The 144,179-nt window shown below is 44.0% G+C and overlaps 3 protein-coding genes across 15 annotated transcripts; all 3 read right to left on the bottom strand.

Moving 5' to 3' along the window:
- Positions 1 to 27,450: 27,450 nt before the first annotated feature.
- Positions 27,451 to 46,095, bottom strand: LOC140847880 (aldo-keto reductase family 1 member C15-like). Of its 6 annotated transcripts, none has more exons than XM_073229450.1 (10): positions 45,886 to 46,095; positions 42,050 to 42,217; positions 41,129 to 41,245; positions 40,190 to 40,267; positions 39,323 to 39,445; positions 31,038 to 31,147; positions 30,068 to 30,233; positions 28,370 to 28,452; positions 28,194 to 28,294; positions 27,451 to 27,646 (listed from the first exon to the last, which is right to left on the bottom strand). In XM_073229450.1, exons 1-9 carry the CDS (start codon positions 46,093 to 46,095, stop codon positions 28,195 to 28,197), a joined length of 1,155 nt encoding a protein of 384 aa, XP_073085551.1. In that variant the 3' UTR covers positions 27,451 to 27,646; position 28,194. The 6 variants fall into 6 exon arrangements, with proteins under 6 accessions (XP_073085551.1, XP_073085554.1, XP_073085555.1 ...); XM_073229453.1 differs by lacking the exon at positions 45,886 to 46,095 and adding an exon at positions 43,687 to 43,851; XM_073229454.1 differs by lacking the exon at positions 45,886 to 46,095 and adding an exon at positions 43,384 to 43,535.
- On the bottom strand, positions 42,079 to 77,177 carry LOC140847881 (aldo-keto reductase family 1 member C15-like). Of its 3 annotated transcripts, none has more exons than XM_073229458.1 (10): positions 77,015 to 77,177; positions 75,376 to 75,543; positions 74,455 to 74,571; positions 73,516 to 73,593; positions 72,654 to 72,776; positions 70,712 to 70,821; positions 69,442 to 69,607; positions 67,737 to 67,819; positions 66,990 to 67,034; positions 42,079 to 42,217 (listed from the first exon to the last, which is right to left on the bottom strand). In XM_073229458.1, the coding sequence occupies exons 1-9, from the start codon at positions 77,099 to 77,101 to the stop codon at positions 66,992 to 66,994; spliced, it is 975 nt and encodes a 324-aa protein (XP_073085559.1). In that variant the 5' UTR covers positions 77,102 to 77,177; the 3' UTR covers positions 42,079 to 42,217; positions 66,990 to 66,991. The 3 variants fall into 3 exon arrangements, with proteins under 3 accessions (XP_073085559.1, XP_073085558.1, XP_073085560.1); XM_073229457.1 differs by lacking the exon at positions 42,079 to 42,217 and adding an exon at positions 46,056 to 46,238; XM_073229459.1 differs by lacking the exon at positions 42,079 to 42,217 and adding an exon at positions 46,056 to 46,238 and having other exon boundaries at positions 76,712 to 77,146.
- Positions 77,178 to 82,061: 4,884 nt separating this feature from the next.
- On the bottom strand, positions 82,062 to 126,187 carry LOC108407238 (aldo-keto reductase family 1 member C15-like). 6 transcript variants are annotated; one of them, XR_012128141.1, is made up of 12 exons: positions 126,033 to 126,187; positions 124,375 to 124,542; positions 123,446 to 123,562; positions 122,516 to 122,593; positions 121,644 to 121,766; positions 119,830 to 119,939; positions 118,861 to 119,026; positions 117,173 to 117,255; positions 116,418 to 116,462; positions 89,419 to 89,771; positions 87,834 to 87,940; positions 84,447 to 86,448 (listed from the first exon to the last, which is right to left on the bottom strand). XR_012128141.1 is itself a non-coding variant. In XM_037013372.2 (9 exons), exons 1-9 carry the CDS (start codon positions 126,120 to 126,122, stop codon positions 116,420 to 116,422), a joined length of 978 nt encoding a protein of 325 aa, XP_036869267.2. In that variant the 5' UTR covers positions 126,123 to 126,187; the 3' UTR covers positions 116,264 to 116,419. The 6 variants fall into 6 exon arrangements, 5 of the variants coding, with proteins under 5 accessions (XP_073085550.1, XP_073085549.1, XP_036869267.2 ...); XM_037013372.2 differs by lacking the exons at positions 84,447 to 86,448; positions 87,834 to 87,940; positions 89,419 to 89,771 and having other exon boundaries at positions 116,264 to 116,462; XM_037013373.2 differs by lacking the exons at positions 84,447 to 86,448; positions 87,834 to 87,940; positions 89,419 to 89,771; positions 122,516 to 122,593 and having other exon boundaries at positions 116,264 to 116,462.
- Between the last annotated feature and the right edge of the window lie 17,992 nt (positions 126,188 to 144,179).

Here is a 144,179-nt window from a genome sequence, read left to right as displayed (position 1 = left end):
GGGTATCTCCCCCATCTCTAGGGGCAGCCTGCCCAAGCATCGCACCCATGAAGACAGATTACGGGTACAGAGGTATGGCCAACTACCATCAGATGTAATTCTGCAGGGGAAAATATGTTCCCAGCCCAGGGCAAATAAATCTTTGAAGCCAAAATCAGTCAAAGGGGAAAAATAAAGTAGGAGAAACCCATCTATAGCTTACAAGAATTCATCTACTCCCTCTCACCCATGTCTCTTACGACCCAGCAGTGAAAACCCCACCAAAACTGTCTGGTCCAGGTGCATGCTCACTTTCAATCCCCCTAGTAACAATCTATTGATATGGAAATGGGCTACTTCTCTCCATCCCTTGAAAACACCTATTGATATGGAGACGCACTAAAGCCAGGCAAGAGATTCTCAAAATATTGCAATTTTACCCACAATTTCCAATCAGCTGGTATCAAAAGAGAGAATCTATGTGACTCAGAAGTAAGGTAACCAGCTTATGTCTTTTGAATTTCTAACATGCTATCAAAGGCCTCAGTATACTGTGAGTCAGAAGTAATTTTGATAGAAGTGTGCAGTGGCAATCTTGACAGCCAAGAGACAGAAAGTCTGGGATGCCCAAAACACAAGCATACTCTTCTTATATGTCCTACAAAATGTAATGCCAGGTACTAATCAAATATGCAATGCGCCTGTCACACCTCAGGGAATCAGTTGCTTCTGGATTGGCTGACATCAGCCATTAGGGTAGTTTGGCCTAATCAGGATGATTTACCATCCTTACCCACTATCCAGAAAACATATGTGGAACTCCAGCAGGTGTTACAGGAGTTGGTCATAAAAAATACCATCTATAATATGGAACCCCCAGGGCCAGACTCTTTTTACAGTTGAGGTCTCTCAAATGTCCACGGGGTTCTGGGGACCAAGTCTGACCTTGCTCCCCCAGTGAGAGGACAGTTGGAATGATAGAAAAAGGAGTTCCACATACCCCCAGCATGGGGCATTTTTGGACGGTCCCCAGGAGGACATTGGACAGGGAAGGTAGCTGTGTGTCACTGAAGGTGGAAACTGTGTGCACTTGATGACATAGAGTGGCAATCTTCTTTTATCTTCCTTGGGAAATTGATTGTCAAGCTTCCCCTCACCTACTGAGATAGGGAAGCAACAGAATCACGCCTGACCAGTTAGAGTGCAGCGTGGGCCCTGGCAAAGGACAAACTCTTACTGAGGCTTCAAGAATTTAGAGGAATAACAGGGTGCTTGAGGTTGAAACAATACAACAATGTACCCCCCCAACGGGACCCAGTGATATGGAACAGTTTGCTGACCATACTCACATAGACATATTAGTTTACAATAGGGTAACTGGATTAACCGGGTTACCTTTACTGAGATAGGTTAAAACATAATGAGCACTCTGGCTGAACCTATAGGAAACTAACAGCTCCCACTGCAACAGGCATAAAACCCTAGACACCGAGACCTCAAGCAGCAGCCTTGCTCCTCCCTGTACCTGTGGGGAGGTCCATACTTTCTCTAATTCTAAATAAAACTTTTTCTAGTAAATCTCCTACCTTGCTCATTCACAAAATTCATTCTTCTGCGCCACGAACAAGAACCCCAGCATCACTATGTTCAGAGAAATATTAAAAATAAAATTGGCTGAGACCCAGAAAACTCCTCTCCACACATGTAGAAATGAAAGGACATGGTTTTATTATTCAATATGCAATAAACCAGACTGCAATGAACATCTTAAGTAATCTTCCTGAGATTACAAAGTTGTAAAGAAATCTCATCCTTTTATACAGGTAAACAGATTTATCCTTAAGGTAAATGACTAGTCCTCAGGTAAGAGGGCTTAACAACACCATTTATATTTCATTTTTTATAGTTCAATTCTAAATTTAGCTGGGCAGCTATCTGTGCTATTGGTTGCCTTTATCCAAAGGAAAATTGAAACTCCATGGTGAAAGGAAAGGAGCGACACACAACAGCAATTCACCGGAGAGTTCCGCTTTATTAGGGAAAGGTGCTGGGTTATATAGGAAGGGGCATAGGGTGATTGTGGTGTTACTTCTATGGGGCTGGTGGCTGTTGGCTAGGTGCTGGGATTGGGAGGGGGGCGAGAGGTGATTGGGCTTCAGGTGGCACCGGCGGGAACCGAGGACCTCGAAAAGAAGCCGGAAGTTTGCCATCTTACTGGTGGGGACCCTTCATTCCCCCCTTTCTCCTCTATGGGTTTGTGGACGTTGCTTTCTCTCTGACTGCTTCCTGCTGAACAGGGGCGGAGAAGGGAGTGAGGGTTTGAGGATTGGGAGGAAAGGGTTGATAGGACTCCCCACAGTAAGGATGAGTAGATGTGGACTTCTTCAGGTTGGAAATCAATGAAGGTTCCCTGTAACTATAGGTTGAGGACCTGTTGATTCCAATGGTGCCAAGAGGATATGGGTGTCAGGAGCCAGGCGTCTGTGGCCATTGTTTCCAGGAAGTTTCCAGCAGAGAGAGGGGTCCATCTCAGCATGTGGAGAGGAGGTCACATGAGGGTGAGAGGTTTTCTGTGGCCAGAAGCTGGTAGTTCCTGAGTAAAAGCTGGTTGAAAGCTTGATTAGAGATTTTTCCGACTTGGGATTTGATGAACTTTATTATACAGGGTAAGAAGAGACAGACGAGAAGAATGACTATTATGGGGCCTGCAATGGGCCAGAGCCAGGTGAGGAGAGGGTTTGTTAGTATTGAAGAGAATGGGTTGGAATTGGAAGCAGAGTGGAGGCTAGAGGCAAGGTCGGTGAGTTTGGTGATGTCAGTTTCTACAATGCCGGATTCGTTGATGTAATAGCAGCACTCTTCCTGGAGGAAGATGCAGGTGCCGCCCTTCTCGGCTGTAAGCAGATCTAGGGCCCGCCGGTTTTGAAGGGTGACTTTAGCTAGTGAAGTGACCTGTCTTTGGAGAGAGGCTAGGGAATCGGCAGTGGATGTCAGGGCTTCCTCAAGTTTGGCGTCGAGATCTCTAACTGCCCATAGAGAGTGACCCAAGGCTCTTCCTGAAAACCCCACCCCAATGGCTGAGGTGATTAAAGAGATACCTACCATGATGGGAAGGAAAGCAGCCCTTTTTGTGCACGAGTGCAAGGGAGGTTGGAGCTCAAGGAATTCTGCCATGCTGTAAAGTGTAAGCTGTGGGATTAGGGTGACGAGAATGCAGGGTGTATCGGAGTTGAGAGGTAGTGAGTTGAAAAGGCTGCCATTACACCAAAAGAAGTGTCCCGGTTGTGTAAAAGTCTTAGAGCCGGAGGTAGGGGTGTAGATAGAGAGGCAGTGAAGTGCACTGGAGGGGGGTGGAGTTGGGCCTACACAGTGGTGGATGGTGAGATTATCTGGGTATTCTGGTTCCAATAGGGGTATGTCTGCCAGGGGACGGAGGGGTTGTCCTTCTGCATGGAAGGAGTAGTTGGAAATATTGAGGGGCACGGCGGCCAGCAGTGGGCGCTGTAGTGATGCACACAAGAAACAATTGGCGGTGTTGAGGGTGTGGTTGAGAAAGATGGTGGTGTCTTGAATGAGCTGTAACCAAGAGTAGGAGGAATAAGAAGATGAAGAGGTGCCATCAAGAGTTTCGATAATGACTTTCTCGGAATGTCTGATATCTGATGTAACTTGAGAGATCTGGGAGCGAGAGGGAACATACTCTCGAGAGATATGAAGGGTACCGTGGGGGGTCGAGGACCCCTTGTAGTAAACTGAGGCTGTTACTCCAGCAGCCCATCGAGAGTCCCAGGGATCTGGGATTGATAAGGAGAATGAGCCGTTGGGATATTTCATGAAACGGTTGGAGGAGTAATACTGTGGGTACCGGGAGTTACCCATGTAGTGAATGGCACAAGACCAGTAGGGACATCCCCCGTAGGTGTCTGGCTATCGCCTGCAATAGGCTTGTTTTTGGTCATAGAGGAAGCAGAGGTAGGGAGAATAAAGGTAGCTGTAAATGAATACTTCGGTGGAGGGAGGAAAGTGGAGGTACAAAGGCTCAGAGCAGCCTTTCAGAGGGCAGTCTGATGTGGCAATGAGGGCAGTAACTTTTGTTTGATGCTGTGTGTAAGTCTGCTTGACTTTGAATCACCATACAAAGGAGGGTGGGGCGGCAGGGAAGACAATAGGAATGAGGGAAAAAAGCGAGAGAGCAGTAAAGGAGGAAAAAGTCATGATTCGGGTATGGATGGCAAAGGGGGTGCACGGGAGATGCGGAGCTTCAAGGGATCAGAGGGATGAGGTGTGGTAGAGTAGACAGCGTCTTGGGCTGTATCCGAAGGACTCTGGATGGTGACTGATGGGTCTTGGGTGTCCAGAGAAGGTGGATCTTGGGTATTTGGTTTCAACCTGGAGATATGAATCCAAGGGGTGACAGAGTTATCAGGCAGTAAGAGCTTGGCGGCCGAGGGGGTGCAGAGAATAACTGGGTGTGGACTTTCCCATTTTGGGGTGAGAGAGGGCTGATCCTCTGGTGGCTTATAAAACACTAGTTGGCCGAGCTGTAAGACAGGAGGATTTTGGGAGGCGGATGGATCAGGAAGGAGCCAATCCTGATATTTCTACAATTCAGTGCGGAGGAGAGAGAGTAGTGGAAGGGCTATATTGGGAGGAATTGGTCCTTTGTGGGAAGGGAGCCCCGGGGGTAGAATCAGGCGGCCGTACATGATCTCAAAGGGCGACAAGAAGGAAGGTTTCTTTGGGAGGGCTCGAATGCGGAGTAGAGCTAAGGGAAGTAAGCGAACCCAGTCAAGGTGTAGTTCTAGAGATAGTTTGGTCAGGATGTCTTTTAGAGTCCTATTGGCTCTTTCTACTTTTCCTGAAGCTTGTGGTCGATAAGGACAATGTAAATGCCAGGGGAGCGAGAGCGACCTGGAGAGGTTCTGGATAATTTGGGCAGTGAACTCAGGGCTGTTATCTGATTGGAGGGAAGTGGGCATCCCGAACCTAGGAAAGATCTGAGTGAGGAGGATAGAGGCAACTATGGATGCTCGTTTGTTAGTGGTGGGGAAAGCTTCGACCCATCTTGAAAATGTATCTACTAGCACGAGTAGGTATCTGGTACATCGTACAGGGGGCATGTTAGTGAAGTCTATTTGCCAATCTGCAGCGGGGACATTACCCCTTGCTTGATGAGCCGGGAAGGGTCGGGCTTTGAGGGGGGTATTAGGGTTAGTGCGTTGGCAGATGGTGCACTTGCAGGTGATTTGGTTAAGTGGGGTTTTGTCTTCAGGAGAGAGAGGAAAAAAAGATTGTAAAAAATGGATCAAGGATTGGGGGCTGGGATGGAACAGGTCATGTAAGAGGCAGAAGAGAGACTCTTTGTCCTGAGAACAGAGGGCGTCTTCTGATAAGGCTAAAACCACAAGGGCAGACGGATTGTTGTCTGGTGCGTTTTCTGATAGGGCAACTGACCGGGCTACTCTGTCGGCTTTGTTGTTACCTTTGTCCCCCAGCAATGGGGGAGTCATCTTTTTGATGTGATTTGCAGTGGACTATGCTTAGTCGGTGTGGGAGTTGTGAAGCCCCTAGAAGTTTAGTAATTAAGGCTGAATTAGTTATGGAATTCCCTTTTGTGGTGAGGAGGCCTCGTTCTTTCCATACTGCCGTGTGGGACAAGAGAATGTGGAATACGTACTTGGAGTCAGTGTACAATGTCAGAGACATGTCCCGGGCCAGAGTGCAAGCTCTGGTGGCTGCAATGAGTTCAGCCTGCTGATTGGTTGTACCAGGGGGTAGGGCTCGTGCTTCAATGACATCTTCAAGGGAGACTACTGCATATCCTGAGTAGTGGATGCCCTCATGTTTAAAGGAGGACCCATCAGTAAACCAGATGAAGTCGGAGTGTGAGAGGGCTCCTTCGGAGATCGTGGAGTGGCACGGAAGGAAGTTGTGAAGGGCTTCCAGGCAATCATGCGAGGGAGTATGAGGAGAGTAGGGCAGAGGAAGAGGAGTGGCCAGATTCAGGGGCGGGCAGGGGAGGAAAGAAATGTTTGGATTTTGGAGGAAAGAGGACAGTAAGGTCAGGAGTCTGGAGGGAGGGAGAGTCTGTAAACTTTTGTAGGTTAAGAGATCTTTTAGGTGATGTGGGGACAGAATGGTAAGGGGCGCTCCGAATGTTAGTTTATGAGCTTCTTTCTGCAAGAGCTGTCCAGCGGCTAATGCCCATAGGCAGGGGGCCCATCCCCGAACTGTGGGGTCTAATTGCTTGGAGAGATAAGCTACTGGGGCAAAGGATGGGCCATAATATTGGCTTAGGACTCCTAGAGCTTGACTGGACCTCTCATGAATGTATAATGAGAAGGGTTTTGACAAATCAGGGAGATGGAGAGCTGGAGCTTCTACAAGGGCTTGGCGGAGCTTAATGAAGGAGTGTCGGGGTGAGGATGATAATGGTTCTTCAGGGGGGCCCTTGCTGAGGTCGTATAGGGGTCTTGCCAACAGGGAGAAGTTAGGGATCCACGCTCTAAAATACCCAGCCAGGCCTAGAAAGGAAAGGATTTCTGTCTTGGTTTTGGGAACGGGCAGGTCAGAGAGGAGTCGTTTTCTGTCTAAGGTAGTGGACTTTCTTTGTTGAGACAGAAGGAATCCAAGGTAAGTGACAGAAGGGGAAGAGATTTGAGCTTTGATGGGGGATACTCGGTAACCTCTGGAAGCTAGAAGGTTAAGTAGAGACGCAGTGTCAAGTTGAGACTGTTCCCACGAGGGACTGCAGAGCAGAAGATCATCTACATATTGTAATAAAGTGGACTCGGGGTGATCATGGTGAAACTGTTTAAGGTCTTGAGCTAGGACTTGTCCAAAAATATGGGGACTATCTCGGAAGCCTTGTGGTAAAACTGTCCAAGTAAGTTGTACAGAATGTCTGGTGTATGGGTCCGTCCAGGTGAAGGTAAAAAAATCTTGGGAGGAGGGGTCTAGAGGGATAGAAAAAAATGCGTCCTTGAGATCTAGGACTGAGAAGTGGGATGTGGAAGCAGGGATCTGCGATAAAAGGGTGTATGGATTTGGAACTAAGGGATGGATAGGGACAACGGCTATGTTGATGAGGCGAAGGTCTTGGACAAGGCGGAAAGATCTGTTGTTTTTTTTAACAGCTAATATGGGGGTATTAAATGGGGAGTGAGTGGGTCTGAGGTAGTTTTTGTTTAAGAGATCTTGAATGATGGGTTGGAGGCCTATGAGGGCTGAAGTGGTTAGAGGGTATTGGGCCTGACAGATATACTGAGAGGGGTCACGTAATTTGATAGAGGCAGGGGGACATAGGGCCATGGAGGGGCTTGTAATGTCCCAAACTTTGGGATTTATAGGGTGTATAAGGGCAGAACTGGAGCTTTCATTGGGTAGAGGGGGGTTGTTGGCTATGAGGGCCATCAGAAAGGGAGTACTGGGGGCTGTGGGATTGGATATAGTTATGGAAACGTGGAGGAGGGAAAGGATATCCCGTCCTAGTAAAGGGATGGGACACTGGGGCATAACTAGGAAGGAGTGGGAGAAAGGTATGGGACTGTCTATGATTGTGCATAAAAGGGGGGGGGTTTTAATGGGAAAATCTGTTTACCTCCTACCCCAACTATAGGAGTAATGGCTGGCGTGGTAGGGCCCCGGTATTCTCGCAAGACTGAGAAGGTGGCTCCTGTATCTAGGAGGAAGGAGATGGGGCGACCGTCTACTGTTAAAGTAACCCTGGGCTCCTGTTTGGTGATGGAAATGGTCGGGCGAGAAGCCCCCGGGCCCCATCAATCTTCTTCTGCCAGCCCCACTACGGCGGGCTTAGGATGGGGGTTGTTCGTCCAGCCTCCCCTTCGGGTGGTTGGGCAATCAGACCCCCAGTGGCCCTTTTTGTGGCATCTGGGGCATGGGGTGGTAGGAGATCTGGGGGAGGGGCACACCCTTGACCAATGTCCCTCTTTTCCGCACTTGAAACAAGCTCCTGGGGGGGGGGGCTTGTCTGTAGAGGGGCGCCCAGGTTGTGGTTTTATCAGCTGGGCCAACATCTGGAAATTGGCCTGATCAGCTTTTTGTTTATGGTGTTCTTTCTCCTCCTCCCAGTTATGGAAGACTTTAAAGGCCACTGTTAGGACCTCAGTCTGTGGGGTAGCGGGGCCCTGTTCTAACTTTTTGAGTTTAGCTTTAATGTTGGGGTAGCTTTGAGCTAGGAAGTATGTCATAAGGACCTCTCTTCCTTCAGGTGTTTCTGGGTCCAGGCTGGTATACTGTAATAGGGCTTGAGTGAGTCTATCTAAGAACTCGGAGGGGATTTCGTCTCCCTTTTGAATTATGTCTTGGAGCTTTTGAAAATTGACTACTTTACGAGCTGCCTTTTTTAGACCTGCTATTAAGCAGGAGGCAAAAATATCTCGAGAGTGGAGACCCATGGCGGTGTTATAATCCCAGTGTGGGTCTTGTTCGGGGACAGCAGTGGGACCAGGGGGACAGGTGGGGTCAGTCCTGTGGGTTTCGGTAGCATGCGTTTGGGCGAAGTCCCAAGCTCATCTATGCTCCTCAGGGAGGAGAGTATTGGCCAGGAGCATGAAAATGTCATGATGCGTGAGGCTGTAAGACTGGAGGGTCCATTGAAACTCCCTGATGTATGTCGTGGGATCAGTGGAAAAGGAACCTAGGCGTTTCTCTAGTTGGGCTAAATCTCTTAAGGAGAAAGGGACGTGAATGCGCACGATGCCTTCGGATCCTGCTACTTCCCGGAGCAGAGCGATAATTTTGGGAGGCCCTCGGGACCGAGTCTGAGGGGAACTGAAGGGTTCTGGCTCAGTCTGTGCGGGGGAAACAGGTGATGGGGGCAAAGCCACGATAATTTTGGGAGGCCCTCGGGACCGAATCTGAGGGGGCAAAGACGGACGAGGCTCTTGGAACTTAGTTAGAGGGGGGCTGAAAGTCTCAGGCTCTATTTGCGGGAGGGGGGAAGGTGAGGGGGACGGAGGAAGAGGTGGTGAGGTGCAGGAGGAGATGGTGGAGGAGGGGGAAGGGAGGGGATGGGGGGCTTGCGGGGGGGTGGAGGCGGCGGCGGCGATAGAGGAAGGGGGAGGGGCTGTTGTAGGAGAAGAAGGGGAAGGGAGAGGATGGGAACATTCTGCCGCGGGGAAAGAGGCAGCGGTGGTGGCGGTAGAGGAAGGGGGAGGGGCTGTTGTAGGAGAAGAATGGGAAGGGAGAGGACGGGAGGCTCTGCCGTGGGGAAAGAGGTGGCAGCAGCGGCGGAGGGTGGAGGGGTTGTAGGAGGGGGAGGGGCCAAAGGGGGAAGTCTGTATGGTGGAGGCTCGTCGGCCGGGTCAAAGGTAATTGAAGAGGGACTGGGAGTGTGTGGAGGGGAGGGAGACGGCTTGCAGGCTAGGAGAACTTGGGGCGGGGAGCAGGTGTTGCAGAGGCTGGGATTTTGAGCTAGGAGGCGAAAAGCTTCGATATAGGGAATCTCCTTCCATTTTTTCAGGCGCTGGCAGTAGTTAAAGAGATTGCGAGTGATGTTAGGATCAAGAGTTCCCCCTGCAGGCCATTGGTCGTTATTGTCTAGGGGGTATGTCGGCCAATCTTGGGAGCAATATTTACGGAGAAGTTTTGGTTTTATATCAGGCGTCAGGGAGAGGGTAGCCAGATGCTTAAGCAGGCATTCAAGAGGTGAACTTTCAGGGAGGGATGAGGAGGCTCCCATGGCTAAAGGACAGAGAAGGAGACAAACAGGGGAAGACAAACGGAGATCCTCGGACTGGAGGCAGACCACAAGGAGACAAAGGGCGTCCCCGATGATCTTTAGTGGTCTGCGGAAACTCGTATACGAGTCGGAATTTCTTGGGAAGTGTGGATCGTCACCCAGACTTCCCTAAGAAGGCAGAGTGCCGGAGTTACGAGGTACCTAGCGCTAGGCATTTTCGGCAGACCGAACAGGTTTCGGCGGACGGAACAGAAGGAGGAGGGGGCGGGAAAGGGAGCGTTCTCATCCACAAAGGAGTCACCTCGTTTATGGCTGTTGGAGCAGGGGGTGGGGGGGGGGGTGCCTGAGAGTCTGCTGCAGCTGTAAAGGCCTGAGGCTGGGGTTTATGGATTTTGGAGGAGGGGCCTGAGGGTCCGCCGCAGCCGTGAAGGCCTGAGGCAGGGAGCGTTCCCTCCTCGTCCCCGAGCATCATGGCCTTGCCGGATGATCACGGTCAATGGCACTGCGATAGCTCAGAGAAGAGTGGCCCACCCCAGGGAGATTTTGCTTAAAAAGTTTCAGCTGAGGCGGGGGTTTATGGCTTTTGGAGGAGGGGCCTGAGGGTCCGCTGCAGCCGTGAACGCCTGAGGCGGGGAGCGTTCCCTCCTCGTCCCTGAGCATCAGGGCCTTGCCGGACGATCATGGTCAATGGCACTGCGATAGCTCAGGGAAGAGTGGCCCACCCCGGGGGGGAAAACTTACCTAAAGGCCAGAGAGGAGTGGTGAGTGTGATGAGCCAGCGCCGGAAAAAGAGGACGAGGGCAAGCTGCTGCTGGTGTTGGGGGAAGACGGGGCCCAGTTGGGGTGTCCCGTCTCCCGGGTTTCGGCACCAATGAAAGGAAAGGAGCGACACACAACAGAATTCACCGGAGAGTTCTGCTTTATTAGTGAAAGATGCTGGGTTATATAGGAAGGGGCATAGGGTGATTGTGGTGTTACTTCTATGGGGCTGGTGGCTGTTGGCTAGGTGCTGGGATTGGGAGGGGGGCGAGAGGTGATTGGGCTTCAGGTGGCACCGGCGGGAACCGAGGACCCCGAAAAGAAGCCGGAAGTTTGCCATCTTACTGGTGGGGACCCTTCACATGGGAACAGGCAATTGTAGCTTAGAGCTATAGGCCCAGGGACAGTATCCTTTCTTCCCTGATGTTACATTTCAAAGAGACGGTGTCCAGTCCTTTAAGACAAATGTTAACAAAACTGACAAATCTCTAACTAAATTATAAAAGAGAAGGTCCAAACAAATAAAATTATTACAAGGAGACATTTCCCCTGATATGACAAAAATGCAAAGGATCTTAAGAGACTGCTATGAATAACTCTATGCCAACACATTTCATAACCTAGAAGAAACTGATAAATCCCTAGCTACTTACAGCTTCAAGACTGAATCATAAAGAAATAGAAAATCTGAAAAGACCAATAATAAGTAAGGAGATGAATCTGTAGGAAAAAAATAATAATAAATACTTCACAGCTAAAAAAAAAAAGCTCAAGGCCAGATGTCTTCCTGGGTGAATTCTATCAAGCATGTAAAGAAGAATGAACACGAATTCTTCTCAAACTCTTCCAAAATATTGAAAAGGAGGAAATACTCACAAACTCATTTTATGTGGCTAACATTACACTGATGCCAGAGATAGGTTATTTGCCAGACATCTGTGTCCATGCATGATAAAAACTAAACAAACTAAATATAGAAGGAATGTACCTTAGCATAATAAAGGCCAAATATCAGAAGCCCAGAGCAAACATCATAGGCAATGGTAAAAAGCTGAAAGATTTCCCTCTAAGAATAGAAAAAAGACAAGGACACCCAGTCTCACCACTCCTATTCAAAAAATACTGGAACTCCTAACCAGAGCACTCAAGCAAGAAAAGAAATAAAAGGCATGCAAATCAAGAATGAAGAAGTAAAATCTTTGTGTACAGATGTTATGTTCTCATATGTAGAAAATCATGAAGATTCTGCCAAATAGCTCAGGACTAATTAACAAACTTAGTTAAGTTGAACATGCAAAAATCAATATGTAAAGATCAGTTGCATTTCTCTAAGCTAACAATGAATTGTCCAAAAAAGTAATAAAGACAACAATCTCATTTACAACAGCTCCACCAAGGGAGACCCAGGTTGGTTTTTCTCCATCAGCCCCCAGCATAGAGGATGCTGGGATGAGGAATTTCTTCTTCCCCACACCAAGTCAGTTACACCAAAGGAGGAGTGAACATCCCAGGCCTACAGTATCATGTCCATCTGAGACCAGGCAGGATTGTTTTAAAACATTTTGCTAGGAGGGCAGCATGATGATTATTTGCACAAGAACTAAGCGGAGTTGGATGGAGCCCAAGTTACTCTGAAAGGAGATTTGACCAAAGAAAGGACAGTGTTCAGTTAGGTCTCTGTGATCCTGAAGGAAAGGGTGACCCAGGGTTAAGAGAAAAGTATTTACTTTGCATCGAATAAAATGTCAATAATGAATATCATCCTCCTTAAACAGGTGGAAATCCATTGAGAAGCAACAAAGAGAACTTTGCCTTGTGATCTGGGAGAACCCATCCACCACGCACACAAATGGAGAATATGAAAGACAGCTTTAGATGCTCCCAGAGAGGTTCACAGTGTCCTCCTCAACAACCTGTCCTTGTTCAGGGGCTGCTCAAATCCCCCCTTCCTAGGCCAGCAACAGCCCAGACAGGGACTGCCTGTTGGTCCTCTGGATCACATCTCGAGTTCACCCATTCAAGAAGAGGCTTCAACTCCAAATTCAGTCTACACGAAATGCCCGTGACCTTGCCAGGCTCTTGGCTAGGAGGGCATCTGAGTCACAGTGAGACCTGTGCTGCAACCAGAGGTTCCCCCAGAGCCTCACGGACTCCCTCCTGCTCAGGAATCAGCATCAGCTCCAGGGCCACATCCTCAGAGAGCATCCTCTGCAGTATCACTCCACGATTCCCCCAGCCTACTGAGCCCAAGCAGCCCCTGAGAGGGGAGATGCTCTGTTGTCAATCCCACTGGTGTTTCTTTAGTGTTTAATGATATTTTCCCACCAGAGACTAGCAGGATAAGCAGGGACCACACAGGAGTAGTAGATTCAATCGGCCCCCTGGTACTCCAAGCTGGCCTTCAATATCCTTTGTGAAGTATCATCAAATGATGCTTGAATTTCTTCAGTGCAGGAAGGCACTACCTCGTGGGGCAATGTATTCCACTTTTGGGTAGCTTAACTACTAGATGGTTGTTCCTAATGTTAGCCCATATGTGTTTGCTGACAGCTGCTATTCTTTGTCTTCATGTAAATTAATGAAACTAAAAATAATAAATACAATGAAGAGTTGTTCAATGTAAACTGTTTCAGTATCTCAGGGTGTCCCTATAGAAATGCAGCTTTGTGGACTCTGTTCCAAACTCACAACCTCAGCATATGTGTGGTGAGACCTAGGAATCCAAGTACTGAATAATGACCTACAGATAACTGCAATAGACACCAAGTTTGACAGAACTACTGTCTAACTAAACTTTAATAAGAAATGCATTAATATATTTGAATATCTACCTCCCTACTCTGAGTAGTTTTCTTCTGCAAAATCAACAATATTACTTTAGATATTCTTATACTGAATTTTGAATCCTCTCATTATCCTGGTTGCAATCTTTCAATATCTTTCCTCTACCTTCAAACATTGTTCCATCTGCAAATTTGATGAAAATAACGTCTAAATCTTTACAGACTTGAAGACAAAGACATGGCACTTTAAAGAGAATACTTCTGTAGGCCAGCATTGGCCAATTAATTTCTTTATGTATAAACACTCAATATATCACCCAACTACTTATCTTAATTCAAGCCCATATTTCTGCATCTTCCTAAAGCTGAGATGAAATTCAAATGGTCTGCGAGTTCTGGGGCATCCCATTCACCATTATGACTATGTCAAAGGAAGATAAGAAGTTATTTTGACAAGATTATTGCTACGTAAAAGTGTAAGCTGGGTCCTAGAAATTACAATTCCTCGTCTATGAACTCTAAAACCATTCACTTAGCAATGAATTCTAAAACCTTGCCAGATATTGTTCTGCATATTGAACTATCATAAATATTATCTACGTTATTCTCTATTTGAAATCACAATGTTTTTCTTTCCTCTCCTATCTCGCATTCTAAAACTCTGTCTGATATCATCAATAGTAGTTAAGTAATGTCATGGCAAGGCCTCAGAACCTGGGCCAGTGATTTTCTCCTGGCCTGATTTTTTAACTAATTTAAATTACTGAGAGTTTTTATTTGATCTCTAGCTCCTCCAACCCCCGCCAGCATGGAGTCCCACACAGCAGTACTGAGCCTCTTCTCAAATACTCAAGTCTTTGTGCCTCTCACCTCCTTGTATGCAGACTTTATACATCAGCATGATCACATTACTCATTGATACTCGAACGCATCTTGCTTTTATTTGCTTGCACACCTTTGTATATGTGCTCTCTTTGAAGTGTGTCCATGATGACCTAGCAAGGACACTTTCTGAAATGCTGGCCAGCAATAGTATTAATTGTGAAGATTGTCATGGCCTTCCACTTGACAGCAGACAGGGATACCATAGAGAATGACTTCTATCTTTGTCCAATTTCCATTGTTTCACATGTGCTCGCATTGATTGTCATATCCTACATCCAGATCACAGAGTGTACAAGGATGATCTCATCTGGGTGGTGTCTAATGTCTTATTTATGGCAGCATTGAATAAATGTTTGCTAGACTGAAGGGCACCTTATTGCAGGTGAATGGCCATTTCTGCACCATTATCCAACTTATTTATGACCACAGGACATTTCACATTGTTTTTTGAACCCAACAATGTTGGGCATCCCCAGTCTCTTCCTTCCGTGTTCCCATAGCCTCCACTTACACCTTCCATGGGTCTCAGTTGTCAAAAATACATGCAAATTCTCATCCTTTATTCAAGTCATACCGATGGCATTGTGACAAATAACTGACACCAAGGAACACTGACAACCAGCGAAAACTGCAACAGCACAAATGGCTATAACTTAAATATAAATTTAGAATGTTTACATTTTAAAGTGAATACATAGCCAGGAGTACAGTCATTTGAGGAAAATCTCTAGCATGAAAGACAGAGTAAAGAGAAGCCCCAAAACAAAGACGAAAAAGGAATTTACAAAGAAAATCACCAACATAGAAACTATTAGGCAGTGGAATTTTTTAATGTAAGTACTAAAGAACCCTCACAAGAATAAGATAAGAATGAATCCTTAAGCCAAAAATAGAATTTCCTTCCTTAAAACAGACAATCAGAAAAAGGAAGGGGCTAATAGAAGTTAAAAATAAGATAGGCAAAAGTTCACTGTGCAGCAGTATAATAAGAAGGAGAACGTTACTGCTTTTAATAATCAAGAAAGAGATAAAGAAAAAGAAAATAAAAACCAGATAAATTATAAAAACCACACTTTAATATACTGGAAAATTCTGAGGACTCAGATATTACACAAACTCAAGTTCCCGGAAGGAAAGAGCCATCCTACATGCCCTAACTCTCACTAGCTGTTTTCTTTCATGGATAAATGTCCCAACTGTGATGAGCTGCTTGCTGTCAGCCTTAACCCAGATAGGAACCCTCTACTCAGAGAATTCTAAACTAGCAGAGAGACTTTTCAGCATGGTGCAGGGCTAGCATTGTAGATTAGCAACTACAAAAATAAAAGCCCCAAAAGTACTGTGGTGCTTTCCCCAAGCACATTTACTGAGCCCTGGGGGCTGGGAGGGGGTGTGGAGGCTTGGGGCCAGGGCAGAAGCCTCCAAGAAGCAGAGCAAATATCCTGAAGTCTTGTGGTGCTCGGGCATGAGAGCCGTAGTTGACAGGACACACTGTCCAGACCGCCCTGCAGTGAAGGGAAACACCGCAGAGCACATCAGGCTTGTTGAGGTTAGCACAGGAGGGCTGAGGAAGCTGCATATTGCATGACAGGTACAGAGAACAGGAGACTGTACAGCAATAGAGGCCCCACACTCTGTCCAGGAGTTCCCTTCACTGGAATACTGGAAAGTGGAACTCCAAACACATGTAGATGAGGGAGTTCTTAGTTAATCAATTACCACAGTCTTCACAGAGCTGAGACTGTTTTCAGTTCTAACAAGCAGAGAAAAGGATTTCTGTTGAACATTCATGGAATTCACTACAGACCTTGGAGAATCACTAGACAGGTTTAAAGAGGTAAGCTAATCAGACAAAGGGAATGTTGATACAAAAGAAAGGAGAAAAAGAGAAAAAAGAAACAAGGAACAGATGAGACAAATAGGAAACGAATAAAATGGTAGAGATAAACCCAGCATACTGTCAATTACAGTAGATATACATGGTTTAAACACTCCATTCAAAAGGCAGAGATACTCAGACTGGATAAAAGCAAACTTTTTTTATATGCTATCTACATCTGTTCACAGACGATGTTATCAACAGCAAAAATTCCAAAACCAATTTGTGAGACCAAGAGAACTAATATGTGAACTTAGTAAGCACACAGAATACAAAGCCAGTATTTAAAAGATTAATAGCATATTTACACACATGCCACAAAAGGGTTAGAACTTGAAATTTTGGAAACAGTAACATCCGTTATTGTATTAAGAACAACAAAATATTTGGGGGCAAATTAAAAATATGTGCAAGATTTTTATGCTAAGGCATGCAAAATACTGATGCAGAAGTTAAAAACATCTAAATACATCAAGAGATCCAATCCAAAGTTTAGAAGACTCAGAAATGACTCCTTGTTATTTCTTCCCAAAATAATTCTCTAGATTCAATGCAATCCTGCTAAAAATTCCAGCACAATTCTTTCAGAAATTGACAAACTCATGGACAAAAAAAGGAGTTAGAGTAGCAAAAATATGTGTGATAAACAAACTGGAAGATTCAAATAGGCTCAATTCAAGACTTACTATAAAGGTACACTAATCAAGACAGTGCCATTTGTCAAAGAGATGGACATAGAGATGAAGTGAGCAGAGCACAGTCCAGAGAGAGACAGACAGGTTGATGGCCAACTGCTTCTCTACAGAGGTTCCGAGGTAAGGCAAGAACAGGGGGTAGTCTTTCCACAGCTGCTGTGGAAACACTTGCTCATCTTTCATCCAAGGGCAGAAGCTCCCCAAGTTGGCTCCTGAACCCCAGCACTTGCCCTCACCAGTCAGTGCCCACAGGCCAGCAGGGCTACTCATCCCAATCAGGGTGGCCCCCTGGGGCTTTCAGTGTCTGCCCCCCAGAGGGAGGTCATGCTCCGCTCCATAGTATGTGGCCTCTTTGTGATCCTTCTTTGTGAGCCTCATGTCTTGGCCTTGCTGGACGTGTGCTCTGTGTTTTAACAGTATTTAACCACTCAAACTTCCCCATATATGTTATGTGTCCCCCAACCCTACACCAGAAAACACTCTGGCTGGTCCCAAATCTTCAATTATCCTGAAGTATGAGGCTCCTTTGGGACCCCTGCCTCATCTGCTATCATTTTTTATTTTAATATCACCTGTAATGCTACTCAAACCCTTAGACTCCACTGGGGTTCTTGCTCTCAGAGGATTAATCAGCAATATTCACAGATTGTGAATCTCCTGGCCAGGTGGAAAGTGCATGGGAATTGTGAATTGAAAACTGTTGACTTTGCTGACAGCTTAGGTTAGAATACAACCAGGTCAAGGAAATCAATCACACGTTGAGTTAAACCCCACAGAAATGTGTTACCTCCAAACAAGTCCAGAGGAAGGTGAGCACTGGTGCCACCCTATGAGGTCAGCTTTGCACTGACCCTTCAGCTCTTCCTCGGGATACTGGCATGGTCCTTGGGCTAGATGAAGACAGCTCGGCCATTCCAGACACCACATCCCAAGACACGTACTTTCAGAGGAGAGGTGCCACCTGCCTTCAGAAGGGAAAGAAATTCTCCAAGATGTGCCCCATCCTTGCATTTCCGCTCACATGTCATTGGCCAGGATGGGGTCACAGTTCCCTTCGAAAGCAATAATATGTCAAGGGAACTGAAACCAACATGAATAACCTACACAAATTATTTGGAGTAAAATGGGTTTGGAGTACGCAAACAACTTGCTCACTGAAATCACAATGAGAACATCATGGTCATTAGTTTAGACCTTTTCTGCTCCACTTAGAGCTGCGTGGTGAGCTATTTTTTTAAATTTTTTATTAAGGTATGATTGATATACACTCTTATGAATGCTTCACATGAAAAAACAATGTGGTTACTACATTTACTCATATTATCAAGTCCCCACCCATACCTCAATGCAGTCACTGTCAATCAGTGCAGCAAGATGCCACAGATCCACTATGTGCCTTCTCTGTGCTATACTGTTCTCCCCGTGATCCCCCACACCATATGTACTAAACATAATACCCTTCAATCCCCTTCTCCCTCCCTCCCCACCCGCCCTCCCACACCCCTCCCCTTTGGTGACCACTAGTTCATTCTTGGAGTCTCTGAGTCTGCTGCTATTTTGTTCCTTCCATTTTGCTTCATTGTTATACTCCACAAATGAGGGAAATCATTTGACATTTGTCTTTCACCATCTGGCCTATTTCACTGAGCATAATGTCCTCCAGCTCCATCCATGTTGTTGCAAATGGTAGGATTTGTTTATTTCTTATGGCTGAATAGTATTCCATTGTGTATATGTACCACCTCTTCTTTATCCATTTATCTACTGATGGACACTTAGGTTGCTTCCATATCTTGACTATTGTAAAAAGTGCTGTGATAAACATAGGGGTGCAGATGTCTTTTTGAATCTAAGAAGTTGTGTTCTTTGGATAAATTTCAAGGAGTGGGATTTCTGCATCAAATGGTATTTCTATATTTAGTTTTTTGAGGAACCTCCATATTACTTTCCACAATGGTTGAACTAGCTTACATTTCCATCAGCAGTGTAGGAGGGTTCTCCTTTCTCAGCAACCTCGCCAACATTTGTTGTTTGTCTTTTGGATGGTGGCTATCCTTACTGGTGTGAGGTGATATCTCATTGTGGTTTTAATTTACATTTCTCTGATGACAAGCGATGTGGAGCATATTTTCATGTGTCTGTTGGCCATCTGAATTTCTTCTTTGGAGAACTGTCTCTTCATATCCTCTTCCCATTTGTTAATTGGGTTATTTGCTTTTTGGGTGTTGAGGCATGTAAGTTCTTTATATATTTTGTATGTTAACCCCTTGTCATATATGTCATTTACAAATATATTCTCCCATACTGTAAAATGCCTTTTTGTTTTGTTGATGGTGTCCTTTGCCATACAGAAACTTTTTAGTTTGATGTAGTCCCATTTGTTCATTTTTGCTTTTGTTTCCCTTGCTCGAGGAGGTGCATTCAGGAGAAGCTGCTCATGCTTATATTCAGGAGATCTTTGCCTATGTTGTCTTCTAAGAGTTTTATGGTTTCATGACTTACATTCAAGTCTTTAATCCATTTCGAGTTTACTTTTGTATATGGAGTTAAACAATAATCCAGTGCCATTCTCTTGCATGTAGCTGTCCAATTTTGCCAACACCAGCTGTTGACGAGGCTGTCATTTCCCAATTGTATGTCCATGGCTCTTTTATCATATATTAATTGACCATATATGGTTGGGTTTATATCAGGGCTCTCTAGTCTGTTCCATTGGTCTATGGATCTGTTCTTGTGCCAGCACTGAATTGTCTTGATTACTGTGGCTTTGTAGTAGAGCTTGAAGTTGGGGAGCATAATCCCCCCAGCTTTATTCTTCCTTCTCAGAATTGCTTTGGCTATTTGAGGTCTTTTGTGGTTCCATATGAATTTTAGAATGATTTGCTCTAGTTCATTGAAAAATGCTGTTGGTTTTTTGTTAGGAATTGCATTGAATCTGTAGATTGCTTTAGGCAGGGTGGCCATTTTGACAATATTAATTCTTCCTATCCATGAGCATGGAATGTCATTCCATTTATTGGTAACTTCTTTAATTTCTCTGAGTGTCTTGTAGTTTTCAGAGTATAGGTCTTTCACTTCCTTCGTTAGGTTTTTTTCCTAGGTATTTTATTCTTTTTGATGCAATTGTAAGTGGAATTGTTTTCCTGAATTCTCTCTCTGCTAGTTTATTGTTAGTGTATAGGAATGCCACAGATTTCTGTGTATTAATTTTGTATTCTGCAACTTTGCTGAATTCAGACATTTGATCTAGTAGTTTTGGAGTGGATTCTTTATGGTGTTTTATGTGCAATATCATGTCATCTGCAAACAGGGACAGTTTAACTTCTTCCTTTCCAATTTGGATACCTTTTATTTCTTTGTGTTGTCTGATTGCTGTGGCTAGCCTCCATTACTATGTGGAATAGAAGTGGAGAAAGTGAGCATCCTTGTCTTTCTCCCAATCTTAAAGGGAAAGCTTTTACCTTCTCGCTATTAAGTCTGATGTAGGCTGTGGGTTTGTCACATATGGCCTTTATTTTGTTGAGGTACTTACCCTCTATACTCCTTTTGTTGAGAGTTTTTATCATGAATCAATATTGAATTTTGTTGAATGACTTTTTGGCATCTATTGATATGATCATGTGGTTTTTGTCCTTCTTTTTGTTGATGTGGTGGATAACATTAATGGATTTTCTAATATTGTACCATTCTTGCATCCCTGAAATAAATCCTGCTTGATCATGATGGATGATCTTTTTATGTATTTCTGAATTCAATTTGCAAATATTTTGTTCAGTATTTTTACATCTACATTCATCAGGGATATTAGTCTGTAATTTTCTTTCTGTGTGGTGTCTTTGCCTGGTTTTAGTATTACAGTGATGCTGACCTCATAGAATGAGTTTGGAAGTATTCCCTCTTTTTGTACTCTTTGGAAAACCTTAAGGAGGATGGATATTAGGTCTTCACTAAATGTTTGATAAAATTCAGCGGTGAAAACATCTTGTCCAGGGATTTTGTTCTTAGGTAGCTTTTTATTTCAAATTCAATTTCGTTGCTGGTAATTGGTCTGCTCAGATTTTGTGTCTCTTCCTGGGTCAGCCTTGGAAGGTTGTATTTTTCTAGATAGTTGCCCATTTGTTCTAGGTTATCCTGTTTATTAGCATATAACTTTTGTAGTATTCTCTCATAATTCTTTGTATTTCTGTGGTGTCCGTAGTGATTTTTCCTTTCTCATTTCTGATTCTCCTTATGTGTGTAGACTCTTTTTTTCTTCATAAGATTGGCTGGAAAGTTATCTATTTTGTTTATTTTCTCAAGGAACCAGAGCTTGCTTTCATTGATTCTTTCTATTGTTTTATTCTTCTTGATTTTATTTATTTCTGCTCTAATCTTTATTATGTCCCTCCTTTTACTGACTTTGGGCCTCATTTGTTCTTCTTTTTCTAGTTTAATTAATTGTGAGTTTAGACTGTTTATATGGGATTGTTCTTCTTTCCTGAGGTAGGCCTATATTTTTTTATTTTGGTATCATTAATCTACAATTACATGAAGAACATTGTGTTTACTAGGCTCCCCCCTTCACCAAGTCCCCCCACATACCCCTTCACAGTCACTGTCCATCTGCGTAGTAAGATGCTGTAAAATTACTACTTGTCTTCTCTGTGTTGCACAGTGAGGTAGGCCTGTATTGCAATATACTTTCCTCTTATCACAGCCTTAGCTGCATCCCATAGATGTTGCAGTGTTGAATTATTGTTGTCATTTGTCTCCATATATTGCTTGATCTGTTTTTATTTGGCCATTGATCCTTTGGTTATTTAGGAGCATGTTGTGAAGCCTCTATGTGTTCATGGGATCTTTCATTTTTCTTTGCCTAATTTATTTCTAGTTTCATACCTTTGTGGTCTGAGAAACTGCTGGGTACAATTTCAATCTTTTTGAATTTACTGTGGCTCTTTTTGTGGCCTAGTTTGTGATCAATTCTTGAAAATGTTCCATGTGCACTTGAGAAGAATCTGTTTTCTGCTGCTTTTGGGTGTAGAGTTCTATAGGTGTCTTTTAGGTCCATCTGTTCTAATGTGTTGTTCAATGCCTCTGTCTCCTAACTTATTTTCTGTCTAGTTGATCTGTCCTTCAGAGTGAGTAGAGTGTTGAAGTCTCCTAGAATGAATGCATTGCATTTTATTTCCCCTTTTAATTTTGTTGTATTTGTTTCACATATGTAGGTGCTCCTGTGTTAGGAACATAGATATTTATAAAGGTTATATCTTCTTGTTGGATTGAGCCCTTTATCATTATGTAATGTCCTTCTTTGTCTCTTGTGACTTTCTTTGTTTTGAAATCTATTTTGTCAGATACAAGTAGTGCAACTCCTGCTTTTTTCTCTCTATTAGTTGCATGAAATATCTTTTTCCATCCCTTCACTTTTAGTCTGTATATGTCTTTGGGTTTAAAGTGAGTCTCTTGTAGGCAGCATATAGATGGGTCTTGTTTTTTTATCCATTCTGTGACTCTGTGTCTTTTGATTGGTGCATTAAGTCCATTTACATTTAGGGTGATTATTGATAGGTATGCACTTATTGTCATTGCAGGCTTTAGATTAGTGATTACCAAAGGTTCAAGGTTAATTTCCTTACTATCTAAGAGTTTAAATTAACTCACTTAGTATGCTATTACAAACACAATCTAAAAGTTCTTTTCTTTTTCTCCTCCTTTTTCTTCTTCCTCCATTATTTACATATTAGGTATCATATTCTGTACTCTTTGTCTACCCCTTGATTGACTTTGGTGATAGTTAATCTAGTTTTGCATTTGCTTAGTAATTAGCTGTTCTACTACTTTACTGTGGTTTTGTAACCTCTGTGACAGCTATTAAACCTTAGGAACACTTCCATCTATAGCAGTACCTCCAAAATAGACTGTAGAGATGGTTTGTGGGAGGTAAATTCTCTCAGCTTTTACTTATCAGGAAATTGTTTAATCCCTCCTTCAAATTTAAATGATAATCTGCTAGATAAAGTAATCTTGGTTCCAGGCCCTTCTTCTTCATTGAATTAAATACATCATGCCACTCCCTTCTGGCCTATAAGGTTTCTGTTGAGAAGACTGATGTTAGCCTGATGGGCTTTCCTTTGTATGTGATCTTATTTCTCTCTCTGGCTGCTTTCAATAGTCTGTCCTTATCCTTGATTTTTGCCATTTTAATTACTATAATGTCTTGGTTTGTCTTCCTTGGGTCCCTTGTGTTGGGAGATCTGTGCACCTCCATGTCCTGAGAGACTATCTCTTTCCCCAGATAGGGGAATTTTTCAGCAATTACTTCCTCAAAGACAGTTTCTATCCCTTTTTCTCTCTCTTCTTCCTCTGGTACCCCTATAATATGAATATTGTTCCGTTTGGATTGGTCACAGAATTTTCTCAATATTCTTTCATTCTTAAAGATCCTTTTTTCTCTCAATGCCTCAGCTTCTTTGTATTCCTCTTCTCTAGTTTCTATTTAATTTTTCATCTCCTCCACCATATCTAATCTGCTTTTAATACCCTCCATTGTGCTCTTCAAAGACTGGATCTCTGACAGGAATTCATTCCTGAGTTCTTGAATATCTTCCCATACCTCCATGAACATGTTAATGATTTTTATTCTGAACTCCCTTTCAGAAAGAGTCATGAGGTCCATGTCATCGTTCTCAGAAGTTATATTAATTTTACTCTGAACCAGGTTCCTTTGGCATTTCATATTTGTATATGGCGCCCTCTAGTGTCCAGAAGCTCTACTCTCTGGAGCTGCTCAGTCCCTGAAGAAATGTCAGGGGTCGCAGGGGAATGGTATTGGTGCCTGGGGGTAAGAAAGAGCTGTTTCTTGCTTCCCGGTCACTATACCTGTCTCCACTGCCTGAATCAGTGGGCCAAGCACACAGGTAAAGCCTCTATGCTTTGCATTTGTAGTTGCTATAGATAGATCTTCCCACTGGCTGGCCTAACACCAGGGTAGGTTTTGCCAGTTTGCGAGCCAGGTGGGGCTGGCCATGAGAAAGGCGCAGTAGGCTGTGTATCACGGAGGGTGTCCTTAGAGCTGTGTAGCCAGCCAGGGAGCTGGAGCTCATGGAAACTGTGAAAGCTCCCAACCTACTGGGAAGAGTGCACCCAGACAATTTTGTCTACCTGTCATTTCTCCTGAGCAGTAAGCTCTGTGAAATCCTTTGCCCCTTTACAGCCCTCTTGCTAAGGGCTGCCTTCGTAGGACGTCTCTCAGACTGCCCACCCTTCTTTTGTCCCAGAGCAGCTATATATGGATTCCTGTTTTCCACAAGCAGCTGGAATCTCAGTCTCTCCAGGAATCCTGCCTGTCTTAGCTTTCCAATCCCCTAATCACGAGAGTATCATGCAAGCACCATGAAATGTAGGTTTGCGTTCCCAGAGCAGATCTCCAAAGTTAGGTATTCAGCAGTGTCAGGCCTCTAGTCCCTCCCTGCTCCGTTTCTCTTCCTCCCACTGGTGAGCTGGGGTGCAGGAAGGGCCTGGGTCCTGCTGGGCCACAGCTTTGGTATGTTACCCTGTTCCGTGAGGTCTGCTCTTCCTCTAGGTGTATGCAGTCTGGTGCAGTCCTCTTTCCTGTTGCTTTTTCAGGATTAGTTGTATTAATTATGTTTTCCTATTATATGCAGTTTTAGGAGGAAGCCTCTGTCTCACCTCTCATACCGCCACCTTTAATCCCCCCTAGACTAAACTTCTTTTCCATGGAGAGCTTTTAAAGCATAACAACATCTAGGCCTTACTACACAACAAATGTATAAGTATGTCCAGTGGATGGGTGGTCTCAGATTTAGACAAAAGTGTCCCCATAAATAAGAGCAGAGCAATTGCCTTGGCTGTGAAGGTATGTGTCCTGAATGGTTGGTCCAAGGACAGGCTAAGAGGGGAATTAGCCAGAGGCCCTCACCCAGTGCCAAATCTGCCTAGAGGACAAACATACAGGGAATGAGAGGCAGCTCTTCAATTTAATTTATTATTGAACCTAGTTTTAGATGAAAACAGCTATGGAAGGAAAGGTTGAGAAGGGAGGGACTCACTGACCACAATTCCTAATGCGGAAGACAGGACGGATCAAGTGTGAAGGAAGTCTCAGGGTGAGTTGGGCTTTCAAGGTGAAGCAGTCGTGAGGAGGAAACATGGAAGTATTCACCTGGTGGGCAACAGGCACATGTAGAAACTCAGGAATTATGAACAACAAAACTGAGAAGCTTGAGTTCCTGTGTAACAAGGTGATGTCTACATGTCCTGGGAAGGACTGATGGTCTAAGAAATGAACAAGGGTGCAAGGAAGTGGGTAAGGTCACAGGTCAAGAAGATACCAGCCTTAAAAGATCCATTTTTTATTAACGTTCCTTTCTACTTGATATCTGACTTGAACTTGAATAGAGTTTCAGTGCTTAGCATTTGCAAGATTGGGGAAGTAAACCTTACTTGTCCCCAAGTAACCACAAAGGGAGTATAGTGGACTGAATAATGGCCACAGAGGGTGCACTGCCCTAACTCCTGAAACCTGGTGCTATGCCACCTTGCTTGGCAAAAGGGACTTGGCATATGGGATCAAGGATCATGGGGTGGCAGGATCTTCCTGAATTATCTGGCTAGTACCCATGTCATCACAAAGTTTGCAGAGGTGAGACCTTGGAGGGTTACAGCCACAGAGAAGAGGGGAAGGACACACAGAGTCACAGAGACTACAGCTGCTTTGGAGAAGGAAGAGGAGTCCCACAGATGAGGACAGGTGGTGGGCTCTGAAAGTGGAATGGTAAGGAAATGATTTTCCCATGTCCTCGAGAAGGAATGCAGGCCTGCTGATCTGTGATTTCATACAAGTAACCCAGATTTTTAACTTTTGACTTTTAGAGGTATTGTTCAAAGACAGTTTCAGGTAATTTGTTATAGCTTCAATAGAAAACTCAGACAGACACCATTCCAGCCATTCTCCCAGCCCTCTCCTGTACCATTACTTTCCTCTCTGCACCAGTGTGCCCCTGAGAGCAGAGGCATAATGTTATTCCTCCCATCCTAGAAAACCCTCACATGATTCCATTTTCTTCATGATCAACAGCTCAATCTTGTGGTTTTCTTTGGAGTGAATTCTTTGAAAACTGTCTATGGCCTGACTCTAGCTCCTCTCTCCCCACTTGCTTGAGCTCAGTCTATTCAGGCTCTGGCCTCCACTCCTCTATCAAATTGCTCTAACCTTGAGAAGGACAATTGTCAAGTGTAATCATTAATTTTCATTCCTTGTCTTACTTGTTCTGTCATTAGCTTTAGACTCCTGAACCCTGAATCAGTCGCTTTATTTGCAGCTAGAACAAAACAATCTCCCCCCGGCTCCTGCAGCACCCAGCCTCCTCTCAGCCTCCTTTGCCAACCTCTTAATGACAGGCCCCCTCTTCTCTGTCCACACTCACTCTACCTAATCCCTAACCATCTGTTTCCATGGCGCTAAGTGGCAACTATATTCTGGTGAATCCCAATCAGATCCCTTTGTTCTAAACCTCTTCTCTAACTCACAACTTGCAAACACAGCATCTTCCCTTGGAGACCTAATGGGCATCCCACACATGTTCTAAAATTGGACTCAGCATGTTCCACAAAAATCAGTACTCCCCACCTCATCTCCACCTGAGAAAACGGCAACTCCTTCCTTCCAGTTCTTTAACCAAAATGCCTGGTGTCAACTTTGAAACCTTTTGTTCCCTTCCAAGAATTTCACAAGGTTAGAGAGCCATGTTGACTCTACTCTTCAAATAAATGCAAACTTTAACAACTTCTGAGCACCGTGCCTCCTCATACTATATCTAAGCCAGCATCATGTCTCACATGAATTTTATATAGAGCCCTAAAACAGGGTTCTTTTTCCCCTTTTATTTCTCAACATAACACCCAAAGTGATCCTTTTAAAAGAAGTCAGCTCGTGCAGTTCTGCTCAGAATCTGCAATACCATTCTCCTTTTCTCCCTGTCCTTTTAAAAGCCTACAGAACACACGCTCCCCACCACGAACTACCAGGACCTTCTCTCTTACCTCCCTTGCACATTAAATAACCATGCCTTACATTTCACTGGACGAAGCCACTGTCTCTAAATTCTGTGATGTTTGCTGAACAAACTTTTTGAAAAGAATGTTGAGGAATAAAGGGCACACTGCTTTTATCACATGTGCACAAATGTGAGGACTTGTGCAGAATTATCTTCCAATGACACTTACCCCTTTCTGACATCTAAATACTCCTTATATCAGCCACTCTTCTTCTGCCAGAGTATACACTCACTGTATTTCTTATTTTAATTTGATCTTTCTATTTTATTTATTGAGTAAATAATACCTGGCACATAAAGGATGTTCATTAGAGTTTTCCTGAATGAATAAATGAAAAAAGGGCAAGATACCCAGGAACTAATCAAAATACCAAAACATAAGCAGATGACTAAGAACTTAATAAACTAATAGGATGCACTGATTTAGCACAAGCTAAATATAATACTGGAATTTTTAAGTAGTACTTGATAGCTTCAGAAAATACTTTTGCTAACATTTAAAAAAGTACAAAGTCTCTATGTTGAAGATTATTTCAATATTGTACATAAATACAAACACCCACTTTTGGTTAGGAAAATCATGAGGGAACTGCTCCAACCACTAAACATTTTTATATGGGCTAATTACAGTTTATCTTATACTCTACCATTTCCTTTAACATCCAAACTTTCTGTAATGTGTATGTATCTTAATTATAGGAAAAACAGATTTATTTTGAAGTCTTTTTATTTCTTTTAGAGATAAAAGGGCAAGTGCCTGAATCCAGAGACCCTGCTTTCCATTAGCTCCAGCAGATACAGAAATCGTGCGCAAACTCTGGAAGGAAAAAACTCTGGTAGAGCCCATAGTGATTGACCTCAGTCAATATTCTTCCGAAAATGGATACCAAGGGTGATGAGCAGCACTGAAAGAGAAAGCAGGACATTAGCTCAGCAGCTCTGTCTCACTACCCTACAAAGGGTTTCTCTGAGGGAGCTTCAGGCCCTGCTCCAATCTGAGTGACAACCACGCCCTCCTGCCCGGAGCCCCGCCCACTCCCACCCCTCCAGGGCAAACTGCACCTGCAGCCCAGCCCCCACGTTCAGAGCAGCAGGGCCGTAGCAGGGCCACAGCAGGGTGCTCACAGCCCCCAGGCACAACAGATGCCACCACCCCATAAAATAGGAATTTTACAATTGTGTTAGGATAAACCTGAATACCTTCTATGCAGGATTCATTATTACTCAGTCTCTATTAATATAATCATTTTTTTACATTATTAAAGAAATGAAAAATGAACCGTCTCCACAGGCCCCGGAAGTGCAGTGGGCCGCAGGCACTGTGCCTCTGGGTCTAATGGGAAAGCCGCCCAATGGCATGCCCTACAGCACAGGGGGAGGCCCACGACAGCAGTGAATTCAGGGATGCAGGTCTTGGTGGACTTCTTCTGGTCCCGCCTGGGCCCCGCTCACCTTACTGTCGGATCCCATATGGGGTCCTGGAGTTCACCTTTGTTCTGAGGTCTGCAGGGAGCTCCTGTGTCACTCCTACACCAGACAGCAGGCCTGCCTCACTGATTTCAAGAAGTTTTAGCCTCTGACAAACTCCATGTGACAGAAAACCAAATGAAAACATTCAACTCACTCACAATTGTGCTTTAAAATATCGGAAATTTCTATTGACACCATCAATTGCTTTCATGTCTTCTGGAGTCAGTTCAAAGTCAAAAACCTAAAAGGAAGGAGAGATCAGATAGATGGCCTCTGCCTGAGAACCAGGGGCCTTGCCAGCTCGGCAGAGACAAGGTGCTTCTGCCTGCACTTTCCTATCACTCTCCTCTGCTCCACTTCACAATTGAGAGGCTTATGTCTCATCCACACCACACCTTTCCAAGTGAGGTGCTTGCAAAAGAAAAGGAAAAAAAACTTTTTTCCTAAAAAAAAAAAGAACAGTTCGACAATCAGGACAAAACACCTGCTGACCTGACTAAACTTCTCTCAGGTTTCCGTCCGACCCCTAGAATTAGACGCAGCCATGAACTAAAGCCAGCGTGGAAGGAAGAGCTGTCCCTGTAGGTCCGCCCCATAACCTGGTGACCACACAGGCAGCTGATACCACTCACACCTTTCTCTTCCCAGATGAGCTTACTCTTCTCACAGCAGGAAACATTTCCAATTGACATGAGACACACTCACACATCTTGCATTCAGAGAGTTCTCCCTTTCAAATGCATCTTTCTTCCTTAAGTTCAGATTTGTTCTTATTTGACAATGAACAGCCCCTAATGAAGAGTCCAGTAACAGCAAAGCAGACAGTTTTTTAGAATGAAATACAAAAGCTAAAAGCTCATTATTTCATCCAGGGGACAATTTCATAGAAAATTCAGTGCCATTATCTTTTCTCTCTCTGTCGTTCATCTTAAAATATACCACAGTGCCATGGGGGATATGTATTAAAATGCTGAGTTGAACTGAAAAAATGGAACTTTTTTCCTGATAGGTTGTACCATGAGATTTAGATTTCCCTATCAGGTATTTCCATAAATTCAGTGAACTCAAATTTTCCTATGTAGGTTTTGGAGCAAATAAATCATAAATAATAGGATCCAAATGTCCTCTTTTGCACATGTTAAAGTCATGATGAAATTTTAGCTGTCATCTTAAAACAGGTAGAGCTGATGCAGTTTTCACGATTCTCTAGAGGCTCATGATGATGTTGGAGACCCTGGGTGAAACAAAGCACTGGGGATATACGGGGAGTGTTGTGGAGACCACCAATTCATTTGCTGATATGGCCAGTCTAGAAGCTTCTTTCTGGCCTGCTACCTGCTAGGAGCTATGCTTGGAAAAGGTGCTGAGAGCTGACATAGGGAGTCTCAAAGTCCAGAGAGCACGCTGTCAGAAACACATCATGTAGGCTAACCAGGTGAACACAGCCTCCCTAAGAGAGCGATGCCAAGTGCTATGGGTTCCTGGACGGTTCAATATAGCAGCTAATCCCGTTTGGGTTTGATATTGAAATAAAAATAGGATATTGAAATACAAATAGAAGAGGGGAAGGAGAGGAATGAGGGTTTTGAAAAGTCTTTACTGCACAGATGGACTCCCTGATCCAATGAAAAAAACAGAGAGGAAAACTGTTCAGCACCACACAAGGACATAGCAAAGTCACAACCAGGATCCAGACAACCTAGGACCCTGAGGCTAGAGCTCCCTCGTCCCCCTGCCCCCATGGCACCCAGGGAGAGGTGAGTGATATGAAGGGACATAGTTGCATGTTGTAAGGGAAGACAGACAACTCCGGTTCTGGCACATGTTCCTCACTGGGAGGGACTGCCGGCCTGTACCTGGAAGTTCTCCTTGATTCTCTTCTCATTGAAGCTCTTGGCCAGGACCACCACCCCCCGCTGCAGCTGGTAGCGCAGGGCGACCTGGCCTGGGTTTCTACTGTGTTTCTTGGCAATTTCCTTCAAGACTGGATCCTCCAAGAGATGTGGGCTGTCCTCTTGCACCCTGAGAAAAGAAAATACATACAGACTGTGGTGTAGGACTGGAAATGTAGTGTTGCTGACACCTTTTTCCCAAATTCCCCAGATAATTGAGAGAAGTAGCTTTGTATGTTCAGAATGATTAAGAGTTTCAGAAATATTCACAGAAATTCATTCATAGTTGTGCCAAATGGGAAATAACCAATAATTCCATCAACACGTGAATGGAGAAAAAACTTGTGCTGTCTGTGTCCACACAAAAGAATATTATGCAGCAATAAACATAATGAACTAGACACTTAAAGCAGCACGGATCAACCCCACAGACAGATGTGAGCCAAAGAAGCCAGACACAAAAGCATACATGCTCCATGCCTGCTCTTATACATGAGGCAGGTGCTGGGACACAGCCAACTAATTAGAGTTAAACACAAAAATCAGTGACATGGTAAGGTAGAATTTCCATAAAAGACACTGAAGTACTCTTGGGGAATTAGAAGGGCTCTGTATCTCCACAGGGGTGTGAGTTATAGTGAATCCACTTCTCAAAAATTATAATGCTAAGATAGATATGAGAAGCTGTATAAATGTTGTCATAAAGTGACAGTTGATGGTAATATTTGGAGTGGGGTTTGCACATGTACATAAACAAAAACCAAGAATGTTGAGATGGTGGAAACTCAGTGAAGGCACGTGGGAATTCACTATGCTATAATGGCAATGTTTTTATGTATTAATTTTTCTGTACAAACATGTTAAAACTTAATGTAAGAAGTGTCTCATCCCCAACAGAGTTGCTGACACAGCTCAGACCTGATGCTCTCATTACCACTTTGGGTCTCTTTGGGTTCCCAGAGCACTGTAGGCAACTAGAACGATGTCCTTGGACTTGCAGAATTCCAGGAGTTTCCTCTGGTTGAGGTAAGGGTGACATTCCACCTGTAAATTGCCAAGACCAATAGGAATCAGACTACATGAGCCAGTTACATTAAATTAGAGAAGCCCTTTGACCAAGTATCTAACACAACAGTACTACATGTACCCTGTCTTCCAAACTGGTAATCTTTCCATGCACCTCCTAAAACAACCTCATGTGCTATCAGATTTGAAGGACATAAAACAATTTTCATTATATTTTAATTAGTGTCTGAAATTATTACAGACACTTCTTCCCAGGTGGCAGTCTCTACAATCTACAAATTGAGCCTAGAATATCTAACATTGGAGAAAGCAAAGCCAAAAGGGAGGCTCTGGGGCATGTCCGATGGAGCTCACTTGAAGAGGCTCCTACTGACCATAAAGAGGACAAAGTGATCTTCGATAGGAACAGTATGTATGCTGGGCAGGAAATGTCCTATTGGTTAAATTTCACAAATTCTCAATGACACACATATACTATCAAGCCTGTATATATAATCTCCAAATTACAGGAAGTAAAAAACACAGTCATATCAAACTGTATCACAGGGATCAATACGTAAAACAAATTGTGCCAAACAGGAGGAATTTAAAAATGGCAGCATGACAGGTGAGACAGCAGTCTCCACCCAAAATCACATATAATATGAAAATATAGCTAGTACAATTAATCCTGAAGCAACAGGAAACAAGGCTGCACCAGACTGCATATACCTGCATATACCTGGAGAAAAGAACAGAACTCACAGAACAGACTAATGTACCAAAACCATGATCCTACAGGACCAAAGATGTTCCCTCACACTAGCTCACTGGTGGGAAGAGAAATGGACCGGGGAGGGAATGGAGGCCTAGGCCTGCTGAACACCCAGCCTTGGATATCTGATCTAGGAGTACAAACCTACATTGCACAGTGCTCTGGAGATTTGTGGGGTTGGAAAGCTAAGACAGGCATAATACCTAAAAAGACTGAGATTCCAGTTGCTTGTGGAAAACAGGGATCCACATCTGGCCACTCTGGGACAAAAGAAAGGTGGGCAGTCTGAGAGACTTCCTAACAGCAAGAGGGCTGCTAATGGGATAAGGATTGCACAGAGCTGCCTGCTCAGTAGAAAGGACAAGTGGATAAAATTGTCCAGACACACTCTCCAAAGCAGGTTGGGAACTTTCAGGAGTTTCAGGCACTACATCCCCCTGGCTGGCTATGCAGCTCCAAGGACCCTCAGCATGATACACAACCTGCTGTGCCTTCCTCCAAGCCAGCCCACACTGGCTCACAAACTGGCAGCACTTGCCCTGGTGTCAGGCCAGCCAGAGGGGGCACCCTCCTATGGCAGTTACAAACACAAAGCACAGGGGCTTAAACTTGCATGCTCAGCCTACTGGTTTTGGCAGTGGCGACAGGCATAGCATCCAGGAAGCAGGAAACAGCTCTTTCCTACCCCCAGGCACCAGCACCACTCCCCTGTGACTACTGACATTGCTCCAGGGACTGAGCAGCTCCAGAGTAGAGCTTCTGGGCACTAGAGGGCACCACATACAAATATGAAATGTCACAGGAAGCTGGTTCAAAGCAAAATCCCTCAAACACCAGAAAAAGAGCAAGTGAAATTGAACTCATCAATCTTCCTGAAACAGATTTCAAAATAAAAATTATAAACGTGCTCATGGAGGTATAGAAAAATATTCAAGAACTCAAGGAAGAATACTGGATGGAGATTCAATTATTACAGAATAAAATATCTGAAATGAAACATACACTGGAGAGATCTAAAAGCAGATTCTATATAGTAGAGGAGACAGTAAATAGAATAGAAATTAGAGAAGAGGAATACAAAGAAGCTGAGGCAGAGAGAGAAAAAAGGATCTCTAGGAATGAAAGAACATTGAGAGAACTATGTGACCAATCCAAATGAAACAATATTCACATTATACAGGTACCAGAAGAAAAAGAGAGAGAAAAAGATATAGTAAGTGTTTTTGAGGGAGTAATTGCTGAGGAAGGAGATAGTCTCTCAGGCCATGGAGGTGCACAGATCTGCCAACACAAGGGACCCAAGGAGGACAAAAACAAGACATGTAATAATTAAAATGCCAAAGATTAAACATAAGGAAACACTATTAAAGGCAGCCAGAGAGAGAAAAAAGATCCCATACAAAGGAAAACCCATCAGGCTATCATCAGACTCCTCAACAGAAACTTTACAAGCCAGAAGGGAGTGGCATGATGTATTTAATGCAATGAAACAGAGGGACCACTCACCAAGAATACTCTACCCAGCAAGATTATCACTTAAATTTGCAGGAGGGATTAAACAATTTCCAGATAAGCAGAAGCTGAAAGAATTTACCTGCCATAATCCATCTCTACAGTGTAATTTGGAGGGACTGATATAGATGGAAGTGGTCCCAAGGCTAAATAGCTGTCACCAGAGGAAATAAAAACACAGTAAAGAAAGTAGAACAATTAATTACAAAGCAGATGCAAAACTAAATCAACTATCCCCAAAGTCAGTCAAGGGATCGACAAAGAGTACAGAATATGATACCTAATATACAAAGAATGAAGGAGGAGGAAAAGGAGAAAAAAAAAGAACCTTTATTGTATCATGAATCAGTATTGAATTTTGTTGAATGATTTTTCGGCATCTATTGATATGATCATGTGGTTTTTGTCCTTCTTTTTGTTGATGTGGTGGATAATGTTGATGGATTTTCTAATATTGTACCATCCTTGCATCCCTGAAAGAAGTCCTGCTTGATCATGATGGATGATCTTTTTCCATCCACAGTGTTTGTAATAGCATACTAAGTGAGTTAAATTAAAGTTAGAAAGTAAAGAAATTACCCTTGAACCTTTGATAACCATGAATCTAAAGCCTGCAATAGAAATAAGCACATACCTATCGATAATCACCATAAATGTAAATGGACTGAATGCACCAATCACAAGACATAGAGTCACAGAATGGATAAAAAACAAGACCCGTCTATATGTTGCTTACAAGAGACTCACTTCAAACCCAAAGACATACACTGACTAAAAGTGAAGGGATGGACAAAAGATAATTCATGCAAACAATTGGGAGAAAAAAGTAGGAGTTGCAGTACTTGTATCAGATTAAATAGACTTCAAAATAAAGAAATTAACAAGAGAAAAAGAAAGACATTATATAATGATAAAGGGGTCCATCCAACATGAGGATATAACCATTATAAATATCTATGTGCCCAACACAGGAGCACCTACATATGTGAAACAAATACTAACAAAATTAAAGGGGGAAATAGAATGCAATGCATTTATTTTAAGAGACTTTGACACTCCATTCACTCCAAAGGACAGACCAACCAGACAGAAAATAACTAAAGAGACAGAGACACTGAACAACACATTAGAACAGATGAACCTAACAGACATCCCCACCCAAAAGCAGCAGGATACATATTCTTCTCAAGTGCACATGGAACATTTTCAATAATAGTTGACATACTAGGCCACAATAAGTGCCTCAGTAAATTCAAAAAGACTGAAATTGTACCAATCACATTCTCAGACCACAAATGCATGAAACTAAAAATAAATTACATGAAGAAAAACAAAAAGCCCACAAACACATGAAGGCTTAATAAAATCCTCCTAAATAACCAAGTGATCAAAGACCAAATAAAAACAGAGATGATGCAATATATGGAGAAAAATGACAACAATAGTTCAACACCATAAAACCTGTGGGATGCAACAAAGACCATGCTAAGAAGGAAGTATATTGGAAGGCAGGCATATCTCTGGAAAGAAGAACAATCCCATACAAACTGTCTAAACTCACAACTAACAAAACTAGAAAAAGAAGAACAAATGAGACCCAAAGTCAGTAGAAGGAGGGACATAATAAAGATAATAGCAGAAATAAATAAAATCGAGAAGAATAAAACAACAGAAAGAATCATTGAAACCAAGATCTGGTTCTTTGAGAAAATAAACAAAATAGGTCAACCTCTAGCCAGACTTATCAAGAAAAACAGAGTCTACACATGTAAATAGAATCAGGAATGAGAAAAGAAAAATCACTACAGAAACCACAGAAATACAAAGAATTATTGGAGAATACTATGAAAAAGTATGTGCTAACAAACTGGATAACTTAGAAGAAATGGACAACTTTCTAGAAAAATAAAACCTTTCAAGGCTGACCCAGAAAGAAACACAAAATCTGTACAGACCAATTACAAGCAACAAAATTGAATTTGAAACAAAAAGCTACCTAAGAACAAACCTCTGAACCAGATGGCTTCACTGTTGATTTTTATCAAACATTTAGTGAAGACCTAATATCCATCCTCCTTAAAGTTTTTCAAAACTTTGAATTTGGAAGTATTCCTTCCTCTTCTTTCTGTGAGGCCAGCATCACTCAAATACCAAAACCAGGCAATGTCACCACAAAAAAGGAAAATTACAAACCAATATCCCTGATGAACATAGATGCAAAAATACTGAACAAAATATTAGCAAATTGAATTCAGAAATACATAAAAAGATCATCCATCATAATCAAGCAGGACTTCTTTCAGGGATGCAAGGATGGTACAATATTAGAAAATCCATCAACATTATCCACCACATCAACAAAAAGAAGGACAAAAATCACATGATCATATCAATAGTTGCCAAAAAATCATTCAACAAAATTCAATACTGATTCATGATATAAACTCTCAACAAAAAGAGTATAGATGGTAAGTACCTCAACAGAATAAAGGTCATATGTGACAAACCCACAGCCAACATCATACTTAATAACAAGAAGGTAAAAGCTTTCCTTTAAGATCAGGAACAAGACAAGGATGCCCATTCTCCCCACTTTTTTTCAACATAGTTCTGGAGGTCCTAGCCACAGCAATCAGATAACACAAAGAAATAAAAGGCATCCAGATTGGTAAGGAAGAAGTAAAACGGTCATTGTTTGCAGATGAAATGATATTGTACATAAAAAGACCCTAAAGAATCCACTCCAAAACTAGTAGATCTAATATTTGAATTCAGCAAAATTGCAGGATACAAAATTAATACACAGAAATCTGTTGCATTTATATTGATGAACTAGCAGAAAGAGAAATCAGGAAAACAATTCTATCCACAATTGCATCAAAAAGAATAAAATACCTAGGAATAAACCTAACAAAGGAAGTGAAAGACCTGTACCTTGAGAATGATAAGAAACTCATGAGACAAATTAAAGAAAATACCAATAAATGGAAATACACTCTGTACTCATGCATAGGAAGAATTAATATTGTCAAAATGGCCATCCTGCCTAAAGTCATCTACAGATTCAATGCAATCCCTATCAAAATACCAACAGCATTTTTCAATGAACTAGAGCAAATAGTTCTAAAATTCATATGGAACCACAAAAGACCCCGAAAATCCAAAGCAATCCTGAGAAGGAGGAATAAAGCAGGGAGGGATCTTGCTTCCCAACTTCAAGCTCTACTACAAAGCTACAGTAGTCAAGACAATTTGATACTGGCACAAGAACAAATGTAGACCAATGGAACAGACTAGAGAGCCCTGATGTAAACCAAGCATATATGGTCAATTAATATATGATAAAGGAGCCATGGACATACAATGGGGAAATGACAGCCTCTTCAACAGCTGGTGTTGGCAAAACTGGACAGTTACATGCAAGAGAATGAAACTGGGTTATTGTCTTACCCCATACACAAAAGTAGATTAGAAATGGATCAAAGACCTGAATATAAGTCATGAAACCATAAAACTCTTACAACAGTGCATAGGTAAAAATCTCCTGAATATAACCAAGAGCAACTTCTTCCTGAATGCATCTCTTTTAGCAAAGGAAACAAAAGCAAAAATGAACAAATGGGACTATATCAACCTAAAAAGCTTCTGTGCAGCAAAGGACACCATCAACAGAACAAAAGGACATCCTACAGTATGGGAGAATATATTTGTAAATGACATATACAACAAAGTGTTAACATCCAAAATATATAAAGAACTCACACACCTCAACAACCAAAAAGGAAATAACCTGATTAAAAAATGGGTGGAGGATATGAACAGACACTTCTCCAAAGAAGAAATTCAAATGGCCAACAAACACATGAAAAGATGCTCAACATCACTAATTATCAGGGAAATGCAAATATCACCTCACACCAGTTAGAATGGCCAGCATAAAAAAACTAAGAACAACAAATGCTGGAAAGGATGCTGCTCCTATACTGCTAGTGGGAATGTAAATTAGTTCAACCATTGTGGAAAGCAGTATGGAGGTTCCTCAAAAAAGTAAAAATAGAAATACCATTTGACTCAGGAATCCTACTCCTAGGAATTTACCCTAAGAAAATAGGATCACAGATTCAAAAAGACATATGAACCCTTATGTTTATCGCAGCACTATTTACAATAGCCAAGAAGCAACCTAAGTGTCCATCAGTAGATGATTGGATAAAGAAGAAGTGGTACATATACATAGTGGAATACTATTCAGCCATAAGAAAGATGCAAACCCTTCCATTTGCAACAACATGGATGGAACTAGAGGGTATTACGCTCAGTGAAATAAGCCAGGCGGAGAAAGACAAGTGCCAAATAATTTCCCTCATTTGTGAAGTAGAACAATGAAGCAAAACTGATGAAACAAAACAACAGCAGACTCACAGACTCCAAGAAGGGACTAGCAGTTACCAAAGGGGAGAGGTGGGGGAGGGCAGATGGGGAGGGAGGGAGAAGGGGACTGAGGGGTATTATGATTAGTACACATGGTGTGGGGAGTCACAGGGAAGACAGTGTAGCTCAGAGAAAACAAGTAATGACTGTGGCACCTTACTACACTGATTGACAGTGACTGCCATGGGGGTATGCGTGGGGGGGACTTGATAATGTGAGTGAATGTAATAACCACACATTGTTTTTCATGTGAAACCTTCATAAGAGTGTATATCAATAATATGTTTCTAAAAAAATTGTATAAAACAAAGAAACTGTGCAGAACAATTTTAAAAAGAAAAAGCTGATTTTTTTGAGTGAAAGAGATGGACAGAAAGATAGAAAATGACACAGACGTATATCAATGTATTTTAAATTATTCTTCACAAATAGCCTCTAATCATGAAATAAGCTGAAAATATAACTATTTGAATGGTTTCTTGCATGAATTTCAAATTATTTTACAAAAAGTCCATGAAACTGTACAGTATCATGGTGTTTGCTGCATGGCAGTAGATGTTGTGTGTCACAAATAAATTTTGAGAAAAGGAGAGAGAAGGAGGTGGTGGAGGGAAGGAGGGAATGAAGGAAGGGAACAGGGTCATAATTCAACATATTTTGAATTGTTCTCCACAAATAATTCCTAGTCATAAAATACTATATAAAAATAACTATGTGAATGGTTTCTTCAATGTTTCACAAACTGTTTAGTCAATAGGCCATGCAACTATTCAGTATCACAGCTGGCAACATCTACAACATCACACATCCGCAGCATACGGAGTTACATTAAAAAAGTATTTCTGGTATGATTTGCCCGTTTCCTCGCTCTCCACTCCTGTGCTTTCTCTGCACCTGTTCCAGCAGGACTCCCCATAAGGCCATGGAGGGGGGTCCACGTCCACTGCATCCCTGGGGGATGGGCTGCTCCTCAGCGGGCCCCACCCCTGGCTCCCTAAACCACCTCTGTCCTCTCCTCTGGCTGTCCCCTCACCACACTCTCCTCTTCTCTGCCCTCCTGCCTGGAAACTCGTATTCAGGCCCCTAACCAGTGCCTCCCTGCCTGATCCTTACATGTTGACATCCTGCCCTCCTCCTGTTCATTCTGTGACCTTGCTGGGGGAGCTAACCCGTTTCTGTGAGTTTCATTACCACCCATAGAGACACACCTACAAAATCTGCCCCTGTTGCCTGAAAGCCTTCCTGAGCTCCAGATCAGTCTGGAAATCCACCCATTTGGCTCATGCCCTTAAATGGCTCATAGGAAATGCAAGGCCACCTCCAAGTCAAGATACATAGTCTTCCCACTCCACTGAACCTTCGTTCTTCGGCACTTCCTGCTGCAGCGAAGAAACAGTCATCTATACCGTCCACATCATGAAGTAATGGGATTGTTACTTAAGGAAGAAGGTGTGCAGAGCACACAGTAAGGAGTCCACGGTGGGCTGGGCACTCACCTGGTTGCACACGGGCTTGTACTTGAGGCCTGGCTTGTTCAGGATCATGTCCAGCAGTTTGTGATTGAAATTGGACACCCCGATGGACTTGGTTAGACCTGCATCTTTGCACTTCTCCAGGGCCTGGGAGGAAGGAAACGGGTGGCAAACCCTTAATGCACTTTGGCCCTTTCACCTGACATGGAGCTTTTCAAAAGCTGGAAATCTGTTTTAACATAATATGACAGTTTGAACCCAAAAGTTTTATCATCTTACTATATTATTTCCTCATCTACTTTGTGGCTATGTACACACATTGTATTTCCTGGAGTCTATGACCTGCACAGCCAGGACAGTAAGTAGATATTAAGATGCTTAAATGTCCCCCTTGCCTCCCGCCCTCTTCCATGTGCTTATTTCACCATGAGGCAGGAACAGTTCTCTGACAAAGGGTTTTGTCCTCAAGGCCAAAGAGGAACTCTCACTAGGAGGACATCCTTGTGCCTCTTTCCTAGAACGGTGAAGGAGTCTCTGCAATGGTGAAAGCAAGGTCAGCCTTCCTTCTTGTGCTAACTCAGACAGCACTTCTGCCCAAGTGGAGGTGCTTATCTGTCACAGGTAGACCTCCAGCTGCTCCCAAGTTTGCCTTCTGAGCATCCCCCTGGGGCAAAGAGACTCCTACTGAGACCCACAAAAGATTAGATTAGATTAAAATAGACCTCATTCATCCTTGCTTCGCAGATGACAGCACTGAGGTACAGAGGAGCCCAGCGAGGAGGCTGAGGGCAGACTGAGGGGGCCACAGACCCCTTCCTCTGACCACCCTCCCCACCCCAGTGGCTTCTGCCTGCTCGCACGATACCTCCTGGTGTTGGGACCAGTACTTACTGTCCATGTTTCCCGCAGGTCCACTGTTTCGAAAATAATTTCCCCACTGGCATCCTTGGGGAAAAGCTCCTCCCCAGGCTGGAATAAAGACAGGAGAGGATGAAGAAGGATTTGTCTATGAATGGCTTTCCTGGGTCTGAAGGCACCTGGTCAGGCCACCTGCATGAGGCTGTGGTTACTAATCAGACAGAGAGAGACAGAGATGGGGTGTGTAAGAGAAGACGGGCAAAGGAGCCCAGAATCATCTAAGAATTGGCAGCAAAGTATATTCACACCTTCCCACCCATACACCCTTAAACCTCTCTGAGAATGGCTCTCCTGCAGTTGGAAGTGATCCTGCTTCACAAGGAAAGGCTGGTGCAGATGATAGGACAGAGCATTATTACTAAGCAATGTGCTTTTGATCCCATTTATGCAATAACCCAACTCAGAGAGAGTGAAGATTGGAGACATTTCAGCCAATCTGCTGGAATAGGAGGTTGGATCTGTGAAGCCCAGCGGGGCCCGGTCATACAATATGGACCATCCCAGGGAGGCTCATCTTGTCTGGGCTTAGAGGTCCAAGGGGAGGTGGGATTTCCCATAATACCTTGGCCGTCTGCACTTACTCCTAACCCTCAAGGACACTAATCTTAAGGGCCTACAGACAGCAACACCTCACTGAGAGCTGCCCACTAGTCTCCCCAAATTTTTGAGTTGAAGGCAGGGAGGTAAACTCGTTCACTCCATCTCAAGGCTCTGGGATGGGGACAAAAAAGTCTCAATGGGAGGTGACATAATGGTCATGAAATGTCCCTTCATGCAGCATTTCCATCTACCACACTGTCACACCTCTCTCAGGAAGGCCTCTGGGAAATCTAGCTGGAATGAGGTAATAGAGACACAAAACCAGTGATGAAATAGTCTTGGAAACCAGAGGAAGGCAAACCCAAACCTGACCTTCATGGCAACAGGCACGTGGATAAGGAAGAGGTCTACATAGTCCAGCTGAAGCTTCTTCAGCGATCTTTCCAGGGCTGGTCGGACCAACTCTGGTCGGAAGAAAGTAGCCCAAAGCTGCAGTGACCGAGAGAAATAAAAACTGCACGTGATCTCCCACATCTGGGACAAAAACTAAACATCATAGTTACAAGACAGAGCAAAACAATCTACTGTGGTCTAAAGATCAGAAGCAGTGGGCTGCATGGCTGTTGCTAGTGCTGGTCACACACTTAACTGGCACTGGCATTTATCTGAGTGACTCTAAGGAAACGGAATGAAACCGAGATGGGCAGAAAAAGCAGTTTAAGAGATTCCAAGTCATCTCTGAAAGGAGTCAAGGTAGGTCAGGCCAGGGCAAAGGGCTCTGCAGTCCTACTGTGCACGCCTGCAGACAGTCCTGCTGAGGGGCCACTGTCTAAACACAAGTAAGTCCTGATCATATGCACACAGATCACTCTGTAGAGACCTCTTTACACTGGAGCAGGGTTTCCATCAAAGAAACTTTACAAATGTCAGTGCACCCAATTCTGACTTGGAGAAGGGACTCCTGGTCTGGCGATTTTGAAAATAATATGTCCACCACACTTGGATCTGTCCTGAAGGGTCCGCTGAGGAATCAAAGGAGAGTCCAGCTCTGTGGCCACTTGCTCAGTCTGTCCAACACATATGGACCGTAAGGGGCACAATACAGTTTGTAAAACGAGTGCTGACTCCTGCTCAGATGCCTCAAATCAAGCAAGACTTTATGGTTTTCTGTTTTTCCATAGGAACCTCACAGCATTAGGAGGCAAAGACCTATTCACACCAAAACCAAAATTTTTATTTTTCACAAATAACATATCCAGCCTAACAGACCCCTGCCAGCCCATCCCGTGGCACCTTGGTGGTGTAGAATAAGTCCTCTCTCTTCACCGTGCCGTCAGCAATCTTCTCTCGAAGGGCCTGGCCCACCTCCTCCTCATTTTCATAGACGTAGGCTGCATCGACATGGCGGTAACCTACATCAATAGCCACTTTGGTGGCTTCCCTAGCCTTGCTCTTAGGAACCTGTAAGATACAGAGTAGGTGGGTTGGTAAGCAGCCCCATTCAAACAGAAGCGATTTATTTCTTTAACAGCATTTCCCCAGCTCTTACTATGGGTCTCCTAGTGCCCTGGTTGGTGGTTGTGGCATGGGAACCAAATCTGTTCTCTGGGAGCACAGGCTACACTCCACATGGGAATGAGTTGGTGACCTGGGCCTCACCAGGGAACCTGCAAATTCAAGGTTCAATCAGTAAAGAATTCCTTGTAAGGAAGTAGCTAACAGAAAATAATTTGTCATGTGGAATAAGCTTCTACAGATAAAGATGGGTATTGAAATGGAGGTGACGGTGAAGGTGAAGGTAACGTAAATACATAGATATCACAGAATCACTTTATGGCTTGGAATTGGAAACAAGCCGAAATACTGATCCTCTATCCAGTGTCCATTGAACTGGGCTCTTTAACTCAGTTTAGAGACAGTCATGATTGTTTTCTAGTTTTCCTTCCCCAGATGCTCTCATGCAACATTTATGCAATAAGCATTCATTAAGTGCCTCCTGTGTGCCTGACGTTGTGCTGGGCCCTGAGACCCTGGGAATCTAACCATTAGCAGAGGCCCATATCTCTTGAATAGGTACCCCCTGTGCTGAGGTGTAATGGCAGGTATGAGGGGGATCACGTAATCGTAAGGAGACTGGCAGCCCCTCACTGTTCATAGCTCATGTCCCACCTCTACCAAAATGGCATGTGCTACTGTCTATCATTTATGTAGACAGTTGCACCTAATAACCCAGAACCCTGCCTCACCCTGTGACCTGAGCTGGGCACTCTACATGCACTGCACTCACCATGTGGACATGTGGGTAATACATTCAGTGAGAAGCCCGATTCCATCTCCATTACTACTCTGTGCCCCTATGTCTTCGTTTTCAAACACCTAATGCTTGCAGGAATAGCACCTTTTTCTCAGAGAAAGGTTTCTGTGATATAAAACCTCCTGCACCAACACTGAGAGCGAAGCTGCTACCATGTGGTCCTGGGGGCGTCCTTTCCTCCTGGCCCCCTGCCTACCCGGTGTTTCTAGCAGAGGGCACAGCAGCTCTGCTTCAGGTGGCTGCTCTGTGTGGAAAGAGCAGCCTGAACTCAGATTTTAAACACATAACAAAGAAGCAGAGGAACAGTACTTACCCGGGGTTGTTGTCCCACAAATAAAGGTAAGTCATCCCAAGTGCCCAAAATACAGGGAAGCATCCAGTAAACTTTCAGTAACCAAAATAATAACAATAATAAAGAGAATCCACCCTCAAAATGATCTCCTCTGAATCTACAGCGTCATTGGCTTGTCTCACTCAGTGCAAAGGGAACTGCTGAAATGAAGGCCCAGATCGGCCCTGCCAAGTCACTCAGGGTCTCCCAGGCTCTGGCACATGCAGCTGCCACCTTCCATGGGCTGTTTGCGTTCAACCCTTCAGCTGCCTGGCTTCTACTTACTTCGTCAGGAGCAGCAGTGCCAAGTCCAAGCACTGGCATGAAGTGCCCATCATTAAGCTTCACAGAACGACTGTGCTTGAGGTCCATCACTGTCCTCGAGCCTGGCCTGTCTGCCTACCTTCCCTCCCTTTCCTGACTGAGAGCCAAGGAGGAGTCAAGGCTCCAGCTTTCGTTATTTATGCCCAGTGCAATGAAAGGCAGGGCAGGGATCAAGGCCACATGGATTGGGAAATAAAACTATATGCAGCCTACTGACTTCTTTGTAACTCTTTCTCATCTCTGCAGGCATATCTCACAGGAATGACAATGGAAATTTCAGGCACAGCACAGGAGTTTTACTTTTCTCTTCAACATCACTCACCCTTGACTCCTAAGTTTAAAAATGAAAATTAACCATGGCAATTTGTCCCTGATAACACTATCAGATTTACCCTACAAGATGCAAAATAATCATTAGGCTGGTCATTTTGAAACACTAATTGTACCTTAGGACCTTAGTTAAGATCCTCACCCTTCATTTGGTCCAAAATGTCCACCAAAAAAGTGATATTCAGAGTTCCTTGAACAGAGCTCCATGCCTGTTCCTGAGCACACATGCAACAAACTTCCTTAGGGAATTTCATAATCCTTTTCCCTGGATCAGACCTCATTCCACCTTTGGATTCTCTGTCTTGTTTCTTTGAATGTTTCAGCAAAGCAAATGTCTCAGCAAAGCAGTTGGCTGAGCTTCAGGACACCTTTGTGTAGTTTTCGCCGTGTATCAGCTACTGCCTCCTCCTGGAACAGCCTCTTCCTTCCCCCCTTGTAAGTCCAGGGAAAGGAAATCCCGGGGAAAAATACTTCGAAAAACTGAAATCAGCCAAAGGAAGAAATAACGTTTAAAAACCGCTTATTGCTTCCAAACTGCAGTCTGGCCCATCTCTCTCTCCTGCTCCACCAGCAGCAAAAATGGCCCTCACCTCACCTCTCAGGTACAGATAAGCCCTCAGCTGCCCAGGTAATTACCCATTAATAGGGAGATGAACTTCTCTTCACCCCTGAGGAATTATGCAAATCCACTGAAGTAATTCTTCTCTCCTACCTTGAGCTCCTGTTGATATGCACTGAAACCAGTAGTATATGTACTAAAGCCTGGTGAGATATTCTGGATAAATTACAATTTTACCCACAGGCCATCCCCCCAGAATTCTCGCCTTACAATTTACTTGTTCCCCTCTTCCAACCAAACTAATGACATACAATAGCAACAGCAATAAAATCATGACAATCCTCAAGCCAGAGGATTCAGCCTATGCAGATTAAGTAAATGTACTTTACAGAACAATCTCTCACTAGGCACAAAAAATGTTTCTACACTTGTTCACTCATTCCTGAAAACCATGCTAGATTGCTCATAAAACTTTTAGTGAACATGAAACAAAGTCAAGCCTCTCTTTAAGCATTTTTTTTCTTGACAACAGCAATATAAGCATAGTAATTCTCAAGCCAGAGGATTCAGCTAGGTTCAAAGTCTGCTGCAGATTAAATCCAAAGCTCGTCCATTTCAGCCGTCATGTGGCAGCTGTAGCCATGGGGGTGTATCCAGGACACGAGGACTGTAGAAGCAAATAACCATGATTTTGGGGGGCCACTTTGCTGTTATTACAGGAATACGCAGGAGGCCAGCTTCCAGGTCTATTCCCCAAGGTGCCAGAAGAGCCAGCCATTGCTGATCCATGTGTTGAAATGTCCAAGGCCACGTCCATTTTATTCCTAACTGTTGCACCCATCTTTGCAATACATGTCCAATAAAGTGGATGCCTTGATCGCTCTCAATCATCAGCGACCAGCCATAAGCCGCAAAGAGATGCTCTAGGCCCCTCTTGGTGGTTTGCTGATCTGCACAATGTGCAGGGCACACCTTCTGGGATTGGCTGACTTCTTCAGAGGTCAATGGCACACCCCAGTGATGGGCTACAGCCCACATTGTCTTTTGGCCTACATTCAACAAACACTGATGTAGCCATTGGGCCACATCAGAGTCAGGCTTTCCTTGTAGCCAGGATACCTGGATCAATGCATCTGCTTCAATATTCCCTGGGAATACCAAAGGCAAATGGCCAGTCACATGATATATGGTAGGTGTCTGTGCCCCACCACTTTGTGGACTTTGGATCGAGTCTCTCACCCACCTCACAATGGGAGATAGGTGGTTATTACCTTGGTCGGAGCTTTTCCATCGATGGGCTCCATAGCCAACAAGGTGTGGTACATAGCAGCCAGTTGCTTTTCTATTAAGATGTACCGGACCTCTGCTTCTTTCCATAGTTGTGACCAGGCTCCAGCTGGCAGCAGTGGCAGAAGCAGTAGCCTTAGGCTCAGGCCACGGGCTGGGTTCAGCATGGCCAGCAGCAGTGGTGGTGCCTCCATGACCACACGAGTGTAGATACACGTCCCTCAGGTCGAGCACCACTTCTCCCCATCATTTCTAGGGGCGGCCCTCTAAAAGGACACACCCATTATGCCAGATTTCTGAGGTCAGAGAAATCCTACCAACCATGCCAGCTGTAAGTCTGCGGAAAGGAAATCCAGGGGCAAAATACTTTAAAAAAACGAAATCAGCCAAAGGAAGAAATAAAGTTTAAAACCCATTTATTGCTTAAAAACTGCAGTCTGGCCCATCTCACTCTCCGGCTCCACCAGCAGCAAAAATGGCCCTCCCTTCATGTCTCAGGTACAGATAAGCCCTCAGTTGCCCAGGCAATTACCCATTGATATGGAGATAAACTTATCTCCACCCCTGAGGAATTACGAAAATCCACTAAAGTAATTCTTCTCTCCACTCTTGAGCTCCTGTTGATATGCATATGTTCTAAAGCCTGGTGAGATATTCTGGATAAATTACAATTTTATCCACACCCCTCATTCCCATCAGCCTCATGAATGCCTGCCTACTGACCCTAATGGCAGGTGCCCTGCCCACATTCTACATGAGGTCCTCCACGACCTCGCCGGGTGGGCTGAATCACTCATTCCTCTGTGCTCACATTATTCTGGCTTCTATGAATGCAGTCCAACAAGCCGTGTTAGTGAAGGTACACTCTCAGTGGTAAGGAACTCTGCTAGATAAACTCCTCGGAATGGTGTTTTGTTTACTGTCATTATTATGCCATGCTTCCCTCCTCTCATATTTGTGCACTTGGTACTTGAGAGCCATCCCCAGCCTGAGGCATTGGATTTTATCCTATTATTTCCAACCCATCACTCTGGCTGCTCAAAGTCAGAATTCTGCCTGATTCTATTACTCCACGAATTTAATATTTATCCCAACATTGTGTCAGCTACAGAACTGATCAGCATCCCCTTTATAGTTTCATTGTTCAATTTAAGGCCAAGTTCTGGGTCAGGGTCACAAGGACAATCTTCCAATTGATTTAATCGCCTTCAAGACATCATTCAACAGGTTATAAATTTTTCTAACAACCCTTGCAATATTTATCTGTAGTTCACACTAAACAGTCTGTTGAAGTACAAAGACACATGTTCTTCCTTACTGCCTGACTCAGCAGCCTAGGTATGTTGTCAGTAAAAGAGACTTTTCTTCCTTGTAAGTTATATCAGAGTATCATGCTCCTGTTTCTCTTTTAAGATTTCTCATAAAACTGGCATTGAAACACTACGCTGAAATACTTCGGGACTGTTGTCATGTCTGACAGCATATGGTTTTCAAACTCTATCTTCCCTTTGTAATCGGTGGTGATTATCCCTTGCTTCACACCCCTCTCCTGTTATCTAAGGTTTCTCAAAGGCTGCCGATGGGATAGGATGCTCTCAGGGAGATCGGGGTCCATCAGAGGAGTAGGTGCACATGGCAAGAGGACCCCAGTGACGCCTGTCTCCTGGGAGCCATGCCTTTGTGTAATTCACCTTCCCTGAGTGTGGCTAGTGGTTGGGACGTGCTCCTTGAAAGGGTATCTCGCTGTGACCCTCCTTACCCCAGAACAACTCGGGAGACATGGGACCACACAAGAGATTTTATTATCTGAAAGAGAAAATGGCTGCCCCCAGAGAGAGGGAGCAGGAGCTCTTGGGTGAGGAAGTACGTTTTAAGGAGTAGGAGTAAGGTGTGTTCTGCGTTGGTGATTGTATCTTAAGGGGTGGTCGACCATCTGTTTGGTGGTGATTGTATCTTAAGGGGTGGGGGTCTTAGCATGCCAGAATTTGCCTTCACTCCTAACCAGTAGAATATTGTAAGAAACCACCTCTATTTTATCCAGACACAGTTGAGTATTGATAAGTGGAGACACTGTCCCTTGACAGTGAAGTGTAATGGGCCTGCAGTGGGAAGGACAGCATCATGCCAGTCTAAGCAGATGCCCGTGTGGCTTCTCCTTTCCTCTTGAACTCAGGGATCTGGATGATGGAAGGAGAAAGTGACAGAAAGGAGAGAGACCAGGAGCCCAAACTGTTTTCCTCCCTCCAGAGGGAAAGCTGGTGTGTGATGCGTGGGCCAAGGCACTGAATGCTTAGACGTCACTGCCAAGGCCCCTAGAGAACCCGAGTGACCCAGAGCTGTCAAAAGCCTCTGTTCATTGTGATTCAGCAGTATTTCTGAAAAGGGGTGTAGTCATGTTTCATAACAGTGAGGCAGAAACTACAGGATATTAACCCTCCAGGCAGGTCAAAGTTCTTCTTCTATTGTATACAGAATGCGCTGCCAGGTACTAATGAAATGTTTCCTGCAGCAAGTCAAGCTGACTGGCAAAGCCTCAGGGGAGACACATCAGAAAAGTAAAGAAGGGGATGGGTCTGTTGTTGAATTCGACACCTGGCAGAGAGAAAGATTCTGGATTACTGAGCAACTAGAGTACATTGTGCAGCTGGATAGCTCTGTGGAAGTCATGAGAAAGTGGTGGGTGTGACAAGGCTAAAAGATGTTCTGAAAGGAATCAAATTCCTTCAGTAAGCAAAAGGTTTGTTTCACCACAAACCTGATTTCCTGTTCACTCTGAGTGTGTCTCAGCTTCTCATGATCTAGTGCTTAGGATGGAGACAAGGTTCAATTCAATGTGAGGGTTGAGCCAGTCTGACTGATGACCAGGGCAGCCCAAGTGTGCCCAAGATTGAGTCTGTTTTCTAGAGAAGGTCCTTCATATTTGGTTTGAAGAGATAGCTAACCTAACCCCAAGGGGACAAATGAGATGCAGAGGAACTCTGACACAATAGCCCTCAGAGACCACAGTACATTGCAACCACAGGCCCTGAGAAGTCTGAGAGTTCAAAGGAGAAACAGCAAGGGCCATGCAAATAAATATATGTGCACAGGAAAGATTTTGCTCAACACAACTCACTTTCTCACACACATCACCCACAAACAATTTTGGATCCTGCTGTCCTCACCCAGCCCTTTCTTCGGCTGTTCAGCTTTGGCTCTGTCCTGCTGAATGCAGGTGGGCTGGGAGGGAACATGAAGGGTTTATCCTCAGCCATCAACATGCCAGTCTCTAGCTGGTGCGCCATTTCCTCATGCCATCTTCAGGGTAAATATGCTACTTCTAGGACTTATTTTCCTTCACCTTTTCTGGTTTCCATGTCAAATACACACATACTAGATGACAGGCCTTAGAAACATAAGGGTACCAAGAGATCCACTCCCTGCATCCTGGGAAGGGGGCACCAACCCCAGAACACTGGGAGAAAGATGCAAGAAATAAAATGATTTAAACAATGGCTTCACTTTATGAGATTATTTCCAACTAGCTGACACCAAAAGAGAAATTCTATGTGACTCAAGAAAGCAAGGCAAGCCAGCTTGTGGTTTTGGAACTGATAACATGTTATCGAAGGCCTCTGTGTTCACTGTGAGTCAGCAGAATTTTTAAAAGAGGGCTGCAGGGCGGAGCCAAGATGGCGGAATGAGTAGAGCAGTGGAAATCTCCTCCCAAAAACACATAGAGCTATAAAAATATAACAAAGAAAAATCTTCCTAAAATGGAGACCACAGGACACAGGACAACATCGAGACCACATCCACACCTGCAAGAACCCAGCGCCTTGCGAAGGGGGTAAGATACAAGCCCCGGCCCGGCAGGACCTGAGCACCCCTCCCCCCAGCTCCCGGCGGGTGGAAAGAAAACGGAGCGGTTTTTTTTTTTTTTTCTTGGCGAGTGCTTTTTGGAAGCCTTAAAGGGACAGGGACCCCATTGCTAGGGAGGCAGGGTGGCAGGACCGGTGAGCGGGTGCCTGGGACTGGCACTTGAGGACGGAGGAAATCGCGCATTTTTCCCCCTTTTTTCTCTCTTTTTGGCGAGTGCTTTGTGGAAGCCTTAAAGGGACAGGGACCCCGGTGCTAGGGAGACAGTGCGGTGGGACTGGTGAGCGGGTGCCTGGGACCGGCGCCTGAGGACAAAGAATATCCTGCATTTTTCCCTGCGGGACCAGTGGACAGGTGCCTGAGACCGGCACTTGAGGACGGAGGAAATCGTGCGTTTTTCCCCTTTTTTTTCCTATTTTTGGTGAGTGCTTCTTGGAAGCCTTAAAGGGACAGGGACCCCGGTGCTAGGGAGGCACGGCGGTGGGACTGGTGAGAGGGTGCCTGGGACCAGCACCTGAGGACAAAGAATATCCCGCGTTTTTCCCTGCGGGACTGGTGGGCGGGTGCCTGAGACCGGCACCTGAGGACGGAGGAAATCGCGCGTTTTTCCCCTTTTTTTTTCCTCTTTTTGGCAAGTGCTTTTTGGAAGCCTTAAAGGGACAGGGACCCTGGTGCTAGGGAGGCAGGGCGGCAGGACTGGTGAGCGGGTGCCTGGGACCGGCGCCTGAGGAAAAAGAATATCGTGGGTTTTTCCCTGTGGGACCAGTTGGCAGGTGCTTTTTGGAAGCCTTGAAGGGACAGGGACCCTGGTGCTAGGGAGGCAGGACACCAGGACCAGTGAGCGGGTGCCTGGGACTGTCGCCTGAGGACAAAAAAAAAAATCAAGTGTTTTTTACTTTTTTTTTTTCTCTATTCCCTCTCTCATTGTTGCTGTTGTTGTTTTGGATTGGAGAGTGCTTTTTGGAAGTCTTAAAGGGGCAGGACAGGTCACTTAGACCAGAGGCAGGGAATCTGGGGATCTCTGGGCACTCTAACCCCCTGGGCAGCATGGAGCACAGAGGCCCCATATGGAGATAAATAGCCTCCCAGCCGCTCCCCCTCCAACGAGGATCCACCATTTTGGAGGAACAGCCCCAGCCAGGCCACGCCCACGGCAACAGCAGAGATAAACCCCATAGCAACCGGGCAGGAAGCAGAAGCCCTGTCTGCACACAGCTGCCCAGCACAAGCCACAAGAGGTCGCTATTCTCCCAGGTGAGGAAGGCCACAAACCAACAGGAAGGGAAGCTATTCCAGCGGTCACTTGTACCAGCTCTGCACACTATCTCTATCACCATGAAAAGACAAAACTACAGGCAGACAAAGATCACAGAGACAACACCTGAGGAGACAGACCTAACCAGTCCTCCTGAAAAAGAATTCAAAATAAAAATCATGAACATGCTGACAGAGATGCAGAGAAAAATGCAAGAGCAATGGGATGAGATGCAGAGAAAAATGCAAAAGAAGTGGGATGAAGTCCGGAGGGAGATCACAGATGTCAGGAAGGAGATCACAGAAGTGAAACAATCCCTGGAAGGATTTATAAGCAGAATGGATAAGATGCAAGAGGCCATTGAAGGAATAGAAGCCAGAGAAAGGAATGGATAGAAGCTGACATAGAGAGAGATAAAAGGATCTCCAGGAATGAAACAACACTAAGAGAACTATGTGACCAAGCCAAAAGGAATAATATTCGTATTATAGGGATACCAGAAGAAGAAGAAAGAGGAAAAGGGATAGAAAGTCTCTTTGAAGAAATAATTGCTGAAAACTTCCCCAAACTGGGGGAGGAAATAATCGAACAGACCATGGAATTACACAGAACCTCCAACAGAAAGGATCCAAGGAGAACAACACCAAGACACATAGTAATTAAAATGGCAAGGATCAAGGACAAGGAAAGAGTTTTAAAGGCAGCTAGAGAGAAAAAGGTCACCTTTAAAGGAAAACCCATCAGGCTAACATCAGACTTCTCGACAGAAACCCTACAGGCCAGAAGAGAATGGCATGATATACTTAATGTAATGAAACAGAAGGCCCTTGAGCCAAGGATACTGTATCCAGCACGACTATCATTTAAATATTATGGTGGGATTAAACAATTCCCAGACAAGCAAAAGCTGAGGGAATTTGCTTCCCACAAACCACCTCCACAGGGCATCCTACAGGGACTGTTCTAGATGGGAGCACCCTTAAAAAGAGCACAGAACAAAACACACAACATATGAAGAATGGAGGAGGAGGAAGAAGAAGGGAGAGAAGAAAAGAATCTCCAGACAGTGTATACAACAGCTCAATAAGCGAGCTAAGTTAGGCAGTAAGATACTAAAGAAGCTAACCTTGAACCTTTGGTAACCACGAATCTAAAGCCTGCAATGGCAATAAGTACATATCTCCCAATAGTCACCCAAAATGTAAATAGACTTAATGCACCAATCAAAAGACACAGAGTAATAGAATGGATAAAAAAGCAAGACCCATCTATATGCTGCTTACAAGAAACTCACCTTAAACCAAAAGATAAGCATGGACTAAAACTCAAGGGATGGAAAAACATATTTCAGGCAAACAACAGTGAGAAGAAAGCAGGGGTTGCAGTACTAATATCAGACAAAATAGACTTCAAAACAAAGAAAGTAACAAGACATAAAGAAGGACACTACATAATGATAAAGGGCTCAGTCCAACAAGAGGATATAACCATTCTAAATGTATATGCACCCAATACAGGAGCACCACCATATGTGAAGCAAATACTAACAGAACTAAAGAGGGAAATAGACTGCAATGCATTCATTGCAGGAGACTTCAACATACCACTCACCCCAAAGGATAGATCCACGGGGCAGAAAATAAGTAAGGACACAGAGGCACTGAACAACACCCTAGAACAGATGGACCAAATAGACATCTATAAAACTCCACATCCAAAAGCAACAGGATATACATTCTTCTCAAGTGCACATGGAACATTCTCCAGAATAGACCACATACTAGCTCACAAAAAGAGCCTCAGTAAACTCCAAAATATTGAAATTCTACCAACCAATTTTTCAGACCACAAAGGTATAAAAGTAGAAATAAATTCTAAAAAGAAAACAAAAAGGCTCACAAACAAATGGAGGCTTAAAAACATGCTACTAAATAATCAAAGGATCAATGAACAAATCAAAATAGATATCAAGGAATATATAGAAACAAATGACAACAACAACACTAAGCCCCAACTTCTGTGGGACGCAGCGAAAGCAGTCTTAAGAGGAAAGTATATAGCAATCCAGGCACACTTGAAGAAGGAAGAACAATCCCAAATGAATAGTCTAACATCACAATTATCAAAATTGGAAAAAGTAGAACAAATGAGGCCTAAAGTCAGCAGAAGGAGGGACATAATAAAGATCAGAGAAGAAATAAACAAAATTGAGAAGAATAAAACAATAGCAAAAAACAACGAAACCAAGAGCTGGTTCTTTGAGAAAATAAACAAAATAGATAAGCCTCTAGCCCAACTTATTAAGAGAAAAAGAGAATCAACACAAATCAACAGAATCAGAAATGAGAATGGAAAAATCACGACAGACTCCACAGAAATACAAAGAATTATTAAAGACTACTATGAAAACCTATATGCCAACAAGCTGGAAAACCTAGAAGAAATGGACAACTTCCTAGAAAATTACAACCTCCCAAGACTGACCAAGGAAGAAACACAAAAGTTAAACAAACCAATTACGAGCAAAGAAATTGAAACGGTAATAAAAAAACTACCCAAGAACAAAACCCCGGGGCCGGACCGATTTACCTCGGAATTTTATCAGACACACAGAGAAGACATAATACACATTCTCCTTAAAGTGTTCCAAAAAAATAGAAGAAGAGGGAATACTCCCAAACTCATTCTATGAAGCCAACATCACCCTAATACCAAAACCAGGCAAATACCCCACCAAAAAAGAAAATTACAGACCAATATCCCTGATGAATGTAGATGTAAAAATACTCAATAAAATATTAGCAAACAGAATTCAACAGTATATCAAAAGGATCATACACATTGACCAAGTGGGATTCATCCCAGGGATGCAAGGATGGTACAACATTCGAAAATCCATCAACATCATCCACCACATAAACAAAAAGAAAGACAAAAACCACATTATCATCTCCATAGATGCTGAAAAAGCATTTGACAAAATTCAACATCCATTCATGATAAAAACTCTCAGCAAAATGGGAATAGAGGGCAAGTACCTCAACATAATAAAGGCCATATATGATAAACTCACAGCCAGCATTATACTGAACAGCGAGAAGCTCAAAGCATTTCCTCTGAGATCGGGAACCAGACAGGGATGCCCACTATCCCCACTGTTATTCAACATAGTACTGGAGGTCCTAGCCACAGCAATCAGACTAAACAAAGAAATACAAGGAATCCAGATTGGTAAAGAAGAAGTTAAACTCTCACTATTTGCAGATGATATGATACTGTACATAAAAAACCCTAAAGACTCCACTCCAAAACTACTAGAACTGATATCGGAATACAGCAAAGTTGCAGGATACAAAATTAACACACAGAAATCTGTAGCTTTCCTATACACTAACAATGAATCAATAGAAAGAGAAATCAGGAAAACAATTCCATTCACCATTGCATCAAAAAGAATAAAATACCTTGGAATAAACCTAACCAAAGAAGTGAAAGACTTATACTCTGAAAACTACAAGTCACTCTTAAGAGAAATTAAAGGGGACACTAATAAATGGAAACTCATCCCATGCTCATGGCTAGGAAGAATTAATATCGTCAAAATGGCCATCCTGCCCAAAGCAATATACAGATTTAATGCAATCCCTCTCAAATTACCAGCAACATTCTTCAATGAATTGGAACAAATAATTCAAAAATTCATATGGAAACACCAAAGACCCCAAATAGCCAAAGCAATCCTGAAAAAGAAGAATAAAGTAGGGGGGATCTCACTCCCCAACTTCAAGCTCTACTACAAAGCCATAGTAATCAAGACAATTTGGTACTGGCACAAGAACAGAGCCACAGACCAGTGGAACAGATTAGAGACTCCAGAAATTAACCCAAACATATATGGTCAATTAATATTTGATAAAGGAGCCATGGACATACAATGGCAAAATGACAGTCTCTTCAACAGATGGTGCTGGCAAAACTGGACAGCTACATGTAGGAGAATGAAACTGGACCATTGTCTAACCCCATATACAAAGGTAAACTCAAAATGGATCAAAGACCTGAATGTAAGTCACGAAACCATTAAACTCTTGGAAAAAAACATAGGCAAAAACCTCTTCGACATAAACATGAGTGACCTCTTCTTGAACATATCTCCCCGGGCAAGGAAAAGAACAGCAAAAATGAGCAAGTGGGACTACATTAAGCTGAAAAGCTTCTGTACAGCGAAAGACACCATCAATAGAACAAAAAGGAACCCTACAGTATGGGAGAATATATTTGAAAATGACACATCCGATAAAGGCTTGACGTCCAGAATATATAAAGAGCTCACACACCTCAACAAACAAAAAACAAATAACCCAATTAAAAAATGGGCAGAGGAACTGAACAGACAGTTCTCTAAAAAAGAAATACAGATGGCCAACAGACACATGAAAAGATGCTCCACATCGCTAATTATCAGAGAAATGCAAATTACAACTACAATGAGATATCACCTCACACCAGTAAGGATAGCTGCCATCCAAAAGACAAACAACAACAAATGTTGGCGAGGCTGTGGAGAAAGGGGAACCCTCCTACACTGCTGGTGGGAATGTAAATTAGTTCAACCATTGTGGAAAGCAGTATGGAGGTTCATCAAAATGCTCAAAACAGACCTGCCATTTGACCCAGGAATTACACTCCTAGGAATTTACCCTAAGAACGCAGCAATCAAGTTTGAGAAAGACAGATGCACCCCTATGTTTATCGCAACACTATTTACAATAGCCAAGAATTGGAAGCAACCTAAATGTCCATCAGTAGATTAATGGATAAAGAAGACGTGGTACATATACACATGGAATACTACTCAGCCATAAGAAGTGGAAAAATCCAACAATTTGCAGCAACATGGATGGAGCTGGAGAGTATTATGCTCAGTGAAATAAGCCAAGTGGAGAAGGAGAAATAGCAAATGATTTCACTCATCTGAGGAGTATAGGAACAAAGGAAAAACTGAAGGAACAAAACAGCAGCGGAATTACAGAACCCAAAAATGGACTAACAGGTACCAAAGGGAAAGGAACTGGGGAGGGTGGGTGGGCAGGGAGGGATAAGGGGGGGAAAGAAAAAGGGGCGTATTAAGATTAGCATGCTTGGGGGGAAGTGAGAAAGGGGAGGGTGGGCTGCACAACACAGAGAGGAAAAGTAGTGACTCTACAACATTTTGCTAAGTTGATGGACAGTAACCGTAATGTGGTTGTTAGGGGGGGACCTGTTATAGGGGAGAGCATAGTAAACATAGTATTCTTCATGTAAGTATACATTAAAAATTTAAAAAAAAAAAAAAGAAAGAAAGAAAGAAAGAAAAGGGGGATTACCCCTTTATCGGATAAAACTATTGGTAAATCAAAGATCAACGCATGCTTTAAATATCATTAATGTTGATCACTTAAAGGGTGTCAGATGATCAGCTCTGAAGGTACTCTTTTCTGATAATATTCCTTTCTCTTAATAAAAAAAAAAAAAAAAAAGAGCAGTTACTGTGTGCTGACCTCCAATGAGTTCTGCACAGTGGTATAGAGGGCATGTCAAAGTGTGGGCAAAGGGTCTGTTTGTTTCTATGCAGAAGATCAAGGCCTAGCTTGGATACCCAGAAAATGAACTAAGATATGATATGAGGAGGAGCTTCTGGCATCAGCACTCTCTGGAGGACTTGTGCCGTGGGATGATCATCAAAAAGCCTCCACAGGGATCCGGACGATGCTGCGGTTGTGGCTGCATCCAGCCCACTGTCTCCTGGACTTGCCATTGGAATGAGGAGGGAGATGTCTAGGCTGGCATGTGCATACAGTGAGACAACGAATTTGACCGGATCTGTACTGTTGGAATCCAGACGGGATCCGGACGATGCTGCGGTTGTGGCTGCATCCAGCCCACTGTCTCCTGGACTTGCCATTGGAATGAGGAGGGAGATGTCTAGGCTGGCATGTGCATACAGTGAGACAACGAATTTGACCGGATCTGTACTGTTGGAACTCAACCAGGAGTTGGGAGGGGTGCAAGGTGTAGCACTCCAAAATCTTATGACTATAGACTATCTGCGGTTAAAAGAACATATGGGATGTGAACAGATCCCAGAAATGGGCTGCTTTAATTTTGTCTGATTTCTCTAAGACTGTTCAAGTACAGTTGGACAATATCCATCATATCATAGACAAATTTTCACAGATGCCTCGGGTGCCTAAATGGTTTTCTTGGCTTCACTGGAGATGGATGGTAATTATAGATTTGCTTTGTTTATGTCACCGTATTCCTATTATGTTAATATGTGTGTGCAAATTAGTTAGTAGTTTAAAACCTATACATACTTAAGGTACTCTACAAGAAGATATGTCAAAGAAATAATCAATCCTCCCATGTTTTCTTCCATATGTTACCTCTATAGCTTTTCTTCTTCCTTCCTAATTACAACCCTTAAATAGAATTCGTGCCTCATATCGAATTTACCAAGTATCATAATTCCTCCAGGTGGTAAAGATACCTTGAGACAAGTGCTAGGCATAGAAGCCACAGGGCATAAATCTGCAAAGAAGTAAAAAGCTAACCTTTTCAAACAATATGGCTTCTCTCTCACTTACCAACTTTACATTTCCCTGTATGGTCCCGGAAGATGACTGGTTAGCCAGAGACGGGTAAGATTCCTCAAGGGAGGAACAACCTAAGACAGGCACTGTTGCAGGGGGGCCATCAGGTGAGAATTTGGGGATCAAAAGAGGTGAGGCTCAGAACCTCACCCCCCCTGCTTTGAGAGAAATCTTCTGCATCCGTGGATGTTTTGCTGCCCTTGTCTAGCCTGGATTAATACTTAGTCCATAGGCACACACCTGATCATCTGATCATCTACATTTGCCCTCTTACAGCACTAAACTATGTTTTCTACCTTTATCTTGCATCTACCTACCACTTCAGCATTTTATTAAAAATAATAATAATAATAATAATAATAAAGGGAGAAATGTGGGATCAACATATAAATCAAGTACAAAAATGAAACGAAACTTGTTCGTTATGCTTCAGAAGATTGGAGACTGACGAGAATTAGGCTTGAGATGGATTAATGATTGTACATTGAGCGTTGACCCCCCTATACTGAATTTTATTGTTGTTAACAACCATTTGATCAATCAATATGAGAGATGCCCTCTCAAAAAAAAAAAAATCAATCGAATATTCATATTTGACCTGATTGTTTATAGGTCATAATGTGTGATCAAAACCGAAAGTTTCTGTGATGAATGCCCTTGTACTGTTCACCATGTAAGAATTTATTCACTCTGTAAGAATTCGTTCACCATGTAAGAACTTGTTCGTTATGCTTCACAAGATTGGAGACTGACAAGAATTAGACTTGAGATGGATTAATGATTGTACATTGAGCATTGACCCGCCTATACTGAATTTTATTGTTGTTAACAACCATTTGATCAATAAATATGAGAGATGCCCTCTCAAAAAAAAAAAAAAAAAAAGAGGGCTGCAGTGATATCCTTGATAGCAATGAGAAAGTACATCTGGAGTGCCCAAAACACAGGCATACTCTTCCTGAATGCCCTACAAAATGCAACGCCAGGTACTAATCAAATATACCATGCACTGCTGTAGACCCTTAATAGGGAGATTGGGCCTCTCAACTATCACAGGCTCCTAGGAGCCAAGGCTCCTCAGTGAGAGGAAGGTGGGAAGGATACACAAAGGGGTTCCACATGCCCATGGCATGTGACATTAATGGAAAGACCAGCAGAGGACCCTAGACACAGAAGGTAGTTCTGTGTCACTGAAGGTGGAAACTGGGCACATGGTGACAACGGCAATCTTTTTTACGATACTTGGGGCACTGGTTGTCAAGTTTTTCCTCACTTAGATTAAGGGAAAATTAAAAATAAAATTGGCTGCAACCCAGAATACTCCTCTCTACACACGTAGAGATAATAGGAAATGGATTTATTACTGAATATTCATTAAACCAGACTGCAATATGACATCATAGGTAATCTGCCAATGAGATTACAAAGTCAGAAAGAAAGCTCATCCTTTTATATAGCTAAGCAGATTTATCCTCAAGATAAATGATAACTTGTCCTCAGGTAAGAGAGTTTAACAACACCATTTATAATGGACTATTTCATTGTTCAATTCTGATTGAACAGTCCCAGGGGGACAGTAACCTGGTTCCATGATGTTTATGTTTCAAAGAGATGGCTCCCACTATTTAAAGATAAATGTTAACAAAATTGACAAATCTTTCACTAAACTAACTTGTAAAAGAGAAGGTCCAAATAAAATTATGAAAAGGAGACATTCGCACTGATATGACAGAAATACAAAGGATCATGACAGACTAGTATGAACATTTCTATACCAACACATTGCGCAACCTAGAAGAAATGGACAAATTCATAGCGACTTAGAGCTTCAAGACTGAATCATGAAGAAATAGAAAATCTGAAAAGACCTATAACAAGTAAGCGGATGAATCTGTTAAATAAGTAAGTAAATAAATACCTCCCAGCTAAAAAAGCTCAAGACTGGATGGTTTCCTGAGTGAATTCTATCAAGCTTGTAAAGAAAAATTAACTCCAATTCTTCACAAACTCTTCCAAAATATTGAAAAGGAGGGAATACCCACAAACTGATTTTATGAGGCTAGCATTACCCTGATGCCAGAGCTAGATTAGGGCATTGGAAGAAAAGAAAACTATAGGTCAAAGTCCATGTTAAATATAGATATAAAATTCAGAAGTAACTCTGAGCAAAAATATCAAGCAGTACATTAAAAGGATCATACACCATTACCCAGAGGGATTCATCCCTAGGAGACAGTAGGGGTGAATATATACAAATAAATGTGATACATCACATTAACAGAATGAAAAACAAAACTCACATTATCATCTCAATAGATGCAGAAAAAGTATTGACAAATTTCAGTGCCCATCCATGATAATACCTAAACAACTAAGTATAGAAAGTATGTACCTCAACATAATAAAGTCCATATACGATGAGCCCAGAGGTAATAGGCAATGGTAAAAAGCTTATTTTCCTCTAAGATCAGAAAGAAGATAAGGATGCCACTCTTACCACTCCTATTCAGCAGAGTAATCAGGCAGGAAAAAGAAATAAAGGGCATACAAATCAAGAAGGAAGAATAAAATCCGCTCCATGTACAGATGATATAATCTTATATCTAGAAAATCCTAAAGGTTCTGCCAAATAGCTTAGAACAAATTAACAGGTTTAGTCAGGTTGACGACACAAAACTGAATATGCAAACATCAGTTGCATTTCTCTAAGCTAACAGTGAATTGTCCAAAAAAGCAATAAAGTAACAATCTCATTTACAACAGCTCCACCAAGGGAGACCCCATCAGCCCCCAGCCCCAGCATAGAGGATGCTGGGATGAGGAATTTCTTCTTCCCCACAGCTAGTCAGTTACCTCAGGCCTACAGTATCATCTGCCATCTGAGACCAGGCAGGATTGTTTTAAAACATTTTGCTAGGAGGGCAGCACGATGATTATTTACACAAGAACTAAGCAGAGTTGGATGGAGCCCAAGTTACTCTGAAAGGAGATTTGACCAAAGAAAGGACAGTGTTCAATTAGGTCTCTGTGATCCTGAAGAAAAGGGTGACCCAGGGTTAAGAGGAAAGTATTCGATTTTCATGGGAATAAAATGTCAAACATGAATATAATCTTCCCTGGACAGGTGGAAATCCATTGAGAAGTGACAAAGAGAACGTTGCCTAGTGGCTGGGACAAACCATCCAGCCCCAACACAAATGGAGGAGGTGAAAGACAGTGTTACATACCCCCTGAGAGGCTCACAGGGCTGCGTGGGCAGTGTCCTCCTCAGCGACCTGTCCTTGTGCCAGGGTTGCTCACCGCCCCTCCCTGAAGGGCCAGCACAGCCCCAACAGCACCTGGGTGGTGGTTCTCTGGTCCGATGTCTTTCAGGTCACCCATCACAAGCAGAGGGTTCAACTCCAAATTCAGTCCATGTTATATGACTGTGCCCTTCCCAAGCTCTAGGCTGGGAGCGCATCTGAGTCACAGTGAGACCTGTGCTGCAACCAGACGTTCCCCCAGAGCCTCACAGACTCCCTCCTGCTCAGGAATTGGCATCAGCTCCAGGGCCACATCCTCAGAGAGGAACCTCTGCAGTATCACTCCACAATTCCCCCAGCCTACTGATAAATGCCCAAGCAGCCCCTGAGAGGGGAGATGCTCTGTTGTCAATCCCACTGGCGTTTCCTTAGTGTTTAATGATATTTTCCCACCAGAGACTAGCAGGATAAACAGGGACCACACAGGAGTAGTAGATTCAACTGGCCCCCTGGTACTCCAAGCTGGCCTTCAATATCCTTTGTGAAGTATCATCAAATGATGCTTGAATCTCTTCAGTGCAGGAAGGCATTACCTCGTGGGGAAATGTATTCCACTTTTGGGGAGCTTAACTACTAGATGGTTGTTCCTAATGTTAGCCCATATGTGTTGGCTGACAGCTGCTATTCTTTGTCTTCACGTAAATTAATGGGACTAAAAATGATAAATAAAATGCAGAGTTGTTCAATGTAAACTGTTTCATATCTCAGGGTGTCCTTATACAAATGCAGCTTTGTGGACTCTGTTCCAAACTCACAACCTCAGCATACGTATGGTGAGACCTAGGAATCCAAGTATTGAATAATCACCTCCAGATAATTGGAATAGACCCCAAGTTTGGCAGAACTACTGTCTAACTAAACTTTAATAAGATATGCATTAAGATATTTGAATATCTACCTACCTACTCTGAGTAGTTTTCTTCTGGAAAATTAACAACATTACTTTAGATATTCTTATACTGAATTTCGAATCCTTTCGTTATCCTGGTTGCAATCTATCAATGTCTTTCCTCTACTTTGCAGCATTGTTCCATAACCTCCAAATCTTTACAGGCTTGAAGACAAAGACCTGACACTTTACAGAGAACTTTTCTGTAGGCCAACTTGGGCCAATAAATTTCTTTAAGCATAAACACTCAATACATCACCCAACTACTTATCTTAATTCAAGCCCACATTTCTGCATCTTCCTAAAGCTGAGATGAAATTCAAAAGCTCTACTGGGTCTGGGGCATCCCATGCACCCTTACGACTATGTCAAAGGAAGATAAGAAGTTATTTTGGCATGATTGTTGCCAACCAGAAGTATAAACTGGGTCCCAGTAATTACAATTCTTCTCCTAAGGTCTCCAAAACCATCCACTTAGTAATTAATTATAAAATCTTGCCAGACATTGTTCTGCATATTGAACTATCATGAATATTATCTACCTTATTCCCTATTTGAAATCACAAAGTTTTACTTTCCTCTCCTATATTGCATTCTAAAACTTGCTAATCAATAGTAGTTAAGTAATGTCATGGCAAGGCCTCAGAACCTGGGCCAGTGATTTTCTCCTGGCCTGATTTTTGAACTAATTTAAACTACTGAGAGTTTTATTTGATCTCTAGCTCCTCCGATCCCCACCAGCATGGAGTCCCACACAGCAGTACTGAGCCTCTTCTCAAATACTCAAACAGTCTTTGTGCCTCTCACCTCCTTGTATGCAAACTTTGTATATCAGCATGATCACATTACTCATTGGTACTCAAACGCATCTTGCTTTTATTTGCCTGTACACCTTTGTATATGTGCTCTCTTTGAAGTATGTCCATGATGACCTAGCAAGGACACTTTTTGAAATGCTGCCCAGCAATATTATTCATTGTGAAGATTGTCACGGCCTTCCACTTGACAGCAGACAGGGATACCAGACAGAATCACTCCTATCTTTGTCCAATTTCTGTTTCATATGTGCTCGCATTGATTGTCATATTCTACATCCAGATCACAGAGTGTACAAGGATGATCTCATCTGGGTGGTGTCTAATGTCTTATTTATGGCAGCATTGAATGAATGTTTGCTAGACTGAAGGGCACCTTATTGCAGGTGAGTGGCCATTTCTGCACTATTTTCCAACCTTATTTATGACCACAGGACATTTCACATTGCTGTTTTGAACCCAACAATGCTAGGCTTCCCCAGTCTGTCCCTTCCATGTTCCCATAGCCTCCACTTGTGCCTTTCATGGGTCTCAGTTGTCAAAAACACATGCAAATTCTCATCCTTTATTCAAGTCATACCGATGGTATTGTGAGAAATAACCAACACCAAGGAATACTTACACCCAGAGAAAACTGCAACAGCACAATTGGCTATAACTTCAACATTAATTTAGAATGTTTACATTTAAATGTGAATACATAGCCAGGAGTATAGTCATTTGAGGAAAATCTCTAGCATGAAAGACAGAGAAAAGAAAAGCCCCAAAAACAAAGAGGAAAAAGGAACTTACAAAGACAATCACAAACATAGAAACAATCAGGCAGTGGAATTTTTTAATGTAAGTACTAAGGAATCCTCACAAGAATAAGATAAGAATGAATCCTTAAGCCAAAAAAGAATTTCCTTCCTTAAAACAGACAATCAGAAAAAGGGAGGGGCAAATAGAAGTTAAAAATAAGATAGGCAAAAGTTCACTGTGCAGCAGTATAATAAGAAGGAGAACGTTACTGCTTTTAATAATCAAGAAAGAGATAAAGAAAAAGAAAATAAAAACCAGATAAATTATAAAAACCACACTTTAATATACTGGAAAATTCTGAGGACTCAGATATTACACAAACTCAAGTTCCCGGAAGGAAAGAGCCATCCTACATGCCCTAACTCTCACTAGCTGTTTTCTTTCATGGATAAATGTCCCAACTGTGATGAGCTGCTTGCTGTCAGCCTTAACCCAGATAGGAACCCTCTACTCAGAGAATTCTAAACTAGCAGAGAGACTTTTCAGCATGGTGCAGGGCTAGCATTGTAGATTAGCAACTACAAAAATAAAAGCCCCAAAAGTACTGTGGTGCTTTCCCCAAGCACATTTACTGAGCCCTGGGGGCTGGGAGGGGGTGTGGAGGCTTGGGGCCAGGGCAGAAGCCTCCAAGAAGCAGAGCAAATATCCTGAAGTCTTGTGGTGCTCGGGCATGAGAGCCCTAGTTGACAGGACACACTGTCCAGACCGCCCTGCAGTGAAGGGAAACACCGCAGAGCACATCAGGCTTGTTGAGGTTAGCACAGGAGGGCTGAGGAAGCTGCATATTGCATGACAGGTACAGAGAACAGGAGACTGTACAGCAATAGAGGCCCCACACTCTGTCCAGGAGTTCCCTTCACTGGAATACTGGAAAGTGGAACTCCAAACACATGTAGATGAGGGAGTTCTTAGTTAATCAATTACCACAGTCTTCACAGAGCTGAGACTGTTTTCAGTTCTAACAAGCAGAGAAAAGGATTTCTGTTGAACATTCATGGAATTCACTACAGACCTTGGAGAATCACTAGACAGGTTTAAAGAGGTAAGCTAATCAGACAAAGGGAATGTTGATACAAAAGAAAGGAGAAAAAGAGAAAAAAGAAACAAGGAACAGATGAGACAAATAGGAAACGAATAAAATGGTAGAGATAAACCCAGCATACTGTCAATTACAGTAGATATACATGGTTTAAACACTCCATTCAAAAGGCAGAGATACTCAGACTGGATAAAAGCAAACTTTTTTTATATGCTATCTACATCTGTTCACAGACGATGTTATCAACAGCAAAAATTCCAAAACCAATTTGTGAGACCAAGAGAACTAATATGTGAACTTAGTAAGCACACAGAATACAAAGCCAGTATTTAAAAGATTAATAGCATATTTACACACATGCCACAAAAGGGTTAGAACTTGAAATTTCAGAAACAGTAACATTCATAACTGTATTAAGAACAGCTCGGCCATTCCAGACACCACATCCCAAGACATGTACTTTCAAAGGAGAGGTGTTGTTCCAAGCTAAATAATTTGTTATGGCTTCAGTAGGAAACTCTGACAGATGCCATTCCAGCCATTCTCCCAGCCCTCTCCTGCACCATTACTTTCCTCTCTGCACCAGTGTGCCCCTGAGAGCAGAGGCATGATGTTATTTCTCCCATCTTAGAAAACCCTCACATGATTCCATTTCCTTCACGAGCAACAGCCCAATCTTGTGGTTTTCTTTGGAGTGAATTCTTTGAAAACTGTCTATGGCCTGACTCTAGCTCCTCTCTCCCCACTTGCTTGAGCTCAGTCTATTCAGGCTCTGGCCTCCACTCCTCTATCAAATTGCTCTAACCTTGAGAAGGACCATTGTCAAATGCAATCATTAATTTTCATTCCTTGTCTTACTTGTTCTGTCATTAGCTTTAGACTCCTGAACCCTGAATCAGTCGCTTCATTTGCTGCTAGGACAGAACACCCTCCCCCCTGCCTCCTGCAGCACCCGGCCTCCTCTCAGCCTCCTTTGCCAACCTCTTAATGACAGGCCCCCTCTTCTCTGTCCACACTCACTCTACCTAATCCCTGACCATCTGTTTCCATGGTGCTAAGTGGCAACTATGTTCCGGTGAATCCCAATCAGATCCCTTATTTCTAAACCTCTTCTCTAACTCACGACTTGCAAACACAGCATCTTCCCTTGGAGACCTAATGGGCATCCCACACATGTTCTAAAATTGGACTCAGCATGTTCCACAAAAATCTGTACCCCCTACCTCATCTCCACCTGAGAAAATAGCAACTCCTTCCTTTCAGTTCCTTAATCAAAATGCCTGGAGTCAACTTTGAAACCTTTTTGTTCCTTTTGCAAGAACTTCACAAGGTTAGAGAGCCATGTTGACTCTACTCTTCAAATAAGTGCAAACTTTAACAACTTCTGAGCACCGTGCCTCCTCATACTATATCCAAGCCAGCATCATGTCTCACATGAATTTTATATAGAGCCCTAAAACAGGGTTCTTCTTCCCCTTTTATTTCTCAACATAACACCCAAAGTGATCTTTTTAAAAGAAGTCAGCTCGTGCAGTTCTGCTCAGAATCTGCAATACCATTCTCCTTTTCTCCCTGTCCTTTTAAAAGCCTACAGAACACACGCTCCCCACCACGAACTACCAGGACCTTCTCTCTTACCTCCCTTGCACATTAAATAACCATGCCTTACATTTCACTGGACGAAGCCACTGTCTCTAAATTCTGTGATGTGTGCTGAACAAACTTTGTGAAAAGAATGGTGAGGAATAAAGGGCACAGTGCTTTTACCACATGTGCACAAATGTGAGGACTTGTGCAGAATTATCTTCCAATGACACTTACCCCTTTCTGACATTTAAATACTCCTTATATCAGCCACTCTTCTTCTTCTGCCGGAGTATACATTCAATACGTTTCTTATTTTAATTTGATCTTTTCTATTTTATTTATTGAGTAAACTATACCTGGCGCATAAGGATGTTCAGTAGGGTTTTGCTGAATGAATAAATGAAGAAAGGGCAAAATACCCAGGAAAGAATCAAAATGCCAAAACATAAGCAGATGACTAAGAACTTAATAAATTAATAGTATGCACTGATTTACCACAAGCTATATATAATACTGGAATTTTTATATAATACTTGATAGCTTGAGAACATACTTTTGCTAACGTTTAAAAAAGTATAAAATCTCTATGTTGTAGATTTTTTCAGTGTTGTATATAAACACAAACATACTTTTGTATAGAAAACTCATGAGGAAACTGCACCAACTGCTGAGTGTGTTTATATGGACTAATTACAGGTTGTCTTATACTCTAAACTTTCCCTTTATTGTCCAAATTTTCTGTAATTTGTATGTATTATTTTAACTATTAAAACATACCAATTTTGGAATCTTTTTTATTTCATTTAGAGATATAAAGGCGAGTGAGCGCCTGAAACCTCCAGCAGGTACAGAAATCTTGTCCACACTCTGGAAGCAAGAAATTCTGGTAAAGCCCATGGTGTTCACTCACCGTCAATATTCTTCAGAAAATGGATACCAAGGATGATGGACGGCACTGAAAGAGAAAGCAGGACATTAGCTCAGCAGCTCTGTCTCACTGCCCAAGAGAGGCTTTCTCTGAGTGAGCTTCAGGCCCTGCTCCAATCTCTGACAACCACGCCCTCCTGCCCGGAGCCCCGCCCACTCCCACGCCTCCAGGGCAAACTGCACCTGCAGCCCATCCCCCACGTTCAGAGCTGCAGGGCCACTTCAGGGCGCCCACAGCGCCCAAAGCTGATGCCACCAACCCATAAAATAGGAATTTTACACTTGTGTTAGGATAAACCTGAATACAATCTACACCGGTTTCATTATTACTCAGTCTCTATTAATATAATCACTCTTTTCCACTATTGAAGGAATGAAAGTTGAACCATTTCCACAGGCACCTGGAAGTGCAATGGGCCACAGGCACTGTGCCTCTGGGTCTAATGGGAAAGCCGCCCGAGGGCAAGTCCCTCAGCGCAGGGGGAGGCTCACAGCAGTAGTGAATTCAGGGACACAAGTGCTGGCGGACTTGCTTCTTGGTCTGGCCTGGGTCCAGCTCAGGTTACTGTTGGGGCCCTGGAGTTAACCTCTGTTCTGAGGTCTGCAGGGAGCTCTTGTGTCGCTCCTACACTGGAGAGCAGGCCTGCCTCCCTGATTCCAGGAAGTTTAGGGCCTCTGACATACTCTTTGAGACAGAAAACCACTTGTGAAAAACATTCAAGTTACTTACAACTCTATTTTAATATATCGGAAATTTCTGTTGAGGCCGTCAATCGCTTTTATGTCTTCTGGAGTCAATTCAAAGTCAAAAACCTAAAAGGAAGGAGAGATCAGATAGATGGCCTCTGCCTGGGAACCAGGGGCCTTGGCAGCTCGGCTGAGACAAGGTGCTTCTGCCTGCACATTCCCATCGCTCTCCTCTGCTCCACTTCACAATTGAGAGGCTTATGTCTCATCCACACCATACCTTTCAAGTGAGGTGCTTGCAAAAGAAAAGAGGAAAAAACCTTTTTTTCCTAAAAAAAAGGACAGTTTGACATTCAGGACAAAACATGTGCTGACCCGAACAGACTTCTCTCAGGTTTCCCTCCCACCCCTAGAATTTGACGCAGCCATAAACTAAAGCCAGTGTGGAAGAAAGAGCTGTCCCTGTAAGTTCACCCCATAACCTGGTGACACCACAGGAAGCATTCCTCATTAGTTGTCACCACCCCCACCATTCTCTTCCCAGATGAGCTTATTCTTCCCACAGCGGGAAAATATTACCAATGGACATGAGACACACTCACACATCTTACATTCAGAGAGTTCTCCCTTTCAAATGCATCTTTCTTATGGAAGTTCAGATTTGTTCTTATTTGACATGAGCAGCCCTAAAAAAGATTCCACTAATAGCGAGGCAGACAGATTTTTGGTAAAAAATACAAAAGCAGGAAGCTCAGTATTTCATCCAGGGCAGAATTTCATGGAAAATTCAGTGCCTTTATCTGTTATTTTTCTATCTCTCTGTCATTCATCTTAAAATATCCATGGTGCCATGGGGATATGTATTAACATATTAAGTTTTTTTCCTATTTGGTTGTACCATGAGATTTAGATTTCCCTATCAGGTATTTCCAAAAATTCAGTGAACTCAAATTTTCCTATGTAGGTTTTGGAGCAAATAAATCATAAATAATAGGATCCAAATGTCCTCTTTTGCAAATGTTAAAGTCATGATGAAATTTTAGGTGTCATCTTAAAACAGGTAGAGCTGGTGCAGCAGTTTTCACCATTCTCTAGAGGTTCATGATGAAGTTGGAGACCCTGAGTGATACAAAGCACTGGGGATATATGGGGAGAGTTGTGGAGACCACCAATTCATTTGCTGATTTCACCAGTCTAGAAGCTTCTATCTAGCCTGCTACGTGCCAGGAGCTCTGCTGGGGAAAGGTGCTGAGAGCTGGCCTGGGGAGGCGTACATGTAGTGTTTGAGTCCAGAGAGCACACTGACAGAAACACGCCATGTAGGCTAACCAGGCCAGGACAGCCTCCCTAACAGAGCCTTGCCAAGTGCTATGGGTTCCTGGATGTTTCAGCATAGCAGCTAATCGCATTTAGGTTTGATCCTGAAATACAAATAGGGGCTCATCAGGCAAAGGAGGGGAAGGAGAGGAACCAGGGCTTTCAAAGGTCTTTACCGCACAGATGGACTCCCTGAACCAATGAAAAAACAGAGAGGAAAATTGTTCAGTGTCACACAAGGACACGGCAAAGTTACAACCTGGATCCATACAACCTAGGACCCTGAGGCTAGTGCTCCCTCGTCCCCCTGCCCCCATGGCACCCAGGGAGAGGTGGGTGAGATGAAGGAACGTGGTTGCATACTGCAAGGAGAGACACACAGCCCCAGTTCTGGCACGTGTTCCTCACTGGGAGGGACTGCTGGCCTATACCTGAAAGTTCCCCTTGACTCTCTTCTCATTGAAGCTCTTGGCCAGGACCACCACCCCCCGCTGCAGCTGGTAGCGCAGGGCGACCTGGCCTGGGTTTCTACTGTGTTTCTTGGCAATTTCCTTCAAGACTGGATCCTCCAAGAGATGTGGGCTGTCCTCTTGCACCCTGAGAAAAGAAAATACACACAGACTCTGGTGTAGGACTGGAAATGTAGTGTTGCTGGCACCTTGTTCCCAAATTCCCCAGTAATTGAGAGAAGTAGCTTTGTATGGTCAGAATGATTAAGAGTTTCAGAAATATTCACAGAAATTCATTCAAAGATGTGCCAAATGGGAAATAACCAATAATTCCATCAACACGTGAATGGAGAAAAAACTTGTGCTGTCTGTGTCCACACAAAAGAATATTATGCAGCAATAAACATAATGAACTAGACACTTAAAGCAGCACGGATCAACCCCACAGACAGATGTGAGCCAAAGAAGCCAGACACAAAAGCATACATGCTCCATGCCTGCTCTTATACATGAGGCAGGTGCTGGGACACAGCCAACTAATTAAAGTTAAACACAAAAATCAGTGACATGGTAAGGTAGAATTTCCATAAAAGACACTGAAGTACTCTTGGGGAATTAGAAGGGCTCTGTATCTCCACAGGGGTGTGGGTTATAGTGCATCCACCTCTCAAAAACTGTAAAGCTAAGATAGATGTGAGAAGCTGTATAAATGTTGTCATAATGTCACAGTTGACAGTAACAGTTGGAGTGGGGTTTGCACATGTGCATAAACAAAAACCAAGAATGCTGAGATGGTGGAAACTAAGTGAAGGCATGTGGGAATTCACTATACTATAATGGCAATGCTTTTTTTTTGTTTTTTTTTTTTGAGAGGGTATCTCTCATATTTATTGATCAAATGGTTGTTAACAACAATAATATTCTGTATAGGGGGGTCAATGCTCAATGCACAATCATTAATCCATCTCAAGCCTAATTCTCATCAGTCTCCAATCTTCTGAAGCATAAAGAACAAGTGACATGGTGAACAAATTCTTACGCAGTGAATAAGTTCTTACATGGTGAACAGTACAAGGGCAGTCATCACAGAAACTTTCGGTTTTGATCACGCATTATGAATTATAAACAATCAGGTCAATGGCAATGTTTTTATGTATTAATTTTTCTGTACAAACATGTTAAAACTTAATGTAAGAAGTGTCTCATCCCCAACAGAGTTGCTGACACAGCTCAGACCTGATGCTCTCATTACCACTTCGGGTCTCTTTGGGTTCCCAGAGCACTGTAGGCAACTAGAACGATGTCCTTGGACTTGCAGAATTCCAGGAGTTTCCTCTGGTTGAGGTAAGGGTGACATTCCACCTGTAAATTGCCAAGACCAATAGGAATCAGACTACATGAGCCAGTTACATTAAATTAGAGAAGCCCTTTGACCAAGTATCTAACACAACAGTACTACATGTACCCTGTCTTCCAAACTGGTAATCTTTCCATGCACCTCCTAAAACAACCTCATGTGCTATCAGTTTTGAAGGACATAAAACAATTTTCATTATATTTTAATTAGTGTCTGAAATTATTACAGACACTTCTTCCCAGATGGCAGTCTCTACAATCTACAAATTGAGCCTAGAATATCTAACATTGGAGAAAGCAAAGCCGAAAGGGAGGCTCTGGGGCATATCAGGCGGAGCTCACTTGAAGAGGCTCCTACTGACCATAAAGAGGACAAAGTGATCTTCAATAGGAACAGTAGGTCTGCTGGGCAGGAAATGTCCTATTGGTGAAATTTTGCAAATTCTCAATGACACACATATACTATCAAGCCAGTATATATAACCTCCAAATTACAGGAAGTAAAAAACACAGTCATAGCAACACTGATGGACAGGGACTGCAATGGGGGTATGCGTGGGGGGGACTTGATAATGTGGGTGAATGTAATAACCACACATTGTTTTTCATGTGAAACCTTCATAATATGTTTATAAAAAAATTGTATAAAACAAAGAAACTGTGCAGAACAATTTTAAAAAGAAAAAGCTGATTTCTTTGAGTGAAAGAGATGCACAGAAAGATGGAAAATGACACGGACATATTTCAATGTATTTTAAATTATTTTCACAAATAGTCTCTAATCATAAAATAAGCTGAAAATATAAGTATTTGAATGGTTTCTTGCATGAATTTCAAATTATTTTACAAAAAGTCCATGAAACTGTACAGTATCATGGTGTTTGCTCCATGGCAGCAGATGTTGTCTGTCACAAATAAATTCTGAGAAAAGGAGAGAGACGGAGGTGGTGGAGGAAGGCAGGGAATGAAGGAAGGGGTCAGGGACATATTTCAATGTATTTTGAATTATTCCCCACAAATAATTCCTGGTCATAAAATACTGTATAAAATATAACTATGTGAATGGTTTCTTGTATGTTTTTCAAACTGCTTTTACAAAAGGACATACAACTATTCAGTATCACAGTTGGCAACATCTACAGCATCACAGATCTGCAGCATATGGAGGTACATTAACTATTTCTGGTATGATTTACTCATTCTTCACTCCCCACTCCCCTTGCTTTCTCTGCACCTGCTCCAGCGGGACTTCCCATAAGGCCGTGGAGGCAGGTCCACGTCCACTGCATCCCTGGGGGATGGGCTGCTCCTCAGCGGGCCCCACCCCTGGCTCCCTAAACCGCCTCTGCCCTCTCCTCTGGCTGTCCCCTCACCACACTCTCCTCTTTTCTGCCCTCCTGCCTGGAAACTTGTATTCAGTACCCTAACCAGTGCCTCCCTGCCTGATCCTTACATGTTGACATCCTGCCCTCCTCCTGTTCATTCTGTGACCTTGCTGGGGGAGCTAACCCGTTTCTGTGAGTTTCATTACCACCCATAGAGACACACCTCCAAAATCTGCCCCTGTTGCCTGACAGCCTTCCTGAGCTCCAGATCAGTCTGGCCATGTGCCCATTCAGCTCATGCTCTCAGGTGGCTCACATGAACCTCCAGCCCACATGCGAGTCATGGAAACATAGGTTTCCCACCCCAGCCAAACTTCCTCCTATGGAACTTTGTACAGCAATGAGGGAACAATCATCTGTACCGTCCACATCATGAACTAACAGGGGCTGTTAGTTAAGGAAGAGTGTGTGCAGAGCACACAGTAAGGAGTCCACGGTGGGCTGGGCACTCACCTGGTTGCACACGGGCTTGTACTTGAGGCCTGGCTTGTTCAGGATTATGTCCAGCTGTTTGTGATTGAAATTGGACACCCCGATGGACTTGGTTAAACCCGCATCTTTGCACTTCTCCAGGGCCTGGGAGGAAGGAAACGGGTGGCAAACCCTTAATGCACTTTGGCCCTTTCATCTGACATGGAGCTTTTCAAAAGCTGGAAAACTGTTTTAACATAATATGACAGTTTGAACCCAAAAGTTTTATCATCTTAATATATTATTTCCTCATTCACTTTGTGGCTATGTACACACATTGTATTTCCTGGAGTCTATGACCTGCACAGCCAGGACAGTAAGTAGATATTAAGATGCTTAAATGTCCCCCTTGCCTCCCGCCCTCTTCCATGTGCTTATTTCACCATGAGGCAGGAACAGTTCTCTGACAAAGGGTTTTGTCCTCAAGGCCAAAGAGGAACTCTCACTAGGAGGACGTCCTTGTGCCTCTTTCCTAGAACGGTGAAGGAGTCTCTGCAATGGTGAAAGCAAGGTCAGCCTTCCTTCTTGTGCTAACTCAGACAGCACTTCTTCTGCCCAAGTGGGGGTGCTTATCTGTCACAGGTAGCTGCTCCCAAGTTTGCCTTCTGAGCATCCCCCTGGGGCAAAGAGACCCCTACTGAGATCCACACAAGATTAGATTAGATTAAAATAGACCTCATTCATCCTTGCTTCGCAGATGACAGCACTGAGGTACAGAGGAGCCCAGCGAGGAGGCTGAGGGCAGACTGAGGGGGCCACAGACCCCTTCCTCTGACCACCCTCCCCACCCCAGTGGCTTCTGCCTGCTCGCACGATACCTCCTGGTGTTGGGACCAGTACTTACTGTCCATGTTTCCCGCAGGTCCACTGTTTCGAAAATAATTTCCCCACTGGCATCCTTGGGGAAAAGCTCCTCCCCAGGCTGGAATAAAGACAGGAGAGGATGAAGAAGGATTTGTCTATGAATGGCTTTCCTGGGTCTGAAGGCACCTGGTCAGGCCACCTGCATGAGGCTGTGGTTACTAATCAGACAGAGAGAGACAGAGATGGGGTGTGTAAGAGAAGACGGGCAAAGGAGCCCAGAATCATCTAAGAATTGGCAGCAAAGTATATCCACACCTTCCCACCCATACACCCTTAAACCTCTCTGAGAATGGCTCTCCTGCAGTTGGAAGTGATCCTGCTTCACAAGGAAAGGCTGGTGCAGATGATAGGACAGAGCATTATTACTAAGCAATGTGCTTTTGATCCCATTTATGCAATAACCCAACTCAGAGAGAGTGAAGATTGGAGACATTTCAGCCAATCTGCTGGAATAGGAGGTTGGATCTGTGAAGCCCAGCGGGGCCCGGTCATACAATATGGACCATCCCAGGGAGGCTCATCTTGTCTGGGCTTAGAGGTCCAAGGGGAGGTGGGATTTCCCATAATACCTTGGCCGTCTGCACTTACTCCTAACCCTCAAGGACACTAATCTTAAGGGCCTACAGACAGCAACACCTCACTGAGAGCTGCCCACTAGTCTCCCCAAATTTTTGAGTTGAAGGCAGGGAGGTAAACTCGTTCACTCCATCTCAAGGCTCTGGGATGCGGACAAAAAGGTCTCAATGGGAGGTGACATAATGGTCATGAAATGTCCCTTCATGCAGCATTTCCATCTACCACACTGTCACACCTCTCTCAGGAAGGCCCCTGGGAAATCTAGCTGGAATGAGGTAATAGAGACACAAAACCAGTGATGAAATAGTCTTGGAAACCAGAGGAAGGCAAACCCAAACCTGACCTTCATGGCAACCGGCACGTGGATAAGGAAGAGGTCTACATAGTCCAGCTGAAGCTTCTTCAGCGATCTTTCCAGGGCTGGTCGGACCAACTCTGGTCGGAAGAAAGTAGCCCAAAGCTGCAGTGACCGAGAGAAATAAAAACTGCACGTGATCTCCCACATCTGGGACAAAAACTAAACATCAGAGTTACAAGATGGAGCAAAACAATCTACTGTGGTCTGAAGATCAGAAGCAGTGGGCTGCATGGCTGTTGCTAGTGTTGGTCACACCCTTAACTGGCACTGGCATTTATCTGAGTGACTCTAAGGAAACGGAATGAAACCGAGATGGGCAGAAAAAGCAGTGTAAGAGATTCCAAGTCATCTCTGAAAGGAGTCAAGGTAGGTCAGGCCAGGGCAAAGGGCTCTGCAGTCCTACTGTGCACGCCTGCAGACAGTCCTGCTGAGGGGCCACTGTCTAAACACAAGTAAGTCCTGATCATATGCACACGGATCACTCTGTAGAGACCTCTTTACACTGGAGCAGGGTTTCCATCAAGGAAACTTTACAAATGTCAGTGCACCCAATGCTGACTTGGAGAAGGGACTCCTAGTCTGGCTATTTTGTAAATAATGTGTCCACCACACTTGGATCTGTCCTGAAGGGTCCGCTGAGGAATCAAAGGAGAGTCCAGCTCTGTGGCCACTTGCTCAGTCTGTCCAACACATATGGACCGTAAGGGGCACAATACAGTTTGTAAAACGAGTGCTGACTCCTGCTCAGATGCCTCAAATCAAGCAAGACTTTATGGTTTTCTGTTTTTCCATAGGAACCTCACAGCATTAGGAGGCAAAGACCTATTCACACCAAAATCAAAATTTTTATTTTTCACAAATAACATATCCAGCCTAACAGACCCCTGCCAGCCCATCCCGTGGCACCTTGGTGGTGTAGAATAAGTCCTCTCTCTTCACCGTGCCGTCAGCAATCTTCTCTCGAAGGGCCTGGCCCACCTCCTCCTCATTTTCATAGACGTAGGCTGCATCGACATGGCGGTAACCTACATCAATAGCCACTTTGGTGGCTTCCCTAGCCTTGCTTTTAGGAACCTGTAAGATACAGAGTAGGTGGGTTGGTAAGCAGCCCCATTCAAACAGAAGCGATTTATTTCCTTAATAGCATTTCCACAGCTCTTACTATGGATCTACAAGTTCCCTGGTTGGTGGTTGTGGCCTGGGAACCAAACCTGTACTCTGGGAGCACAGGCTACACTCCACACGGGAATGAGTTGGTGACCTGGGCCTCACCAGGGAACCTGCAAACTCAAGGTTCAATCAGTAAAGAATTCCTTGTAAGGAAGTAGCTAACAGGAAATAATTTGTCATGTGGAATAAGCTTCTACAGATATAGATGGGTATTGAAATGGAGGTGATGGTGAACGTGAAGGTAACGTAAATATATAGATATCAGAGAATCAGTTTTTGGCATGGAATTGGAAACAAGCTGAAATACTGATCCTCTATCCAGTGTCCATAGAACTGGGCTCTTTAACTCAGTTTAGAGACAGTCATGATTGTTTTCTAGTTTTCCTTCCCCAGATGCTGTCATGCAACATTTATGCAATAAGCATTCATTAAGTGCCTCCTGTGTGCCTGACGTTGTGCTGGGCCCTGAGACCCTGGGAATCTAACCATTAGCAGAGGCCCATATCTCTTGAATAGGTACCCCCTGTGCTGAGGTGTAATGGCAGGTATGAGGGGGATCACGTAATCGTAAGGAGACTGGCAGCCCCTCACTGTTCATAGCTCATGTCCCACCTCTACCAAAATGGCATGTGCTACTGTCTATCATTTATGTAGACAGTTGCACCTAATAACCCAGAACCCTGCCTCACCCTGTGACCTGAGCTGCGCACTCTACATGCACTACACTCACCATGTGGACATGTGGGTAATACATTCAGTGAGAAGCCCGATTCCATCTCCATCACTACTCTGTGCCCCTATGTCTTCGTTTGCAAACACCTAATGCTTGCAGGAATAGCACCTTTTTCTCAGAGAAAGGTTTCTGTGATATAAAACCTCCTGCACCAACACTGAGAGCAAAGCTGCTACCATGTGGTCCTGTGGGTCGTCCTTTCCTCCTGGGCCCACTGCCCACCAGGTGTTTCTAGCAGAGGGCACAGCAGCTCTGCTTCAGGTGGCTGCTCTGTGTGGAAAGAGCAGCCTGAACTCAGATTTTAAACACATAACAAAGAAGCAGAGGAACAGTACTTACCTGGGGTTGTTGTCCCACAAATAAAGGTAAGTCATCCCAAGTGCCCAAAATACAGGGAAGCATCCAGTAAACTTTCAGTAACCAAAATAATAACAATAATAAAGAGAATCCACCCTCATAATGATCTCTTCTGAATCCACAGCGTCATTAGCTTGTCTCACTCAGTGCAAAGGGAACTGCTGAAATGAAGGCCCAGATCGGCTCTGCCAAGTCACTCAGGGTCTCCCAGGCTCTGGCACATGCAGCTGCCACCTTTCATGGGCTGTTTGCGTTCAACCCTCCAGCTGCCTGGCTTCTACTTACTTCGTCAGGAGCAGCAGTGCCAAGTCCAAGCACTGGCATGAAGTGCCCATCATTAAGCTTCACAGAACGACTGTGCTTGAGGTTCATCACTGTCCTCGAGCCTGGCCTGTCTGCCTACCTTCCCTCCCTTTCCTGACTGAGAGCCAAGGAGGAGTCAAGGCTCCAGCTTTCGTTATTTATGCCCAGTGCAATGAAAGGCAGGGCAGGGATCAAGGCCACATGGATTGGGAAATAAAACCATATGCAGCCTACTGACTTCTTTGTAACTCTTTCTCATCTCTGCAGGCATATCTCACAGGAGTGACAATGGAAATTTCAGGCACAGCACAGGAGTTTGACTTTTCTCTTCAACATCACTCACCCTTGACTCCTAAGTTTAAAAATGAAAATTAACCATGGTAATTTGTCCCTGACAACACTATCAGATTTACCCTACAAGATGCAAAATAATCATTAGGCTGGTCATTTTGAAACACTAATTGTACCTTAGGACCTTAGTTAAGATCCTCACCCTTCATTTGGTCCAAAATGTCCACCAAAAAAGTGATATTCAGAGTTCCTTGAACAGAGCTCCATGCCTGTTCCTGAGCACACATGCAACAAACTTCCTTAGGGAATTTCATAATCCTTTTCCCTGGATCAGACCTCATTCCACCTTTGGATTCTCTGTCTTGTTTCTTTGAATGTTTCAGCAAAGCAAATGTCTCAGCAAAGCAGTTGGCTGAGCTTCAGGACACCTTTGTGTAGTTTTCGCCGTGTATCAGCTACTGCCTCCTCCTGGAACAGCCTCTTCCTTCCCCCCTTGTAAGTCCAGGGAAAGGAAATCCCGGGGAAAAATACTTCGAAAAACTGAAATCAGCCAAAGGAAGAAATAACGTTTAAAAACCGCTTATTGCTTCCAAACTGCAGTCTGGCCCATCTCTCTCTCCTGCTCCACCAGCAGCAAAAATGGCCCTCACCTCACCTCTCAGGTACAGATAAGCCCTCAGTTACCCAGGTAATTACCCATTGATAGGGAGATGAACTTCTCTTCACCCCTGAGGAATTATGCAAATCCACTGAAGTAATTCTTCTCTCCTACCTTGAGCTCCTGTTGATATGCACTGAAACCAGTAGTATATGTACTAAAGCCTGGTGAGATATTCTGGATAAATTACAATTTTACCCACAGGCCATCCCTCCAGAATTCTCGCCTTACAATTTACTTGTCCCCCTTTTCCAACCAAACTAATGACATACAATAGCAACAGCAATAAAATTATGACAATCCTCAAGCCAGAGGATTCAGCCTATGCAGATTAAGTAAATGTACTTTACAGAACAATCTCTCACTAGGCACAAAAATGTTTCTACACTTGTTCACTCATTCCTGAAAACCATGCTAGATTATTGCTCATAAAACTTTTAGTGAACATGAAACAAAGTCAAGCCTCTCTTTAAGCATTTTTTTTCTTGACAACAGCAATATAAGCATAGTAATTCTCAAGCCAGAGGATTCAGCTAGGTTCAAAGTCTGCTGCAGATTAAATCCAAAGCTCGTCCATTTCAGCCGTCATGTGGCAGCTGTAGCCATGGGGGTGTATCCAGGACACGAGGACTGTAGAAGCAAATAACCATGATTTTGGGGGGCCACTTTGCTGTTATTACAGGAATACGCAGGAGGCCAGCTTCCAGGTCTATTCCCCAAGGTGCCAGAAGAGCCAGCCATTGCTGATCCATGTGTTGAAATGTCCAAGGCCACGTCCATTTTATTCCTAATTGTTGCACCCATCTTTGCAATACATGTCCAATAAAGTGGATGCCTTGATCGCTCTCAATCATCAGCGACCGGCCATAAGCAGCTGCAAAGAGATGCTCTAGGCCCCTCTTGGTGGTTTGCTGATCTGCACAATGTGCAGGGCACACCTTCTGGGATTGGCTGACTTCTTCAGAGGTCAATGGCACACCCCACTGATGGGCTACTGTTAGGGTCCAGGCTTCCGAGGCTTCCCCAGAGAACAAACTACACAGGCATAGAGATGTAAATTCAAGCAAAGTCTTTATTCAGCTAGCTAGCTGAGGTCCAAGTCAGCCTGATGCAGCGGGTCTCAACAAGGACCCCGAGCACTCAGAGCCAAGGGTTTATATAGCAATTTCAAAGCACTTAACTCATAGCAATTTTCTATAACTATACATTATTCTTGCAAGACATATATCCTGGGGTTAAGCAAGGGCAGGGTAAGACTATTCCTCAATGGTTAGGGAGGTTCTGCACGATAAGCTTGGTATGTAAGATTTACTGACCAAGGTTAGCTGACCAAGGGTCACAGCTGCCCACCACCCGGTGCTCATGATTAACTTGTTTTTCAAGGCCTTACCCAGGCCCAGGGTTTGTTTGTTTTTGTTTTTATTTTTTTCCTCTGAGTCACACTCTCAGAAAATGGTTTCTAGGTTTCTAAGATGGCTATGCTTATGCTAATTTACTAATCTTACTAATGCTTAGATTCTACATTTCCCCACTTTCCTTTGACCATTCCAATCATGGAATGTTTGTTTCTTCCTGCTGTGTGAGTGAATGATACTGCGGTCTCAGCATTAGCACCTGAACAGCACTCACTCTTTCCCTAACAAAGGCTATTAGCCGGTTTAAGATACAGGGACCTAAAGTGAGAAGCAGTATAAAGATAAGCAAGGGCCCTGCCAGGGTGGATATCAGGGTTGTAAACCATGGGGATTTAGTAAACTAGGATTCAAATAGCCCTTGGCTGGCCTCTCGCTGGCCTCTTGCTCTCTCTTCCTTTGATCCGGTCTCTCTCTAAGTTTAGACATTGAATCTCTTACTATTCCGGAATGGTCTGCTGTTAAGGTTTAGCTAAGTTTTATTAGTTCTTTTTCCTGACTCTTAATGCTCTCTGCACTCCTTTACATTTCCCCCCTTTTCTTGATTAGACTGTGGAATCTTCCACAGCGGCATCTGGGTCCTGATACCTTTGACGAAGGACTAAGAGTTGGACAGTGTCAATTCTTTCCTGCACAAACTTAACAAGCCTGTTAATTATGCACGGGCCAATCGTAAACAGCAACAGCAGGATGACGAGCGGCCCCGCAACGGCCGAGAGAAGGGTAGCAAACCAAGGCTTGTATTTGAACCAAGACTCAAACCAGCCTTCACTACTTTCATATTCTTTACGCCTCTTCTCTAAGTCTTTTTTCAGTTTGGCCAAGGAATCTCTGACTGCACCTGTTTTGTCTACATAGAAACAGCACTCTTCTCTTAAGGCTGCGCATAACCCACCTTCCTTTAAGAACAAGAGGTCCAGGCCTCTTCTGTTCTGTAGGACCACCTCGGACAAGGAGGTGAGGGATTGCTCTAGGTCTGATATTGTCTGTCGGAGTTGTTCTAGGTCTCTGTCGATTGCCAGCCTCAGGGCTGTGAGCCCCTTTTCTCGAGTTACAAGGGCTGCAACCCCCGTGCTTGCCCCTGCCATCCCTAGGGTGAAGAGGGTTCCAATGGTCAGGGCGGTAACAACCTCCCTCTTGCTCCGGTGGGGGCTCAGCCTTTCTTCCCAATAAGAAAGGAGAGATTCATGAGAATGATACATTAGGCGAGGTAGAAGGGCCACCAGCACACAAAACTCACTGTTAGCATTGAACACAGAGGTGGATAGGGCCGGAGTGAGGCCTGTCTTTGAGCAGAGCCACCAGCCCGAGGAGGGTATAATCCACTTTCCCTGCTCCCACGTAGTGTTATTATAGGAGGAGCATAACTGGCTCTGGGTCATCGGGACTGTGCCTACACACGTACCAATGACTGAGACTTGAGCGAATTTAAGTCCCCACGGTCTCCCGTCCCAGTAAGTGGGATGGGAGTTGTTGATAGTGTAGGAGCCATTTATCCCGATTGCCTCATAGAAGGGGGGTGAACCTGGGTAGCATAGCCAACAGGGATTGGTGAGGGAGGAAGTGGTGTGGTTAAGAGTCTCTACAACTGCCTGCACCATTTCCCACATGGGATTATCTAACCCGGAGGGGGTGTGCTGGGCCCATAACCCAGAGGTCGATGGAGTCGGTCCTCTCGTGGGCTCTGGAGCAAGCGTTCTGGTCAGCATTTTTTCATCTTTTTTACTCAGGCCCTTGTCTTGGATTGAAGGTTTCTGAGGATTTATGACCGGGTTGGGACCTAAGGCTTTCTTGACTATTGGCTCAACTTTTAATTTGACTCGGATAAGGGTTCCAAAGGGAGGGGTCTGATAAAGATATAGGCCCCAGGTTAACCCTGTCTGCCATTGGGTGTTTTTTTTTCCTTGTTCTGTGAACTGGAGCTTGAGCAGATTACAGTCTGGGCTGTACCTAGTTCGGGTGCACGGTTTAACAAATGAGAGAGTGATGAGCTGGGGAGTTACTTGCCACTTCCACTCCCCGTCATTGGTGGTAACACAACTCCAGCGTGCACAGTATCGGGCCTCAGCCCCTCCACACTGCTGCTTCACTGGCCCTGTTCGAAACCCTGGGCACGCATAAAACCCATTTCGACTCACAGAGACTCTGTGCTGCTTTTCTCGCCAGTCTCCTCCTCCCATTCCAACAGGACAGAACTGAGGGGCGCAGGGAAGAGGGAGGCCTGAATGCTGACTCTTGCCTTTTCCGCCTCTCTTTTCTAAGTCCGCTACTCTATCTAGGTTAAAGTACAGGTTAGGGAACCACGTGCCTAAGGGAGTCGTGTGGGAAGTGCGGTTGTATATTTCATGAGTTTCCCAGTTCTCTATTTCCCAGGTGAGCTGATAGGGGACATGGGGGTTAGGGTTCTGGTGGGTTGGAGGTAGCAGGAGCATCAGAATCACCAATAGCATGGTTCTTTTTATACAAGCGAAGCTTGAGGGGGTTATTAGTCTGAGTTACCCACCAATCCGGGCCCGGCGGGGGTCCCCGTTCTGTGTCGTCTCACGTAAACAGGGTCTCTCACCTGGAACTGATGAGGTACCGAAAGGTCCTCTGGCCGATAGGCTTCCTGGATGGACAACTTCTAGGAGCCGGTCCCATTGCCTCGACGAGATGTGGCTCCTTTCATCTTCGGCTTAGGTGTAGTTTTAAGGGATTGGCAGGATGCTGCTGCACCTTCCACTTTTCCTTACAGGCCCCTGGGTCTTTATGAGGCAGGACCTTCCGAACGTGGGTGTGGTGTACCCAGGGAGCGATACCATCAACCTTGAGAGCAGTGGGGGTGGTAAACAATACAACATAAGGTCCTTTCCACCTGGGCTCGAGAGTCTTCACTTGATGTCTTTTGACCCATACTATATCCCCTGGGACTATGCCATGTTCCGGGCTCGGAATTTTCCTGCCCTCATAATATGCTCTGATCAGGGGCCAGATTTCTTGCTGCACTTTAGCAAGAACTTGCAACACATTCAGATAGTCAGGGGCCGGGTCCTCTGCATCGGGAAGCTGCACTCGTCGAGTTATAGGTGGAGGGGCCCCATACATTATCTCAAATGGAGTTAAACCATGTACATAGGGGGAGTTCCGAGCGCGGAAGATGGCTAAGGGAAGGAGAGTCACCCAGTCCCCACCAGTCTCCAATACCAATTTAGAAAGGGTCTCTTTCAAGGTCCGATTCATTCTCTCTACCTGCCCAGAGCTTTGTGGGTTATAAGCACAATGTAACTTCCAATCTACTCCCAAAGCTAGAGCTAGTCCTTGCAGGACTTTGCTAACGAAAGCCGGGCCGTTATCGGAACCTATTGCTTCAGGGACCCCATATCTGGGGATGATTTCTTCAATTAATCTTTTTGCAACTACCTGGCTAGTCTCATGCTTGGTTGGAAAGGCCTCCACCCACCCAGAGAAAGTATCTACCATAACTAGCAAATACCTGTATCCATACTTCCCTGGTTTTATTTCAGTGAAGTCTATTTCCCAATTCCTCCCTGGAGCCCTCCCCCTTTCCCGGGTACCTGCTGGGTGCAGCCCTCTTGGGGCTGGTCTTAGCATTGCACAGCTACTGCATTCTTTCATGATCTGGCGAGTCACCTCATTCTGGTGGGGAAACACCAACTGCGCAGACTGGAAAAGGCTGAGCAGTTTTTTTCCACCTAGATGGGTGGACTTATGCAGATTAGCAAGCAGGTACTGTCCTAATGCTTCTGGCAAGATCAATCTACCCTCCTGGTCCCTACCCCAATGTCCCTCTCCAAATACTTCCCCCGGGACTTGTTTCCTAATCCACTCAAGATCTTGAGGGGAATACTCAGGTTTGGGCGGCAGTGCGGGCAGTTCAGGTATGGGTATTTCGAGGGCCGCAAGCACAAGAGAGTCCGAGAGGGTTGCCCTTTTAGCTTCTGCATCTGCATGGCTGTTGCCGATGGCCTCGGGTGTCTTCTTTGGTTGGTGGCCCGGTACATGTATAACTGCTACCGCTTTAGGTTTTTCAACAGCAGCTAATAGTCTTTGGACTTCTTGCAGATTCCTCAGTCCCTTCCCTTCCACGGAACGGAATCCTCTTTCTCGGTAGATGACACCATGGACATGGACAGTGCCAAAGGCGTATCTGCTATCTGTGTAAATGTTGGCCCGCTTTCCTTCTGCTCTTTCCAGGGCCTCAGCGAGAGCAATAAGTTCCGCCTTCTGTGCTGAGGTGCCAGGGAGCAGAGCTGTGCTCCAGACAACTTCCCCATCGTGGGTTACTACTGCTGCCCCTGCTCTCCTGACCCCCTCCTGCACAAAGCTGCTCCCATCCGTATACCAATTTAGCTCACAGTTCAGTAACGGTGTGTCTTTCAGGTCTGCTCGCACCTGGATAATTTCGGAAAGGATATCTCTACAGTCATGGATGGAGGTCGTCAGATCTGGGTCTGGCAGAAGGGTGGCAGGATTTAGGGTTACCGGGTCAGAGAAGGCGATTTGGGGAGAATCTAGTAGGAGCCCTTGATAGTGGGTGAGTCTTGCATTCGTCATCCATTTTCCTGGAGGATGCTTGAGGATCCCCTCCACGGTATGTGGGGCTGTTATTCGCAGATTTTGGCCAAAAGTCAGCTTGTCTGCCTCTTTTACCAGTAGAGCGATGGCTGCTAGGATACGCAGACAAGGTGGCCACCCGGAGGCCACTGGGTCTAGCCGCTTGGACAAATAAGCCACAGGTCTCTTCCATGGGCCCAGCTGCTGAGCCAGAACTCCTTTAGCCACTCCCTTCTTTTCATCTACAAACAGGATAAAGGGTTTTTCTGGGTCTGGCAGAGATAGGGCGGGGGCCCGGAGGAGAGCTTCTTTTAGTCTGTCAAACGCCTCTTGTTGTTCCTGCATCGATTGCCAACCCGGCCCTTCTTTGGTTGCTTCATATAGTGGTCGGGCTATTTCTGCGTACCCTGGAATCCAGAGCCTGCAAAACCCGGCTGAGCCAAGAAATTCTCTCACTCCCCGGGGTGAGGAAGGGATGGGGATAGCCAGGACAGTTTGCTTCATGGCCTGTGTTAGCCACCTGGCCCCATTAGATATTGTGTACCCCAAGTAGACTACTGACCTCTGACAGATGTGGGCTTTCTTGGCACTGGCTCGATATCCCAGTTCACCTAGTTCAGCCAGCAAGTTTCCCGTGGCTTCTTCGCACTCTTCACGGGTTTCTGTGGCCAGCAACAGGTCATCTACATACTGCAACAACGTCACGTGGGGGTGGCTCCTGCGAAAGGGCTCCAAGTCCTGGCTTAGGGCTTCATTGAATAAGGTGGGAGAGTTCTTGAAGCCCTGAGGCAGTCTAGTCCAGGTAAGCTGCCCTTTTCTTCCTCCCCCTGGCTCTTGCCACTCAAAGGCAAACAAAGGCTGACTAACTTCAGAGAGTGGAATACTAAAGAAGGCATCTTTCAGGTCCAGAGTAGTATACCACACATGCGTGGGTGGCAGGTGGCTGAGTAAGGTGTAAGGGTTAGGCACTGTAGGATGGATGTCTTCTACCCTCTCATTGACTTTCCGCAAGTCTTGCACTGGCCTATAATCTTTACTGCCAGGCTTCCTCACTGGAAGCAGAGGCGTATTCCATGCAGATTGTCAGGTCTTAAGGATTCCTGTCTCTAACAGTCTATGGATATGGGGTGCTATCCCTTTCCTAGCCTCTTCTGGCATTGGATATTGCCGGACCCGGATGGGTAGAGCTGCGGCTTTGAGTTGAACAACAACCGGGGATAGGTGTTTAGCGAGACCAATTCCTCCGGTCTCGGCCCATGCGGAAGGGAACTTCTGTACCCAAGAGTCTATCTCTCCCTGGCCCCCCTTTTCTTGATCCGCCTGAAACAGACGATGTTCATCGGCCAGGGAAAGAGTTAACACATGCGCCGGTTGTAGGGGCTGCCCTTCTTTGTCCATGATTTTTATCCCTTCGGGTTCAAAATGAATGCGAGCCCCGACCTTGGTTAATAAGTCTCTGCCCAGCAACGGTGCAGGGCTTTCGGGTACGACCAGGAATGAGTGAGAGACCTGATGCCTTCCTAGGTCCACTTTTCTGTTAGTAGTCCAGGCACATTTCCTGGACCCTGTCGCTCCCTGGACTATACTTGTGCGTCCTGGGTTTAGGGGGCCGTGGGCCTGGTTGAGAACTGAATACTGTGCCCCAGTATCTACCATAAACCCAATGGGAGTCCCCTCCACGCACAGGGTTACCCAGGACTCGGGGAGGGGTGCCGAGCCCCGTCCCCGTCAATCCTCCTCTCCTAGGTGCAGGGTCTTAACAGGGTTCCCTCTCCCTTGTTCCCTCCTTTGGGGGCACTCCCTCTTCCAATGTCCATATTTCTTACACAGGGTGCACTGATCTTGTTCTAGTCGGGATTGACGGGGTCCTGTTCCTTGAGGTGGCCTAGGGCCCTCCTTCACCCCGGCCAGGAATATCCTGGCCATCTCTTCCCTCTGCTTCTTGTTCTCCCTTTTCTGAAATTCTCTGTCTTCCTTCCTATTTTTCTCCTGCATTACCCATTTCTCTTTCCTCAGCCTTTCTTCTCTATCTTCCGGAGTTTCTCTAGCATTGAAGACCTTCTCTGCCTGCTGCAGCAGCTCTCTAATAGAGATCTCCCCTAGGTCCTCCCACTTGTGGAGTTTTTTCCAGATATCGGGGGCTGCCTGGTTGATGAATGAGAGGACTACAGCTGACCTATGTTCCTCTGCTTCCGGGTTTATGGGGGTATACTGCCGGTAAGCATCAAACAGCCTTTCCAGATACGCGGCTGGGCTTTCCATTTCCCCCTGAACAATAGTTTTTACCTTAGCCAAGTTAGTGGGCCGTCTGGCGGCCACCCGGAGACCGGTCATCAGAGTCTGGCGGTAGACCCGGAGACGCTCCCTACCTTCTGCAGTTCCGAAGTCCCAATCTGGGCGCGTAAGTGGGAACGCCTCGTCGATGATGGGCTGGAGGGTAGTGGGTCTTCCATTTTCTCCGAGGACATTTTTCCTGGCTTCATTGAGGATACGCTCTCGTTCTTCCGTTGTGAAGAGAGTGCGGAGTAATTGCTGGCAGTCGTCCCATGTGGGACGATGGGTAAACATAATGGACTCCACTAAACCTATAAGACACTTGGGGTCCTCTGAGAAGGGAGGATTCTGAGTCCTCCAATTATAAAGGTCACTAGATGAAAAGGGCCAATATTGATATTGCTGAGCAATGCCGGTACCGATGGCACGCACAGGCAGAACTGGCACTGCTCCTTCTGAGGTGGAGGAGGGAGCCTCCCCTTCTTGTTTCCTGGCCCCTTGAGACCTTAGCTGCATTCCTCCAGTTCTACCTGGCGCCCAGCGTGGGGCCAGGGTGGGGGAGTGTGAGGAAGCTCTTTCCGGCCTCCCACCTCCCTCTGCTGAAGAATCTGGGGAAGCTGCAGCCGCCTGGTTCCTGCTGGGTTCCCTAGCCGCATTTTCTATCCCCCCGGAAGCTTCACCCCTCTCCTCTGCATACGGGGGTGGCTGCTCAATCGGCGGGAGGGGGTAAAGAGGAGAACTGTCGGGGAGGACAGGCGGCGCACTTGGGCGCACAGGATTTCTGGCCCTGCGATCAGAGGGCTTTGATTTTTCCTGGGCAACCAGGATGGAGGTCTTTTGTGGGTCAGTATGAGGTTTCTCCACCAAAAAGGGCTCCAACCAGGAAGGGGGATTCTCGGCCAATTTTTCCCAGACAAGAATATAGGAAAGTTGGTCAGGGTGGCCCTCAGGACCTGGCCGGGAGATAATGGCTTTGATCTTGCCAATAAGGTCCAAAGAAAGAGACCCCTGGGCCGGCCAGCCTACTCCGAAGGAAGGCCACTCGACTGAGCAAAAGGTGTCGAGCTTACCCTTCTTGATGCCAAGGCTCATACTTAAGGCCTGTTCCTTGACCTTGGGGAAATGGGAGAGGATCAGACTCTTAGGAGTAGCCTGAGTCTGACCCATGGTGAGAAAGAAGAAGGAAAAAGAATATGAGGGAGACAAAGGCGAAGGATGAAGATGCCACTTCAAACAAAATGACTGTTGTATGTGCTTATAAACGAGTGCCTGTCGTTGCACAGTTTTTCTTCCACGGGGGACGCGAATTTATCTGGGATTCGCGGCTGTGACCCCCTTATCCTGTCACGGGAGTCTTCTAGCGGCGGGCGCCCTAATGGCTCTTAATTGCCCGACCCGTGCCCGCAGGGAATGATGTAGTGACAGAAAGGAGGAACGGAGAGAGCAGGAGAACCTTAGAACAAGGAAACTTAAAATGAGAAGTGCAAAAAGAAATATAAACCAAAACCAAAACACAGTAAAACAATCAATGATAACACCAAACATACACACCACATCTGATTGCACTCGTTCGGACCGGTCCTTCTCTCCCTCTGGTGCGCACCACACTCACCACTTTCAGGGTCCTCAAAAACTCTCGTAATTCTCCCGAAGGGCGTCCACTCGGACTGCCGCAGGGTGACGAGCTCGATCTCTTCCTCCTCGGGTGCCAGTTTTCTGCTGATTGGATTTGCCTTCCTAAGGCCAAGTCACTCAGACCCTAGGGCCAGGATTGGTTACCTGGACTTTTACCCAGGGTCACTAACCTGGGGGCCGGGACTACCAGCCCAGACTTCCTCACTCGGGACCACTAACCCGAGACCATACACGGGATGGCGACTCCCGCTTTATAATGGATTTATGCAGACACGAGGGGGCGACCCTCGAATTACACTGCCCCGTCCGGACAATTAGACCTTGCCTCCAGCTGTCCCTCGTTCTCAGGGAAGCCGCTCGAATCCCGGACGAGCCCCCAAATGTTAGGGTCCAGGCTTCAGAGGCTTCCCCAGAGAACAAACTACACAGGCATAGAGATGTAAATTCAAGCAAAGTCTTTATTCAGCTAGCTACCTGAGGTCCAAGTCAGCCTGATGCAGCGGGTCTCAACAAGGACCCCGAGCACTCAGAGCCAAGGGTTTATATAGCAATTTCAAAGCACTTAACTCATAGCAATTTTCTATAACTATACATTATTCTTGCAAGACATATATCCTGGGGTTAAGCAAGGGCAGGGTAAGACTATTCCTCAATGGTTAGGGAGGTTCTGCACGATAAGCTTGGTATGTAAGATTTACTGACCAAGGTTAGCTGACCAAGGGTCACAGCTGCCCACCACCCGGTGCTCATGATTAACTTGTTTTTCAAGGCCTTACCCAGGCCCAGGGTTTGTTTGTTTTTGTTTTTATTTTTTTTTCCTCTGAGTCACACTCTCAGAAAATGGTTTCTAGGTTTCTAAGATGGCTATGCTTATGCTAATTTACTAATCTTACTAATGCTTAGATTCTACATTTCCCCACTTTCCTTTGACCATTCCAATCATGGAATGTTTGTTTCTTCCTGCTGTGTGAGTGAATGATACTGCGGTCTCAGCATTAGCACCTGAACAGCACTCACTCTTTCCCTAACAAAGGCTATTAGCCGGTTTAAGATACAGGGACCTAAAGAGAGAAGCAGTATAAAGATAAGCAAGGGCCCTGCCAGGGTGGATATCAGGGTTGTAAACCATGGGGATTTAGTAAACTAGGATTCAAATAGCCCTTGGCTGGCCTCTTGCTCTCTCTTCCTTTGATCTGGTCTCTCTCTAAGTTTAGACATTGAATCTCTTACTATTCCGGAATGGTCTGCTGTTAAGGTTTAGCTAAGTTTTATTAGTTCTTTTTCCTGACTCTTAATGCTCTCTGCACTCCTTTACACTACAGCCCACATTGTCTTTTGGCCTACATTCAACAAACACTGATATAGTCATTGGGCCACATCAGAGTCAGGCTTTCCTTCTAGCCAGGATACCTGGATCAATGCATCTGCTTCAATATTCCCTGGGAATACCAAAGGCAAATGGCCAGTCACATGATATATGGTAGGTGTCTGTGCCCCACCACTTTGTGGCTTTTGGGTTGAGTCTCTCACCCACCTCACAATGGGAGATAGGTGGTTATTACCTTGGTCGGAGTTTTTCCATCGATGGGCTCCATAGCCAACAAGGTGTGGTACATAGCAGCCAGTTGCTTTTCTATTAAGATGTATCAGACCTCTGCTTCTTTCCATAGTTGTGACCAGGCTCCAGCTGGCAGCAGTGGCAGAAGCAGTAGCCTTAGGCTCAGGCCACGGGCTGGGTTCAGCATGGCCAGCAGCAGTGGTGGCGCCTCCATGACCACACGAGTGTAGATACACGTCCCTCAGGTCGAGCACCACTTCTCCCCATCATTTCTAGGGGCGGCCCTCTAAAAGGACACACCCATTATGCCAGATTTCTGAGGTCAGAGGAATCCTACCAACTGTGCCAGCTGTAAGTCTGCGGAAAGGAAATCCAGGGGCAAAATACTTTAAAAAAACGAAATCAGCCAAAGGAAGAAATAAAGTTTAAAACCCATTTATTGCTTAAAAACTGCAGTCTGGCCCATCTCTCTCTCCAGCTCCACGAGCAGCAAAAATGGCCCTCCCCTCACGTCTCAGGTACAGATAAGCCCTCAGTTGCCCAGGCAATTACCCATTGATATGGAGATAAACTTCTCTCCACCCCTGAGGAATTATGCAAATCCACTAAAGTAATTCTTCTCTCCATCCTTGAGCTCCTGTTGATAAGCATATGTTCTAAAGCCTGGTGAGATATTCTGGATAAATTACAATTTTATCCACACCCCTCATTCCCATCAGCCTCATGAATGCCTGCCTACTGACCCTAATGGCAGGTGCCCTGCCCACATTCTACATGAGGTCCTCCACGACCTCGCCGGGTGGGCTGAATCACTCATTCCTCTGTGCTCACATTATTCTGGCTTCTATGAATGCAGTCCAACAAGCCGTGTTAGTGAAGGTACACTCTCAGTGGTAAGGAACTCTGCTAGATAAACTCCTCGGAATGGTGTTTTGTTTACTGTCATTATTATGCCATGCTTCCCTCTTCTCATATTTGTGCACTTGGTACTTGAGAGCCATCCCCAGCCTGAGGCATTGGATTTTATCCTATTATTTCCAACCCATCCCTCTGGCTGCTCAAAGTCAGAATTCTGCCTGATTCTATTACTCCATTAATTTATTATTTATCCCAACATTGTGTCAGCTACAGAACTGATCAGCATCCCCTTTATAATTTCATTGTGAAATTTAAGGCCAAGTTCTGGTGTTAGGGTCCGGGCTTCCGAGGCTTCTCCAGAGAACAAACTACACAAGCATAGAGATGTAAATTCAAGCAAAGTCTTTATTCAGCCAGCTAGCTGGGGTCCAAGTGTCAGCACGACGCAGCGGGTCTCAACAAGGACCCCAAGCACTCCAAGCCAAGGGTTTATATAGCATTTTCAAAACACTTAACTCATAGTAATTTTCCACAGCTGCACATTATTCTTGCAAGACATACATCCTGGGGTTAGGCAAGAGCAAGATAAGACCACTCCTCAATGGTCAGGGAGGTTCTGCACAATAAGCTTGGTATGTAAGATTAGCTGACCAAGGTTAGATGACTAAAGGCCACAGCTGCCCACCACCTGGTGTTCATGATTAACTTGTTTTTCAAGGCCTTACCCAGTTCCAGGTTTTCTTTCTAAGTCACATACTCAGAAAATGGCTTCTAGGCCTTCAAGATGGCTATGCTTATGCTAACCTATTTCTATTCTTACACTGGGTCAGGGTCGCAAGGATAATCTTCCAATTCATTTAATCACCTTCAAGACATCATTCAACAGGCTATAAATTTGTCTAACAACCCTTGCAATATTTATCTGTAGTTCACACTAAACAGTCTGTTGAAGTACAAAGACACATGTTCTTCCTTACTGCCTGACTCAGCAGCCTAGGTATGTTGTCAGTAAAAGAGACTTTTCTTCCTTGTAAGTTATATCAGAGTATCGTGCTCCTGTTTCTCTTTTAAGAGTTCTCATAAAACTGGCATTGAAACACTAGGCTGAAATATTTCGGGACTGTTGTCATGCCTGACAGCATATGGTTTTCAAACTCTATCTTCCCTTTGTAATCGGTGGTGATTATCCCTTGCTTCACACCCCTCTCCTGTTATCTAAGGTTTCTCAAAGGCTGCCGATGGGATAGGATGCTCTCAGGGAGGTCGGGGTCCATCAGAGGAGTAGGTGCACATGGCAAGAGGACCCCAGTGACGCCTGTCTCCTGGGAGCCATGCCTTTGTGTAATTCACCTTCCCTGAGTGTGGCTAGTGGTTGGGACGTGCTCCTTGAAAGGGTATCTCGCTGTGACCCTCCTTACCCCAGAACAACTCGGGAGACATGGGACCACGCAAGAGATTTTATTATCTGAAAGAGAAAATGGCTGCCCCCAAAGAGAGGGAGCAGTAGCTCTTGGGTGAGGAAGTGTGTTTTTAAGGAGTAGGAGTAGGGTGTGTTCTGCGTTGGTGATTGTATCTTAAGGGGTGGGCGACCATCTGTTTGGTGGTGATTGGATCTTAAGGGGTGGGGATCTTAGCATACCAGAATTTGCATTCACTCCTAACCAGTAGAATATTGTAAGAAACCACCTCTATTTTATCCAGACACAGTTGAGTATTGATAAGTGGAGACACTGTCCCTTGACAGTGAGGTGTAATCGGCCTTTAGTGGGAAGGAAAGCATCATGCCAGTCTAAGCAGATGCCCGTGTGGCTTCTCCTTTCCTCTTGAACTCAGGGATCTGGATGATGGAAGGAGAAAGTGACAGAAAGGAGCAGAGACCAGGAGCCCAAACTGTCTTCCTCCCTCCAGAGGGAAAGCTGGTGTGTGATGCGTGGGCCAAGGCACTGAATGCTTAGACGTCACCGGTAAGGCCCTTAGAGAACCAGAGTGACCCAGAGCTGTGAAAAGCCTCTGTTCATTGTGATTCAGCAGTATTTCTGAAAAGGGGTGCAGTCATATGTTTCATAACAGTGAGGCAGAAACTACAGGATATTAACCCTCCAGGCAGGTCAAAGTTCTTCTTGTATTGAATACAGAATGCGCTGCCAGGTACTAATGAAATGTTTCCTGCAGCAAGTCAAGCTGACTGGCAAAGCCTCAGGGGAGACACATCAGAAAAGTAAAGAAGGGGATGGGTCTGTTGTTGAATTCGACACCTGGCAGAGAGAAAGATTCTGGATTACTGAGCAACTAGAGTACATTGTGCAGCTGGATAGCTCTGTGGAAGTCATGAGAAAGTGGTGGGTGTGACAAGGCTAAAAGATGTTCTGAGAGGAATCAAATTCCTTCAGTAAGCAAAAGGTTTGTTTCACCACAAACCTGATTTCCTGTTCACTCTGAGTGTGTCTCAGCTTCTCATGATCTAGTGCTTAGGATGGAGACAAGGTTAATCCAATGTGAGGGTTGAGCCAGTCTGACCGATGACCAGGGCAGCCCAAGTGTGCCCAAGATTGAGTCTGTTTTCTAGAGAAGGTCCTTCATGTTTGGTTTGAAGAGACAGCCAACCTAACCCCAAGGGGACAAATGAGATGCAGAGGAACTCTGACACAATAGCCCTCAGAGACCACAGTACATTGCAACCACAGGCCCTGAGAAGTCTGAGAGTTCAAAGGAGAAACAGCAAGGGCCATACACATAAATATATGTGCACAGGAAAGATTTTGCTCAACACAACTCACTTTCGCACACACATCACCCACAAACAATTTCGGATCCTGCTGTCCTCACCCAGCCCTTTCTTCGGCTGTTCAGCTTTGGCTCTGTCCTGCTGAATGCAGGTGGGGTGGGAGGGAACATGAGGGGTTTACCCTCAGCCATCGACATGCCAGTCTCTAGCTGGTGCACCATTTCCTCATGCCATCTTCAGGGTAAATATGCTACTTCTAGGACTTACTTTCCTTCACCTATTCTGGTTTCATGTCAAATACAGACATACTACATGACAGGCCTTAGAAACATAAGGGTACCAAGAGATCCACTTCCTGCATCCTGGGAAGGGGGCACCAACCCCAGAACACTGGGAGAAAACTGCAAGAAATAAAATGATTTAAACAATGGCTTCACTTTATGAGATTATTTCCAACTAGCTGACACCAAAAGAGAATTTCTATGTGACTCAAGAAAGTAAGGCAAGCCAGATTGTGGTTTTGGAACTGATAACATGTTATCAAAGGCCTCTGTGTTCACTGTGAGTCAGCAGTATTTTTAAAAGAGGGCTGCAGTGATATCCTTGATAGCAATGAGAAAGTACATCTGGAGTGACCAAAACACAGGCATACTCTTCCTGAATGCCCTACAAAATGCAATGCCGGGGAGGCGGAGCCAGGATGGCGGCGTGAGTAGAGTAGTGGAAATCTACTCCCAAAAACACATAGAGTTATGAAAATATAACAAAGAAAAATCTTCCTAAAATAGAGACCAAAGGACACAGGACAACATCCAGACCACATCCACACCAGCAAGAACCCAGCGCCTTGCGAACGGGGTAAGATACAAGCCCCGGCCCGGCAGGACCCGAGCGCCCCTCCCCCCGGCTCCCGGAGGGTGGAAAGAAACCGAAGCGGTTTTTTTTTTTGGCGAGTGCTTTTTGGAAGCCTTAAAGGGACAGGGCCCCCGTTGCTAGGGAGGCAGGGTGGCGGGACCGGTGAGGGGGTGCCTGGGACCGGAGCCTGAGGACAAAGAATATCCCGCATTTTTCCCTGCGGGACCCGTGGGCAGGTACCTGAGACAGGCGCCTGAGGACGGAGGAAATCGCGCGGTTTTCCCCTTTTTTTTTTTTTTTCTCTTTTTGGTTAGTGCTTTTTGGAAGCCTTAAAGGGACAGGGACCCTGGTGCTAGGGAGGCAGAGCAGCAGGACCGGTGGGCGGGTGCCTGAGAACGGCACCTGAGGACAGAGGAAATCACGCGTTTTTGCCCTTTTTTTTTCTCTTTTTGGCGAGAGCTTTTTGGAAGACTTAAAGGGACAGGGACCCCGGTGCTAGGGAAGCAGGGCGACGGGAGTGGTGAGCGGGTGCCTGGGACCAGCGCCTGAGGACAAAGAATATTGTGCGTTTTTCCCTGCGGGACTGGTGGGCGGGTGCTTTTTGGAAGCACTGAAGGGACAGGGACCCTGATGCTAGGGAGACAGGGCAGCAGGACCACTGAGCGGGTGCCTGGGACCGGCGCCTGAGGAAAAAAAAAAATCGTGTGTTTTTTCCTTTTTTTTTTTTTTTCTGTTCCCTCTCTCATTGTTGCTGTTGTTGTTTTGGTTTGGAGAGTGCTTTTTAGAAGTCTTAAAGGGGCAGGACAGGTCACTTAGACCAAAGGCAGGGGATCTGGGGATCTCTGGGCACTCTAACCCCCTGGGCAGCAGGGAGCACAGAGGCCCCATACGGAGATAAATAGCCTCATGATCGCTCCCCCTCCAACGGGGCTCCACCATTTTGGAGGAACAGCCCCAGCCAGGCCACCCCCACAGCAACAGCGAAGATAAACCCCATAGCAACCGGGCAGGAAGCAGAAGCCCTGTCTGCACACAGCTGCCCAGCACAAACCACAAGAGGTCGCTATTCTCCCAGGTGAGGAAGGCCACAAACCAACAGGAAGGGAAGCTATTCCAGCAGTCACTTGTACCAGCTCTGCACACTATCTCTATCACCATGAAAAGACAAAACTACAGGCAGACAAAGATCACAGAGACAACACCTGAGGAGACAGACCTAACCAGTCCTCCTGAAAAAGAATTCAAAATAAAAATCATGAACATGCTGACAGAGATGCAGAGAAAAATGCGAGAGCAATGGGACGAGATGCAGAGAAAAATGCAAGAGAAGTGGGATGAAGTCCGGAGGGAGATCACAGATGTCAGGAAGGAAATCACAGAAGTGAAACAATCCCTGGAAGGATTTATAAGCAGAATGGATAAGATGCAAGAGGCCATTGAAGGAATAGAAGCCAGAGAACAGGAACGGATAGAAGCTGACATAGAGAGAGATAAAAGGATCTCCAGGAATGAAACAACACTAAGAGAACTATGTGACCAAGCCAAAAGGAATAATATTCGCATTATAAGGATACCAGAAGAAGAAGAAAGAGGAAAAGGGATAGAAAGTCTCTTTGAAGAAATAATTGCTGAAAACTTCCCCAAACTGGGGGAGGAAATAATCGAACAGACCATGGAATTACACAGAACCCCCAACAGAAAGGATCCAAGGAGGACAAAACCAAGACACATAGTAATTAAAATGGCAAGGATCAAGTACAAGGAAAGAGATTTAAAGGCAGCTAGAGAGAAAAAGGTCACCTATAAAGGAAAACCCATCAGGCTAACATCAGACTTCTCGACAGAAACCCTACAGGCCAGAAGAGAATGGCATGATATACTTAATGCAATGAAACAGAAGGGCCTTGAACCAAGGATACTGTATCCAGCACGACTATCATTTAAATATGATGGTGGGATTAAACAATTCCCAGACAAGCAAAAGCTGAGGGAATTTGCTTCCCACAAACCACCTCTACAGGGCATCCTACAGGGACTGCTCTAGATGGGAGCACCCCTAAAGAGAGCACAGAACAAAACACACAACATATGAAGAATGGAGGAGGAGGAATAAGAAGGGAGAGAAGAAAAGAATCTCCAGACAGTGTATATAACAGCTCAATAAGCGAGCTAAGTTAGGCAGTAAGATACTAAAGAAGCTAACCTTGAACCTTTGGTAACCACGAATCTAAAGCCTGCAATGGCAATAAGTACATATCTCTCAATAGTCACCCTAAATGTAAATGGACTTAATGCACCAATCAAAAAACATAGAGTAATAGAATGGATAAAAAAGCAAGACACATCTATATGCTGCTTACAAGAAACTCACCTTAAACCCAAAGATAAGCATAGACTAAAAGTCAAGGGATGGAAAAACATATTTCAGGCAAACAACAGTGAGAAGAAAGCAGGGGTTGCAGTACTAATATCAGACAAAATAGACTTCAAAACAAAGAAAGTAACAAGAGATAAAGAAGGATACTACATAATGATAAAGGGCTCAGTCCAACAAGAGGATATAACCATTCTAAATATATATGCACCCAATACAGGAGCACCAGCATATGTGAAGCAAATACTAACAGAACTAAAGAGGGAAATAGTCTGCAATGCATTCATTGTAGGAGACTTCAACACACCACTCACCCCATAGGACAGATCCACCAGGCAGAAAATAAGTAAGGACACACAGGGACTGAACAACACACTAGAACAGATTGACCTAATAGACATCTATAGAACTCTACATCCAAAAGCAACAGGATATACATTCTTCTCAAGTGCACATGGAACATTCTCCAGAATAGACCACATACTAGCTCACAAAAAGAGCCTCAGTAAACTCCAAAATATTGAAATTCTACCAACCAATTTTTCAGACCACAAAGGTATAAAAGTAGAAATAAATTCTACAAAGAAAACAAAAAGGCTCACAAACACATGGAGGCTTAACAACATGCTACTAAATAATCAATGGATCAATGAAGAAATCAAAATAGAGATCAAGGAATATATAGAAACAAATGACAACAACAACACTAAGCCCCAACTTCTGTGGAACGCAGCGAAAACAGTCTTAAGAGGAAAGTATATAGCAATCCAGGCACACTTGAAGAAGGAAGAACAATCCCAAATGAATAGTCTAACATCACAATTATCAAAACTGGAAAAAGAAGAACAAATGAGGCCTAAAGTCAGCAGAAGGAGGGATATAATAAAGATCAGAGATAAAATAAACAAAATTGAGAAGAATAAAACAATAGCAAAAATCAACTAAACCAAGAGCTGGTTCTTCGAGAAAATAAACAAAATAGATAAGCCTCTAGCCCAACTTATTAAGAGAAAAAGAGAATCAACACAAATCAACAGAATCAGAAATGAGAATGGAAAAATCACAACAGACTCCACAGAAATACAAAGAATTATTAAAGACTACTATCAAAACCTATATGCCAACAAGCTGGAAAACCTAGAAGAAATGGACAACTTCCTAGAAAAATACAACCTCCCAAGACTGACCAAGGAAGAAACACAAAAGTTAAACAAACCAATTACGAGCAAAGAAATTGAAACGGTAATCAAAAAACTACCCAAGAACAAAACCCCGGGGCCGGACCGATTTACTCAGAATTTTATCAGACATACAGAGAAGACATAATACCCATTCTCCTTAAAGTGTTCCACAAAATAGAAGAAGAGGGAATACTCCCAAACTCATTCTATGAAGCCAACATCACCCTAATACCAAAACCAGGTAAAGAACCCACCAAAAAAGAAAATTACAGACCAATATCCCTGATGAATGTAGATGCAAAAATACGCAATAAAATATTAGCAAACAGAATTCAACAGTATATCAAAAGGATCATACACCATGACCAAGTGGGGTTCATCCCAGGGATGCAAGGATGGTACAACATTCGAAAATCCATCAACATCATCCACCACATCAACAAAAAGAAAGACAAAAACCACATGATCATCTCCATAGATGCTGAAAAGGCATTTGACAAAATTCAACATCTATTCATGATAAAAACTCTCAGCAAAATGGGAATAGAGGGAAGTACCTCAACATAATAAAGGCCATATATGAGAAACCCACAGCCAGCATTATACTGAACAGCGAGAAGCTCAAAGCATTTCCTCTGAGATCGGGAACCAGACAGGGATGCCCACTATCCCCACTGTTATTCAACATAGTACTGGAGGTCCTAGCCACGGCAATCAGACTAAACAAAGAAATACAAGGAATCCAGATTGGTAAAGAAGAAGTTAAACTGTCACTATTTGCAGATTATATGATACTGTACATAAAAAACCCTAAAGACTCCACTCCAAAACTACTAGAACTGATATCGGAATACAGCAAAGTTGCAGGGTACAAAATTAACACACAGAAATCTGTAGCTTTCCTATACACTAACAATGAACCAATAGAAAGAGAAATCAGGAAAACAATTCCATTCACCATTGCATCAAAAAGAATAAAATACCTTGGAATAAACCTAACCAAAGAAGTGAAAGACTTATACTCTGAAAACTACAAGTCACTCTTAAGAGAAATTAAAGGGGACACTAACAAATGGAAACTCATCCCATGCTCATGGCTAGGAAGAATTAATATCGTCAAAATGGCCATCCTGCCCAAAGCAATATACAGATTTAATGCAATCCCTCTCAAATTACCAGCAACATTCTTCAATGAATTGGAACAAATAATTCAAAAATTCATATGGAAACACCAAAGACCCCAAATAGCCAAAGCAATCCTGAAAAAGAAGAATAAAGTAGGGGGGATCTCACTCCCCAACTTCAAGCTCTACTACAAAGCCATAGTAATCAAGACAATTTGGTACTGGCACAAGAACAGAGCCACAGACCAGTGGAACAGATTAGAGACTCCAGAAATTAACCCAAACATATATGGTCAATTAATATTTGATAAAGGAGCCATGGACATACAATGGCAAAATGACAGTCTCTTCAACAGATGGTGCTGGCAAAACTGGACAGCTACATGTAGGAGAATGAAACTGGACCATTGTCTAACCCCATATACAAAGGTAAACTCAAAATGGATCAAAGACCTGAATGTACGTCATGAAACCATTAAACTCTTGGAAAAAAACATAGGCAAAAACCTCTTCGACATAAACATGAGTGACCTCTTCTTGAACATATCTCCCCGGGCAAGGAAAAGAACAGCAAAAATGAGCAAGTGGGACTACATTAAGCTGAAAAGCTTCTGTACAGCGAAAGACACCATCAATAGAACAAAAGGGAACCCTACAGTATGGGAGAATATATTTGAAAATGACACATCCGATAAAGGCTTGACGTCCAGAATATATAAAGAGCTCACACGCCTCAACAAACAAAAAACAAATAACCCAATTAAAAAGTGGGCAGAGGAACTGAACAGACAGTTCTCTAAAAAAGAAATACAGATGGCCAACAGACACATGAAAAGATGCTCCACATCGCTAATTATCAGAGAAATGCAAATTACAACTACAATGAGGTATCACCTCACACCAGTAAGGATAGCTGCCATCCAAAAGACAAACAACAACAAATGTTGGCGAGGCTGTGGAGAAAGGGGAACACTCCTACACTGCTGGTGGGAATGTAAATTAGTTCAACCATTGTGGAAAGCAGTATGGAGGTTCATCAAAATGCTCAAAACAGACCTGCCATTTGACCCAGGAATTACACTCCTAGGAATTTACTCTAAGAACGCAGCAATCAAGTTTGAGAAAGACAGATGCACCCCTATGTTTATCGCAACACTATTTACAATAGCCAAGAATTGGAAGCAACCTAAATGTCCATCAGTAGATTAATGGATAAAGAAGACGTGGTACATATACACAATGGAATACTACTCAGCCATAAGAAGTGGAAAAATCTAACCATTTGCAGCAACATGGATGGAGCTGGAGACTATTGTGCTCAGTGAAATAAGCCAAGTCGAGAAAGAGAAATAGCAAATGATTTCACTCATCTGAGGAGTATAGGAACAAAGGAAAAACTGAAGGAACAAAACAGCAGCGGAATTACAGAACCCAAAAATGGACTAACAGGTACCAAAGGGAAAGGAACTGGGAAGGGTGGGTGGGCAGGGAGGGATAAGGGGGGGGGTAGAAGAAGGGGGATATTAAGATTAGCATGCATGGGGGGAAGGGAGAAAGGGGAGGGTGGGCTGCACAACACAGAGAGGAAAAGTAGTGACTCTACAACATTTTGCTAAGCTGATGGACAGTAACCGTAATGTGGTTGTTAGGGGGGACCTGTTATAGGGTAGAGCATAGTAAACATAGTATTCTTCATGTAAGTGTAGATTAAAAATTAAAAAAAAAAAAAGAAAGAAAGAAAGAAAGAAAGAAAAGGAGGATTACCCCTTTATAGGATAAAACTATTGGTAAATCAAAGATCAGCGCATGCTTTAAATATCCTTAATGTTGATCACTTAAAGGGTGTCAGATGAACAGCTCTGGAGGTACTCTTTTCTGATAATATTCCTTTCTCTTAATAAAAAAAAAAAAAAAAGAGCAGTTACTGTGTGCTGACCTCCAATGAGTTCTGCACAGTGGTATAGAGAGCATGTCAAAGTGTGGGCAAAGGGTCTGTTTGTTTCTATGCAGAAGATCAAGGCCTAGCTTGGATACCCAGAAAATGAACTAAGATACGATATGAGGAGGAGCTTCCGGCATCAGCACTCTCTGGAGGACTTGTGCCAGGGGGATGATCAACAAAAAGCCTCCACAGGGATCTGGGCGATGCTGCGGTTGTGGCTGCGTCCAGCCCACCGTCTCCTGGAATTGCCATAGGAATGAGGAGGGAGATGTCTAGGCTGGCATGTGCATACAGTGAGACAACGAATTTGACCGGATCTGTACTGTTGGAACTCAACCAGGAGTTGGGAGGGGTGCAAGGTGTAGCACTCCAAAATCTTATGACTATAGACTATCTGCGGTTAAAAGAACATATGGGATGTGAACAGATCCCAGAAATGGGCTGCTTTAATTTTGTCTGATTTCTCTATGACTGTTCAAGTACAGTTGGACAATATCCATCATATCATAGACAAATTTTCACAGATGCCTCGGGTGCCTAAATGGTTTTCTTGGCTTCACTGGAGATGGATGGTAATTATAGATTTGCTTTGTTTATGTCACCGTATTCCTATTATGTTAATATGTGTGTGCAAATTAGTTAGTAGTTTAAAACCTATACATACTTAAGGTACTCTACAAGAAGATATGTCAAAGAAATAATCAATCCTCCCATGTTTTCTTCCATATGTTACCTCTATAGCTTTTCTTCTTCCTTCCTAATTACAACCCTTAAATAGAATTCGTGCCTCATATCGAATTTACCAAGTATCATAATTCCTCCAGGTGGTAAAGATACCTTGAGACAAGTGCTAGGCATAGAAGCCACAGGGCATAAATCTGCAAAGAAGTAAAAAGCTAACCTTTTCAAACAATATGGCTTCTCTCTCACTTACCAACTTTACATTTCCCTGTATGGTCCCGGAAGATGACTGGTTAGCCAGAGACGGGTAAGATTACTCAAGGGAGGAACAACCTAAGACAGACACAGTCGCAGGGGGGCCATCAGGTGAGAATTTGGGGATCAACAGAGGTGAGGCTCAGAACCTCAACCCCCTGCTTTGAGAGAAATCTTCTGCATCCATGGATGTTTTGCTGCCCTTGTCTAGCCTGGATTAATTCTTAGTCCATAGGCACACACCTGATCATCTGATCATCTACATTTGCCCTCTTACAGCACTAAACTATGTTTTCTACCTTTATCCTGCATCTACCTACCACTTCAGCATTTTCTTAAAAATAAAAATAATAATAATAATAAAGGGAGAAATGTGGGATCAACATATAAATCAAGTACAAAAATCAAACGAATATTCATATTTGACCTGATTGTTTATAGGTCATAATGCGTGATCAAAACCGAAAGTTTCTGTGATGATGCCCTTGTACTGTTCACCATGTAAGAATTTATTCACTTTGTAAGAATTCGTTCACCATGTAAGAACTTGTTCGTTATGCTTCACAAGATTGGAGACTGACAAGAATTAGACTTGAGATGGATTAATGATTGTACATTGAGCATTGACCCGCCTATACTGAATTTTATTGTTGTTAACAACCATTTGATCAATAAATATGAGAGATGCCCTCTCAAACAAAAAAAAAAAAAGAGGGCTGCAGTGATATCCTTGATAGCAATGAGAAAGTACATCTGGAGTGCCCAAAACACAGGCATACTCTTCCTGAATGCCCTACAAAATGCAATAACAGGTACTAATCAAATATACCATGCACTGCTGTAGACCCTTATTAGGGAGATTGGGCCTCTGTACTATCACGGGCTCCTAGGAGCCAAGGCTGACCTTCCTCCCTCAGTGAGAAGAAGGTGGGAAGGATTCACAAAGGGGTTCCACATGCCCATGGCATGTGACATTAATGGACAGACCTGCAGAGGACCCTAGACACAGAAGGTAGTTCTGTGTCACTGAAGGTGGAAACTGGGCACATGGTGACAACGGCAATCTTTTTTACGATACTTGGGGCACTGATTGTCAAGTTTTTCCTCACTTAGATTAAGGGAAAATTAAAAATAAAATTGGCTGCAACCCAGAATACTCCTCTCTACACATGTAGAGATAATAGGAAATGGATTTATTACTGAATATTCATTAAACCAGACTGCAATATGACATCATAGGTAATCTGCCAATGAGATTACAAAGTCAGAAAGAAAGCTCATCCTTTTATATAGCTAAGCAGATTTATCCTCAAGATAAATGATAACTTGTCCTCAGGTAAGAGAGTTTAACAACACCATTTATAATGGACTATTTCATTGTTCAATTCTGATTGAACAGTCCCAGGGGGACAGTAACCTGGTTCCATGATGTTTATGTTTCAAAGAGATGGCTCCCACTATTTAAAGATAAATGTTAACAAAATTGACAAATCTTTCACTAAACTAACTTGTAAAAGAGAAGGTCCAAATAAAATTATGAAAAGGAGACATTCGCACTGATATGACAGAAATACAAAGGATCATGACAGACTAGTATGAACATTTCTATACCAACACATTGCGCAACCTAGAAGAAATGGACAAATTCATAGCGACTTAGAGCTTCAAGACTGAATCATGAAGAAATAGAAAATCTGAAAAGACCTATAACAAGTAAGCGGATGAATCTGTTAAATAAGTAAGTAAATAAATACCTCCCAGCTAAAAAAGCTCAAGACTGGATGGTTTCCTGAGTGAATTCTATCAAGCTTGTAAAGAAAAATTAACTCCAATTCTTCACAAACTCTTCCAAAATATTGAAAAGGAGGGAATACCCACAAACTGATTTTATGAGGCTAGCATTACCCTGATGCCAGAGCTAGATTAGGACATTGGAAGAAAAGAAAACTATAGGTCAAAGTCCATGTTAAATATAGATATAAAATTCAGAAGTAACTCTGAGCAAAAATATCAAGCAGTACATTAAAAGGATCATACACCATTACCCAGAGGGATTCATCCCTAGGAGACAGTAGGGGTGAATATATACAAATAAATGTGATACATCACATTAACAGAATGAAAAACAAAACTCACATTATCATCTCAATAGATGCAGAAAAAGTATTGACAAATTTCAGTGCCCATCCATGATAATACCTAAACAACTAAGTATAGAAAGTATGTACCTCAACATAATAAAGTCCATATACGATGAGCCCAGAGGTAATAGGCAATGGTAAAAAGCTTATTTTCCTCTAAGATCAGAAAGAAGATAAGGATGCCACTCTTACCACTCCTATTCAGCAGAGTAATCAGGCAGGAAAAAGAAATAAAGGGCATACAAATCAAGAAGGAAGAATAAAATCCGCTCCATGTACAGATGATATAATCTTATATCTAGAAAATCCTAAAGGTTCTGCCAAATAGCTTAGAACAAATTAACAGGTTTAGTCAGGTTGACGACACAAAACTGAATATGCAAACATCAGTTGCATTTCTCTAAGCTAACAGTGAATTGTCCAAAAAAGCAATAAAGTAACAATCTCATTTACAACAGCTCCACCAAGGGAGACCCCATCAGCCCCCAGCCCCAGCATAGAGGATGCTGGGATGAGGAATTTCTTCTTCCCCACAGCTAGTCAGTTACCTCAGGCCTACAGTATCATCTGCCATCTGAGACCAGGCAGGATTGTTTTAAAACATTTTCCTAGGAGGGCAGCACGATGATTATTTACACAAGAACTAAGCAGAGTTGGATGGAGCCCAAGTTACTCTGAAAGGAGATTTGACCAAAGAAAGGACAGTGTTCAATTAGGTCTCTGTGATCCTGAAGAAAAGGGTGACCCAGGGTTAAGAGGAAAGTATTCGATTTTCATGGGAATAAAATGTCAAACATGAATATAATCTTCCCTGGACAGGTGGAAATCCATTGAGAAGTGACAAAGAGAACGTTGCCTAGTGGCTGGGACAAACCATCCAGCCCCAACACAAATGGAGGAGGTGAAAGACAGTGTTACATACCCCCTGAGAGGCTCACAGGGCTGCGTGGGCAGTGTCCTCCTCAGCGACCTGTCCTTGTGCCAGGGTTGCTCACCGCCCCTCCCTGAAGGGCCAGCACAGCCCCAACAGCACCTGGGTGGTGGTTCTCTGGTCCAATGTCTTTCAGGTCACCCATCACAAGCAGAGGGTTCAACTCCAAATTCAGTCCATGTTATATGACTGTGCCCTTCCCAAGCTCTAGGCTGGGAGCGCATCTGAGTCACAGTGAGACCTGTGCTGCAACCAGACGTTCCCCTAGAGCCTCACAGACTCCCTCCTGCTCAGGAATTGGCATCAGCTCCAGGGCCACATCCTCAGAGAGGAACCTCTGCAGTATCACTCCACAATTCCCCCAGCCTACTGATAAATGCCCAAGCAGCCCCTGAGAGGGGAGATGCTCTGTTGTCAATCCCACTGGCGTTTCCTTAGTGTTTAATGATATTTTCCCACCAGAGACTAGCAGGATAAACAGGGACCACACAGGAGTAGTAGATTCAACTGGCCCCCTGGTACTCCAAGCTGGCCTTCAATATCCTTTGTGAAGTATCATCAAATGATGCTTGAATCTCTTCAGTGCAGGAAGGCATTACCTCGTGGGGAAATGTATTCCACTTTTGGGGAGCTTAACTACTAGATGGTTGTTCCTAATGTTAGCCCATATGTGTTGGCTGACAGCTGCTATTCTTTGTCTTCACGTAAATTAATGGGACTAAAAATGATAAATAAAATGCAGAGTTGTTCAATGTAAACTGTTTCATATCTCAGGGTGTCCTTATACAAATGCAGCTTTGTGGACTCTGTTCCAAACTCACAACCTCAGCATACGTATGGTGAGACCTAGGAATCCAAGTATTGAATAATCACCTCCAGATAATTGGAATAGACCCCAAGTTTGGCAGAACTACTGTCTAACTAAACTTTAATAAGATATGCATTAAGATATTTGAATATCTACCTACCTACTCTGAGTAGTTTTCTTCTGGAAAATTAACAACATTACTTTAGATATTCTTATACTGAATTTCGAATCCTTTCGTTATCCTGGTTGCAATCTATCAATGTCTTTCCTCTACTTTGCAGCATTGTTCCATAACCTACAAATCTTTACAGGCTTGAAGACAAAGACCTGACACTTTACAGAGAACTTTTCTGTAGGCCAACTTGGGCCAATAAATTTCTTTAAGCATAAACACTCAATACATCACCCAACTACTTATCTTAATTCAAGCCCACATTTCTGCATCTTCCTAAAGCTGAGATGAAATTCAAAAGCTCTACTGGGTCTGGGGCATCCCATGCACCCTTACGACTATGTCAAAGGAAGATAAGAAGTTATTTTGGCATGATTGTTGCCAACTAAAAGTATAAACTGGGTCCCAGTAATTACAATTCTTCTCCTAAGGTCTCCAAAACCATCCACTTAGTAATTAATTATAAAATCTTGCCAGACATTGTTCTGCATATTGAACTATCATGAATATTATCTACCTTATTCCCTATTTGAAATCACAATGTTTTACTTTCCTCTCCTATATTGCATTCTAAAACTTGCTTATCAATAGTAGTTAAGTAATGTCATGGCAAGGCCTCAGAACCTGGGCCAGTGATTTTCTCCTGGCCTGATTTTTGAACTAATTTAAACTACTGAGAGTTTTATTTGATCTCTAGCTCCTCCGATCCCCACCAGCATGGAGTCCCACACAGCAGTACTGAGCCTCTTCTCAAATACTCAAACAGTCTTTGTGCCTCTCACCTCCTTGTATGCAAACTTTGTGTATCAGCATGATCACATTACTCATTGGTACTCAAACGCATCTTGCTTTTATTTGCCTGTACACCTTTGTATATGTGCTCTCTTTGAAGTATGTCCATGATGACCTAGCAAGGACACTTTTTGAAATGCTGCCCAGCAATATTATTCATTGTGAAGATTGTCACGGCCTTCCACTTGACAGCAGACAGGGATACCAGACAGAATCACTCCTATCTTTGTCCAATTTCTGTTTCATATGTGCTCGCATTGATTGTCATATTCTACATCCAGATCACAGAGTGTACAAGGATGATCTCATCTGGGTGGTGTCTAATGTCTTATTTATGGCAGCATTGAATGAATGTTTGCTAGACTGAAGGGCACCTTATTGCAGGTGAGTGGCCATTTCTGCACTATTTTCCAACCTTATTTATGACCACAGGACATTTCACATTGCTGTTTTGAACCCAACAATGCTAGGCTTCCCCAGTCTGTCCCTTCCATGTTCCCATAGCCTCCACTTGTGCCTTTCATGGGTCTCAGTTGTCAAAAACACATGCAAATTCTCATCCTTTATTCAAGTCATACCGATGGTATTGTGAGAAATAACCAACACCAAGGAATACTTACACCCAGAGAAAACTGCAACAGCACAATTGGCTATAACTTCAACATTAATTTAGAATGTTTACATTTAAATGTGAATACATAGCCAGGAGTATAGTCATTTGAGGAAAATCTCTAGCATGAAAGACAGAGAAAAGAAAAGCCCCAAAAACAAAGAGGAAAAAGGAACTTACAAAGACAATCACAAACATAGAAACAATCAGGCAGTGGAATTTTTTAATGTAAGTACTAAGGAATCCTCACAAGAATAAGATAAGAATGAATCCTTAAGCCAAAAAAGAATTTCCTTCCTTAAAACAGACAATCAGAAAAAGGGAGGGGCAAATAGAAGTTAAAAATAAGATAGGCAAAAGTTCACTGTGCAGCAGTATAATAAGAAGGAGAACGTTACTGCTTTTAATAATCAAGAAAGAGATAAAGAAAAAGAAAATAAAAACCAGATAAATTATAAAAACCACACTTTAATATACTGGAAAATTCTGAGGACTCAGATATTACACAAACTCAAGTTCCCGGAAGGAAAGAGCCATCCTACATGCCCTAACTCTCACTAGCTGTTTTCTTTCATGGATAAATGTCCCAACTGTGATGAGCTGCTTGCTGTCAGCCTTAACCCAGATAGGAACCCTCTACTCAGAGAATTCTAAACTAGCAGAGAGACTTTTCAGCATGGTGCAGGGCTAGCATTGTAGATTAGCAACTACAAAAATAAAAGCCCCAAAAGTACTGTGGTGCTTTCCCCAAGCACATTTACTGAGCCCTGGGGGCTGGGAGGGGGTGTGGAGGCTTGGGGCCAGGGCAGAAGCCTCCAAGAAGCAGAGCAAATATCCTGAAGTCTTGTGGTGCTCGGGCATGAGAGCCCTAGTTGACAGGACACACTGTCCAGACCGCCCTGCAGTGAAGGGAAACACCGCAGAGCACATCAGGCTTGTTGAGGTTAGTAGCACAGGAGGGCTGAGGAAGCTGCATATTGCATGACAGGTACAGAGAACAGGAGACTGTACAGCAATAGAGGCCCCACACTCTGTCCAGGAGTTCCCTTCACTGGAATACTGGAAAGTGGAACTCCAAACACATGTAGATGAGGGAGTTCTTAGTTAATCAATTACCACAGTCTTCACAGAGCTGAGACTGTTTTCAGTTCTAACAAGCAGAGAAAAGGATTTCTGTTAAACATTCATGGAATTCACTACAGACCTTGGAGAATCACTAGACAGGTTTAAAGAGGTAAGCTAATCAGACAAAGGGAATGTTGATACAAAAGAAAGGAGAAAAAGAGAAAAAAGAAACAAGGAACAGATGAGACAAATAGGAAACGAATAAAATGGTAGAGATAAACCCAGCATACTGTCAATTACAGTAGATATACATGGTTTAAACACTCCATTCAAAAGGCAGAGATACTCAGACTGGATAAAAGCAAACTTTTTTTATATGCTATCTACATCTGTTCACAGACGATGTTATCAACAGCAAAAATTCCAAAACCAATTTGTGAGACCAAGAGAACTAATATGTGAACTTAGTAAGCACACAGAATACAAAGCCAGTATTTAAAAGATTAATAGCATATTTACACACATGCCACAAAAGGGTTAGAACTTGAAATTTCAGAAACAGTAACATTCATAACTGTATTAAGAACAGCTCGGCCATTCCAGACACCACATCCCAAGACATGTACTTTCAAAGGAGAGGTGTTGTTCCAAGCTAAATAATTTGTTATGGCTTCAGTAGGAAACTCTGACAGATGCCATTCCAGCCATTCTCCCAGCCCTCTCCTGCACCATTACTTTCCTCTCTGCACCAGTGTGCCCCTGAGAGCAGAGGCATGATGTTATTTCTCCCATCTTAGAAAACCCTCACATGATTCCATTTCCTTCACGAGCAACAGCCCAATCTTGTGGTTTTCTTTGGAGTGAATTCTTTGAAAACTGTCTATGGCCTGACTCTAGCTCCTCTCTCCCCACTTGCTTGAGCTCAGTCTATTCAGGCTCTGGCCTCCACTCCTCTATCAAATTGCTCTAACCTTGAGAAGGACCATTGTCAAATGCAATCATTAATTTTCATTCCTTGTCTTACTTGTTCTGTCATTAGCTTTAGACTCCTGAACCCTGAATCAGTCGCTTCATTTGCTGCTAGGACAGAACACCCTCCCCCCTGCCTCCTGCAGCACCCGGCCTCCTCTCAGCCTCCTTTGCCAACCTCTTAATGACAGGCCCCCTCTTCTCTGTCCACACTCACTCTACCTAATCCCTGACCATCTGTTTCCATGGTGCTAAGTGGCAACTATGTTCCGGTGAATCCCAATCAGATCCCTTATTTCTAAACCTCTTCTCTAACTCACGACTTGCAAACACAGCATCTTCCCTTGGAGACCTAATGGGCATCCCACACATGTTCTAAAATTGGACTCAGCATGTTCCACAAAAATCTGTACCCCCTACCTCATCTCCACCTGAGAAAATAGCAACTCCTTCCTTTCAGTTCCTTAATCAAAATGCCTGGAGTCAACTTTGAAACCTTTTTGTTCCTTTTGCAAGAACTTCACAAGGTTAGAGAGCCATGTTGACTCTACTCTTCAAATAAGTGCAAACTTTAACAACTTCTGAGCACCGTGCCTCCTCATACTATATCCAAGCCAGCATCATGTCTCACATGAATTTTATATAGAGCCCTAAGACAGGGTTCTTTTTCCCCTTTTATGTCTCAACATAACACCCAAAGTGATCCTTTTAAAAGAAGTCTGCTCAGAATCTGCAATACCATTCTCCTTTTCTCCCTGTCCTTTTAAAAGCCTACAGAACACACGCTCCCCACCACAAACTACTAGGACCTTCTGTAGGATCTGAAGAATCAAAAGTTAGCATAAGTACAGCCATCTTAAAAGCTTAAATACCACCCCCTAACCTAGAAGGAGGAAAATTATTAGAATCTTGGAAAACAAGTTAGTCAGCCAGTGTTAAATGTAGTGACCTTTAATTAGCTGACCTTAAATCAGTTAATCATACACACCAAGCTTATCTTACTAGAACCACCCTAAACATTCCGAAGGTAATCTTATCTAACCAGACCCCAGGATGTGGCCCCAGCAAAGATTTATGTGTCTATGAAAAAACACTGTATTGTGATTATGGAAAATGTTGCGCCCTTTGAAAATGCTATAAAACCTTCTGGCTTTGTGTGCTCAGGGTCCTCGTTGAGACCTGCTGCGTCGGGCTAGCTTGGACCCCAGCTAGCTGGTTCCTGAATAAATTCCTCTTGCTTATTGCATCAAGAGATGCCTTTCATGAGTGATTTGGGGCGGCGTCTTCCTCTGGGAGAATCCAACATTTGGGGGCTCGTCCGGGATCATGCGCTCACCCCGCTTCACTCCTGAAGTCGCTCTTGGAGGAAGAGGTAAGATTAGTGGCGCCTTGGTTTGTCTGTGTTCTGTTTTCTGTTTTTCAGTGAGACCGGTCAGAATTCTGAAAGGGGGTACCCACTGTCTGGCAGCTGTCCCCATCCCGTAAAGGGGTTGAGACTGCAGTCGGTAGACATACTAGGAGCACCGCAGGCTGCAACCCTGGGGGATGCCTCGGGGAGGTTGGGAGGCCAGGGACACCTGGTAGCCTCCCGTCTGTTTTTCCGGCAAGGTGAATCTGATGAGATAGGGTTGATTTTCAGGCGCCAGGAATATCAACCCACTGATTCCTTTCGGTTTCTGTTTGAAAATCTGAGAAAAAACAAAAAGCGGCCGCTGTGTGTCTAATCTGTGTGTGTCTGTTTTTTGTGTCTTTCACGTGCCTAATAATTGTTATACTGACAATGGGACAGATTCAGACAACCCCCTAAGTGTGTAAATGAATATATCTTTCTACCTCCGGATGGTATTAATGAAATTGATTTAAGGACAAGCGCTTGTGAAAATTGAGTATTCTAAAACTTCCAGAAAACCTGATAAAAAAGTGTTAAGCATTAATGCTAATTTGAGTTTGCCTAAGGCGGGCATGTCTTGGTAGTTTTCGGCTGCCTGAGTTTACCTAGAGTCATTTGAGTCATGTTATCTGCTAAATCTTTTAAGAATAGAATGCTTAGAAGCTTGGCTTTGTCTAGTGTTCAGTGGGGGGCTTGTGAGTAGGCTAGCTTAGTTGTTGCAGGTAGGTGAGCTGGATAAGTGTGGCAAGTGAACACCTTTTTAATTGTGTGTTGCAGTGTGTATGCCTACCTGCAGCCTGAGAATCTTTGTAGTAACTTAAAGCCTTAGAGTTTTGTTAAGTTGAGAAGATGTGCTCTGTGTTTGCTGGGAGATTGTGCTGTGAAGCTCATGGTTGCAGAAATTGTAGAATGTGTTCATAAGTTTGTCAGTCTAGGGAATGTTAGTTTGACAGTTTGCAGTGTCCTGCTTCTCAGTGTTCACTGGAGCTTGAAGTTTCTAATAGTTTTGAGTTCTGGTTAGAACTGATGGAGAGGGCATTTCTCTATGCTGGAGGATGTATGTTTTAATGAGAGAAAGTGTAAAGAACAGAAATTCGTTTTGTTGAAAGTAAAAGAGAGTGATTGTTCTGAAGTGCAGCTATTTGTTTAAAGAGAGAGAACATTGAATGTAAAAAGAAAGTTGTAGAAGGCTTGTGGAAGTTAGTATAGTCATGCTATGTGAAATTGAAGCGAGTAAGTCTTGGTATCGAGTGCACAGCAAAATTAGAATCTCGTTTCCAGTTAAACAGTTTTCTTTAACTGTTAGTCTGCTCTTAATGTTGAAAGATCAAAGCAGTTTCTCATGCTTAAAGTATCAGTGAGTTGCCATAAAATCGTAATATTAAAAAGACTAAAAGCTAAAGTTTGTTAACTGTATAACCTTTATTTGCCTTTGAAATATTTTGTAATTGAAAATGATTGCATGGCCTGAGAAATTGAATTATTTATTCCATATATTTTTATAAGTGGAAAAATCTCTAACCAACAAATGATTAAAGTTGTTACTGATTATTTGTTTTCTTAATTTATCCTAAGCAGAATGGTAACAAAGCTTTCTTCAGCTGATTAAATGCACTTAGTTAACAAACCAAAATTTATTCTTAAAAATTAAACTGTAGAATCTGGACAAGATTATGTTTCTCCCAGAAAAATAGCTTTCACTGTAAAGGTTTAGATGGATGAACGTGTGACTACTTTTGAGAAAAGTTGTAATAGATTTTTTTGAGAACCACCAGGTCTTCTTGTTTAATTTATATGCTGTGGATATGTTTGTATGTTTTAAAAAACATGGAGGACTCCATATTTTTTTAATGCAAATAATCTTATAAGCTGCTATGCAAATTCTATTAAAAAGCTCTATCTACTATTAAAGAGTAAAACATTCTTGAAGCTTTCAGGGAAGACCTGTAGACTTAAGCACTTTCTCTGCTTTTTTGTATCTGGTCTTATACACTTATGCTGAGTTATGTTCTTATTATTTTCACTGTTTGTAAGCTGTTGATTGTAAGCCAAAGTTCATCATTTCTCAGTCCCTAAATGAAGAAGTAAAATGCCTGATCTCTTTCATCTCAAAGCATATTTCTGGTCATATCTGAATATCTGTGTGAAAGAAAGAGACATTTAAATTTGAGATTCTGCTTAAACTTTTAAGTTGAATTTGACTATAGCCATATTCATTCTTTGTATGTATCTCTAACAGGTCTTTTGTATGCCTGGTGATATTATACTCTGCCTTGAGTTTAGACAGTTCTTTCAGCTAAATGTGAATTCTTATTGTAGCTTTTTTTCCCTTCCTGAAGATGAAAGCAGAGGAATCTACCATCTGCTACCATTCTTTCAAGAATGCTTAGTAACCTAGAATTATTTTGACTTTCTATATATTGTCTTTTAAACTGACAGCAGCAGTCTCCCCTGCTGCCCCACCTTTTTAAGATGTCTCATTTACTGTGCTGAGTATATAGACAATAAATGTGTAATGATAGTTCTAAAAAAATTAAATGCAAAAAGGTGCTTTTACCTCTAGTTAACTCTGATATTTTCCAGAGGGCCCCTGGAACATGTCAGAGGATTTTTTTCTCATTAGAGAAAGTATTTGACTGGTTTGGCTTGTTTATCTGATATATATATATATATATATTTACCAGAAAAGCACTGTCAAAGAGAATGATGCTAAATTTTGTTAGTGAATGTTTTGTATTACAGAAATATCAGAATTTCCTTATGTCAACTGTCTTACAGTAAGCTCTCATCAGATCTTTAACCATTGTCATTTGTAAGTCTTTTGTCATTTATAGTCAGTTTTATTATTCCTAAACTAGTAAGGAACTAGATTTGAGCAGAACAGGTATTAGTTACATAAGTTTACATAAACTAAAGAAAATGATTTTGTGTCTTTTTGTTTCAAATGTTGCTGATAAAGTGTTTTAACCTTGTTCTCTTAAACTGACAACAGTTTAGTAAATGACTATCTTTATGAGCAGAATTGAAACATCCTTCTCTCTACTTGATCCCTCCAGAGTTTAAAAATTTTCAGTGACTGTTTTTGTATTCCATGGCAGTATGTTTATTTGCACGAGTTCAATAAGAATCTGCTTTCCTTGTGAGAAGACTACTTAAGAACACTGGTTATACTACCAGGGCTTTGAATGGAATGTCATACCTGAGAGACATGTGTATGGACTCAGATGTGAACAACTTTAAGGAACTAAGATTGACTTTATAAAGCCAACAAAGCCCCTTGGAAGAACTGGCCTGGTACCTTGCTTACAGAGTTCCCAGCAGCCTTACCAGGTGAGTAAAGAAGGTCACTTCCTGGCAGGTGCAGAGACCTCGAGAAGAGAAGAATTCATCCAAATCTACAGGTACTGCAGGCAAAGCCTGATGGCAAGTCTGGCTTGGCTGTCTGGCCTCAAGAGGCCTTTAAAAGTTCAATCTGAAATTCCTTACAAAAAGTTCCAGCAAAGCATATTTAAAAGAGCCTGTGTAATCAATTGCTCTTCTTGCTGCACCTGTGCAAATAATCAAGCCAGCTGTTAATTAGTTTCTCAACCTAGTTACTTCTAGTAAAAATGAGAGTGATTTTAGAGAGAAGTATTGTTTCAATAATGCAGCCTCCTTCCAGAATAAAAAATCCAACTCCAGATGTTGCTACATAAACTAATAACCCTAGAAGCCACAAAACTGCAAATAGTAATAGAAATGAAACCCAGAATGGAAGCGCCAGCCTTCTGAGGCCCTCTCAACTGACCAGTGATGGAGACCTAGCTGCACCCTTTACTGCGCCCCCTTCTCAGCACGAAGCAGCCAGAGCGGTCATCGCCCCTTTTCCCTAGCAGCAGCTAGAGTCTCTATCTGTAGAAGAAAGAATGAGACCATACCCATTGCCTTCCCTGGTAAAAACAGGTATTTAATCCCTCCTCCCGAGGGATAGTGGGCTTGTAACACTGGAGTGACCCCATGTGTCTCTACTTCTGCCTTCAACTCCTCCCGTGATTTCTGTATCATAGTTCAGCTGGTGCCCAGGTTGATGTATCATGATGATCTCTCATTCGTAGCTGAATTTGAACCTAGGCATAGATATAGGAGAGAGCCGGTCTCGCTGACCTTAGCTGTGTTGTTAGGGATAGGAGTCGCAGCCGGAGTGGGAATGGGGGCAGCCGCTATTGTCCAAGGGAACCAACATTATGAAGGACTAAGGACAGCTATTGATGAAGACTTAAAGACCATAGAGCAATCCATTACAAAACTTGAAGAATCTCTGACTTCCCTCTCTGAAGTAGTCTTGCAGAATAGACAAGGGCTGGATCTGCTGTTCCTAAAAGAAGGAGGACTGTGTGCAGCTTTAAAAGAAGAATGCTGCTTTTATGTAGACCATTCCGGAATAGTAAGAGATTCAATGTCAAAGCTTAGAGAAGGGCTAGACCAGAGAAAGAAAGAACGGGAAGCCGGCCAAGGGCTATTTGAATCTTGGTTCACTAGATCCCCGTAGTTTACAACCCTGATATCCACTCTGTCTGGGCCCTTACTCATCCTTGTGTTGCTCCTCACTTTAGGACCCTGCATACTAAATCGGCTGATAACTTTTGTTAGAGAAAGAGTGAGTGCCGTTCATGTACTGATGTTGAAGCAACAATATCATTCACTCACCCAACAAGGAAACACAAACATTCCATGATTGGAATGTCCCTAAAGAGAAGTGGGGAAATGTAGGATCTGAAGAATCAAAAGTTAGCATAAGTACAGCCATCTTAAAGGCTTAAATACCACCCCCTAACCTAGAAGGAGGAATATTATTAGAATCTTGGAAAACAAGTTAGTCAGCCAGTGTTAAATGTAGTGACCTTTAATTAGCTGACCTCAAATCAGTTAATCATACACACCAAGCTTATCTTACTAGAACCACCCTAAACATTCCGAAGGTAATCTTATCTAACCAGACCCCAGGATGTGGCCCCAGGCAAAGATTTATGTGTCTATGAAAAAACACTGTATTGTGATTGTGGAAAATGTTGCCCCCTTTGAAAATGCTATAAAACCTTCTGGCTTTGTGTGCTCAGGGTCCTTGTTGAGACCTGCTGCGTCGGGCTAACTTGGACCCCAGCTAGCTGGTTCCTGAATAAATTCCTCTTGCTTATTGCATCAAGAGATGCCTTTCGTGAGTGATTTGGGGCGGCGTCCTCCTCTGGGAGAATCCAACACTTCTCTCTTACCTCCCTTGCACATTAAATAAGCATGCCTTACATTTCACTGGACGAAGCCACTGACTCTAAATTCTGTGATGTGTGCTGAACAAACTTTGTGAAAAGAATGGTGAGGAATAAAGGGCACAGTGCTTTTACCACATGTGCACAAATGTGAGGACTTGTGCAGAATTATCTTCCAATGACACTTACCCCTTTCTGACATTTAAATACTCCTTATATCAGCCACTCTTCTTCTTCTGCCGGAGTATACATTCAATACGTTTCTTATTTTAATTTGATCTTTTCTATTTTATTTATTGAGTAAACTATACCTGGCGCATAAGGATGTTCAGTAGGGTTTTGCTGAATGAATAAATGAAGAAAGGGCAAAATACCCAGGAAAGAATCAAAATGCCAAAACATAAGCAGATGACTAAGAACTTAATAAATTACTAGTATGCACTGATTTACCACAAGCTATATATAATACTGGAATTTTTATATAATACTTGATAGCTTGAGAACATACTTTTGCTAACGTTTAAAAAAGTATAAAATCTCTATGTTGTAGATTTTTTCAGTGTTGTATATAGACACAAACATACTTTTGTATAGAAAAATCACGAGGAAACTGCACCAACTGCTAAGTGTGTTTATATGGACTAATTACAGGTTGTCTTATACTCTAACCTTTCCCTTTATTGTCCAAATTTTCTGTAATTTGTATGTATTATTTTAACTATTAAAACATACCAATTTTGGAATCTTTTTTATTTCATTTAAAGACGTAAAGGCGAGTGAGCGCCTGAAACCTCAGACACTGGTTTTCATCACCTCCAGCAGGTACAGAAATCTTGTCCACACTCTGGAAGCAAGAAATTCTGGTAAAGCCCATGGTGTTCACTCACCGTCAATATTCTTCAGAAAATGGATACCAAGGGTGATGGACGGCACTGAAAGAGAAAGCAGGACATTAGCTCAGCAGCTCTGTCTCACTGCCCAAGAGAGGCTTTCTCTGAGTGAGCTTCAGGCCCTGCTCCAATCTCTGACTGACAACCACGCCCTCGCACCCGGAGCCCCGCCCACTCCCACGCCTCCAGGGCAAACTGCACCTGCAGCCCATCCCCCACGTTCAGAGCCTCAGGGCCACTTCAGGGCGCCCACAGCCCCCAGACAGTGCTGATGCCACCACCTCATAAAATAGGAATTTTACACTTGTGTTAGGATAAACCTGAATACAATCTACACCGGTTTCATTATTACTCAGTCTCTATTAATATAATTACTCTTTTCCACTATTGAAGGAATGAAAGTTGAACCATTTCCACAGGCACCTGGAAGTGCAATGGGCCGCAGGCACTGTGCCTCTGGGTCTAATGGGAAAGCCGCCCGAGGGCAAGTCCCTCAGCGCAGGGGGAGGCTCACAGCAGTAGTGAATTCAGGGACACAAGTGCTGGCGGACTTGCTTCTTGGTCTGGCCTGGGTCCAGCTCAGGTTACTGTTGGGGCCCTGGAGTTAACCTCTGTTCTGAGGTCTGCAGGGAGCTCTTGTGTCGCTCCTACACTGGAGAGCAGGCCTGCCTCCCTGATTCCAGGAAGTTTAGGGCCTCTGACATACTCTTTGAGACAGAAAACCACTTGTGAAAAACATTCAAGTTACTTACAACTCTAATTTAATATATCGGAAATTTCTGTTGAGGCCGTCAATTGCTTTCATGTCTTCTGGAGTCAATTCAAAGTCAAAAACCTAAAAGGAAGGAGAGATCAGATAGATGGCCTCTGCTTGGGAACCAGGGGCCTTGGCAGCTCGGCTGAGACAAGGTGCTTCTGCCTGCACATTCCCATCGCTCTCCTCTGCTCCACTTCACAATTGAGAGGCTTATGTCTCATCCACACCACACCTTTCCAAGTGAGGTGTTTGCAAGAAAAGGAAAAAAAAGTTTTTTCCTAAAAAAGCAAGAACAGTTCGACAATCAGGACAAAACACCTGCTGACCTGACTAAACTTCTCTCAGGTTTCCGTCCCACCCCTAGAATTAGATGCAGCCATGAACTAAAGCCAGCATGGAAGGAAGAGTTGTCCCTGTAAGTCTGCCCCATAACCTGGTGACCACACAGGCAGCTGATACCACTCACACCATTCTCTTCCCAGATGAGCTTACTCTTCCCACAGCAGGAAACATTTCCAGTTGACATGAGACACACTCACACATCTTACATTCAGAGAGTTCTCCCTTTCAAATGCATTTTTCTTATCTAAGTTCAGATTTGTTCTTATTTGACATGAACAGCCCTAAAAAAGATTCCACTAATAACGAGGCAGACAGATTTTTGGTAAAAAATACAAAAGCAGGAAGCTCAGTATTTCATCTAGGGCACAATTTCATGGAAAATTCAGTGCCTTTATCTGTTATCTATCTCTCTGTCATTCATCTTAAAATATCCATGGTGCCATGGGGATATGTATTAACATATTAAGTTTTTTTCCTATTTGGTTGTACCATGAGATTTAGATTTCCCTATCAGGTATTTCCAAAAATTCAGTGAACTCAAATTTTCCTATGTAGGTTTTGGAGCAAATAAATCATAAATAATAGGATCCAAATGTCCTCTTTTGCAAATGTTAAAGTCATGATGAAATTTTAGGTGTCATCTTAAAACAGGTAGAGCTGGTGCAGCAGTTTTCACCATTCTCTAGAGGTTCATGATGAAGTTGGAGACCCTGAGTGATACAAAGCACTGGGGATATATGGGGAGAGTTGTGGAGACCACCAATTCATTTGCTGATTTCACCAGTCTAGAAGCTTCTATCTAGCCTGCTACGTGCCAGGAGCTCTGCTGGGGAAAGGTGCTGAGAGCTGGCCTGGGGAGGCGTACATGTAGTGTTTGAGTCCAGAGAGCACACTGACACAGAAACACGCCATGTAGGCTAACCAGGCCAGGACAGCCTCCCTAACAGAGCCTTGCCAAGTGCTATGGGTTCCTGGATGTTTCAGCATAGCAGCTAATCGCATTTAGGTTTGATCCTGAAATACAAATAGGGGCTCATCAGGCAAAGGAGGGGAAGGAGAGGAACCAGGGCTTTCAAAGGTCTTTACCGCACAGATGGACTCCCTGAACCAATGAAAAAACAGAGAGGAAAACTGTTCAGTGTCACACAAGGACACGGCAAAGTCACACCTGGGATCCATACAACCTAGGACCCTCAGGCTAGTGCTCCCTCGTCCCCCTGCCCCCATGGCACCCAGGGAGAGGTGGGTGGGATGAAGGGACATGGTTGCATACTGCAAGGAGAGACACACAGCCTCAGTTCTGGCACGTGTTCCTCACTGGGAGGGACTGCTGGTCTGTACCTGAAAGTTCCCCTTGATTCTCTTCTCATTGAAGCTCTTGGCCAGGACCACCACCCCCCGCTGCAGCTGGTAGCGCAGGGCGACCTGGCCTGGGTTTCTACTGTGTTTCTTGGCAATTTCCTTCAAGACTGGATCCTCCAAGAGATGTGGGCTGTCCTCTTGCACCCTGAGAAAAGAAAATACGCACAGACTGTGGTGTAGGACTGGAAATGTAGTGTTGCTGGCACCTTGTTCCCAAATTCCCCAGATAATTGAGAGAAGTAGCTTTGTATGGTCAGAATGATTAAGAGTTTCAGAAATATTCACAGAAATTCATTCAAAGATGTGCCAAATGGGAAATAACCAATAATTCCATCAACACGTGAATGGAGAAAAAACTTGTGCTGTCTGTGTCCACACAAAAGAATATTATGCAGCAATAAACATAATGAACTAGACACTTAAAGCAGCACAGATCAACCCCACAGACAGATGTGAGCCAAAGAAGCCAGACACAAAAGCATACATGCTCCATGCCTGCTCTTATACATGAGGCAGGTGCTGGGACACAGCCAACTAATTAAAGTTAAACACAAAAATCAGTGACATGGTAAGGTAGAATTTCCATAAAAGACACTGAAGTACTCTTGGGGAATTAGAAGGGCTCTGTATCTCCACAGGGGTGTGGGTTATAGTGCATCCACCTCTCAAAAACTGTAAAGCTAAGATAGATGTGAGAAGCTGTATAAATGTTGTAGTAATGTCACAGTTGACAGTAACAGTTGGAGTGGGGTTTGCACATGTGCATAAACAAGCATTAAGAGTGTTGAGATGGTGGAATCTCAGTGAAGGCATGTGGGAATACACTACGCTACCATTGCCATATTTTTATGTATGAATCTTTCTGTACAAACGTATTAAATCTTAATCTAAGAAGTGTCTCGTCACCAACAGAGCTGCTGACAAGCTCAGACCTGATGCTCTCATTACCATTTTGGGTCTCTTTGGGTTCCCAGAGCACTGTAGGCAACTAGAACGATGTCCTTGGACTTGCAGAATTCCAGGAGTTTGCTCTGGTTGAGATAAGGGTGACATTCCACCTGTAAATTGCCAAGACCAATAGGAATCAGACTACATGAGCCAGTTACATGTAAATTAGAGAAGCCCTTTGACAAAGTATCTAACACAACAGTACTACATGTACCCTGTCTTCCAAACTGGTAATCTTTCCATGCACCTGCTGAAACGACCTCATATGCTATCAGTTTTGAAGGACATAAAAGAATTTTCATCATATTTTTGAATTAGTGTCTGAAATTATTACAGACACTTCTTCCCAGATGGCAGTCTCTACAATCTACAAATTGAGCCTAGAATATCTAACATTGGAGAAAGCAAAGCTGAAAGGGAGGCTCTGGGGCATGTCAGACGGAGCTCACTTGAAGAGGCTCCTACTGACCATAAAGAGGACAAAGTGATCTTCAATAGGAACAGTAGGGATGCTGGGCAGGAGATGTCCTATTGGTTAAATTTCATGAGTTCACAATGACACAACAAGCCTGTAAAATCTAACCTCCAATTTAGAGGAAGTAGAAAACACAGTCATGTCAAACTGTATCACAGGGATCAATAAGTAAAACAAATTGTGCAGAACAATTTTAGAAAGAAAAAGCTGATTTCTTTGAGTGGAAGAGAGGGAGAGAATGAAGGAAGAGGACAGGGCTATTTTTCAATGTACTTTAAATTATTCTTCACAAATAATTTCTAATCATAAAATAAGTTGAAAATATAGCTATTTGAATGGTTTCTAGCATAAATTTCAAATTGCTTTACAAAAGGCCATAAAACTACATTATCATGGTGCTTGCATCTTGGCAGCAGATGCTGTCTGTCACAAATAAATTTTGAGAAAAGGAGAGAGAAGGAGGTGGTGGAGGGAGGCAGGGAATGAAGGAAGGGGTCAGGGACATATTTCAATATATTTTGAATTATTCCCCACAAATAATTCCTGGTCATAAAATACTGTATAAAATATAAGTATGTGAATGGTTTCTGTTTTTACAAAAGGACATACAACTATTCAGTATCACAGTTGGCAACATCTACAGCATCACAGATCTGCAGCATATGGAGGTACATTAACTATTTCTGGTATGATTTACTCATTCTTCACTCCCCACTCCCCTTGCTTTCTCTGCACCTGCTCCAGCGGGACTTCCCATAAGGCCGTGGAGGCAGGTCCACGTCCACTGCATCCCTGGGGGATGGGCTGCTCCTCAGCGGGCCCCACCCCTGGCTCCCTAAACCGCCTCTGCCCTCTCCTCTGGCTGTCCCCTCACCACACTCTCCTCTTTTCCACCCTCCTGCCTGGAAACTCGTATTCAATCCCCTAACCAGTGCCTCCCTGCCTGATCCTTACATGTTGACATCCTGCCCTCCTCCTGTTCATTCTGTGACCTTGCTGGGGGAGCTAACCCATTTCTGTGAGTTTCATTACCACCCATAAACCTACACCTCCAAAATCTGCTCCTGTTGCCTGACAGCCTTCCTGAGCTCCAGATCAGTCTGGAAATCCACCCATTTGGCTCACGCCCTTGAATGGCTCATAGGAAATGCAAGGCCACCTCCAAGTCACAGATACATAGTCTTCCCACCCCATCCAACCTTCCTTCTTTGGCACTTCCTGCTGCAGTGAAGGAACAGTCATCTGTACTGTCCACATCATGAAGTAACAGGGGTTGTTACTTAAGGAAGAGGGTGTGCAGAGCACACAGTAAGGAGTCCACAGTGGGCTGGGCGCTCACCTGGTTGCACACAGGCTTGTACTTGAGGCCTGGCTTGTTCAGGATCATCTCCAGCTGTTTGTGATTGAAATTGGACACCCCGATGGACTTGGTTAGACCTGCATCTTTGCACTTCTCCAGGGCCTGGGAGGAAGGAAACAGGTGGCAAACCCTTAATGCACTTTGGCCCTTTCACCTGACATGGAACTTTTTAAAAGCTGAAAATCTGTTTTAACATAATATGACAATTTGAACCCAACAGTTTTATCACCTTAAAATATCATTTTGCCATCTACTTTATTGCTATGTACACACATTATGTTTCCTGGAGTCCATGACATGCACAGCCAGGGCAGTAAGTAGATATTTAGGATGCTTTAAATGTCCCTCATTCCTCCTTCCCTTTCTATGTGCCTATTGTGCTGTTAGTCAAGAACAGTTCTTTGACGAATGGTATCATAGTCAAGGCCAAAGAGTAACTCGCACTAGAAGGTCCTTGTGCTTCTTTCCTAGAATGGTGAAGGAGTCTCTGCAATGGCATAAGCAAGGTCAGGCTTCCCTCTTCTGCTAACTTAGACGGCGACTCTTCTCCCAAACCTGGCGGTGCTGCTCTGTCACAGGGAGATCTGCAGCTCCTTCAGAATTTGCCTTCTGAGCTACCCTCTTAAAGGGAGACAGGCTCAGCCTGCTCCAAGGGGCAAACAGACCCCTACTGAGACCCAGACAAGATTAGATTAAAATAGACCTCATTCATCCTTGCTCCCAGATGACAGCAGAAGGCAGGAGGAGGCTGAGGGCGGACTGAGGGCACTGCAGCCCCCTTCCTCTGTCCTCCCTCCCAGTGGCTTCTGCCTATTCACATGTTGCCCCCTGGTGTCAGGACCAGTACTTACTGTCCATGTTTCCCGCAGGTCCACTGTTTCTAAAATAATTTCCCCGCTGGGATCCTTGGGGAAAAGCTCCTCCCCAGGCTGGAACACAGACAGGAGAGGATGAAGAAGGATTTGTCTATGAATGGCTTTCCTGGGGCTGAAGGCACTTGGTCAGGCCACCTGCATGAGGCTGTGGTTACTAATCGGACAGAGAGACAGAGACTGAGTGTGTAAGAGAAGACAGGGGGCAAAAGAGCCTAGAATTATCTGAGAATCATATATCTGCATCTTCCCACCCACATGCCCCTAAACTTCACTGAGAATGGCTCTCCTGAAGTTAGAAGCGTTCTTCCTTCACAAGGACAGTTTGTGTGGATAATAGGACCGAGAACTACTACTACACAATGTGCTTTTGATCCCGTTTATGCGATAACCCTATTCAGAGAGAGTGAACATAGGAGATGTGTGACCCAGTCCTCTGGAATGAGAGGTTGGATCTGTGAAGCCCAGTGGTGCCCGGTCATACAATATGGACCATCCCAGGAACCCTCATCCTGTCTGGGCAGAGAGGTCCGAGGGAGGTGGGATTTCCCGTCGTACCTTGGCCGTCTGCACTAACTCCTCACCCTCCAGGACACTAATCCTAAGGGCCTTCAGACAGCAGCACCTCACTGATACCTGCCCGATGGTCTCCCAGAATCTTTGAGGTGAATGCTGGGAGGTGAACGCATTTACTCCATCTCAAGGCCCTGGGATGAGGACAAAAAGGTCTCAATGGGAGGTGACACAACGGTCATGAAACATCCATTCATGCAGCACTTCTGCTACCACACTAAGTCCCACCTCTCTCAGGAAGGCCCCCAGGAAATCTAGCTGGAATGAGGTAATAGAGACACAAAACCAGCGATGAAATAGTCTTGGAAACCAGAGGAAGGCAAACCCAAACCTGACCTTCATGGCAAATGGCACGTTGATAAGGAAGAGGTCTACATAGTCCAGCTGAAGCTCCTTCAGTGATCTTTCCAGGGCTGGTCGGACCAACTCTGGTTGGAAGAAAGTAGCCCAAAGCTGCAGTGACCGAGAGAAATAAAAACTGCTCATGATCTCCCACATTCGGGACCAAAACTAAACATCATAGTTAGAAGACGGAGCAAAACAACCTACTGTAGTTTAAAGATCAGAAGCAGCAGGCTCATGGCTGTTCCTAGTGTCAGTCATGTCCCTAACCAGCACTGGCATTTATCTGAGTGACTCTAAGGAAATGGAATGTCACTGAGATGGGCAGGAAAAGCAGTGTAAGAGATTCAAAATCATCTCTGAAAGGAGTCAAGGCAGATCAGGCCAGGGCAAAGGGCTCTGCAGTCCTACAATCCATGCCTGCAAACAGTCCTGCTGAGGGGCCCCATCTAAAGACATGTTAGCCCTGAGGTATATGCACACAGATGATTCTGTAGAGACCTCTTTACACTGGAGCAGGGTTTCCACCTAAGAAACTTTACAAATGTCAGTGCACCCAATGCTGACTTGCAGAAGTGTTTCCGAGTCTGGCTCCCTTTTCAAAATAACTGTCCACTGCACGTGGATCTGTCCTAAGGGAGTCTGCCATGGAATCAGAGTGGCTGGCTTCCTCAGTGGCCACTTGTTCAGTCTGTCCAACACATATGGAAGGTATGGGACTCAATTGGTTTCAAAATACCAATGCTGACTGCTGTTCAGATGCCTCAGATCAAAACAAGCTTTTGCTGTTTTCTGATTTTCTGTAAGGGGCCTCAAAGCATTAGGAGGCAAAAAGGCTATTTACACCAAAACCAAAGTTATTGTTTGTCCTAAATAACATATCCAGGCTGCCAGACCCCCTTCCAACCCCTGACCCATGGCACCTTAGTGGTGTAGAATAAGTCCTCTCTCTTCACTGTGCCATCAGCAATCTTCTCTCGAACAGCCTGGCCCACCTCCTCCTTATTTTGACAGACGTAGGATGCATCGAAATGGCGGTAACCTACATCAATAGCCACTTTGACGGCTTCCCTAGTCTTACCCTTAGGAACCTGTAAGATACGAAGCAGGAGGGTTCATAAGCAGCCCCACTCAGAAAGAAGCAATTTATTTCCTTAACAGCATTTCCCCAGCTTTTACTTTGGGTCTCCTAGTGCCCTGGTTGGTGGTTGTGGCCTGGGAACCAAACCTGTACTCTGGGAGCACAGGCTACACTCCACATGGGAATGTGTTGGTGACCTGGGCCTCACCAGGGAACCTGGAAGCTCAAGGTTCAATCAGTAAAGAATTCCTTGTAGGGAAGTAGCTAAAAGGACATCATCTGTCACATGAAGTAAGCTTCTACAGATATAGATGAATAGGGAGATGGAGATGATGGTGAAGGTGAAGTTAAGATAGATAAATAGATAGATATCAGAGAATCTGCTTTTGACTTGGAATTGGAAACAAGCCGAAATACTGATCCTCCATCCAGTGTCCACGGAACTTGGCTCTTTAACTCAGTTTAGAGACAATCATGATTATTCTCTAGGCTTCCTTCCCCAGGTGCTCTCATTCAACATTTATGCAACAAGCATTCATTAAGTGCCTCCTGTGTGCCTGACATTGTGCAAAGAAAGCCCTGAGGCCCTGGGAATCTGACCACTAGCAGAGGCCCATGTCTCCCGAAGAGGCACCCCCTGTGCTGAGGCGTAATAGTGGGTATGAGAGGGATCACGTCATTGTAAGGAGACTGGCAGCTACTCACTGTTGAGAGCTCCTGTCCCACCTCTACCAAGATGGAGTGCGCTGCTATCTATCATTTATGCAGGCAGTCACTCCTAATAATCCATAGCTGTCCCTGCCTCACCCTGTGACCTATGCTGGGCACTCTAAGTACACTGCAGTCACCATATCAACATGTAGGTAATACATTTGGTGACAAGACCGATTCCATCTCCATTGCTCTCTGTGCCCCCCCATCTTCCTTTGCAAACACCTAACCCTTGCAGGAATAGTGCCTTCTTCACATACAAAGGTTTCTGTGATATAAAACCTCCTGCACCAACACACTGAGAGCAAAGCTGCTACCACATGGTCCTGTGGGGGTTCCTTTCCTCCTGGGCCCCTGCCTACCAGGTGTTTCTAGCAGAAGGCAGAGTGGCTCTGCCTCAGTTGGTTACTAAGTGTGGGAAGAGGAGTCTGAGCTTGGATTTTAAACATGTAAGAAAGAAGAAGAGGGACAGTACTTACCCAGCGCAGTTATTCCACAATTAAAGGTAAGTCATGCCAAGTGCCCAAAATACATGGCAAGCATCCAATATACTTTCAGTAACCAAAATAATAATAATAAAAATAAAGAGAATCCACCCTCAAAATGATTTGCTCTGAATCCACAGTGTCACTAGCTTGTCTCATTCAGTGCAAAGGGAGATTGTGAAATGGAGGCTCAGCGGGTCCCTCCAAGCCACCCAGGGTGTCCCAGGTGTGGGCACATGCAGCTGCTGACCACCTTTCATTGGCTATTTCCATTCAACCCTCCAGTTGCCTGGCTTCTACTTACTTCGTCAGAAGCACCAGTGCCCAATCCAAGCACCGGCATGAAGTGCCCATCATTAAGCTTCACAGAACGGCTGTGCTTGAGGTCCATCATGGAGCTCAGGCCTGGCTGTGCTGATTGCCTTCCTTCCCTTCCCTCCCTTCCCTCCCTTCCCTGACTGAGAGGCAAGGAGGAGTCAAAGCTCCAGCTTTCTTTATTTATACCCAGTGCAACGAGAGGCGGGGCTGGGATCAAAGCCACAGGGATTGGGAAATGAAACCGTATGCAGCCTACTGACTTCCTTGTAACTATTTCTAGTCTCTGCAGGCATATCTCACAAAATGGCAACAGAAATTTCATGCACAGCACAGGAGTTTGACTACTCCCTTCAGCATTGCTTACCCTTAACTCTAAGTTTAAAAAAAATTACCGTGCCAATTTGTCCCTGATAATGATATCATATTTACTTTACATGATGCAAAATAATCATTAGGCTGGTCATTTCGAAAGACTAATTGTACCTCAGGAATTTAGTTAAGATCCTCACCCTTCATTTGGTCCAAAATGTCCACCAAAAAAGATGTTATCCAGAGTTCCTTGAACAGAGCCACATACCTGGTCCTGAGCACACATGCAACAAACTTCCTTAAGAAATTTCATTATCCTTTTCTCTGGATCAGACCTCATTCCACCTTTGGATTCTCTGTCTTGTTTCTTTGAATGTTTCTATCAGCAAAACAGCTGTCTGAGCTCCAGGACACCTTTGTGTAGTTTTGGCCGTGTATCAGCTACTGCCTCCTCCTGGGACAGCCTCCTTGATATCCCCTCGTTCCCTTCAGCCTCACGAACGCCTGGTGACCCTAATGCCAGGCGCCCTGCCCACATCCTACACAAGGGCCTCTGCAACCTCGCCGGGTGGGCTGAATCACTCTGCCCTGTGCGTCCACATTATTCTGGCTTCTATGAATGCAGTCCAACAAGCCATATTAGTGAAACTACACTCTCACTGATAAGGAACTCTGCTAATAAAGCCCTCTGAACAGTGTTTTATTTACTGTTACTATTATGCCATGCTTCCCTCTTCTCATATTTGTGCACTTAGTACTTGAGAGCCACCCCCAGCTTGTGGCATTGGATTTTATCTTATTCTTTCCAACCTATCCCTCTGGCTGCTCAAGGTCAAAATTCTGCCTGATTCTATTATTCCATGGATTTAGTATTTATCTCAACAAGGTGTCAGCACAAATTAGATGAATATACACTGTATATTTCATTGTTAAAAGTCCTATCAGGCTATCATGCTCTCTGCTTCTCTTTTAAGAGTTTTCATAAAACTGGGATTTAAACACTAACTTAAAACAATTTTAGATTGTTGTCATGCCTTTCAGAATATGATTTTCAAACTACATCTTCCTTTTATAACAAGAACAATGATTATCCTTTGCTTCAGAGAACTCTCCCATTTTCTAAGATTTCTCAAAGTCTGCCAGTGGGATAGGATGCTCTCAGGGAGGTCGGGGTCCATCAGAGGAGTAGGTGCACATGGCAAGAGGGCCCAGTGATGCCTGTCTCCTGGGAGCCATGCCTATGTGTAACTTCTTCTCCTTGAGTGTGGCTAGTACTTGGGACATGCTTCTAACCAACAGAATATTGTAAGAAACCTCTTCTATTTAATGCAGACACAGTTGAGAATTAATATACAGAGACACTGTCCCCTGACAGTAAAGTGTAATGGGCCTGCAGTGGGAAGGAAAGCATCATGCCAGTCTAAGCAGATGCCCGTGTGGCTTCTCCTTTCCTCTTGAACTCAGGGATCTGGATGATGGAAGGAGAAAGTGACAGAAAGGAGCAGAGACCAGGAGCCCAAACTGTCTTCCTCCCTCCAGAGGGAAAGCTGGTGTGTGATGCGTGGGCCAAGGCAGTGAATGCTTAGACGTCACCGCGAAGGCCCCTAGAGAACCCGAGTGACCCAGAGCTGTCAAAAGCCTCTGTTCATTGTGATTCAGCAGTATTTCTGAAAAGGGCTTGAGTTGTATTTTTGATAACAAGGAAGCAGAAACTGCAAGATGTTAACCCTTCAAGCAGGTCAAAGTTCTACTCTCCTTGTGTTATGGAAAACTTGAAAACCTGGACTGGACTGCTGACAGAAGAACCAAGCAGCACTTGGAGATTTTGGAAGGTGGAGGTTTATTTCACTGGTGGGCTCAGAAGAGAGTGATCTCCAAAGGTCTGAGCCCCGAGGACAGCAGGGCCATGGTTTTTATGCATTTATTACAAAGCTAAGGGGAGAGTCAGCACCCAGAAACTGTTGCAGTAGGAGATATCAGGTCACTATAGGTGCATTCAGGATGCCAGTTATATTTTAATCTATTTCTATAAAGGTTACCCGGATACCATATTATAAATTAATGGGCCTCTGTGACTATGATTAATAAGCTCTTCCATACCACTGAGTCCTGGTGGGGCAGGGGGGTGGGGTGGGGCGCAGAGATACAGTGTAAGCACCCAAGCACCTTGTGATTCCTTTAGATTCTCGAAACCTTAACAGAAACTTTGTCTCTTTCGCTTCCTTGGCTTCCTATCAAACCTGGAGAGAGGGAAGGATTTGAGAATTTTCTGAATATTTCCTCTTCATTCCCCCCTCTCATGTCCCTTTAAATAATTTGTTTTAGAGGGCATCATCTTGGTTTACGATAGAATTATGGTAGCCATGAAGCATGCTGTCTTTGATTCTAATGTAGCATGGGAAATAAGCTAGGGTTTCACTGCCATTTTTTACCTGGGTGGGGTGATGCTCCTGCCAGGGATAATCCAGGCATGTCATGGGGATCAAAGTACAGATCCCCCAGGTTTGATCATGGCCTGATGACAGCATAAAATTGTACAATGCAGGGTGCTCCTGTCCCACCACTGTTTGGGCAGTTAGGCATAGTTCAAGCAGGTATGGAGACAACATTAAAGAGCAGTATTGGGGAGAAATATCTTATTTGGAGATACAGGGAAGTTAGACAGGCTGAGACCCGAGACTAAAGTTAAGAGAGGCAAGCGAGCGCAGCAGCACAACCTATGTTACCCAATAAACAATGGAAAGGACAACTCCGTGGGGGACAGTCTAATCAGAAGGGGCATGGCGGAGAGTCAATTCCCAGGATGAGAGATCCCACATTGGTGAGGGCCGGGGTTCATGGCGTGCAGGTGTTTATTAGTCAGAGGACTCTCGTTGGATGCAGAAGCAGAGGGACTTCTTGTGGCTTAGCTGGGCTCTCTACTGATGTATTGTTTCCTCATCATGATGGGCCTTCTTTACTCTGGAATGATGGACCCACAGAGTGATGCCTGAAACCTTGAGGGCAGTAGGAGTGGTTAGAACAATAATGTGAGACCCAGTTTACTGAGGCTTAAGGGAGTCTTTTCTCCAATCTTTGACCTACATGGAGGGAATGTACTGGGGTCCCCAAGGAGATATGGGATCTTTTTTATGGTGTACTGTTGTAGCTTATTTAGGGTAGCTCCTAAGGCTTGGAGCTGTTCCCTTGCCCCCTTATCTCATATTTGGTGTAGGTTCCCTGGGAGGCTTCCTAGACATGGGGGAAGGCCGTCCATATACTAATTTAAAAGAGGGAAAGGTTTTTGCAATGGGCATGCAGGAGGGCCAGGGGTAGTAGGTCTGGCCATGGAAGGCCAGTTTCTTGACAGAACTTGGCTAGGGTTCCCTTGAGGGTACGATTCATTCACTCCACTTCCCCTGAACTCTGGGGCCTGTAGGTGGTATGAAGTTTGCAGTTGGTGTTGAGAGATTTGGTTAAAATTTGTACTGTGTCTGCTACAAATGCAGATTCATTACTACTGTGAATCGTAGATGGTAGGCTAAACTGGGGCACAATCACCCCAGGAGAACTTTGGCTACCTTCTGGCTTTGTTCTGTTCTAGTTGGGAAGGCTTTGACCCACTCAGAGTATGTACACACTATTACTAGGAGGTATCTGAGTTTTCTGCTTGGCCTGACATCTGTAAAGTTTATTTCTAGGTCTTCAAAGGGGGCAACTACCTCCCTTTGGATGCCTCACAGGGGTCACGGTACAGATTGAGCATTATTTCTGGCACAAGTCATGCACCACTCACTTGTTGCATGACAGAATGCTGGCAACTGGCTGATGTAGTATTGCTTTTTGAGGAAAGCTTCTAGTGCAGTTTTTCCTGGATGGGTGAACTGATGGTACTCACTGACTAGGTGCCTTCCAATAGCAGTTGGGACAGAGATGTGTCCATCAGGCAGCACCCACCACCCTTTCTTGGTTAGGGTGGCTCCTTCAGCCATGGCCCAGTTTTTTTGGTAGGGTCATGGTGAGGGAAGTAGCTTTACCTGTCTCCTTACTGGCTGCTGCTTTAGCTGCTTCATCTGCCAGACAATTTCCCTGTGTTATAGGGTCGTTTCCCATTTGGTGTCCTTTGCAATGTAGAATTGAGTTTTTGTCCCAGGGTAAGTTTGTCTGCCTCCTTAATGAGTAGATCTGTGGCTGCCAGTGCCCTGAAGCAGGGTGACCATCTGCTGCAACTGGATCCAGTTTCTTTGACAGGTATGAGACCAGCCATTGCCAGAGACCAATAATCTGTGTGAGAACCCCAAGGGCCACCTTTTCCTTTTCATGTACAAAGAGATTGAAAGACTTTTCTATATCTGACAGGCCTAGGGCTGGTGCCTGTCCTAAAGCAGCCTTTATTTCTAGGAAAGAGGCTTTTGCTTCTTTTGTCCAGACAATGGGGCTCTCGATCTGGTCCCTTAGGAGGCTGTAGAGAGGTTTTGCCATTGCCAAGGATCCCGGAATCCAGATTCAGCAGAACCCTGCATCCTCCAGAAATTCTCGTTTGCCTTTCTTTGTCTGGGGCTGTGGTAAGGAGGTAATGACTCTTTTCCTCTCCGGCCCTAGTGCCCTTTCTCCTGGGTGATGAGGAAGCCCAAGTACCAGACTTGCTGCTGGCAGATTTGGGCCTTTTCCATGAGACTTGGTATCCCAAGTCTGACAGGAGTTGCAGGAGGACCTTTGTGCCCTCTGTACAGTTATCTTGGGTGTCACTGGCAAGGAGGAGGTCATCTACATACTGCAGGAGGGCGCAGCACATGGCTTCCCTCGGAAAGCTGGTGAGGTCTGCAGCCAACGCCTCTCCAAAGAGAGTAGGTGAGTTCCTGAACCCTTGTGGAAGCTGCATCCATGTTAATTGCATCTGCCACCCTATATCTGGTTCAGTCCATTCAAAGGCAAACAAGGTCTCACTTTGGGGGACCAGCTAGAGGCAGACTGCTGCTATCTCTGTGGCCCCTGCAGCAACTCTACAATGACAGGGGCTTGATTATGGGCCAGTCCAGGTGGGTTGTCTTTAGCCCATACTGAGGGGAAGGGAGCTCTGAATTCAGGTGGGCTACTTGAGGGGGCCTGGGTATGGAATAGCCTCTATTTCTCTTCCCTGGGTGTGGATATTGCCAGTATGAGGGGACCTGGATTTTCTTGCCCTGGATTTAGTTTGAGGCTGGTGTAGAGAAATTATTGTCAGACCTTGTGGCCCCCAAGTTTACACTGATGAGCTTGGCAGAAGTGCTGCTGAACTGCTTTGTCCTGGTGGCTCTGAGAATAGTTGCAGTCCTTCTGCTGAAGGGGGCTGCAGGGAGGGTGACCACAGAGTGTTCTGCCTCAGGGTCAACCATAAAAGTTATGTTTTGACCCCCACTTTCATTTTGACCGTGGGATCAAGGGGGCCAAGAGTGAGAGAGCCCGGTGCTTGTCAATCTGAGTCTGTTCCTGCCAAGCCAGTGAGCCTTTCCCTATGAGGTTTTTCCCAGTAATGTCTGGGCTTTGGGGCTTTTCCTTGGTTGGGGTACTTGTTTTTCCAATGCCTCTTCTCTTTACAGTCCCTGGCTAGGGGGGTTCTAGGCTTTCCCGCTCTTGGCGGCTGGCTCCTTTTTGTGGCTTTTCCAAGTATGACAGGGTGTTGTGCTTCCAGTTGAGGAGGTCAGTTGTGGAGAAGGGTTGATAGTAGAGCATGGACTAGCTGTGCTGGGTGGTCCTGTCTTCATCACGCCTCTCGGGCTCCTTTGTCTCTCGTACCGGCATCTGAAGGGCACCTGCACTGAGTCAAGGGTGCAGTCTGGCTGCTGGTCTGGGGGAGAGTGGGTCCGCTGGACCTGGAGGTGACAGGGAGACCGATGGTAGAGGAGTGTCTGGGACTGGAGGACTGGGTGCTGATGGCCTTGGGGGCGCGTAAGGTGGGAGCAATATTGTTTCTTCCTTTGGATCACTGGCAAAACTTTGTGGAGACTCAGGCTTTTGTTGGTCTTTTGTAGGCCGCTTTGTTGAAGCAATTAAGACCCTACTTTGTCCCTGCCGGTTGCCAGAAATTGCACCCAAGGGGGAAGTGTCTGGGCAACTCCTAACCAGGAGTCATATGGGAACTGACCCAGGTGACCTGGATCTCCAGTGATGACCCGCCAGACTCGGTGAACTGTTGGGACATCTAGGGTTCCTTCTGGAGGCTACCCTACATCAGAGGTGGGCCAGTCAGATTCACACAAGGTCCTTAACTTGCTGGGGTCATATTTACTCCATAATCTCCCTGAAATTCCTTATTAAAATTTTTGGTCATGGTTCCAAGAACTGTGGCTTTGCTGTGCCCAGATCCCATGATGTGTTTGTGAGACAGTGCCACAAAGTCAGACAAGGGAGGGGTGCCTCCTTTAGAGAGGCGACCAGTCAGATGCCCATCCATTCACGCTCCTCTTGGAGACTTTGGCCAGCCTTGACTAAGGTGCACCTGTATTAGCCCTGGACCAGGTCAGCTGAAGCTGAGTAACCATTATGCTGTGGCAGCTGGTCGTGAATGTGGATGAGGACCCACTCAGATCCTGCGGTGCAGGCCATGGAATCACAGATTCAGTGCAAGCTAAATGTCTTCAGCTGCCCTGCCCAGTCACTCACACACCAGACCAGAGTTTAGACATTTCTTCCCTGGGAATCTCTACCTGTGAGTCCTCTAAGAGGTCTCCAGGAGGCAATTAGGCTCCCCTTCTGTCCCAAAGGGTGGGTCTGACTGGGTTTAGGGCCCTGGGGCCCTACCATAATCTGATGTCGGAACCAGGTCCTCACCTGCCAAACCTCCTCAAATATGGCGGGAACAGTGCAGCAGGGGCCTGTCTGAGGTGGCTGGGCAGGAGACTGCCAAAAGCTCAGGGAGGGCGGGCCTTCTCCGCTGCAGTCACCCCATGCTGTCACCGCCCGCTGTTCTCCCAAACCAGTGGCAACAATGGGCTAGTGTGGTTGGGTTTCCCAGTTAGGGAACCAAAAATGTTACAGAAAACCAGAAAAGCTGGACTGGATCACTGACGGAAGAACCAAGTGGCACTAGGAGGTCTTAGAGGGTGGAGGTTTATTTCACTGGTGGGCTCAGAGGAGAGTGATCTCCAAAGGTCTGAGCCCCGAGTACAGCAGGGCCATGGCTTTTATACATTTATTACAAAGCTAAGGGGAGAGTCAGCACCCAGAAACTGTTGCAGTAGGAGATATCAGGTCACTATAGGTGTATTCAGGATGCCAGTTATATTTTAATCTATTTCTATAAAGGTTACCTGGATACCATATTATAAACTAATGGGCTTCCATGACTATGATTAACAAGCTGTTCCATACCACTGAGTCCAGGTGGGGGAGGGATACACTGTTACATTGTTTTAATCTCAAACATCTAAGCACCTTGTGATTCCTTTATATTCTTGAGCCCTTAACAGAAACTTTGTCTCTTTGGCTTCCTTGGCTTCCCTCCAAACCTGGAGAAAGAGAGGGATTTGGGAACTTTCTGAGTATTTCATCACTTGTATTGCATACGGAATGCACAGCCAAGGGCTAATCAAATATGTCCTGCACCAAGTCAACCTGTGTGGTAAAGCCTCAGGGGGGACAAATAAGAGAAGGCAAGAAGGTGAGTGGATCTGTTATTGAAACAGGACCTGACAAAGAGGCAGAGTCAGGTTGCTCAACATCTACAGAACATTGTGCAGCTAGATAGCTCTCTGGAAGTCATGAGAAAGGCTAAAAGATGTTCTGAGAAGAGCTGCATTCCATCAGTAAACAGAAGGTTTGTTTTACCACAAACTGGATTTCCTATTTACTCTGAGTGTTTCTCAGCCTCTCATGATCTAGTGCTTAGGATGGAGAACAGGTTATGTGAGGGCTGAGCCAGTTTGACCAATGAGCAGGGCAGCCCAACCATGCACAAGGTCAAGTATGTTTCCTGGAGAAGGTCTTACACATTCAGTTTGAAGAGATAACTAACCTAACCCCAAAGAGACAAATGAGATGCAGAGGAACTCTGATGCAACAGCCTTCAGAGACCACAGTACATTGCAACCACAGGCTCTGAGAAGTCTGAGAGATGAAAGGAGAGACAGCAAGGGCCATACAAATAAATAAATATATGTGCACAGAAAAGATTTTGTTCGATCTTCTCACACACGCATCACTGTAACTCCCAGGGAAAATCCTGGGGCAAAATACCTTTGAAACCAAAATCATTCAAAGGGAGAAATAAAATTTAAGAAACTCATTTATTTGTAACAAGCAGTCATCCCATCTCTTTCTTGACCTGGCTGCAGCAGAAGAGCTCCACCCAACCTCTCTGGTCCAGATAAACCCTCACATGACCATGTACATACCTATTGATATGGAGATGGGCTATTTCTCTCCACCCTTGGAAACGTCTATTGATATGCAGATGAACTAAAGCCAGGTGAGAGATTCTGGAAATATTGCAATTTTACCCACAATCACACACAAGCCATTTAGGATCTGCTGTCCTCACACAGCTTTTTTTTGGCTATTGAGCTTTGGCTTTGTGCTGCTGAATGCAGCTGGCGGTAGGAGGGAACATGAGGGGTTTACCCTCAGTCATCAACATACCAGTCTCTAGCCATTTTCAGGGTAAACCAGCTACTTCTAGGACTGCCATTATTTTCCTTCATCTTTTCTGATTTCCATGCCAAATGCAGACACACTGGATAACAGGTCTTAGAAACATAAGAATACCAAGAGATCCCTGGCCAGTGACCCCACTCCCTGGATCCTGTGCAGGGGACACCACCCTCAGAAACACTGGAGATAGCTGGAGGAAATAGAAGGGTTTAAAAAACAATGGCTTCATTTTATGAGACTAATTCCAACAAATGGTTTCTAAAGAGAGAATCTATGTGACACAGAGAAGCAAGGTGAGCCAGCTTGTGTTTTTGAAACTGCGAACATGCCATCAAAGGCCTCTGTTTGTTAGGGGCCATTGAGTTTATTTTCCGGGGTGCTTGTCCTCACCACAACAGAGAATTGAAGGGCAGAGACACAGTAGTGAAGCAGAGTAAAAGTTTTAGTTGAATGTACTCCAAGAGAGGAGCAGGCCTTTGTCAAGGTAGATAAAGGCAGGTTTACTTGAATAAAGCAGAGAGGAAGGAAAAATGTAGGAAAGAGAAGCTCATTGAACTGCTGCTCAGCCTAAGGGCATAATCCCTTGCCAACTCCTGAAGCTGGTGTCACCTGGCTTCCCGTGTCCACTTGAATGTGTATGGCATGGGAACTAAGACCCTACCACCCCAGTATTTGGGGGAGCTGCAGAGCACTGGATGGAGTGAGACTATGTTCTGAGAATTTTCCAAAGGCAAAGAAAAGAGATTTTTAGGCAGGCTGCTTAGGAACATGACTGTACAGCTACAGTCCTGTCAGGGGCACCCAGGTAACAGGAACTTGCAAGCCCCAGATCAGAGCTCTGAGCAGCCCCTCCCTACGTATCTGAAGTAGGACAGAGTGAGTCACACACTCCAAGAAAGGGGAGTGTGGGAAACCTCAGAGAGGGGGCGTGCTTAAGGGTTTGGGGTCTGAGGTTTTATGGGCTTTTAAGGATTTTTCAGGAACGTGACAAAGGGCCAGGGGGTGTAGACTTGTCAGGTGGTCTCAGGATGCTTATCTCTGGTGAGAGACAGCATGTCTCTTCTCTTCTAAGTCCTCCAGCTAATTCTGCTAAATAAACTGAACACAAGAAGTTTATTGATTTGCTTCCTCCCCAGGATAGTGGCTTCTCTCTGGGGACATAGTTCAGTTAAGACTGTTTGCCTTGCTTTAATGTGGCTTGAGTTATTGTCTATTTACTAAAGAATACATTAAGAATCTTACTTCTTAACTCCCTGGTTTTTAAAATGGAATCTTAGCCTTAGGAGGAAATCTCTCCTGTTCTTACTATACTGTTTATATCTGGGCTTTTTTGGAAAATTAATTCTGATGCTTGTCTCCTGCCCTGGTTACAAAATTACTTTATGAGGGGATGGAGGAGGAGGAATTAACAGCACATAGGTTAAATTAAAGAATAAGCTGGGCCTTTTAGCAGGCTAAAGTAAATCTTACAATGGTATGATCTCATTGACACAATGAAGACTTGGGCTACTCTCAGATACTTTTGTTTATCTCAGGGAACACCTGGACATTTCAAGTTCCTCCTGATCTTTAAAGCTTCAACTGATGAATTTATTAATTCTGTGAATATTTTTGCTCTCTGCTTTTATCTGGTTAACTCTTTGAGTCCCCTTTTGGTGGACTTTATTGGTCTATTCTCCCTCTAACTACTCATATCTATTCTTCTGCCTAACATGTTCACTGTCAATCAGCAGTATTTCTGTAAGAGGGGTACAGTGGTATTCTTGATAGCAATGAGACAGAAAGTCTGGGGTGCCAAAACACAGGCATACTCTTCAAATGTCCTACAAAATGCAGTGCCAGGTATTAATCAAATATGCAATGCACTGCTCTTGAACCTATTGAAGAATGTGGGTTCTCAACTATTCACAGGATTCTGGGAGCCAAGGCTGACCTGGCAACCTCAGTGAGAGGAGGGTGGGAAGATAGACAAAGGGGTTCCACATACCAGTGGTACGAGGCATTAATGGCAGTCCTCAGGAGGACCTTGGACCGGGAAGGTGGTTCTCTGTCATTGAAGGTGGAAACTGTGGGCCCATGCTGACATCCAACGGCAATCTTATTTTACTTGGGAAATTGATTGTCAATCTTCTCTTCACTTATGTTCAGGACAAAATTAAAAATAAAATTGACTGATCACCCAGAAAACTCTCTCCACACATATAGAAATGAAAGCAAATGGTTTCATTATTGAATATGCATTAAACCAGCCTGTAATGAACATCATAGGTAATCTGCCAATGACATCACAAAGGCAGAATGAAATGTCATCCTTTTCTATATCTAAGCAAATTTATCCTCAAGATAAATGATAACTTGTCCTCAGGAAAGAGGGCTTCACAAAACCATTTACTACATATTATTTCATAGTTGAATTCTAAATTTAGCTGGCAATGGGGCAACTATCTGTGCTATTTAGTTGCCTCTCTCCAGAGGAAAAATGAATCTTCTATGGCAACAGGCAATTGTAGCTTAGAGTTGATAAGGGGACAAGAAACTGTCTTCCCTGATATTTATATTTCATTGAGATGGAGTCCAATCCTTTAAGACAAATGTTAACAAAATTGACAAATCTTTCACTAGACTAACCAATAAAGTTGAGGGTACAAATAAATAAAATTATAAAGAGGAGACATAACTGATGACAGAAATGCAGAGGAGCAGAAGAGACTGCTATGAATAATTCAAGGCCAACACATTTCACAAACTTGAAGAAATGGATAAATTCCTAGAAACATGCAACCTTCAAGACTGACTCATGAAGAAATGGAAAATATGAAAAGACCAACAGCAAGTAAGGAGATTAATCTATAATTTTTTTAAAAACTCCCAGCAAAAAAAGCTCAAGACCAGAATGTTTCCTTGGTGAATTCTGTCAAGCATGTAAAGAAGAATTACCACCAATTCATCTCAAAGTCTTCCAAAATACTGAAAAGGAGGGAACACCCACAAACTCATTTCATGACTCTAGCATTACCAGGATGCCAGAGTTGGGTAAGGACACTACATGAAACCAAAACGACAGGTCAATGTCCCTGTTTGAACATAAATGCAAAAATTCACAAGAAACTATGAGCAAAAATATCAAGCAGTTCATTAAAAGGATCATACAGTGATCAAGAGGGAATGATCCCTGAGGTACAGGGAGAGGTCAGTGGATGCAAATCAATAAATGTGATACATCACATTAACAGAATGAAAGATAAAAATCACATGATCATCTCAATAGATGTAGAGAAAGTATTTGACAAAATTAGGCATCCATTCATGATAAAAACTCAACAAACAAAGTGCAGAAGAAATTTATCTCAACATGATAAAGGCCATATATCCCAAGCCTGCTGGAGTCCAGCTCCAGCAAGTCCAGGAGTCCCTGAAGGATGAACAGCATCGGCGACTGAATGAATGAGTGAGGACACAGACACTAACAAAAGCTGAGCCTGGCCTTTAATGAAAAGAAGCAGCTTGATTATATACTCTTTGATTATATAAAATAAAGTACAGATATTAATCATTTAATTGACACATAGCATCATTAGGGGTAGTCACAAGGACAGTAGTGGTTTTTTCCAATTTCCTTTAGAGCCAGTACCTAAAATCTTCAGGGGGAATTAGATATGGCCTCTTCCCTGAAGGGGCAGCTTGACTTGAAACCGAAATGAATTTGGAGAATGAGATTACATCATGTGGTAGGTCTTAGCAGTTAACATGTTTCTAAGTAAGCTTCGTTTTTAGTTATTACGGCCAGAAAATCTTACAAAGGTTAGGTAGGTACCAGACTCTTGGTTTCTTTAGAGATGACTATCTGAAGTTCTCTATTCTATTATTTTTATGTAGGACCCTCATTCTTTCATAGCTATACTCCCATTCTTCATCTCTGGTAGGAAAGAAAGTGGCTCTCTCTAAAAGAAGACCTTTTGGCAGGCAGGGACAAATTTAATGGACTGTGTCTCGGACCCATTTTCAGTAAGACTTGCAAGGGAGATTTTTCTGATCTAGAGTTAGGTAATGCCCTGTTCTCATTTGTTTTACAGTTTACCAGGTTGTTCTTTGGTGGGCTAGCCAAAGAATATCATTTGTTCTCTGTACCCACCTGTCGCCATTAATCATTAAATATGTTATTTGGAAGCCACGTAGGGGTGGGGGAAGGAACCTGAACCCAGGTAAATTTCCATATCTTTTTTTCCCATAAACTTGGGTCCAATACTCCTGGGGTCTCACTTTCCCATCATTAGGGGTAGTCACAAGGACAGTAGTGGTTTTTTCCAATTTCCTTTAGAGCCAGTACCTAAAATCTTCAGGGGGAATTAGATATGGCCTCTTCCCTGAAGGGGCAGCTTGACTTGAAACCGAAATGAACAAATTTATTAGGAGAGACATTTGGAGCAGGAGGGACATGGGTGTTGCTCGTCTGGGAAGGCCGCTGTGCAGTCCCTTCCATCCGACTGCCCGGACTGTGTCATCAGGCTGGCGGTTTGGACCGGCTCCTGACACAAGCCCATGGTTAACATCATAGGCAACAGTAAAAAGCTGAAAGATTTTCCTCTATGAGCAGAAACAACACAAGGATACCCACTCTCACTGCTCTTAGTTAACAAATACTGAAACTCCTAGCCAGAGCATCAGGCATAAAAAAGAAAGCTAAAGGAATGACACTACCCATTGGGTCTAGAAAAACCATCAGGAATTGGAGTGTCCATGGCTTTGTCACCTGTAGGGCCAGGGGAACCCGTCAAACAGAAAGGCTGTCTTTTCTACAGTGCAGAGCTGGGACCAGTTTATGATTCCATATCCTTCACACCAGTTTCAGGAGAATCCTTACCATGGAGTTTGTGCTAGTTGCTGGGGAATGAGCCACGAAATGCCTTTAGATATCAAACAAAGGGACTCTGCCATTGATGCCAAAAAGCTTACTGATTCCAGCAGGCTGAATTTTCTTCTCTCCCAGGAGGTGATACAATGCAGAAACTTTGGAAAGAAAGAGGTGCCCAGCATCCAATAGAGTCATCAGGAGACACCCTAAAGATGTGAGGAGACCCAGGTCTCTTGCTCAAACCCAGGAGCACCTATCCCGATTGAGGGCAGAGTCTGCTGGCGGCTGCGGCTCCTGCGACCATCACGGTTCCTGGTTTTCACGCCACAGGAAGGTTCGACCAAACCTGGATTTGTAGGAATAGTAGTAACAACAGCAATGTTTACTGATATTTTTCAGCAGCCTTATGGAGGTGTAATTGAATACCATGAAGGTCACCCATTCTAAAGGTATCATTCAATGAGTTGCAGTGGGTTTAGAGAGTTTTGCAGTCATCCCCACAGTCCTGTTTCAGAACACCTCGATCACCCCCAGGAAGGTGTCCCGTGCCCCTTGGAAGGCATTTACTGCTCTCAAGCCCCAGTGCTGTGCAACTTGTGATGTGTCTGTAGAGTTGTGCCTCCTCCACACGTCTCATGGAACGGAAATCACACGCTGTGTAGCCGCTCGTGTTTGGCTTCTCTCACTTAGCAGAACCTTGTGAGCTCCATCCACATCACTGCATGTACCAAGAGTCTGCTCCCAGTTATCACTGAGAAGTGGCCCACGCTGTGGATGGGCACATCGTGTTGCTACATTCATCTCATGGCATTTGGATTGTTCCCATGTTTGGCTCTCAGGAATACACTGTTGCTGTGGACATTCGTGTACACGTCCTTGAAGGTAAGCGTTCCTTTCCTCTGGGTGGACCTGAAGATTCACAGGAGTGGAATCACGAGCTTATAAGGTGAGTATATGTTCACCTTGTCAGGAAACTGCCACACTGTTTCCCAAGTAGTTACATTTTCTTTTTCCACCAGAGATGTACAGTCACTCTCCTCCCAGTCCCCAGGCCAGAGAAGCAGCCTTAACCCCTGCTTTGTTTCCTTGTTTGACAAAACTGAGTCACGGAGGAAAAGCAACTTGCCCAGAGGTACATAGGAGGTGCCTGGGTTCTGTGTTTCTTTGTTTGCTTGAAGTTTTTTAATTTACAATTCAGGTGAGTATATCCAGAGCAATGTCAATTGTTTGTGACATGCTGTCTAGTTTAGGGCATGCCTGTCATCGTTGGCTCATGCTCAGTCCTCTTTGAGATTGCTTATTAGTTACCATTTCAAAAATAGTATAATGAAGACCTCTACTCGATTTGGCATGTCATTTGGTATATGGATGTATCGTGTAAGGGCCACAGAGGCTGAATGGCCTTTCAAGCATTACCCTCTCTACACAGGGAGCCAGGAGTAGAACCTACATTTCCTGAACTCTTACCTGGGGTTTTTTCTCCTCCCTCTTCTTATCTGATCTAGCCTCTTCAATCACATTCCTCTCTCCTTCCTGTTCTCCCTGCCTCTTACTCTACTGTCCATGCCCTAGAAGTGGTGAGGACAGGAGGAAGCAGGTGATGGAGACCACTGGATGTGACTCGGCCAAGCTCAGTAGCTGACTGATAAATGCCCAAGCAGCCCCTGAGAGTGGGGATGTTCTATTGTCAGTCCCATGGGTGTTTCATAGGTATTTAATGATATTTTCCCGTAAGAGACTATCAAGGTCAGCAGGGACCACACAGGGGTCAAATTCAATCAGCCCCCTGTTCCACTAAGCTTGCACTCAATGTCCTTTGTGGAGTAACATCAAAGGATGCTTGAATCTCTTCAAGGGCAGAAAGGAACTACCTCGTGGAGCAAAGAATTCTACGTTTAGGTACCTCTAACTATCAGATTGTTCTTCCTAGTTTTAGCCATAATGTGTCTGCCAATATCAGCCATTCCTTTGTCTTCATGTAAATTAATAGTAGTAAAAATGATAAATCCAATGCAGAGTCATTCATAGATAACCTGCAGATTTGTAGAATCTGTCCCAAACTGACTACCTCAGCATACATGGGGTGAAACCTAGAAATCCAAGTACTGAATAATCACTTCCAGGTAACTGAAATAGAACCCACGTACTGTCTAACAAACCTTTAACAGGAAATGTGTTAAGATGTTTGAATATCTACCTACCTACTCTGAGTAGTTCCTTCTGGCCAATCAACCCCATTACCTTAGCTAGTCTAATACTGGATTTTAAATCCTTTTGTTATCCTGGTTGCTGTCTTTCAATGTCTTTCCTCCACCTCCTAATTTTGTCATCTGCAAATTTGATGAACATACTAAAGATTTACAGGCATGAAGACAAAGACCTGGCACTTTACAGAAAACCATTCTATAGGCCAACTTCAGCCAATTAATTCCATTATGTAAAAGCATTCTACACATCACCCAAATAATTGTCTTAATTCAAGCCCGCATTTCTGCATCTTCCTAAAGCTGAGGTGAAATTCAGATGCTCTACTAGGTCTACAGCATGCCCTGCACCATTAAGACTATGTCAAAGAAAAATAAGAAGTTATTTTGTCAGGCTTAATGCCAAGTAAAAGTATAAGCTGGGTCCTAGTAATTACAATTCCTTTCCTAAGTGCTCTGAAACCATTCATTTAGTAATTAATTATAAAATGGTGCCAGAAATTCTTATGTGTTTTGACCTGTCATGCATATTATCCACCTGATTCTCTATTTAAAAATCACAATGCTTTTCTTTCCTCTACTATCTCACATTCTAAAACTCTGTCAGATCATCAATAGTAGTTAAGTAATGTCATGGCAAGGCATCAGAACCTGGGACAGTGATTGTCTCATAGCTGGAATATTTGAACTAATCTAGACTACTGAGTTTTCATTTGGCCTCTAGCTCCTCCAACCTTCCATAGCATGGTGTCCCACACAGCAGTACCCAGCCTCTTCTCAAATGCTTAACAGCATTTTTGCATCTCATCTCCTTTTATGCAAACTTTGTATGTCAGCATGATCATGTCACTCATTGGTACTTGAACACATCTTGCTTTTATTTGCCTGCACATCTTTGCATACATGCTCTCTTTGAAGTGTGTCCCTGCTCACCTAGCAAAGGCACTTTTTGAAATCCTGGCCAGCAATTGTATTAATTGTGAAAATTATCAAGACCTTCCACTTGACAGCAGACAGGAATACCAGACAGAATGATTCCTCCCTTTGCCCAATTTCCATGCTTCATACATGTGCACATTGCTTGTCATATTCTACATCAAGATCACAGAGTGTACAAGGATGATCTCGTCTGGGTGGTGTCTAATGTCTTATTCATGGCAGCATTGAATGTTTGCTAGACTGAAGGGCACCACATTGCAGGTGAGTGGTCATTTCTGCACTATTCTTCCAACTTTATTTATGACCACAGGACATTTCACATTGCTCTTTTGAACCCAAGAATGTTGGGCATCCCCAGTCTGTCCCATCTGTGTTCCCATAGCCTCCACTTTTGCCTTCCTTAGGTCTCAGTTGTAAAAAATACATACAAATTCTCATCCTCAAGTCATACTAATGGTATTGTGACAAATAACTGACACCAAGGAATACTGAAAACCAGTTAAAACTGCAACAGCACAATTGGCTATAACTTCAATATCAATTTAGAATGTTTCACACTTAAATGTGAATAAATAGCCAGGAGTACAGTCATTTGAGGAAAACTTCTAGCATAAAGACAGAGAAAAGAAAAGCACCCATCCCCCCCCAAAAAAGGAAAAAGGAATTTACAAAAAGACTCACCAACATAAAGACAATCAGGAGTTAAGAATATCTAAATGCATCAAGAGATCCAATCCAAAAGTTGGAAGACTCAGAATTGACTCCTTGACATATCTTACCAAAATGTTTCTCTACATTCAATGCAATCCTGCTAAAAACTCCTCCACAATTTTTACAGAAATTGACAAACTGATGGCCAGGCAAATAAGGTAGAATAGCAGAGACATTACTAATAAAGACACCATTTGGAAGACTCAAATAGGCTCAAATCAAGACTTACTGTACTTGTACACTAATGAAGGCAGTGCCATATATCAAAAAGATAAACAGAGAGATGAACAGAGCAGAACAGAGTCCAGGAAGAGACAGACACATTGATGGCCAACTGCTTCTCTACAAAGGTGCCAAGGTAAGGCAAGAACAGAGGGTAGTCTTTCATCAGCTGCTGTGGAAACACTTGGACATCTTTTTATCCAAGGGCGGAAGCTCCCTAAATCGAGCCCTGCCTTTCCCTCACCAGGGCAACACCACCCATCTCAGTCGGAGTGGCCCCTGGGGCTTT

Source organism: Manis javanica, chromosome 2 (genome assembly GCF_040802235.1).
Source record: "Manis javanica isolate MJ-LG chromosome 2, MJ_LKY, whole genome shotgun sequence".
NCBI lineage: Eukaryota > Metazoa > Chordata > Mammalia > Pholidota > Manidae > Manis > Manis javanica.
Note: the sequence above shows the minus strand (reverse complement) of the source record. Positions and strands in the feature narration are given on the sequence as shown.

Excerpts from the sequence above, each read along its gene's own strand:
- LOC140847880 (XM_073229450.1), bottom strand. The coding sequence starts at position 46,095 with ATGGAGGCACCACCACTGCTGCTGGCCATGCTGAACCCAGCCCGTGGC. Across the intron at positions 41,246-42,049 it reads ACTTATTCTACACCACCAAG|CTTTGGGCTACTTTCTTCCG; the intron begins GTGCCACGGGAT and ends CGGTCACTGCAG. Across the intron at positions 40,268-41,128 it reads ACGTGCCTGTTGCCATGAAG|CCTGGGGAGGAGCTTTTCCC; the intron begins GTCAGGTTTGGG and ends TCTTTATTCCAG.
- LOC140847881 (XM_073229458.1), bottom strand. The coding sequence starts at position 77,101 with ATGAACCTCAAGCACAGTCGTTCTGTGAAGCTTAATGATGGGCACTTC. Across the intron at positions 74,572-75,375 it reads ACTTATTCTACACCACCAAG|CTTTGGGCTACTTTCTTCCG; the intron begins GTGCCACGGGAT and ends CGGTCACTGCAG. Across the intron at positions 70,822-72,653 it reads ACAAGCCCGTGTGCAACCAG|GTGGAATGTCACCCTTACCT; the intron begins GTGAGTGCCCAG and ends GGCAATTTACAG.
- LOC108407238 (XM_073229448.1), bottom strand. The coding sequence starts at position 87,388 with ATGGGTCAGACTCAGGCTACTCCTAAGAGTCTGATCCTCTCCCATTTC.